Source organism: Aulonocara stuartgranti (genome assembly GCF_965226115.1).
Source record: "Aulonocara stuartgranti genome assembly, chromosome: 19".
NCBI classification, from domain to species: Eukaryota; Metazoa; Chordata; class Actinopteri; order Cichliformes; family Cichlidae; genus Aulonocara; species Aulonocara stuartgranti.
Window position 1 is genome coordinate 27,539,973 of NC_138955.1, and position 144,179 is coordinate 27,684,151.

A 144,179-nucleotide genomic window follows, 5' to 3' on the forward strand; every position below is an offset into this window, starting at 1 on the left:
CGCTCTGCAGGCCTACTTGTTGTTCCTAGAGTATTTAAAAGTAGAATGGGAGGGAGAGCCTTCAGTTTTCAGGCCCCTCTTCTGTGGAACCAGCTTCCAGTTTGGATTCGGGAGACAGACACTATCTCTACTTTCAAGATTAGGCTTCAAACTTTCCTTTTTGCTAAAGCATATAGTTAGGGCTGGACCAGGTGACCCTGAATCCTCCCTTAGTTATGCTGGAATAGACGTAGGCTGCCGGGGGATTCCCATGATGCATTGAGTTTTTCCTTTCCAGTCACCTTTCTCACTCACTATGTGTTAATAGACCTCTCTGCATTGAATCATATCTGTTATTAACCTCTGTCTCTCTTCCACAGCATGTCTTTATCCTGTCTTCCTTCTCTCACCCCAACCGGTCGCAGCAGATGGCCCCGCCCCTCCCTGAGCCTGGTTCTGCCGGAGGTTTCTTCCTGTTAAAAGGGAGTTTTTCCTTCCCACTGTCACCAAAGTGCTTGCTCATAGGGGGTCATATGATTGTTGGGTTTTTCTCTGTATCTATGAAGCGCCTTGAGGCGACTTTTGTTGTGATTTGGCGCTATATAAATAAAATTGAATTGAATTGAATTAAGGCTGAGCTCATTTCAAATATTTCATACTCCTAATCAATTCCTCATATTCTATTAAATCAGTGCCTGTAGTGGCTGTTTTGTGAGGACCACATAACTCTGAAAAACAGCTGTTAAAAATTTCATTATTGGTCTACTGGAAAACGGAACTTTACTTTGATGATCTGCGTTCTTTCTTGTATTCTCTGTTAAACAGCACCAGAGTGAGACCTCTTCACTTTCTACTCTTCTCTGACGTGTGAGCTGACGTCGAGCTGGTGCCACGTCATCAGTCACTCCGTAACTAACAACATCAAACATGGCGGCGTCTGTCCGGGAGAAGCAGACAGGTTTGTTAAAATGTTTTCTTTCCTTCGTTAGCATTATATCAGGCGAAAGACAGCAGCGCTGACGGTCTGTGGAGAGGTCCACCAACCCGAAGTCTGACTGAGATACCATTCCCCCTCTTAAATAGCTGACAAACTAAACTACGCGCTAAACTAACAGGGGCTGAGCTACTTCATTAATGTTCCTGTTTCACTATTTATAGCGGAACTCGTTCATTTTTCCTATATTTACAGACACGTTAACTTGTCAACCACACTGTTAAATTATTTACCCAAAGTTAACCCGTCGTCCTGTCAGCTATCAGTGCTGCTAGCTCTACTACGGTAGAAATAGCTACGGATAGCTAGCCTCCTGCTAACTGTGAAGAAAGCCTTAAGCTATTTCTAGTTTCTAGCTTCATATACACTGGATGAATCCTCTCGTCATCATGTGATTATACTCTTATGGTTTCAGTAAGCTTTGTTGTTTGGATCAGTTTATTGTTGTATTGCTTTTTAATATTATTTATTAATATTAAATATTGGATGGACAGGAGAATGTGGATGTCTTATTCTTGCATATACTTTTTTTTATTCAAGTACATTTATTGAATATTTTTGTGGGCAGTCTGGTCAGTGAATAAAGAGATTTATCAATGTGTGATCTAGAGCTGCAGTGATTAGTGGGATTATCAAATCGATAGCTGGCAAAAAATAAAGCTAGCTGTTTACTGCAGTCCCAGAGGACTGCATCAGTAGTCTAGTTTCAAGTTAATAAATATTTTCTCTATGAAATGCTCAGAGAAATGTTTCCACACACTAAAATCACATCCTACAGAATTTCGTTTTTAGTCAAAAGTGCAACAGTTAGTCAATTATGATTATCATAGCAGATAGTCATTATTGATATTTTTAAGAAACAAATGTGACAAATAAAGCCTAAAATGCAAAGATTTTAGGCTTTATTTTGTCATATGGCATGCCATATCCCCAGGCTCGTTTCACTATTAAAAAAAAAAAAGCATGTTAAACCCTTGACATATTTCAGAAGAGTATTTGTTGAGATGTCTAAAACAACATTTTGATTACAGAAACAACTGCTTCTCAGTTAAGCTAGTATTAATGGAGCAGTATTTATTAGCCATGTGGATACTGATCTGGTTGTGTGTGCCCTAACATAAAAGTTTCTGTGTTGCATTTCTGCAGTCGCTTTGAAGCGAATGTTGAACTTCAATGCACCTCCTCTGAAGAACACTGCAGCTGAGCCAGTATGGAAGGTAAGTCACTTTGACAGTGCAGTAACTCAACAGACGTCAAGGAAAAACATCCAGCCTGAAATCATGACTTAAATACTGAGACTCATACTCGCCGTGCATAAATGCTCAATGTCTTCAGAAAATGCAGTGTGCTGCATTGTGTGTTAAATCTTATTTAGGATTAACTCAGCCTCTTAAAATCCACATCCTGTGTTTCTAAGAGGAGTTGAAGGGACAGTGTACGTGCTTACTGTGTAATGAAGAATGTCATGCTTTTCAAGGTGAACTCAAAGTTTAATAAATAAATACATAATAATTCTATAGTTCACATAGGCCATGTAGTCAACCTAAGCCACAATGCTGGCAAATCAGCTGATGTCAGTGCCAGCCCACATCCCCAACTCAATCTTTCATGCTGTTAATCAGTGTATGTATGTATCAGTAGTTCACCCTCAGATCTGCATTCCACTAGCAATCACTGCTTTCACATGCCAGACTTTTCACACAGTGAAAGCAGTCACATAAATAAGTGTTGTGTGGTTTATCAGTAAGACTTTGTATTTGTGATTTCTGCCTGGGTCAGAAAAAGTCTTTTGATCTCTGCCTTTTCTGCAGGTGTTAATATATGACCGGTTTGGCCAAGACATCATCTCCCCACTGCTGTCTGTCAAAGAGCTCCGAGACATGGGCATCACTCTGCATCTGTAGGACACACACACACACACACACACACACACACACACACACACACACAGAGCTGTTTTAAGAGAACAGCAAAACAAAATATTACATAATCAAAAATAATCATAATCATCGGTAATCACCACAAAGCCAGCTGGTCACATGCTCCTCTCAGAGAAGGCACTGGAGAGTCACCTCAGCTGTTTACCTCGGTTTAAATATGCTGTGGTTTTGGCACCAAAACTTTCACACACTTTTTCTGAAATCAGTTGTGTATAACAAAAAACTTGCTGTTATATAATCATTATAGAAATTCATAAATAGATTCAAAATATGAATGAATTAATACATTTCTTCAGTTGAATCTGTGAAAATAATAATTGCTAAAAATGTTTCATTTTCCTAGCAAAATATAAAGAAACAAGAGTTTTGCACAACATTGTAGCAGTTGATTATGGGGCAGCTGTTTCCCAAATTTTACTTTTGTTTCGTTTTGCAGTTTTTAACAGAGAAAATTTTTTGTGTTTGTTTGTGTTTGTGTGTGTGTGTGTGTGTGTGTGTGTGTGTGTGTGTGTGTGTGTGTGTGTGTGTGCGTGTGTGTGTGTGTTCAGGCTGCTTCATTCAGACAGAGATCCTATTCCAGATGTTCCTGCTATTTATTTCGTCATGCCCACAGAGGAGAACATCGACAGGATTTGTCAGGTGATCGCACACAGTAACTCATTAAGCTGCACTCAGCTCTTTGCCTGAGTGCGTTTATCTACTCTGGGAATTACAGAAGAGTTCCTTTCAGAAGTTGCAGGACCAAAACCATGAGCTAAAAGACGCTAAAAGCTCAAATCATTTTTCAGTTATCCCGTTTAATTTTCATCTGTCATTAAAGTTTGGTAAAAACATTGACAATCCCAGCTTTATTCGTTTATTCGTCCGCCTTTCTGGAGCTTGACCTTTCCTTTTTATTGAGAAATGATTTATCATTTTTCTGTGTTTGTGTCATCTGTGAGGAAAGCTCACGGCTTTCCTTCTTAAATTTAAGCCCAAGTTTCTGTGTTTTTGTGATTTGATGAGTTCATTAACCTCCTAATGCCTCTTTAACTCTTGAACTCTTTAATTGCATGAATCTTTAATTTCTCTTTGCTATTTGGGTTGATTGTGCAAAATTTAATATTGTGGTCTAGACATCCCAAAATGTGATGTCCACATATGTGGACGACAGGTTCTTAGAGGTTAAAAATGCAGCAGCAAAATATTGTTATTATCATTTATCATCTTTTAGCAACTGATGATACTCAGCATCCCACACTGGAATATTTTCTGGATTTTTGTTGTCAGAATACTCTAATACAGAACTTGCTTGCAATAAAGAACCAAGTACTGCTGCTTGGTGTGGAGGGAAAACAGAACTTGATGAATTGATCCCGATTCTTAAAGGATGTCTTGGTTCTGTTGTGTCATGTCATTTTTTTAAAATTGTGGCACATATAGTGTGGACACTTAGGGATGATCTTGAGCTCTGGAAACATTTTTGTTGATTATTTAACGATCCAATAATCAGTACTTGTCAGACTGAGATATTTTGGCCTACTACGCACTAATTTTTAGAAATGCAGTGTTCATCATATTCGCAATCTCATCATTGTGTGTGTGTGTGTGTGTGTGTGTGTGTGTGTGTGTGTAGGACTTGAGGAACCAGCTGTATGAGTCATACTATCTGAACTTCATCTCTGCCATCAGTAGAAGTAAATTGGAGGACATTGCCAGTGCCGCATTGGCTGCTAACGCTGTTACCCAAGTCACCAAGGTTACGTTCTTTCTGTGTTTATGAAGCACTCCTTTTTGGTGCAGTGACAACTAAATAAATGTTTAAAATGCAAAAATATTTCAATAAGGCAATGACAATTTATTAAATAACAAAAAAATTAGCAACATTTGACAAATGTAAATATTAAAAGGTTTATTTGATTTTTTTACTTTTGCTTTTATTACTATCATTATTATTATTATTATTATTGCTAGATTGTGGTCATTATTTTTGCTTCCTTCTCTTTGCAACCTTGCGGGATAATTTATATCAGCTCAGTAACACAGGTTTTGTAATAGATTCACCGAGCAGGTGTAACATTATTGTGTCCAGCACTAATTAATCAGGCTGATATCTGTTTGTGTTTCAGGTGTTTGATCAGTATCTAAACTTTATCACTTTGGAAGATGATATGTTCATCCTCTGCCATCAAAATAAGGAGCTCATTTCCTACCATGGTAAAACAAAGACAGACACACACACACACACACACACACACCTTTCTGTCTTTGTGATCTAAATCTACAGTTTCCCGTTATTTCTACAACTCTGATTTTCCTCTGACAGAGTGATTGGAACAGATACTCTTTTGTCACAAAAAACATTCATGAAGTTTGGTTCTTTTATGACTTTATTATGGGTTAACAGAAAAAAGTGATCACATCTGCTGGGTCAAAAATATACATACAGCAACATGAATTAGCAATTTTGGTGACTTAGAAAGTTGTCAGTGAAATGAGCTTCATAGCATAGCCTCTTAACTTCTTGTGAGTGATTATGAGTGACTACAGCTGGTGACTTCTCTGAGGCCAGTTAAATAGGGCTCATTGGATACAAACGCTACAATGGGGACAGTCAAAGGAGCTCAGCATGGACCAAATTATTGACTTGAACAAGTCAGGAAAGTCACTTGGGGCCATTTCAAAGCAGCTGCAGGTCCCAAAAGCAACAGTGCAAACAATTGTTTGTAAGTATAAAGTGCATGGCACTGTTTTGTCACTGCCACGATCAGAAAAAAAACGCAAGCTGTCATCTGCTGCTGAGGGAAAAATGGTCTGGAGGGTGAAGAGTCAACCGAGAATCACCAAAAAGCATATCTGCCAAGAATTAGAAGCTGCTGGAACACAGGTGTCATTGTCCACAGTCAAACGTGTTTTGCATCTCCATGGACTGAGAGGCTGCCGTGCAAGAAGGAAGCCCTTGCTCCAAAAGCAGCACCTTAAGGCTCGACTGAAGTTTGCTGCTGATCACATGGACAAAGATAAGACCTTCTGGAGGAAAGTTCTATGGTCAGACGAAACAAAAATCTAGCTTTTTGGCCACAATGCCCAGCAATATGTTTGGAGGAGAAAAGGTGAGGCCTTTAACCCCAAGAACACCATGCCTACAATCAAGCATGGTGGTGGTAGTTTGATCCTGTGGGGCTGTTTTGCTGCCAATGGAACTGGTGCTTTACAGAGAGTAAATGGGATAATGAAGAAGGAGGATTACCTTCAAATTCTTCAACATAACCTAAAATCATCAGCCCGACGGTTGGGTCTTGGGCGCAGTTGGGTGTTCCAACAGGACAGTGACCCCAAACACACATCAGAAGTGGTAAAGGAATGGCTAAATCAGGCTAGAATAAGGGTTTTAGAATGGCCTTCCCAAAGTCCTGACTTAAAGCTCATTAAAAACATGGGGACAATGCTGAAGAAACAAGTCCATGTCAGAAAGCCATCAAATTTAACTGAACTGCACCAATTCTGTCAAGAGGAGTGGTCAAAGATTCAACCAGAAGCTTGTGGATGGCTACCAAAAGCACCTAATTGAAGTGAAAATGGCTAAGGGACATGTAACCAAACATTAGCACTGCTGTATGTATATTTTTGACCCAGCAGATGTGATCACTTTTTTCTGTTAACCCATAATAAAGTCATAAGAGAACCAAACTTCATGAATGTTTTTTGTGATAAAGAAGTATCTGTTCCAATCACTCTATCAGAGGAAAATCAGAGTTGTAGAAATAACAGGAAACTCAAGAGAGCCTTGATATTATGTTCTTTACAAGTGCATGTAAACTTTTGACCACAACTGTAAGTTGAAGCTTAAAACCAAATCTGAAGCTTCAAACAGCATTTTGATGTTGTGAGGTTTTTAGATGTATATTATTGTTTTCTAATAAAATAATTTATTTGAAACATTTTATTGAGTCACGTTTCAAAGTGCTTCACGGAAGAAGCTAAATAGGAAGATCAGAAAATCAAGTGACAATATAAGAGATAAAAGTATATGATAGTGATGTACACACACGAAGAAGTCCTTCAAAAGTACTTGGCAATCCATAGTTGTCATGCCAGACTTGGTGGGCAAAACAGTTCAGCAGTTCTTTATTCTCCAGCCCTCCTTTGAATATCTTTGAGTTTAAAAATGCCAGATAGTTACTGTGCTATTGAATGCACTACTCACTATGTATTTATAACTGTCAGAGGGGCGTAGAGTATGGCACCAACATGTGAGCATACATCTCCTAACCCTTTCCTACGGGTTTACCTGACCTGGAAAAATACTCACTGAGCTTTACTGTTATGACACAGCATTTATGAGATAAATGAATACTATAGGAACTTTTTTTCTGAAAGTCCAAGTCAACAAAATGTAAGATTTACGTGTGGCAGTTTGTTTAATCTAGCTATGTAGCACTTACCTGTGTTTTAATGAACAATTTAATGCTCCTCACCCCCCACGTGGTGGCATTATTTCATCCAAATATACATTTACAGAAACCAGAGAGCTCCAGTACAGCACCCACAGCCTGAGGACAAGATGTTTTGACAACATAATTTTTCCCCTCCCTTTCCAAACCAGTGAGCACTGTCAGTAGCAGATGTCACAGCCACAGCAATTGCTTTTTCTCCAGCACAGTTTGCAGCAAATTGCAGACCGCAAACCTTAGTAAATTGGGTTTGTGCGATTCATTTATACTGTTCTTCTAAAAACTTTTGCCCTCTCAAGCGGAAACATATGTATGGAAATACATGGAATTAAAGTACAAAACACAACGTGTTGCTTTAGGAAATTCTGACAGGACCTTTTTTTGGTCATCATTTTTGTGGGTCTTGTTTTTTTGAGTTATTATGATAAAAGCAGCCAGGAGATGACAGCAAAGTAGAACAGAGCAGGGTAAGGGCAAATACTACAAATAACCCGGAGCACATTAGAACCTGGACCGCTGTGTTCACTTCATGGCATATACATCACCTGCTTGGCACTAGGGCTGCCACAAACGATTATTTTGATAGTCGACTAGTCACCGATTATTTTTGCGATTAGTCGACTAATCAGATCATCATCCATTAGACGTAAAACTACAGCTTATTGCACCAGCAGCATCTGCTCTTATATAACTATCATTAGCTTACACCTTTAAGTGTTTAAGGTCTGTGCTAACTAAAAATAAAGACAAGATGATAGTTTATTAAATTTTAATGAAATTTGCAGATTGTTTCAGTGAAGTTTAATAAACTCCTTGCCATCTAAAATATAACAGGACACTGGAGTATATTCTGGAACATCTCACACTTCTGATAATCAGTTGTCTGCTTGACGTTTATTCAGCTGTGTAAAAACTATAACTTTAATCTCAGACAAACTGATTTACTCAGGAACAAATAAAATACTAAAAAAAAAAAAGCCAAACAATAACATTTTAAGTTATCTAAGTGACTCATATATATTTAACCTGAGTAGCGAAAGACGGCGGTGGGTTTGAAAACGATTTGCGGGGAGTCCGGTGTTCTCAGGGCGCTAGTGAGCCTAGCCCCCGGCTCGCTAACGAGCTAGTGGGTAACAGATGTCTCCGAAAACGTCGGAGCGCTTTTGAAAATATGTGGTGTCCTGATAAACTGAGCAGATATTTGAGGTTTACACAGCTACATTCTCGCCTGAAAATATGTTAAACGTTTATTTTGTGACCCAGAAAGAATAATAAGAGTAACATTAAAACTAACTAGCTGCCGCCATTGTTGGAAACTGCGCTGGGCCGCGCTATGAATTCTGGGACACAGCTGCTTCTTCTTCTTCTTCTTCTTCGGGGTTTAACGGTAGCTGACATCCTTGTACATGCAATGCTGCCATCTTCTGTTTTAGTCCGTTATTACACTCTTAAATCCTGCCACTTATTCCTGCGTCTTTTGTGATCTTACAAAGTTTCAAACGACGCGTCGACTATTAAATCAGTCGTCGACGATTTTGATAGTCGACGTAATCGTGACTAGTCGACAAATCGTGGCAGCCCTACTTGGCACACTGAGCTAAACAATGACCCTAACACTAAAAGAGGGTTACATGCTGGTGCAGACCATTAGCAAATCTGTCCCCGAGACTACTGAGGTGCCTTCACCTGCCTCGTCTGAAATCATTATTTCACTTATCCATTTAAATCTACTTAGATTTAATTGAAGTGTAATAATATTTTAATTTAAAGGTTCTGCTAAAATATCAGCAGGATATTTCACATTGCAGAAGTAGTTTGTGATGAACTGATCTAAGATTGTGACAAATGGTGGTTTATTGCACATAATTCAGTATAAACCTGAAATCCATGTATTAAGAGTTAAGCTATCAGGTGTGTAGATTAGCAAAAGAACACAACACATTATGTGTCATAAAACCCTGATGGATATGTATGTGTAAAGAGGAGTATCTTGTCTTGTATTTCATATTATGTGTACTGACATTTATTAAATTCAAAGGAAATAGTATGACATACAGACAGCTTTAGTCACTGAAACTTGAATGACCAACACAAACACACTTATATATATAGTGAGCATAGCTTCCTATACTAGACGTAATATAATGACTAGAAGAGACATGTTGTTTTAGCTGCCACCTTTTCTACTTAAATAAACACAGAGTAAGTGTTTCTGCTTTGCCTGTTTTTTCACTCCTGTGCAGCCATCAACAGGGCAGACATCCAGGACACAGACATGGAGGCCATCATGGACACCATTGTAGACAGTCTTTTCTGTTTCTTCGTCACTCTTGGTGAGTGTGGCTCATAGAATGACAGCCAAGGCAAATATCTGATATCTGTGTGCTTACAAATTCACCTGGATTTCACAATGTTTATTTTTTTAGCTGAAGCATTTTTTTTTCAGTTGGGTGTGTTACTGTTACAGTCCACTAGATGGTAATACAATCTTTTTTTATTATCGGGGTAAAAACTCCTCAACTTGTCAAACTCCCTCGACTCTGTCAAAACCACAGTAGCTTTGCTAGTTTACAGTAAGGACAAATTGGCACAATACCACAGTGGCCAAAGTATGTAGATGGGAGTGGAAATCTCTTAGTTTTCTGTTAACGATTTATAATCACAAATGCAATCAGTCCTCTTCACTAATGTAGTATATACAGTAATACTGTTTCACACATGGCAATTTAGATCAGTGAAAACCAGCCAAAGAAGAATGAATAAGCTTTTCATGTAATGGTGAACTCTTTTGTCAGAATTTTCTGGGGATTGTGTGTTGGTCTGTAGGTTGGGACAGCTATTCACTGGGTCGATCTGAAAGTTCAGTTAGAAAGTTAGACTAACTCTCTGACTCTGTCAGTAAAACTGACCTTTTAGAGTCAATTTTTCTTTGTAAAACTGGTCTCAACATTTTTAGACCACAATAGTCAGTATAGTATTTGAAGGTTTTTTTGACAACCTTAAGTTACCTGTAACTCACTATTTGCACATCATTCTTATTAAATAGTGGCTCAACATTGAACCAAGTAGTGATGCTTCATTGGAAGAAAACATCTCTCTGAATTCTATTTGTCTGTAAACCATTTTAACCTTCTAATTTAGGGATTCTGTTGATAAAGATGTGTATCTCTTTGGCAATTGGCATTATTATTTTTTTTGTTGTTGTTAAGTTTAATGAGACTTCATTAAAGTGTATTGTTGTTGACCAGGTGCGGTTCCGATCATCCGCTGTCCTAGAGGAAACGCAGCAGAAATGGTTGCTGTGGTGAGTCCACTCTAACATGTAAAAACTGCTCATTGTATCTCAAAGTATTCCTTCCACTGCCCACCTATGACCTCAGTTGAGACTAGCAGAGTCCCATCCCCACTATATTGCATGTTGATGGGAACCTGCTCTTCCTCTCCTGAGTCGTTTGCCAGAAACATTTCAAGGCCGACCAAAAGTCTTGCTCTGTGACCTCAACGAACTCTTCCCACACCCCAGTTTTTGCCTTGGCTGCTGCCTTGGCTGCTGCCTTGGCTGCTGCCTTGGCTGCTGCCTTGGCTGCGCTCCGCTTAGCTTGCCGGTACCTGTCAGTATCCTCCGGAGTCCCTCAAGTTAACCATGTTTAATAGGACGACTCCTTTAGCTTGAAAGCTCTCTTCACCTCCAGTGTCTACCATCTGGTTTGGGAGTTACCACCACAACAGGCACCATCCCCCTTGCAGCCGCTGCTCCGTACAGCCATGTCAGCAATGGAAGTACAGAACATGTTCCACTCAGATTCAGTGGCCTCAAGTACTAGCCCAGACTCCTCCTCCACTAGCTACCTATTCCAGTTACCCAAAGCAGAGTTTCAGCAACTGGGGATCGGACCATGGTCTCTGGCTTCAAATGTTACCAAATCCACATTCCACTGGATCTCTATTACCCCTTCTACAGGTGGTGGGTCCATAGAAGGGGTGGCCCATATGGCTTATTTAGGCTGAGCCCTTCCAGGCCCCAAGGGCTAACACCCAATCACTATATGCACGTTGATCCCCCTGGGCCTAGCTCCAACAAGAGGTTGCTCAGAAACCCAAATCTGGTTGTTTTGTTTTGTTGTTTTTGTGAACTGGAACAACATTTAGGTGAATAGTTTGTTTTAAAAAAAATCATCCCTATGAATACAAGCATCCAAGATTTCCAACAAAAATAACACATTGGACAGAAAAATATTAAAGGCATTCACTTTAGTCATTATAATTTTGTGGAAATAGGAATGCTTTGTGTTGAATTGTGTACTTGTTTGTGTAGAAACTGGACAAAAAGCTCCGTGAGAACCTGCGTGATGCCAGAAACAGTCTGTTCACAGGAGACAGCATGACTGCTGGACAGTTCAGGTCAGCATTCTTAACGAATATGTTAGTTTCTGCAAAATTATAAATATTGGGAATATAAATCAGGTGATGACATTTTTTCTTCTTTGTTTCAGTTATTATTTTAGTCTGTACCATTCTCATTCTGTAGTGTTGCTCAACTAGCATTAGCATGAGGAGTTAAATGGTAGAAAAACACACAGTATATACTGTATGTACTTATATTAGAGGAAGATCTAGATCGACTTTCAACATGTTAACATTAATGTTAACATTGACAATATTGCTTTAGATATCCACTGAATAAAAGGTAATCAGTATGGTTTACTTTAGTTTTTGAGTCCATGTGAGACTCTATCTCCCATCATGCAATATTTTTTCTCTGCCAGTTTAAATATTGGCCCTGTGTTTAACCACGCTCAGCAGTATTATACTCTCCCCTCTAGCTTTCAGAGACCCCTGTTTGTCCTGGTAGATCGTAATGTGGACATGGCCACGCCCCTCCATCACACCTGGACCTACCAGGCGCTGATTCATGATGTGCTGGTAAGAAGTCACCTGTCTGAGAATGACCAGAAATACTTCTGCTTTTCCTTTTGTCTTTGAAGCTGCAAAACCATGTGGTACACAACAAATTTCATGGTGCCATCACCATCACAAACACAGTAGAGTCCATTTCATTGGCTGGATTCAGTGAAGGCGATTCCTAGCAGACTACAAACAGCTACAGCCTCTTTTGTTAGCACACCTGTCAATCAAAGAAGCCACTGCCATAACTTTAAACTTTCCAATATTCCATTGGATGAGTTTTTTAAAAAAGAAAGCAGTTATCCATTATTCAATTTTTAAGTGGGAAACTATCTATAGAGACCAAAACCTTTAACAAGTACTGGGCTGAAAACATTCTGTTTTTTGTCCTAAATTTGGACATTTTAAGATGGGGATTGGGGTCTGTGGGGATTAAATCGCTTCTGGAGTCAAACTCAATTGACTTTTAGAGAAACAGTAACTTTTAGCATGTCACTGGCCTCATTTTTCAGTCTCTGCTTGGTCTCTGACAAATGCTTCACAATTAGGGAAAATAAAAATGGAGCCGTTTTGCTTTCAGTTCTCAATGGTCATTTGAGTTTTGATGCTACTCAGTGCAGCATGTCAAAAGATTCTGTTACAAAAGAAGATTAAAGTTGTGTTAAGTTTGGGAATTCTAATTTCCATATAGTACGGAGAAATGAATGGACGATTCTTAGATTTCTCTACTGCGCTCATAGCTCCCATGGGTTAGCGACCTATCATCATTTTTCCTATGCTCTGTCCCTCCTCCTTGATACAAGCCCACAACACAAAGTCTGAAACTGACAAAAATCTAATTTGTAGCCGAAAAAAATTGAAACTGTTAAAAAAAGAAAAAGAAAAAAGATTAGCATTAAAAAAACATTTCATTTTTTTCATATTAAGTGCACTTGATTATCTGCCCCTGACTATTATTTACCCCTTTAATTTCTATGGAAGCAGAAACGGTGTACCTAATTTCTAATATACTACTTTGGCATCTTGGCTTAATTTTTGTTAAATAATAAACGGGTGTAGTGTGTTGTATTTTTCAGTGGCTGTATTTAGCTGATTTTAAGAACTGCTAAGGACTGGATGTTTTTATTAATGTCCTAATATATAAAACCTTAGAACTGAAGGAGGGTGTATTTTGTTTTTCAGATGACTGTACGCACATTATGGGGGCTTACTGAATCATAGTCACATTTATATGACTGTCAGAAACACATATCCCCATTTTCCCACAATGCACACAAATTCTCACACTAATTCTTGCCAGAGTGCTGTCAACTAGTGAGGTGTTGAGGTTAATACTGACAGCACTGGAATGTAGAGGTGAATGATGTATTATGTAATCAACACACACACACACAAATGTGCTTGCTCTCATAAAAGTTCAGCTTTTGCTAATAAAGCCCATAAACCATCACTCTTAAGGAGTCATTTGGTCTCATATTTATTCTTTATCACTTTCTCTTCAGAAAGTGTGTTAAGATTTTTAGAAAGTCAGATTTTTACATATCTGGTTAATATAGCACAAATAAACTTCTAGATCTGATCTGATTAATATGGGTAAGGCAGACCTCATTGCTGGATAGTGTAGGCGTCTATGAAAGCTGCTAGACAATACAAATAAAAAGTGTATATAAATGATAAAAGTAGCGTCAGAAGTTATCTCATCTAGCCTGCCTGACTTATGGATGTTATTAGTCAATTTTAGCTTAGTTTGTGTGGGAGTTATTTTGAAATTAGCATCTTGAAAGAAGTCTGAATCAGACACTTTACTATAACTTTTGAACATACTGATTTTTTGTTGGAAGATAAAAAGAAAAAGTGTCAGCCTGCTTTAGGATGGATTTCTGTTTGTGGCCTTGTTTTGCCAGTAAGTGCTGCATCAGTCCAGATGGCAGCATTGCCGACTCCACATCTCCGTCTCTATTTCCTGTAAACGTGACCACGCCCCCCCAACAGGAGACTGGATTGTAACACCAAGTGTTTGTTACTATGCCTCCTCTGTTTTCATGGTAACAATAATATTATGGTTCTTCTCAGCGTTTGGCGCCATTTAGTGTACTGGAATTAGCAACGATGTGCTGTAGGAAAGATTGTCTTTGCTCTGTAGCTCATTCCAATTTTCTTTAGCACACCAATACTTCTTCTCGGAATAGCTTTCCTGGATTCTTGATCAGGTTTTATAATAAAAAAATATATTCCAGAAAACTGGATTAGTTTTAGTTCTGTGATGAGCTCTAACATACCAAAATAACCGACTAACAGCAATAATCATAGCACTTGGACAAAATATTAGCCAACAATACTTAAAAAAAAAATGTTTTCCTGTGTCCACCAGGACTTCCATCTGAACAGGGTGGTGATGGAGGAGGGTATGGGGGCAGAGCCATCAGCTGGTGCTAGACCAAAGAAGAAGAGCAGGAAGACCTATGACTTGACTGCCGCTGACAAGTTCTGGCAGAAACACAAGGGCAGGTCAGTTCCCAAAGAGGTGGTGTTTTGTTTCAGTCTAGATCATCATCATTTAGAGTAAAAATGCTAACAACTCTAAATTAAACTTCATTCTTAAGAGGACTTCTTTGTTTTGTATGATGTTAAATGAAATATCTTTGACTTTTATGACATTTTTATTTTAGAAAATCTTTTTGGCTGTTTTCTGGCACCTGTTTTGAAATCTTTTAACAGAATAATCAGCAGAATAATCATAGAATTAAATTACATGTTGTTTCCCATATATTAGTTGTTCATTCATCTGTGAACATGTGAAAGCCTCTTTTCAGATTTTGAAGTTTAAGTGCAACTAATATGTGTAAGATATAATTGAATGCATCCTTATAGTCCTGATATTAAAGCTCAGTAACCGCTGAAAGTGCTTTTTACTGAACAATAAAAGCTAGGGCATTGACCAAATATTGAATGGACAGATGACCGCGTTAACGTGTGCTAATCCACCATCACGATTAACACGCTTTAAGTTTTTAACGCAATTAACCCATCTGGAGCGCAGAATAGACAAACTGCCCGAAATGCGTTGACAGAGACATTTCAAGGATTTTGAGTCATTCTGCACACCTGATTGGTTTATTGCATAAAAAATTTTAAGGTGACGGATTAATGCGAGTTAACATTAACAGCCCTACAATTTATCTTAACTTGGCACAGAAATGTGGGATTTGGGGCTAAATATTATTTGGACTAGGCATACCATTCCTGACATGTTTAAGGCCAGGATGCCACACTTCTTGGCCGTATTGATAGTGTTCATTTTAATCTCCTGGTTTTCCAGTACAGACATGACTTTTAAGGAAAGTTGATAAATTTTCAGTAGCGTTGGGAAGGTTAATATTCCCAACGCTTTATGTCCCATTTTTACTTTTCTAAAATCTGTATTTAATTTAAACAGACGACAGCAAAAACCTTTGTGTTACTATTTCTGGAGTCACACTGGAATAACTACAACAATGTTCAAACATTTTGCTATTTAAATTTGTATTGAGGAAGTGCTTTATTAGGTGCCAAACAGTAATAGGGTGTATGGATGTGTGTGTATCAGAACATTATAACATTGGTCTCTATGCTGATGATGTCTGAGTTTATCTGACTAACACTTCATCTTCTTTAGTGCCTTTTTCTTTTCTTTTTATTATACTGAATATCATTATAATATGGTTATTATAATTGGTTGTTTGTTACAGTCCATTCCCAGAGGTTGCAGAGTCAGTTCAGGAGGAGCTGGACACGTATAGAGCGCAGGAGGATGAAGTCAAACGGTTGAAAAGTATCATGGTAAGACTCACATATACAGCATGAGACTCAGTATGGTACAATCCAGCTCCAGTTTCACAGTGTTTGAGGCTTTGTCTGAGTCACAAAGTTAAGTCATATTCAGAGGTCAGTCACATCAGTTTTGAGTTTCAAGTCTAAGGTGATATGTCCAAGTTTATGTCCCAAGTTTTCAAGAGAATTTCCAGATCCCATGTCTAACCATCTGCTGTTGTACTTCAAGAAATTTAAGATGATATTGCATGGCAATCAAGGTTATAATCACAATACCTTACATGAAGACTATATGGCAGATTAGTCCTGATGCAGTCCTATTTAAGGCGGTTGTAAACACTACAGCATGATTTTGCATGCTACTTCTTGTGATGTCTGTTCTGACTGCAGGGCTTAGAGGGGGAAGATGAAGGAGCCATCAGCATGCTTTCAGACAACACAGCGAAGCTAACCTCTGCTGTCAGGTAATGAACAACACAGGGTAATTTAAATACAGTGGGGCAAAAAAGTATTTAGTCAGCCACCGATTGTGCAAGTTCCCCCACTTAAAATGATGACAGAGGTCAGTAATTTGCACCAGAGGTACACTTCAACTGTGAGAGACAGAATGTGAAAAAAAAATCCATGAATCCACATGGTAGGATTTGTAAAGAATTTGTTCGTAAATCAGGGTGGAAAATAAGTATTTGGTCAATAACAAAAATACAACTCAATACTTTGTAACATAACCTTTGTTGGCAATAACAGAGGTCAAACATTTACTATAGGTCTTTACCAGGTTTGCACACACAGTAGCTGGTATTTTGGCCCATTCCTCCATGCAGATCTTCTCGAGAGCAGTGATGTTTTGGGGCTGTCGCCGAGCAACACGGACTTTCAACTCCCGCCACAGATTTTCTATGGGGTTGAGGTCTGGAGACTGGCTAGGCCACTCCAGGACTTTCAAATGCTTCTTACGGAGCCACTCCTTTGTTGCCCGGGCGGTGTGTTTTGGATCATTGTCATGTTGGAAGACCCAGCCTCGTTTCATCTTCAAAGTTCTCACTGATGGAAGGAGGTTTTGGCTCAAAATCTCACGATACATGGCCCCATTCATTCTGTCCTTAACACGGATCAGTCGTCCTGTCCCCTTGGCAGAAAAACAGCTCCATAGCATGATGTTTCCACCCCCATGCTTCACAGTAGGTATGGTGTTCTTGGGATGCAACTCAGTATTCTTCTTCCTCCAAACACGACGAGTTGAGTTTATACCAAAAAGTTCTACTTTGGTTTCATCTGACCACATGACATTCTCCCAATCCTCTGCTGTATCATCCATGTGCTCTCTGGCAAACTTCAGACGGGCCTGGACATGCACTGGCTTCAGCAGCGGAACACGTCTGGCACTGCGGGATTTGATTCCCTGCCGTTGTAGTGTGTTACTGATGGTGACCTTTGTTACTTTGGTCCCAGCTCTCTGCAGGTCATTCACCAGGTCCCCCCGTGTGGTTCTGGGATCTTTGCTCACCGTTCTCATGATCATTTCGACCCCACGGGATGAGATCTTGCGTGGAGCCCCAGATCGAGGGAGATTATCAGTGGTCTTGTATGTCTTCCATTTTCTGATGATTGCTCCCACAGTTGATTTTTTCACACCAAGCTGCTTGCCTATTGTAGATTCACTCTTCCCAGTCTGGTGCAGGTCTACAATACTTTTCCTGGTGTCCTTCGAAAGCTCTTTGGTCTTGGCCATGGCGGAGTTTGGAGTCTGACTGTTTGAGGCTGTGGACAGGTGTCTTTTATACAGATGATGAGTTCAAACAGGTGCCATTCATACAGGTAACGAGTGGGGGACAGAAAAGCTTCTTACAGAAGATGTTACAGGTCTGTGAGAGCCAGAGATTTTCCTTGTTTGAGGTGACCAAATACTTATTTTCCACCCTGATTTACGAATAAATTCTTTACAAATCCTACCATGTGAATTCATGGATTTTTTTTTTCACATTCTGTCTCTCACAGTTGAAGTGTACCTCTGGTGCAAATTACTGACCTCTGTCATCATTTTAAGTGGGGGAACTTGCACAATCGGTGGCTGACTAAATACTTTTTTGCCCCACTGTATATACACAATGTATGCAAAACGACTCTCCCTCTGAACTGCATCAAAACAAGCATAGGTCATTTTAAAATCAGCCCTTTCAAATATAAACCTTACATGAATGACGTTCCTCATCATAAAAACGAAACAAAAAATATGTGTATTTACAATGGTTCTTTGGGTTTAAGGTGTCCCAGTGTTTTATTGCTCAGACAGACAGGCTGATATTTTATGGCCTAAAAAAAAAATCATCGTCATACTGGCTCTATAGTTCTGAGTGGAAGAAAAGTTTACACCACAGTGCAGGTTGTCCCTGAGTCATGCACTCAGTGAATGAGGTGAAATTATGGTTAAATGGTTCAAAAGTGAACACAGAGCTTTTTATTTAACCCCTTTCACTGAATGTCTTTGGTTTTGCGTCAGTCTGTTTCTCAACAACAAAGAAATTATTTCCATGAACTTAAGAGGACAGATGAGTACTGATGCAGGGAACATCTGATTTAAGTTTTGGTTTGTGAGATTTCCATAAAATAAAGCTGTGTGTGTGTGTGTGTGTGTGTGTGTGTGTGTGTGTGTGTCACACTGTCTAAAACAGCCTTGTAGTTGCAAATTCTTTACAGACTTGGGTACAATAAGAGTTTTGACCATATGATAGGTAATAAAATGCAGACTGAGTTTTATTTGTCTTGTTTTTGACATTTTTTGTACCTTCTGCAGCTCTCTGCCAGAGCTGTTGGAAAAGAAAAGACTGATTGATCTGCACACCAATGTTGCCACAGCAGTGCTTGACCACATCAAGGTATACAGTAGTTTCCAGAAACTGAGGTTCGATTTAAGTGCCACACACCCAAAGACTATGTACTATAAAATGAGTTTATAAAACTCTAATATTACATTGGACTTGAAGGTTGACAGTTCAGTTGAGTTGAAAAACTGATTGCTTGGCTTGTTTAAACAAATGGGAGCACTGTTGTCACCAGATGACAGATTGCAGACGTGGCTGGGTCAATTACTGGAGCTAACCAATCACTAGCAAGTTAGTTACTAGCAAGAATATAATGAAGCAAGGAAAAATGTTCTTTTAGATAATATTTAAAAACAAAGGGCTCTAGAAATTTGAGAACCTCTGCTGGATCATATAGGAATGGTGAATAGTCAGAAGGTGGAGTATTTGTGTTTCTTGTTATCTTGAACATAACCTATTCTCCATTAAAAGTCAAACATAAAGCACAGTGACATCATACCTTTGCTAAAAGTCATCCACCCTTTGTAATACGGGTTGCTTGTTAGGTGGACCCAGTATCACTGAAGTTTCTCCTCAAATTACAGTTACTTCACTTTACAGGCTAGGCCTGCTAGCATTGGAAACATGTTACCATTACAAAACAGTGCACTAATATGTATAAAGATAAGAAGTGTTTACTGGATGGTTTACAGCAGTACCAGTGCACTGAAAATACAATACAGAGTGTGAATATAGTGTTTGTTGTACTGATTTTATGCTCTTTGTGTCCTCAGAGTCGGAAATTGGATGTTTACTTTGAATTTGAAGAGAAACTGATGAGCAAGTCAACTTTAGACAAATCCCTTTTGGACATCATCAGTGACCCAGATGGTACACACACAAACACACACACATAAACACACTCACATGCAGGTACTTAATTATCATATACCATACTGGGATAAGTGCAAAATCTGTAACTGCAGGGTTATTTTAAATGTTGTTTTAATTGTATTTGTTTATATTCAGCAAGCATGTATTACAGAGACAGAATAAACTGAATAAGCTGTGTGTAAACGTGTGTGTTTGTCAGCTGGCACTCCAGAAGACAAAATGAGACTTTTCCTCATCTACTACATCACTGCACAGCAGGCTCCTTCAGAGGTAACACACCCACCGACACTAATTCATAAAATGTCAGGGTAAACACTTTAGTAGTATTAAAAGGTTGGGAAAGGGGGGGTGTAAAACGTGCCGCTGTAAAGGTCAGAAAACCAAGTTATTTAAAGTAGATTAGACCTGAGTGTTGTGTGGCCTGTGGGCCACGTCTGGCCTATTTGTTCTTGCCTGAATGAGGTTAGCGGAAAATTAGGCTTCAGGTGTAACGTCATGCAGCTTGTCCCATTTCAGTGTGTGTTCTTTCATTTTAAAGGTGGCTGGTATTTCTTTTTGTTTTTATTTGCATACGTACTTGTGTGCAAGTGAAGCAGCTTTGTTATAAATGTGTTATAACGTCAATTAGATGATATGAATTTGATAGGACTGAAAGATGAATATAGAGTCATTAACATACATAGACGCCCAAATATTTATTTACTGAAGGAAGAGGTAAAGCCACATGCATAAACTGTGGAGAGCAGACTTCTGTAAGGATTACAATTTCAATTGCCATTACAAGACTGAACACGGAGAGAATTACAAGAACTTGATTGATGCAGAGTGGGAACAGACAGATGTATTCTCATTTCTGGAAATCGTTTGAGTGGTTTAAGTGAGGATCGTTTATTCAGGAGACAGCGCACAACAGCGACTCACTCGCCACGTAATCACCTCCTTTATTCTCACAAGTATGTCAGTAGGCCTCCCAAGGACTTTGTGCTCAGGGGTTAGAAGTTTAAAGACTGTTTGTCTGAAACAACTTTATCTGACATTTGTGCTCTGACATGAACCTCCAGTCAGGCAATAACTAGAAAACAGCTGCAGTTCATGTTTGAAAGCAGCTTAAATGTTGTGAGGTAGAAAATCAAGTGTCATCAAACACCAACTTTTCTCATACGTATTTTGAACATCTTAAAGGTGAAAAATGATTTAGAAAAGCTCCTTCCATATTTATTGTAGGAACATTCAGTGAATTGGCAAATGTGTTTTTGTTTTTTGCCAGCACACCAAGTCTAACTAATAGTGTCAATGAGAAAAACGGCTTCTGGTTTCCAGAGTCTAAATATTTTCCAATGTCTAAAACGTTTTTCTCTCCAGCCCTACTCTGGTCTATTTTTTATTCACCAAAAACCATCCAAACTTTTACCAGAACAGAAATCCAAACTTCTATTCTGGTAAATGTCAACAGACCATTTTGAAGGTACCAAAGTCATGATCAACATGAAGTCCCCAAATCTTTCCTGCAAAACATCTCAATTATTCTTGTAGTGGTTTATTAAGATAACCGAGTTGGCAACAGGAACATAAACATCTCAGCAGGGATGAGCCTACAGCAACAGAAGAACACACTCAGGGTTGGCTATTCATCCATCTGTTTGGTGTGGAAAAAGTGCTCGCTTTACAGAAGCGTTAACCTTAACTTTCCTGATGCAGCTGTAGAAGAGAATTCAGTTCAGATGCAAATGCTTAATGCTTGACTAGATCAGGATCATTCAAATCAGTTTTATTTATATAGAGCCAAATCACAACAACAGTTGCCTGCAGGCACTTTATATTTTAAGGTAAAGAGCCTAAAACAATACAAAGAAAACAAAGAAAACACTGGATACACTTTGGCGACAGTATGGTATGATTGCCTTTATTTAAGATTTCGTTAAGATCATAGATGATGATAATAATAATAATAATAAAAAGATTTATAAAGAAGATTTATTTAAATATATTTATTGACACAATTTATACGCTATCAGTCAAAGGTTTGGACACACCTTCCCATTTCATTTTCCTTTACTTTTACAGTGTAGATTCTCACGGAAGGCATCAAAAATATGAACGAACACATGCGGAATTATGTAGTAAACAAAAAAAGTGTGGAATAACTCAAAACAGGTTTTATATTTTAGATTCTTCAAAATAGCCATCCTTGCTTTGCACACTCTTGGCATTCTCCCGATGAGCTTCATGAGGTAGTCACCTGAAATGGTTTTCCAAAAGTCTTGAAGGATTTTCCAGAGATGCTGAGCATCTTATTCTGCGGTCCATCTCATCCCAAACCATCTCCATTGGGTTTAGGTCAGGTGACTGTGGAGGCCAGGCCAACTGTTGCAGCGCTCATCACTCTCCTTCTTGGTCAAATAGCCTTTACAAAGCCTGGCGGTGTGTTTGCTGTCATTGTCCTGTTGAAAAATAAATGATGTTCCAACTAAACACAAACCGGTTCGGATGGCAAGATGCTGCAGGATGCTGTGGTAGCCATGCTGGTTCAGTGTGCCTTCAATTTTGAACTATTTCAGCATATTTCAAAGATGAACACACATTAATTGAGCATATATAGAAATATGTTTATATCTAGCTTGTGTGGTGGTGCACCATCTTGCTGGAAAAACTCAGGGAACGTGCCAGCTCCAGTGCATAAAGAGGGAAACACATCATCATGTAGCAATTTCAAATATCCAGTGGCCTTGAGGTTTCCATTGATGAAGAATGGACCCACTATCGTTGTACCCCATATACCACACCAAACCATCACTTTTGTTGGTCCAACAGTCTTGGAGGGATCCATCCAATGTGGGTTAGTGTCAGACCAATAGTGGTGGTTTTGTTTGTTAACTTCACCATTCACATAAAAGTTTGCCTCATCACTGAACAGAATCTTCTGCGTGAACTGAGGGTCCTGTTCCAATTTTTGTTTTGCCCATTCTGCAAATTCTGTGCGCCGATCTGGGTCATCCTCGTTGAGATGCTGCAGTAGCTGGAGTTTGTAAGGGTGCCGTTTGTGAGTAGCTAATATCCGCTGAAGGGATGTTCGACTAATGCCACTCTCCAGTGACATGCGGCGAGTGCTACGCTGTGGGCTCTTGCTGAATGAAGGAAGTGTTTCTTCATTAGTGACAGTTTTCTTCGTCCACATTTTGGCAAATCAAACACTGAACCAGTTTCATGAAACTTAGCAAGCAGGTTGCTGACTGTAGCATGGGAGATGGGTGGTCTCGTAGGGTGTCTTGCATTGAAATCTGCTGCAATGACCCGGTTACTGCGTTCACCAGATATCAACACAATTTCAATCCGCTCCTCACGTGTTAACTTCTTCAACATGTCAATGGCTGTGAACAAAGAGAAACTTGTAAATAACTCATGAAAGAATAAAGTTACGTTGAAACCAAGCACACCATTGTTTTTCTTGTGACATTACCAATAAGTTTGATGTGTCACATGGCCCTCTTCCTATTGAAAAAAACAAAAGTTGTATCCAAGATGGCCGACTTCTAAATGGCCACCATTGTCACCACCCATCTTGAGGCCTTTGCCCCCTCACATAAACTAACGTACTATTACGGTGCATCCATATAAATGGCCCACCCTGTACATGTGCAATAACAATAATGGGCTATTCTAAACTATCTACTAGATTTTACATAAAATTAAAGTCAAGATTAGTCAAAATTCCAGCAAATTCAGTGCTAGCACAAATCAGCTTATACTTTTCTACACATCCAAATCTCATACATGATCCTTCTTTTAAATTGTTTTGGTTTCCCTCTAATTGCTAGACATTCCAGATTTGTCTTGAATGCTGTTTCTTGATTTGTCACTGTCTGATCTGTACTTGTCAGAGGCAGAGATATTGTTTTTGCTACTCTCACTACATCTGGCTGTCCATATGCACTTGGAAGAGCAGGGAGGTCTCAGAACAGAGTGGCAGCCTTAATTGTAAACGCATATTTCTGCAAAGGAAATTGGGAATTTTAAAAATACCTTCTCATAAACACGTAATGAACTGCAAGAAGTGCCACTATGAGATAAATGGTGAACGATACCAACTGTACTTTACTGATACTGTAGGAGAACCCCTAAATAAAATCGAAATGGAAATAAGAATCTTTTCTGGCTCCTTAAAATTTGCCTAGATGTTTACGTTTTTGCCCTTTTGGGAATACAATGTTGATGAGGCTGTGAAATTTGCACTTCGGAAAAAGAAAGACAAGAATATCAAAAGCCGGTATAGTAGCTTATTTCTCTGTGATGGTTTCCACTATTTGACTTCAGCTCTTAATACCTTTCTCTGAGAGAGATGTGTTAATAGAATGCAGCATATACAAATAACATGACATTACAAAGTATTTTTAACACGTGAGATCATAACGAAATTTTCATGTTTGTTCATAAGGAAATGTAGTGTGGTACTGCCACTGCAAAAATCCAATGAATGTTCTGTAATGGGTAACTGTTTCGCAAAGAAGCGAGTCAACTTTCTTGACTTTTTGCCAGTGTACAAGCCAAAATAATATTCTGTTATGGGTTGTACACATTATGGCTATTCTATTCTATTCTATTCAAAGCTAGCAAATACTAAAAAAAATTATAAGACTACTCATTATGCAAAAAGGCACTTTTAAAAATGGTAGGCGTTATTTTATAGGATCACAATTATGATTGAACAAGAGATTAACTAGATTTATTCTCTCAGTTAAACACTCTATTATAAGTTCACTGATTAAATAAAACTCCTTCCGTAGTGATCTCGCTGTCTCTTCCATGTTTTGAAGTGGAAGCTAACCCGGCCTAGTCTCAGCATCTTGTTTCAGACTTCTGAACCCAACAGAATTTAATTTGTCATCTTAGATGACAGTGCTCTAGATCATCGCTCAAAAAAATGGCACAGAGGAGACTTGCAACACCAGCTGTGGTTTGGCAAATAATAGAAATGGTTTGTGCAGATGGCTTGAAGTAGGTTGCGCTCTTGTGTTCTCAGAACCAAAGGATATTGATCGATAGCCACATTTTGGATGTGCTGTATGAGAAACATCTTTTTGGCTGTACCGTATTTATCATTTCATTATGAGCCACTGACAAATGGCTGAACCAAAGTTTCTCTCAGAAAAAAACTGACTTGGTTAGATTAGAAGACACCAAGAGCTACCTGTCAATTGAAGCGTCCCATTGCCCCTAACTTTAAGCCTAGCCAAAAATCAATTTTAAGATAGGAATATTTGGAGAGCCAGCCTCAAGTGGCATCAAGAGTAAGTTCAGTTATGTTTTGTTTTGTTTTTCTCTTCACTGTTTGTTCTCATCCACACCTATTTTCCCTCCACTGGATTCTTGAAGAATGGATCTTTGATTCACATCTTGTCCGTCACAACCATTTCCAGATGACAGAAATGTTTTTTTCTTTTTCTTACAACCCTTGGATGTTGTTTTATGAAAGCATCCCATTTTCCGCAATGCCTGATAAGTTTAAAGTACACTGGGGGAGGTCACATTACTGATTTGGCTTTCTTGATGCATGCTTAATCATCCAGGTAAGTAAATCCCAAAAGCTTGATTCTGTTCATCTGGACGTAGCGTTTTCAGTGGGAGAACTCATCCAAGTGACTTTTTCACTCTCAGCTGAATGCAGGTATCCCCAGCCTTATAAACAGTACCTTTGCACAATGACTGAAAGTAGCCCATTGATTCAGCTATGAAGAGTATAAAGCAAAACTCTTGAGCAACCCTTCATTTCTTTGTATTTTGCTTGAAAGTCGATATTTGGGAAGAAACCTTTATTCTTTACACAGTCAGAATTCTCTCAGGCAGTCTTTTTTTGTCATTTGTGTAGTAACGTTGGGCAATATGTAAACATTTCCAACTGACCATTCCACCTGATGAAAGGGTGGCAATTAATGAGGCTGTTGACGACGCTAAATGTGACCGTCAGGTCTCAGTTCTTAAAGACATGACTTTCAGATACTGTTCGTCTGCTCTAGATAGTTTTTTAGGCCTGGCACTTGTATTTCTTAAGGACACACTGCACACCATGCTGAGCTATGGTATAGTTTATTGGGATTCAAACTTTTTAGTGTAAAAATACTGTATATTGTCTCTCAAACTGTGTTATTCTTGGCATTTTTAGTAGTTTGGACCAGTATAATTCTTATTGTTGAGATGATATGTACCAGTATGTTGTGGATAATGCAGTATAGTATAATTCTAAGACATTCCCATTTCAAGGAGTGATTGGTCAGGTTTGTGAAGGAGACCATGTCTGGAGTTGTCTGTTGAATCGTCTTTTTCGGCGAAAAGTTTCCCAAATGTGAACAACAGAAAGGAGACTGTTTGATGGTTGTTTAAGATCTCCACTTTGAGCTCTGTGATTCTCAGAGTGTCATCCTCCATTTCCTCTGCTGTGAGATGGTGTGACTGCTCGCCCCTCTGCCAAAATGTGAGCCTCACTCTTGCTTTCATCTTTCATCCAGCTGAGAGATGTTCCCCATTGGGAGTACCCTCTCAGCCCCCTCTCCTCCACCCCCTCTTTCACTCTTTCCCCTCTTCCTTCCTGTCATCTCCGGTCATCCCTCTCCCTCTGTGACCAACTCTTGGCCTTCTGTCCATGTCTTTTTGTCTCTTGCTCTCTTTCCTCTACCTCCTGTTTTATATCTCACAGACCTCGCTCTCACCCTTTTCCTTACTCTCTTCTATTTGCTTTAAGGTTTCTGCGACTGCTGCTGGATTTTCATTAGTGTGGATTAGATAAATATCAGATAGCTACAAAAACAATCAGGCACACTTTTGTGCGCCCTCTAACATGGTTTGGCACTTTAATAATGCCTGGGTGGCTTCCACGAGCTGCTCATCAGAGTAAGCTATGTGTGGACGATCCACACTGCATCATATTCTTTCACACTGAAGTAAACTGAACTATATACACTAATGTCTTACTTTACTTGGCAGGACTCTGAACAGCTAAATTCTGTGTTATGATTAATGCATAATGAAATATTTGACATGGGGTGGCTTAAGTGATGTTTCATTTATTTTTGTTTCAGTCAAGAGTGCAGGCTAAATAAATCCCACATGTACATCAGTGATAACTGACAATAACTAAGACTTTTTTCAGACAAAAACACATCACAGAGCACTCCTCTTCCATTAACCTACTCTGCTCTATTGTGAATGGCACCAGCTTATCCAAAATTAAATTGGTGCACAAAATTCAATCATTCCTATTATGATATGCCTTGGCTGACAAACTCATTTTAGTTCATGGGCCACATACATTGCAATTTGATCTTGAATGGATTGGACTGTTGGATAACCTAAGAAAACACCTTTTGTATTTAATGAATGAAACAGGTGGTGGACCTTTTGAGAAGTCCTAAGAAAAATATTTATTTCAGTTAAAGTTTTTTATACATTCACACTCATAAGTCAAAGAAACTTGTTCATACAGTTCTAGAAGAAGGCTTACGATAATGACCAGTTGGTCACTTAAAGTGAAAAGTATTGGTTTCTGGTGCAAAATAAAGTAAAAGTCAAAAGATTATGCCTCGTTCCTCTGTCATTTTTATAGTGTAAAACAAACTCCAGTGGGTTGGATTGCCACAGTTCAGCAAACCTATGTTTGACACTGCTGGTGTAATATTCTGCCACGGTACAGTAAGATTTACTAAGTGTGTGAAAATTAGCTTGATGTTGCAATCACAAATATGTGCTGAAAGTAAATTTGGGGGTCAAAAATGAGCAGACCTGATAAGGGAGTTAGTAACATTATATACATAATACAGTGTAAGAGCAATCTTTAATATATTGAGAATCAATGTTTTTCGTATATTTGCAAACTTTTCTGCTAGAAATTGTTTGGGACTGTGTGCGGTAGAATAGTTGAGATAGCTGTTCATTCAATAAATCTGACAGGTCAGGTGGAACATAGGGTTTATGCACACAAACCTGAAATCCTTGTATACAGTATTGCCTTGTATTGCATATAATAGCACTGTGTGCACACTGCTGAGAGATAAGACGCAGAGATTTTTGTATAGAAATGGGACTAAAAATCTAAAACACTACAAACCAGTCATTCGCTGCAAAAAGTGTCTTGACTTTCTTGTTCATGTAAGTTCTCTCTTTCATGAATATAAGTGTTGCTGTAGACCAAATATATTTGGTGCTCAACTCTAAACATTCAGGGTGATGACTCAATGAAGAGTTACAAGACACAGCCAAGTTTTGGAACGCGATCTACAGCTTTGATCATTTTGTCAGTGTCAGTTACACACTTGTTTTGACAGCATCTCCCTCTCAATTCTAAATAAATAAACACTCCCAACAGCACCTATCACAATCACATCAAGTGCAAATAAGATGTACGTTTTGCAATATTCAAAACAATTTGTGTTAATTTGTGTGCTGCAAACTTATGTGCTGCAAATCATAATTATATTATTTCCTTAAATGTTCTCCTCCCAGAACTTTTGCCAGTACCTTTTAGTCGCAAAGCTGACACTGCACCTATTTCAAAATATTCACAGTGTCTGTTTAGCTTTTTATTGAATATAAACAGTCACTCTTTATTCAATGATGTAAGAACATCTTGATTACATGTTGGTGGCACTATTAGGAAACATCTCTTATGCTGAGGAAGGTTTGTGCGATTGATTTTTTTCCCCCCATTATTTAACCTTTTATTATTTTATTATTATTTTCTGTTATTATTATTGTTGTTGTTATTTTCCACCTATTTTCTAGCCTTGGGCGTCTTTATGTGTTAACATTAGATGACTGTGGGATTTTGTTTTTGTGTTTCAGTCTGATTTGGAGCAGTATAAGAAGGCTTTGTTGGATGCAGTCTGTGACCTTTCACCTCTAAACTACATTAAACAATGGAAGTAAGTTGTGTTTTTTCCCAGCAGCATCATTTAACTCCACATATTTTGACCCTCCAATGGTCAACAGATTTTGTAATAAATGCTGAACTCAAAATTTCCATCAAGGCTTTATCTAAAAATCATTTAATTTACACGGTATTGACTAATTCGTCAGTATGCTTAAGTCTTTCTGGTTTCTTCTCATGCTTTCAAGGGCCTTTACCAAAATGGCTGCCACACCAGCCAATAATGGCAACAGTGGAGTCAAACCTATGGGGTAAGTAAATAATATTATTAGTTTGTACCTTTTTAACATAGTTTTAGAATTATGAACTAATAAGTGAGATGACAAGTCTAAAATGATGTTATATGACAATTTAAACATTCTTTTCATTGAGTAATCAGCAGTGAATTAAACAGCTGGACCAGCTTTATGTATTAATTTTGTAAGGTTTTTCCACTGAGATTTAGCAGCTTTAGAAACTGTTTAGAAACAACATAACCACATATTACTGTGCCTTAATTGCCTCTCAATGGCTGTGAAATATAACTGGAGCCTACTATGATTACTCTCCTACTGTTATTGTTAGTCACATATTACACCCTATTTCCGTGTGTTATTGAAGTCTAATATGTCCAAATTTAAGCTCCAAAGGAATGGCTGCTGTGTGTGCTTCATTCATGTAGTGAGCTGTTCCTTTCCTGCCTCTGCCATTAGATACACTAGTGAAAAATGAGACAATAAAATAGTGGGTCATACCTTTTCACTCTGTGTATATACGTCTATATTCGTAGCCCTCTAAGAAAGTGGTTCTCTGTGTGTAGGCATACAACCAAGGTTGATGGTGATAGCAGGCACACTGGTACCATAGTGTGACAGCAGTTATGATTTTGCTATAGTAGAGGTAGAGTAGGGGGTGGATCCAGGTGGGACTAATTAGGTGCTTGGCTGTGTAATTGTGATATCACAGTGTAACACAAATCCTGAAAGTTTGTTTTCCTGAGTGTAGGCTGTGGTCATGTTTTTTATTACTCTATTTTTGTAAACTGACTTTTTGAATCAAAAAGTCAGGGACATCCCACTCTCTCCTTTACTTTAGAGTTTCTTAGACTACCAGCCTAACCCTGTCCTCCTGCCCTCCGCCTCTTGCTTTCCTCCATCCTGTCTCTCCTCCCGTCCTGGCTTTTCTTCATCTATTTCTCCTTACCACCCCCACCCCCCCCAACTCCATCCCCACAGACTGTTCTCCAGAGTGATGAATACTGGCTCCCAGTTTGTCATGGAGGGTGTGAAAAACCTGGTGCTCAAACAGCATGTGAGTAAAACTCCTTCTGTTACCATTTCAATTCCAGAAAACCAGCTGAAACAATGAACTACTCTTACCAAAATCAACACAAGAAAAGTAATTAAGAACTTGTCTAAAGTCCAGTTCATCAACCTGAACAGTACCCAGTCTTATCTGACCAAAGATGCCTTACAGCCTTCAAATTAAAGTGATAAAACTACATTTAAAGCCTGCCACACAACTGCTGCATATTTACATCATCAGAGCTGCACATATTTATTATAATGTGCTGTATTTATGGAAACTTTGAAAGCTGTTTTACATCACTCATGCTCATACATGTGACACGTGTCAGAGTTTTTGAGGACCTTTTAGCACCTCAGAAATGGCATTCGTTTGTAAGAAGAAAAAGAAGAATCATTTTAGTTTAAAAATAGTCCCAAATGTCACAGAGATCACATTTTTTCTCATTTATATGAAGATTATCTGAAGATTTTTTTTATTTAATTGTAGTTAATAAAGTGCTAGGTTGGAGGGACAGGGCTGTAATCAACAGCACTTTTCCTTCTTTTTCTGTTTTTTTCCTTTTCTCACATTTTTGTTCATGTTTGTCCATGTAACACTTGGGAAACTTCCTTGGCATATGTTTTCACCTGAAAACGAGATCATTTTCTTTTTTTTAAATTATATTTTTATTTAAGAAAAAAAAAGGACTTGTTACAATAAAGTGCATTGACTTTATTTAGTCAAAAAAAGAAGAAAAAACCTTTTTCTTAGTCCTTTTGTTTTACATTCTGATAGCAAAAAAATAAAATTAACTCGTTGGCTTGACAGTGTGTTACATAATGCAGCATGTTTAACTTATTTACAAAGACTACATTAGGTACATATTATGAAGTTGAGGGTCAACCTGACATTGTACGATACATGGGAGATACACCAATTCAGGGCTGGTCTTACCTAAATTTAGGGCGGATGGGGGACACAAAGCTAATCCATTTATTCCATATTTTGTAGAATTTGTCTTTTAGAATTTTTAAAAAGAATGTCAATTTTTCCATTTTAAATATTTAGAAAATCACATTAAACCACTCCTCAAGTGTTGGCGGATTGGATTTAACCACTTTCTGGTTATTGATTTTTTGCTGGCCGCTAATAGCGCTTGTAAGAGTTTTGTGTCCCCTCCCCGGACCGAGCCAGCAACCAAGCCCAAGTACAAATTTACAAAATTGATGTCAAATTTTATCTTAAAAACCTCACACAAAGTTTTATGAATTCCCAGCCAGTAATTTTTTAAGTTAGGGCAGTCCCAAAAGATATGATAATGATGTGGCTCTTCTGATCCACATCTTCTCCAGCATTCCCATTTTTATATTTAGATATATATATTTATATATACGAGATAATTTTGAACTGCATCTGCACATTGCATTTAACAGCCTTTGCACAAAAGCACCATCCTCTGTCTGCTTGCATCTGGCAGAATATTAAATCAAGTGCACACAATGTGACGACGTTCTCATTCCTAGACAACAGGAATATGGATGAGCACGATGACGATGACAGGGTGTTTCAGACTAAAACTGGCACAGACAAGAAAGTCATTTATAATCATCACACACACACACACGTACACACTGGGAGGGTGGCGTCTGTTTTCTTCATACTGAAATTGGACCCGCTGAAGTCACCTGTTCTGCTTCGCTGCCAGAACATTATTAACAGTGAGAGTAGATTTGAATGCATCTTTTGATGCTCTGTTAGGGAAGATATTTGAAGTTATTCTTGTTTTTTTTTTTTTTTTCTTCACTTGCAACTCCAGTTTTCCAAAATAGCTACTTACCAAATATCTAAAAAGAAAAAAAGTCCAACCTAAACACAAACTCATGATTCTTATGAAATATCATAAAAAGTAAATGAATTTATTGTAAGAGATTCATTATTCTTTGTTATGTTTAACCTCCTAAGACCCGAACTCTTCCACAACGTGCGTTTTTCATTTCTCTCTGATATTTGGGCTGATTGGGGCCCGATGAATGTAAAAACAAAGAATTAGCAGATTTTTTTTCTTTTACCTTATTTTTTTTATTTTTTTTAAGAAAAATAAGAGCCACATATGAGGATATTCGTTTAAAATTTTGATAGAACAGTAGCAGTATAATGTCCTCGTAAGTGGATATCAGGCCCATGTAGAGCAAAATTGAATATTTTAGTCTAAATAACCCAAAATGTGATGTTCACATATGTGGACGCCAGGTCCTAGGAGGTTAAAAGTTGTTTCTTTTTCTTTTTTTTCCAGAACCTTCCGGTTACCCGTATCCTGGACAACCTGATGGAGATGAAGTCTCATCCTGTGAGTTTTGTTTTTGTTCATGATTTAAAAAACATATTTCCAATATTAGTTAAAAATATAGGAAGTGTTGTGAAAAGCGGGAAAAGCCCAAGCCCTTTTATAGAAACACTTAATACGAGTATTAAGAGGGGGGGGATTCTAGTCCCACTGATGTGTCTCTGGTGTCCACTTCTGCGGTACAGATTGGGAAAAGTTTTCCAAAAAGCCACATTTTTACGTGAATCATTTTAAGTTGTTTTCTCTTGATGTGAAAGAAAAGTTACTCAAATGGAACTTTAATATACAATATAAGTGTAAAGTTGACCGACAGAAAGACACATGATATAAAAGCAGCTTACCATGTACGTATAGTGTGAATACAAAACTGCAGAGTACTCTATATTACATGTAGAACTTCTCTGCTAAAGAAAATATGAAAGGTTCCTCTGAAAGACCTACATATCTGTAGGCCTCAACATAACTTAATTGGTGAGAGGAAACTCAGAAGAAAGACACGTTTTTGTGTCACTTCAGCTGTGATTGACAGCTCCAACACACATGCCACAAATTACATTAGCTTCATATTAACTGCTATGGTCCATGTGTGAGAGGAAGGAAAGTACATATTCTATTACTCACGTTTGAACCCACGTGAACTAGCAAACACACTTTATCACATTGAACTGAAAGTGCAGTTTCTGACTCTCAGCCCATGTATTCATTTTGACCATGCGCACAAATATGCATGCAAAGCAAAACCTGAATCTAACGTGAACCCTAAAACAAACTCTGAACTTTCAAAAATTCCTTTTGAAGTTAAGTCCCAAATGTCTCTGCTCAAAGCTTAAACCGGTCCTTGTAGTGACAGACTTGCAAGTGAACACACACACACCCCCTGCAGGTTTCTCAGCGTCTGGAGTTACAGACTACCAACAAAGGTCCTGTTGTTGTGAATAAAAAGGGAAAGGGTGGAGCGGGGATGGAAGTCTGGGATGAAGATAAAAGAAACGGAGCACATTCTCCCTCTATCAGATTGTCCTCAGTGTAAAACTGTTGCATTTCGAGGTTATGTTTTAGTTAAAGTATAGCAAAATGGTGGAGAAGTTTATAGAGGTTATTACTCATTTTTTAGTTAGATAAAATATTAATACTAATACTAACATTAATCAGATAAAGCCACGTAATAAAACCATGTTGCTGTTCACAGTGGAGGTTTTTGTACGATTTTCTCTTGATGTGGACAAACTGAAAGCCTTTAAAGTCTCCAACGACTTTTAGAAAATCACAGTTTAACTTTGTTTTTCTGCGTTTGTGAGGTGCTCTGGCACAAGTTTTAATTTTGACCTCAAAAACTACTGGTGCCATTGTAGACACCGGCTCAAAGCAGTTAAGGAAATACTTTTTAAGTTTGAGCTAATAAATAGGTTGTGCTGTTTTTGAGTGTCTGCATAAGAACTGAGATTTCCTGTAATTAATTTAGGATGGAGTGGGAGACGTACAATTTGCAGAGCTTTGTGTCATTAAAATGAGGAAAATATGAAGATGATAAATCTGACTCGTCTTTGTTTTTCATGGTCTGCTTGGGCTTTTACATCACTGACAAAAACGATCCTTCTCCAGTACAAATACTACTTTGAACTAAACCTGTACCCACCTGCATCTAGGTCATGTGACAGTAAGCCAAAAGACACAGTGCTGTGTCATTCTGTCTGTGTTTAGTCCTTGGAGCTGAGAGACAACACAACCAGGTCAACCTGTGAAATAAATCTTTTGCCTTTGTCGTGCTTTCAATTTGGTTAACTCTGTTTTTGTTTGTTTGTTGTTGTTGTTGTTTTACATTTTGACACCAGCAGGTTTTTTGTTTTGTTTTTTAAGTTACAAATCGGAGGCTCTTCTTCATCTAATAATATCAGAAAAGCCAAACCAATCTACATATCCCTCTACCATCTACATTATTTAGGGTTTATTTTTGTGGCTGTTGAGTACAAGTGTGTCATGTGTAGTACGTCTGACTAAAAAAAATTTTCTATCTGATCCTTAAGGAAACAGATGATTATCGATACTTTGACCCAAAGATGCTGCGAGGCAGTGAAAGGTATGAAAACAAATCCAAAATCTCATCTGTAGCTTGGCAGAGCTCATCTTCTCGGTGGGTAAAATACACTCGAAGATGTCTCATCATCCTTTCCTTCTCTTTCAGCTCCATCCCCAGGAACAAGAACCCGTTTCAGGAGGTGAATTTGTGTATCTGGACCAAAGTTTGACTGATGAGATTCAGTTCAGGTTATTTCCAGGATAAACAAAAGTTGAAAGGAAACACAAGACAGACAGGAATTTCTGTTGCCGCACATGATTCTCTCATAACGCACAGTTAACTGTTTCTTAGCTGTGATGAAAGTTGCAGAGTTTCAAATCTGGAATTTTTTTATGAGATTGAATTTGATTTGGACTTTTATTAATCCCGTCACCACACAATCACATGTAAAACAACAGTTATGCGAGCAAGTCTGTGGTAGATCATAAAACAGTAACTGTGGGACTAGTAATTACATTACTATTATTATAGTAAGTAATTATAGATGTGAAAAAATAAGATACAATATCACAAAATTGATTTCTTGAACAAGTAAAAACATATCTGAAATTAAATGCATACATAAGTATAGTAATGAAGTAAATAATTACAGATCCTGAATATTGGAATAAAACTTGATTTCCTGCATACAATTAGAGGCGTCTACCTCTTTCAGTTCATAAAACTTTTGTCTTTGGCAGTGTTTATACTTGAAATTCATTCTGTAAAATCACTTCAGCAGCTTTTTTTAATCATTTGCAGTCTTTCTGTCCATCACCTTCAACATATCCTCTGATATAAGCTTGATTTTTTTACCTCCTGCTGTTTCAGGCCATCGTCTTCGTAGTGGGTGGAGGAAACTATATCGAGTACCAGAATCTGGTGGACTACACCAAGGTACGGTAGTACATTTCAAAGTTCTTTTCCATATTTTAGTCTGATGTCTCTTTAGATGAATACAATGTAGTTTCACATGGGATGGGTTAAATATCAAACTAAAACTCTTAAAGTTTAATGACACTAAAACAATTAGGTCCTTCAGTGAAAACACTGTCACATTATATAAAATAGAAGTCGGGAAAATGTACTCAAAGTCAAAGTAAACTTTATTATCATTTCTGCTATATACAGTACAGTATATAGAGAGACGAGACGACGAGGCTGCAGTTCCAGTCAGTGCAAAAGAACAAAAATAAATATAGGAAGAGTAAGAATAAACATATATATATATATACTTTGAGACTGAGGTAAGGGGAGTAAATGTACACTTTGGAGTAAAAAAGGGTTAATAACAGTCTAAAATTTACAGTTGAGATTTAAAGGGACTTTGAAGTGGTTTAAAATGACCAATGAAGCAGCTTTACAGTTTACAGTGTGAAATAAAGTGACCAACATGAGCAAGTCATAACTGCGATACTAATATTCAAAGTTTGTTGGACCAAACTTACAACACATACTAACACTAACATAACAAAATGGCATGCAGACTCTTTATATCATTTTTGTTATTTGCAAAGTTCAGTGCTTTATTTTTACCAGTAAGTGAAAGCTTTGAATACCTCCTGATATAGGCAGCATTAACCTAGTGATTTTGATGGTAGGAGAGACCGTAGCTCCCACGGAAAAACCACGCAAGCACAGGGTGAATATACCTATTCCAAACAGAGGGGCCCTACTGTGCTTTGAACCCAAAAACCTCTATTCTTGTGAGGCAACATTACCACCGAACAACCAGCTAACACCAAAGGTGTTAAATACATGCAGATTGGTAAAAACAACAGTATTTGTGTGGAAGTGTTACTTTCTCCCTGCAATAATAGGTTCAGTAGCAAACGTCATTTTATTTTTCTGTATTTCCAGTCTAAGCAGGGGAAGAAGATTGTTTATGGCTGCAGTGAGCTCTTCAATGCGTCTCAGTTCATCAAACAGGTGAGGAACCACACAGCACCAGTGAGGGGATAAGCCAATAAGCCCATAGACGTTTCATTGTGTCTATTTAAAAACCTGTTGTGGTCTTCATTTTCACAGCTCTCCCAACTTGGCCAAAAGTGACACGGACACTGACAACATGTGAATCTCCCTCTCTCATTGCCGATATCTTTATTCCACTTTGTTTTATCTGCTCTGTTCTGTTAATGGACTAAATATTTTCTGTCTTCACCGTAATTTCTGTTCCTCATACTAAGCGCTACTAATAAAGCTCAACAGTTCCAACTCACTGTCTCTGGAGTCACGCATTTCTTCATATTTTAGAGCATTAAACATTACTTCCTGCATACATAAACATAAAACTACAAAATCGTCTTTAGACAAGTGTGTCTTTAACTCATCTTTAAAGAACCTCCTGCTATGTGAATTTGGGCAACTACCTAAAAATTTCCTTTTTAGGTTTTGTGCATTAAAACCCCCACTAAGTTTCAATTGTAACTATCAGTAGCTAATACTTTAAGGTATTAGCTACTTTAAAGCTAAATATATGGAAAATTAGAAGTAGATACATTACTTTCAATTCCTCTTGCAATTAATGAAAATGAAATTGATTATGTTTAAATGCAGCATTTTAAACAAAATTCTTACATTTGGTTAATTTGTGGACAGAAGACCATAAAATATTTGTTTTATAACTCGTCACTAAGTGAAATGTAGATGTTTCCTTTAAGAACGTTTCACATTATTATCCCATAAAGTGCTTTTTTGTATTTTATACTTATTATATAATTATAATTACACGTGTCTCCTTCAGTTGAAGCTGGTAACACTGGTTCTGTGATAAAAGTTATTGTGCATTGAAACGGAAACAGACCTCAAATCTATACTGCAGGAATAGAGACAGTCATCACTAAGCTGTTTTTATTTTTTCATTTGTTCTTTTAAAATTATTATTTGTGTTACTCTGTGTTTACCTCACATTGTTTTATATTTTTTGCATTTGGATTCTTTCTGTCGTTTGTGAAGATGGCTCTCAAAAAGTACACACTGATTAAACTGATTCTGGTCACAGGTGATATCGGTGTCTTTAAAATAACCAGTGGTGTTGGAAAAACCCAGATGTGTGTTTAAAACCACTGTTTTGAAGGGATTTCCAAAATCCCTAATGGAGACATTTATTAAAAGTGGACTTTAACTTCTTACTTTGGCTTTTTTCCCATGTAGTAACAGCACCAAATACAAAGAATTCACACTGAGGATTATGTCAGCATGGCATTTTAATCTGCGTGTGTGTGTGTGCTCGTTTAATTGGCTAGGTGGGGACCAGTTTGTTTTAGAGCTTAGAAACAAGGACACTTTGCAACCTCAAAGATGATATGTTCTGTCTTCATTTTACTAAAACAGTTAAAATCTCATTTCTGCTTGTAGGTAATGTCTTTCAGTCATATTCAGATATACTTGTGTTGTGGGGGCTTCAAATATTATTATCTTCATCAGAGGCTGTTTGTGTATTCCTGAAACTATGTAAGAACACATTTACAACATTGGATTAGGGGGTCAAAGTCGATGAAAGCTTCTGAACCAGGTTATTGTATGGGCCTGCGAAGAGAGCTGGGGATTGTTTCAATAAGTGTGCCTTCATTTGGTTTTGTCAAACAATATTTCCACTCCCTCCACCTCCATCTTTCACTTCTAATTTCCATGGATGACTAAAAACACCCCCGATTTCTGAGATGGCCATACAGTATATCTAATAGTTAGTTTATAATTAGATACAAGATAATTACTATTTGTCTTAATGTCTTGAGAAACGTTTCATCACTTATCCAAGTGACTTCTTCAGTCTCACCAGGTTATTACTTAATTAATTAATGACAATTGATACATGGCCATAAGTACCATTCACAGAGAGTTGGGGAAAGACTCAGATCTTTTGGAGTGAAGGGCCCAGTCCTGAAGACCTTCTAGAACTCTGTCGTGGTCATCTTTTACAGTATGATCTGCTGGGCGGCAGCATCTCTGGATCAGCCTGTTCATTCTCTTCCCGTCCCCAGCAGAGGGCCAGCTCTGTTCTAGGATGCCCTCTGGACCCATTGGAGGTGGTGAGTGACAGGAGAATGGTGGCCAAGCTGTGATCCCTGTTGGACAACATCTCCCACCTCATGCAGGAGACCCTCACAGCACTGAGCAGCTCCTTCAGTGGCAGGCTGCGGCACCTGCTATGTGGGACGGAGAGTCTCCGGTCTTTCCTTCCAACTGTTATCAAACTCTACAACATGGTCTTTGCAGATGACCACACATGTGCAGACAGACACACACACACACACACACACACATCCCATACACAATTGTAACTGTCTCCCTGATGTGCAGTATTACCAAGTGCAATTTTTCCTACCATAATAAAGTATTTTATTCTTGTTGTATAGTATGTTATTCTATTTTTTTTTCTTGTCCTGTTCTAATGTGTTTTTCTTAACTTTTACTTCTCTTCAACTTGTTCTTTCTGCCGTGACCAAAAAATTTCCCATGTGTGGGACTAATAAAGGTTTGTCTTATCTTTCTCCCACTGAAAACGCTACATCCAGATGAACAACTATAAGCTACAGAGGTAAAAATTTGTTATTTAGACGCACTGTTGTTTTCAGGGTTTTTTTTTTTTTATATCAGATGTGTTTTTATTTATTAAGCTTGTTAAAACATTTCAATAATTTATGATGAAGGCAGATGTTCAGCTGAATGAGACAACAGACTGCCTCCTTTTAATGTATTTATTCATGGCAGTTTGTTTTGATTTTGGTGAAGTGCTCTGCTCAGTGACTTTGTAATACAGAATAAATTAATTCATGGATTTTTACATATCTGATACAAGTGAACACCTTTGCTGTTTAAGCACAGTTCTGCAATCTTTTTAATGACAAATTATGAAACATTAAACAGAGTTTACATTTTGTAGGAGACGTCTTCTAAAACAAATGAAAAATAACAGAAATAATAATAATATTAGAAATTAAGTACTTTCTGCCACAGCATTGTCATCCTTTTGACCAGAACAAAATAACCACTTGATCCATACTCTGCAGTTAGAAATTTGCTGTGAATCCTTATTGAAATGTGACAGATCCCCATGTTGTATGTCAAATAGTTCACCAATTTGCTTGAACCAAAATCATGTAAGATAAGATAAGATAACCTTTATTAGTCCCACACGTGGGAAATTTGTTTTGTCACAGCAGGAAGTGGACAGTGCAAAAGTTATGAGGCAAAAATTAGAATACAATAAGAATAAATACAGTACACAGCTGTACAGAATAGAATAAAATAAAATACTATATACAGTAGAATAAAATAAAATAAATATACAATAAGATAAAAATAGAATACAAATACAAATACTATATACAACTGAGTAAAAATACAACGATGACAGAAAGGATTATTGCACTTAGTGTTATTGCACATGTATGGATGTGTGTGCTTGATCAGTTAAAGTCTTTATTGTGGAGTCTGACAGCAGTGGGGAGGAAAGACCTGCGAAATCTCTCCGTCCCACACCGTGGGTGCCGCAGTCTCCCACTGAAGGAGCTGCTCAGTGCTGTCACAGTCTGCTGCATGGGGTGGGAGATGTTGTCCATCAGGGATGACAGCTTAGCCGCCGTTCTCCTGTCACTCACCACCTCCACTGGGTCCAGAGGGCATCCTAGAACAGAGCTGGCCCTTCGGATCACCCTGTTCAGTCTCTTCCTGTCCCCAGCAGAGATGCTGCCGCCCCAGCAGACCACACCATAAAACACGTTTCCGTTTTAATTTTTTATGCTGCAGACTTCCACCCTCACACACTACCTAAAGGTTAGAAGTGCTTAAAGAATAAGAGAATAAGAATAATAAAAGAAAATGGGAGAAACAGAAAATAAGGTTTTCGTGAAATAGACAGAAAAGGAATTCACGAGGTTCAGAGAAAGAATTTTGCATCTTGTATATTATCAGATTTTTTTCTCTTGATCTTTAACATTTTGTTCCCAGACAACACATAATAGCTTTATTTAGGGAAAAATCAACTAGTCAGTTTAGAAAGTTCTTAGTTCTTAACAGTGTCACTGTCTTATATCATATACACTGTTTTGCAAATTCAGAACAGAGTAAGTTCACGCTTGAACTTTGTGTTGTCTTATCAGTGGATTTAAACTAACAATCAGCAAAATCTGTTGTTATAGTTGTGCTCTAGGAAAATGTAGGCAGACTCCCCTGTGTACAAATATCAGCTCATGTATCAGCAGCCTGCAGTGTGGAGGGTTTTTTTGTTTTGTTTTTTCTTGTCTCAGTCAGATGTGCTAATAAAGGCATCTGTAGTTTAAGTCTGTCTGATTTGACTTTCTAATCTGAACCCCTCCACTATGATTGTGGTGTCTTCTGGAGCCTTTTATATTTACAAATAATATTCCCTGCCCTGTGGAAAATTTTGCTTTAGGCTTTTGGTGAAATAAATTCGTACATTTTAATTTCCTTTACACTAATTTGTACTAATTAGCCCGGGTAAGGCAAAGTTGACTAACTGATCTTAGCAGATAATTTGGCACTTCATCTTGTGGCCCTAAAAACTCATCATAATCACATTGCTCTGGAACTGGTTATCTCTTATTATCCGGTTATCGGAATTATCTTCGTGACAGTCAGCAGCCTGTTGTCAATGAGGAAATGTCCAGAAACACTCACATCGACGGTAATGTTCTTATTCCAGCCTGTTGGACCTCAAAAGCAACCAAGAGCGCTTTAAGCACTTTTTAATTCTGCTTTAATACAGCCACAGCTCACATTGAATTAGGGTTTAACTGTTATGTAAAAAGGATGTTCTGGGATTAGAGTGGACTAAAAGCCTCAGCAGTGTCCCCTACAGACTAAAGTCTGTCTTGATTATGACAAATCAATAATTTTTCTGCTGCTCGTTGTGTTTGCATGGTATTTCCAATGATGCGTTGTGTTTAAATTCAAATTGCTAAATTGTATTTGGATTCAGCTTGTGGTCTTTTTCATCTTTTATCACCTCCATCCATTTTTTCAAGCATCTGATTAGTTCCCATCTTCTTCCTGCTTTGGCAACTGCTGTCCATTAGACCTTTTGTTTGAATCATGTTGACACTTGACAAACTCGTCCTGATCTGATGTCTTACAGTAACATTGGTCCCGTAAGGTTTTTGGCAACAGAGACATGGAAGACTCATACAAAGAGCTATTTGTTCTCAGAGGACACTGACACACATAGATCAGGTGTCTGCAACTTTTCCACTCCCTCATAGTTGGTTCTCAGATGGAAAGGAGACCTGTGCTTTTAAATAAGGGGGAAGTTATGTGTAACACTTACACTAATCCAGGAGGAAAATGATCCAGGTGTACAAAGAACTGCTTCACTTGGCCAGATTGCGGATTAATTTTCTTCCTTTCAGACAGCTTGCTTCTTTTCTTCAGAAGAAAAGAAAAGAAGTAGCCATTTAGATTTTCTTTTAACAAATCTGAATCTTTGTGGTGCATTCAAGGACACTTGTTCCCAATCTCTGTTACCTTTTCTGTCAGTTTTGCTCAACAAATATTCAGAGTCACACTCGGCAAAACCTCTTAACTGCACAAATTACAAGTGCATCAGAGTTCCTGTCCTCTTTTTGTGACAGTTACGCACATGTGCCTTTTTCTTTTCTCACTCAACAGATATGGTATTAAGTGCCAGTGACTAGTTTGCTGTCTGTAATAACTATGGCATTGGTTAGTCAGTAGTAGTAGTTAGTGGTATGCAGACTCGTGGTGGTATACAGACTTGAAGAAATTAGACCAGACCAGAAGTTTCTGTTTTCCATCTGTAGTCCTCATCAGTTATTATATGAGTTGAATGCCATTAAGCAAATTCATGGAGAGACTTTATTTATTTATTAAGGTATATTTATTATTATTAAATATTTGAGATCACTGTAAAACCTTTTCTTAGCCAAATTTATAAAAAGATGAATGTTGTACAGAACAGTAAGTTTGAACTGGATATCTTTCATCTACTATTTGGATGTCCTCGTTACACCAGAACCTCCATGTAGCCTTTGGGGACGTGGATATTTTTCCTTGTTGGCAGATTAATAATAATAAATGGTAAATGGTAAATGGCCTGTATTTGTATAGCGCTTTTCTAGTCCCTAAGGACCCCAAAGCGCTTTACACAACCTGTCATCCACCCATTCACACACACATTCACACACTGGTGATGGCAAGCTACATTGTAGCCACAGCCACCCTGGGGCGCACTGACAGAGGCGAGGCTGCCGGACACTGGCGCCACCGGGCCCTCTGACCATAATAATAATAATAATGGATTGCATTTATATAGCGCTTTTCGAGAACCTCAAAGCGCTTTACAATTCCACTATTCATTCACTCTCACATTCACACACTGGTGGAGGCAGCTACAGTTGTAGCCACAGCTGCCCTGGGGCAGACTGACAGAAGCGAGGCTGCCATATCGCGCCATCGGCCCCTCTGGCCAACACCAGTAGGCAAGTAGGGTAAAGTGCAGATTAGCTGCATTGCCAGACTATTCTGTTACAACAGTTTTAAATTATGTGGACAGTGGCAGTAAGATGGCCCGGCCACATCCAGACTGTGCTCTTTTTTAGTTTTTTATTTTATTTATTGTTTTGTTGCATATTCTAAAGTCAGCTTCTCTCAGTGCATTGCTGTGCTAACATGGCACAAAACACTTTAACATTCCACTCGCAAAATGCACATTTTCAGATTTTTAATTTCAATTTCCAGATTTTTAATTTTAATTTCCAGATTTTTAATTTCAATTTACTTCTTGTTTATAATGTCTGCACAGGTTAGGACACATTTCATTGTGTTTTCTACTTGTATGACTATGCATGTGACAAATAAAGAACCTTGAAGAAAAACAGTATTAATCTCCTGTGATGCCAGGGTCCCATAGTATGTTTTCTCTCGTCATATTTTGGCCCTCCCCTTCAAGCTTGGCAAGACCTCTATGGGAGATGATATACACAGATCTCATTCCTGCTCCAGACATTCCTCTCAAGGAGCCCATCTGATAAAAGATTTACAAAGAAACTAAGATCTGTTTGAACTCTGCCAGGCCTGGAACAGGTATAAAGCTAATAACATCATGCCCGCCCATTAAACCACAGCTAATAGGTCTGTCTACATCTCAAATAAGTCAGCAGCCATGGCTTCCGTATTGAGGAGGTTTTTCATTTGTACTGGATTAAACTGTGGAAGCAGCTCATCTTTACGGACTGTGATTGGTCACTGGCAGTATTGATAGGGTGGGGCTAGGTTTCACAGTGGGTTCACCCGAAACCTTGGCTGATTGTGACCAACACCTGTTTTCACACCTTAGCTCGTGTGATTAGGTAGAAGATCAATAGGCCCTATTGGAGACACTCCCATAGGGTTTAAACTCTGGGACTCTCCACCAGTTGCTCTTGGAACTGAAGAAGCTTCTCGGATGAAATGTCTTAAAGGAAAGACTATATTCTTGTTTTAGGTTTTAAGGAGTTTCCCCACTCAAAACCACCAGATAGTTGCAGCACATAATACCCAGTTGGTCATCAGAATCAGAGTACTTTAATGATCTCTGAGGAAATTATTTTTGTTTGAATCAGGTGTGTTGGAGCAGGGATTGGGATTACTTTCTGAGAGCACTGAGTGATGGGATGTGTAATCAATCAAATTATCCACTAAAATGAGCACAAGAACATTTCACAGGAGGATAAAATTTGACTGGACAAAAGCAAAACATGATGTGAAAAAGTGTTTGAACACTTTCTGATTTTCTGAAAATGTTTCAGATCATCAAACAAATTTAAATATTAGACAAAAATAAAAACAAGTAAGCACTAAATGCAGTTTCTAAATGAAATAGTTTATTATTAGAAGAAGAAAAATCCAAACCTGCATGGCCCTGTGTGAAAAGTGATTGCCCCCCTAAACCTGATCAAGCATTTTTGATAACTGGCAACAAGTCTTTTATAGCTTTGGAGGGATTTTGGCCCACTCATCTTTGCTGAATTGTTGTAATTCAGCAACACTGGAGGGTTTCCAGACGTGAACCATCTTTTTAAGGTCATACCACATCATCTCAAATGGATTTAGGTCAGGACTTTGGCCATTCGGAGGTGGACTCGCTGGTGTGTTTTGTATCATTGTCTTGCTGCAGATCCCAAGTGCATTTCAGTGCACATTCTCCTTCAGGTTGTTTTGGTAGACAGCAGAATTCATGGGTCCATTTACCAAAGGAAATCTTCAAGGTCATGAGGAAGCAAAACAGCCCCAGACCATCACACTACCACCAACATATTTTACTGTTGACACGATGTTCCTTTTCTGAAATGCTGTATTAGTTTTATGACAGATGCAACAGGACACACACTTTCCTTTGTTTTCTTTTGTCAAGTTGGTCAATTAAATCATCATTTAAAAACTGCATTTTTTATTTACTCGGGTTATCATTTTCTAATATTAAAATGTGTTGGATACCACAAGGAAAACAGGAAGGGCGCAAAAAATGTTAGATACTTATGTGGTACATGTATTTTGACTTTTGTTGCCATGATGCTAGGTCTCTCTTGGAAAGGAGATTTTTAACCTGGATAAATGAAGGACTAATAAAGAAACAAACTTTTATGATACACTTACAATTCAATGTTCACCATTATAACAATCATCATTTTACATGTTATTATTCACTTAAAAGTAACACAAAATGTAGCTGAAGCTGGTAGGAATATTGTTTGTTTTGCAGATTTCAATGTGAAAATATTTTTGACCTGACTGAGAAAAGTTAGTGGAGTCTTGAAACCAGACATTCAAAGCACATGCAGTTTGAAAATGAAATGTTCTTCTACTCTGGGTAAAGACTTCAGCCTTGCTGTTAATCTTGCTTGTCAGAAATAACCACCGCCTCATATCATTTTACAAAAGCACCTGTGAGCTGCAGGCAGGCTGTGGAGATTTCATACAACGATGCTGCTGATAGCTCAAAGTCTGCCTGGCAACAGGACTGTTTTGACTGAAGCTTTCATCCCATGAGGCCCTGAGATGCAAAACAAACCTACTCAAAGTGAATGAACAAGAACTAATAAGTCAAAAGCTAAAAAAAGAAAAGAAAAGTGAAGTCCAGGAAATTGATTTTCCATCAGAAATAATTTAAAAGACCTGATCTGATGACTTTGACAAGAGGAGTGGTCATTTTTACATTTTATACGCTACCTCTCTGCCCTTCTGTTTTTCTATCTGAACCGGCATGAGTTTGAGAAAATGTTCATCTTTGCTCCAGTTACCTTCCTCCCTTCGCCCTTCTCATTTTACAAGGTGCATGCTGGGAGTTAACCAAACAGAATTCCTGACTATTGCTGTCTGGTCTGCTAGTATACCGACACACAGTTCTGCTCTTTTGTTACCTAGATGATTCTGGACTCTGCTTTCCCCATGACAATAACCACAGCCACAGAGATGATAAATGAGACTGACATTAATTGAAAACAGAAATTATGATGACAGAAATTCTGGATTCTGTGATTTTGCAATTTTGCCCTGTTGCTAAAGGCCCATTGCTACAACAAACCTTTTACCTTTTATTACTGATCCCCTCCATGTTTATATTCTTGAACTTTGAGTATCTAATACTTCAAACTCATCTTTATTGACCCTTTGTGCAGCCTTTAAATTCACACATCATAAACAAGCTGCTTATTTTCCTTTAAACCACCTTTCTTCTGATTATTTCCGCCTCACAAACAAAAGATTGAAACATCAGGGCTCACAGTCAGAGGTGTGTGTCTGAGACGGTCATACTACATCTGCTTTTAGTGTCATTCAATTCAATTTTATTTATACAGTGCCAAATCACAACAGCAGTCACCTCAAGGTGCTTTATATTGCAAGGTAGACCCCACAATAATACATTAACAGAAAAGCCCAACAATCATATAACCCTCTATGAGCAAGTGCTGCGGTGATAGTGGGAAGGAAAAACTCCCTTTTAACATGAAACCTCCAGCAGAACCAGGCTCAGGGAGGGGTCGGCCAAATGCTGGGACAGGTTGGGATTGAGTAGATGAAGACAGGACAAAAACATGCTATGCAAGAGAGACAGGAATATATAATAGCATATAATTAATGCAGAGAGGTGTATGAACACATACTGAGTGAAAAAGGTGACTAAAGAAGAAGATCAATGCATCATGGGAATCCCCCAGCAGCACCTATTGCAGCATAACTAAGGGAGGATTGAGGGTCACCTGATTCAGCCCTAACTATATGCTTTAGCAAAAAGGAAAATAAAAAGTGAAAGTAGAGATAGTGTCTGTCTCCTGAATCTAAATTGAAAGATGGTTCAACAGAAGAGGGGCCTGAAAACTGAAGGCTCTCCCTCCCATTCTACTTTTAAATACTCTAGGAACAACAACTAAGCCTGCAGTGCGAGAGCGAAGTGCTCTAATGGACTGATATGGTACTACAAGGTCATTAAGATAAGATGGGGCCTGATTATTTAAGACCTTGTATGTGAGGAGCAGGATTTTGAATTCTGGATTTAACAGAAGGGAAGCCAATACAGGAGAAATATGTTCTCTCTTTCTAGTCCCTGTCAGGACTCTTGCTGCAGCCTTTTGAATTAACTGAAGGCTTTTCAGGGAGTTTTTAGGACTTCCTGATAATAATGAATTACAGTAGTAGTAGTTGTAGTAGTCCAGCCTAGAAGTAATAAATGCATGAACTAGTTTTTCAGCATCACTCTGACACAGGATATTTCTAATTTTTCTAAAATTGAAGAAAGTGGTCCTACGTATTTGTTTAATATGTACATTGAAGGACATGTCCTGGTCAAAAATGACTCCAAGGTTCCTCACAGCGTTACTGGAGGCCAAGGTAATGCCATCCAGAGTAAGAATCTGGTTAGATACCATATTTCTCAGATTTTCAGGGCCGAGTACAATAACCTCAGTTTTAACTAATACATCAAAACTGAAGAGTGCAAGCATTAGTCCTGTTTTATACTTAACAGAACTATCTTCCAGCACCCATTTATATCTTAGCATATACACTAAAAGTTCTTATTTATTATATTTAATTATATCGGATGGAAAAGTCCAAAACACGAGTGTAGACAGAGGTCAAATAAAATTTAATGAAAGTTACACCAAGCTTGTTACACCAGACAAGCAGCCGGGGATGGCTCCATAAGGGGTGGGTTAGCTAAGCCAGTCTCCTCGGTGCTGTCCAACTCCATGTGTTGTCCATAGCCGGGCACAGTGACAGTGGTTTACTCCATGATGCAGTTAACTCAGATACAAAGTCTGGGAACATGGGAAGGCAATTTTTGGTCGTTCTGGGCTCCAGTGGGAGGAAAAATCCTGCAACCCATGACAGCTTCTGAGCTGACAGAAGAGAGGGCCAGTCCTCAGCTGTACGGTGAAACAGCATGGAGGCTGATGATGGGCTGACGATGGGTTCTCCTCCTCATCCTCCAACCAAGTACAGATCTCCAGACCAATGTCCAGCACGTCATTGTCTTTCCACATGGTTCTGACTTATCTTCGGTTAACCCATGAACATATCACATGTGGTCAGCTAATTAGCTGGGATTCTCCTCGTCTTCGGACTCGGATGAAGCCAAGGCCCCAGACTCAGAGAGGAGAGTGTCATGCCATGCGACAGCTGTTCGTCTCAGCACTTTCTCCATAAACATCACCTGCCTTTTCGGAGCTGGCGACAAAATGCACAAGCTTTGGGCTCCGTCAACGCTCTGCTAGCATGTAGAATCCTCAGGTAGACATGCTTGTCTTGCAAAGAGAAATCCATTACAAAACGCAAAGCAAAACACTGCACAAGAAAACTAAAAATTAGCGCTCCACTGGCAGTTAAGCTAACTTCAAGTTTGTAGGTAGCTAGCCCAACTCAGCAGATAAGTTTTCAGGTAAGGAGTGTAAGAACTGAAGGATGACTGTGGATGCTATGATATCCCATACTTATGTGTTACACTGAGTGAATCGACTGAAAAGGAACCCTGTGGAACTCCATAATTAACCTCAGGGTGTGAAGAAGACTCTCCATTTACATGAACAAATTGCAGTCTAGATGGATATGATTTAAAACACTGAACCGCAGTACCATTAATACCTAGCCTACAGCATGCTCTAATCGCTCTAATAGAATATTATGGTCAACAGTATTAAACCCTGCACTGAAGTCTAGCAGGACAAACACAGACATGAGTCCACTGTCAGAGGCCATAAGATCATTTGTAACCGTCACTAAAGCTGTTTCTGTGCTGTAATGAGCTCTGAAACCTGATTGAAAATCTTCAAGCCATTCCTCTGCAGATGATCTGTCAACTGTTTGACAACTACTCTTTCAAGAATTTTTGAGATAAAAGGAAGGTTGGAGATTGGCTCGGCTGCCGGGGGAGAGCTAACGGGGTCTAGCTTCGCCTGCACCAGCTACAAGGGCCTGCCTATTTTTTTGATGTGCACACACCAATTCAGTGATCCTGGCGTCCAGAGCTGCAAATGGGCTACATTTATTACATTAATCATGCTGCTAGTGAGTCAGTTATGAGCTAAGCTAAGCTAGCGAATTCCTAAAGACACAGGGAGTGAATGAACAAAGAGTGCTTTGGATGAAGCACTTGGAGATTACACTTAGTAAGTTATCTTGCTTAAATTAGCTATACAGATAAACTACACAAAGCCACTTTGTGTTGTAACAGGAAGTGATACTCTGCAGAGAGAGAGAATGATGGCACCGCCCTACTGGATTTAGGAAAGGTCAATGGTTGTGGTTGTTCATATCCAGTGATGGGAATAACGGCGTAACAAGTAACGGCGTTACTAACGGCGTTACTTTTTTCAGTAACGAGTAATCTAACTAATTACTATTCCTATGGTTACAATGCCGTTACCGTTACTAACAAGAAAATGCGGTGCGGTCGCGTTACTATTTTTCAACAAACAAACGGTTGAAGCTATCTTCAGCTTACCGCTTCTTATATCAGTTGCACGGAAGTAGCTGTCTACGTAAGTAATCCGGGCGCTACAGCTTTAAGCAGCTAAGTGCTCCCGCGGACGGCAATCATTTTCTGGCAGACGATCACTTTTTGGCATAACACCTGGGGCTAAGGGGGCAAAACAATTGCATGTGTGCTGCTGTTTGACTGAGGAAGAATAAAGTAGTCGTGGTAAGCCAATCACATGACCACTTCAAGATGACAAAGCAACAAGGTGACATATACCAGTCATGATAAACAGTATATACACCTGTTTTTTCCTGAATTTAAGGACAGCGCTAGGAACCACTCTCTGCTTATGACAAAAAAAAATTAAAAAACAAAACAAAAACAGCCCTTTCGTGTTGGTGGAAAAAATGCACCATGTCGGCCAATCAAAAAAAAAAAAAAGATATGGCAACATGACATTTGGTTGTTTAGGAAGACGGGGAAGTTTTAGGTGTGACGGCGAGAGAGAGAGAGAGAGAGAGAGAGAGAGAGAGAGAGAAAGACAACAGAAAAAGAGAGAGAGCGAGTTTTGAGAAGTGAGAGATTTGTGACGTTTAAGGTGTTTGGAGTGTGTAGTTAATGTGTTGTCTTGTGTAGTTAGTGTGTAGTGTTGTGGATAGTTTTGTGTTGTGTCAGAACAATGAGGCGACTGCTGAATGAAAACAGGATGAGTGATACACCTGCTGCTGTCAGACATGCAGGTATCAGGCTGTGATGTTCTTCTTTATAGTGGACAGAAATTATTTTTTTGGAGTGGCACAAATAATTTGTGTGGCATCTTATTGAATGCAGAACAGCTGATTGTTATATAAATAGTTTGAAATGGTTATTTAAAAAAAAAAAAAGGTAAACAGCTGCAAATAACTTTGTTTGCAAAACTTGTACATAGGATTTTAAAATTGACAATTTATATTTGCATTTAAAGTTATGAAATATGATTCAATAAACATGTTTGTGGTTGTTACAGTAAAAAATATAACCTTTTTTACTTGTTATGTTTTTTTTAATGTTTTGTGTCTGATTTTATATCAATTGAGTTAATACAGTGCCAGACTAGAGTCAAGCTCAACAGGGTCTTCTTTCCCCGCTGATTTTGCCAAGCCCGTTTCCTTGGCTCTGGTTTCGCTAGATAGCAGCTAGGGATAGTGGGAATCTCGTTCATCCATTCATGCGTGTCTCTAATTAGATGATGAGGCATTTGGCTACCTTAAGAGAGTCATAGTTACTCCCGCCACTGGGCAGAAATCACATCGCGTCAACACCCACCGTGGGCCTTCGCAATGCTTTGTTTTAAACAAAAAACCTGAACACAAGGAGACTGAGATTGGAGGTACATGAAGAATGACAGCATAGAGGAACACAGGGAGACAACACAGAAGGACCAGCAACAAGCAAAAGGAAACACAGGGCTTATATATACACACAGGAGCAATCGAAGAATGGGAGACAGGAGGGAAACACAGCTGGGAGAAATCAGGGCTAATGAGACTAGGGACGCAAAACCAGACACACTCACATAAGACATTGACCTTCAAAGTAAAACAGGAAACATAACACAGCAACGTGAACCTAACACAGAGACACAAAAAAGGCAATACACTAAACACAGGGAAGGCATACAAACAAAACCCAAGATAGAAATCAGGAGACAATAAAGAACCTAGGGAGCAAGAAATATAGAAACCAAACCACAGAAACACCAAGTCAAAGAATACAACATACAAAACCAAAACCAGGGTCACTGGTCAGGTACCCTGACAGGACAGCATATTGCCCTGTAACACGGAGCCTGCTAACTGAAAGCAGCTAATCATTCCAGCTAGCTCTAAAGTTACCTTAGCTTTGCTTTCAGTATTTCTTTCATTGGTCTTTGGTTAAAATGAAAACTGGTTCTTATATTCCACTTAAGGGTATCAAGAGGTTAAAGACTTAATAGTAAAGAATCCAATTTAGTTCATTTCTTAAAAATATTGGTATTACTCCAATGAAACCCCCAGTGTTTGACATAATGTGCTGTACCCAGCAGCTTTGATTCTTTTGTGAGTGCCAGTATGTCAGCCAGCATTTGCTGTCTTTAATATTACACTAGACACAATCCCGTGATGAGGATTCTTGTTCTGGCTTACTATAAACAGAGTACTGTACAGTTTTTAAATTAAATAAAAATAACTACAGATAAGAGTTAAACCAGGTTGTAGTGCGAATCGATTGATTAAATTATTGCAGTTACAGCGCAGATATAAACATCTATGTTTGTTGGGAGCAGTGTTGATTGTACAGTCTGACAGCTGCTGGGAGGAAGGACCTACGGAAACACTCCTTCATGCATCGAGGACGCAGCAGTCTGTCACTGAAGGAGCTCTGCAATTCAGCAACATTTACATGCATGGGGTGAGAGACTCTGTCCATCAGAGATGTTATTTTGGCCAGAGTCCTTCTGTCTCCCACCACCTGCACTGGGTCCAGGGTGCATCCCAGAACAGAGCTGGCCTTCCTGCTGAGTTTATCCAACCTCTTCTTCTCAGCTGTCGATAAACTGCTGCTCCAACATACAACACTGTAAAAAATGACAGATGCCACCACAGAGTCATAGAAGGTCTTTGAAAGCGCTCCCTGTACTCCAAATGACCTCAGCCGCCTCAGCAGGTAGAGTCTGCTCTGACCCTTCCTGTAAAGAGCATCAGTGTTGTGGCTCCAGTCCAGTTTATTATTCAGGTGAACACCCAGGTACCTATAAGAGTCCACTATCTCAATGTCCACTCCCCCTAGATGTTCACCGGTGTCAGTGTGGTGGGTCTGCGTCTCCGGAAGTCCACCACCAACTCCTTGGTTTTCCCGGCATTGATCAGCAGGTGGTTCTGCTGACACCAGTCTACAAAGTCCAGAGTCCACTGTCTGTACTCTGAGTCGTCCTCACCTGTGATGAGGCCGACTATGGCAGAGTCGTCAGAGAACTTCTGTAGGTGGCAGCGTGGGGGGCCCGGCCCTGGCGCAGGGTGCCGCCAGTGCATCAAGCCACCTGGGGGGCTCTTCAACTGGTGGGGGAGGTTGTTACATCTTGCAGGAGCTCTCCTCTCTTCAGGAACTCACTCTGCAGGAGGGGAAGATACAGGAGAGATGGAGGAAGATCTCAGCCTGGGCGTCTATTGTCTTGTGTAGTCTGGAAGATGAGTGGATGACAGGGTGGGTGCAGTTTTCTCTGAGGTGGGGTCAGGTGGGCTGTCCCGGGCTCTGTGGGGCCGGGCGGCGCTGCTGTTCTGGGCCCCGGTCCGGATGGGCCTGGCCCCCTTTCCCTGGCGGGTTGCGGAGTATGGGGGTGCTTACTGGGGTCAGTGGGGGAGCTGGCCAGCACAGTTTCCGTGTGGGGCCTCCGTACTGCAGACCAGTGTATCAGAGACACAGCCCTGTGACCTCACATAATGTGGATGTTCTGTGAGGCAGTCCAGCATCCACTGGGACATGTGGTGGTCCACTCCCGATAGCCCCAGCTTGTCTCTCAGAAGTCATGGCTGGATGGTGTTGAAAGCACTGGAGAAATCAAAGAACATGATCCTCACAGTGCTTCCAGGCTTCTCCAGGTGAGTCAGAGCTCGGTAGATGATGGCGTCCTCCACCCCAATGCCTGGCTGGTAAGCAAACTGTAGCGCATCCAATGAAGACCTCACCAGGGGGCGCAGATGGTTTAGAACCAACCTCTCGAGGGTCTTCATCAGGTGTGATGTCAGGGCTACCGGCCTGTAGCTGCTGAGGTCCTTGGGATGGGAGGTCTTTGGTACCGGTACCACACAGGAGGTCTTCCACAGCTGTGGTACTTTCCCCAGTGACAGGCTCAGGTTGAACTGATATCCTAGGATGCCACACAGTTCATCTGTGCAGCATCTCAGGAGCCAGGAGCTGATGCCATCTGGACCTGCAGTTTTCCTCACCTTGATCTTGCGAAGCTCGTTCCTCACTTGAAGTGCTGAGATAGAAAGAGTGGATTTTGGGGGAGGGGGGTGTATGTTGGAGTCCACAGAAGCCGGGGGTGGGTGTAATGACTGGGAGCTGGGAGGTGGGAAGCTGAGAGGTGTGAAGTCCTGAGATGAAGGAGATTGCAGCAGGGGGGACGATGCTGTGGGAGGGGTGGGTGGTTGATCAAACCTATTAAAATATTTATTTAGGTCATTCACCCACCCCAAGTCTCCTGCAGCCTGGGGGGTTGGTATTTGTCCTGAGGTCAAAGGAGCATGCAAAGAAAAGCGTCTGGACTTCTTTAAGTTACTTGAAGACGTTTCACCTCTCATCCAAACCCCTCTGATGTTGTCCTGTTGCTGCTCTTCCATCTTCCTCCTGTAGTTTTCCTTCCCTTGCCTTATCCATTTCAGCTTCTTCTGGACAACTCTCAGCTCCTGTTTGTCTCCAGATCTAAAGACTCTCTTCTTCTCTTTGAGGAGAGCCTTAATTTCAGGATTTATCCATGGCTTGTTGTTAGAAAAACAACGTACCTTTTTGATGGGCACGGTGTTGTGCACACAGAAGTTCATGTAATCCGTAATGCAGTCTGTGATGCTGTTGAGGTCATCCTCCAGGGGGCTCCAGAGGTTGTTCCACACAGTAGAACGGAAACAGTCCCTCAGGGCCTCTTCAGTCTCTGCCGACCATTTCCTTACTGTGCGTTTCACAACTGGTTCTCTGTGTACTAGAGGTTTATACACACCTCCTTGGTGTTGGTATACAATAAGTCCAATGTTTTATTGTCTCTGGTGTAGCAGGTGGCATACTGGGTGAAGGTGGGGAGAGTGGAGGACAGGGAGGTATAAACTAGTGATGGGACGTTCTGTATCGAGGCTTCGGAGCGTGTGTCGAGTAATGGAGGGGGCGTTTCCGCGAAGCGCGTATCGAGGCTTGCTTCATTTATGGGAGGAGCTGAAAATGATGACGTCCGAAGCCTCGCTGCCCGGCTGTACCACGTGACTGGTTCATGAAGTGGTTCGAACTTTGCCGCGAGATATGACAGCGATATAAACCCCTCAGACTTCATTCAAAAATGTGGGTGTTTGATGGAGAGTTGCGGTTAGTGAGAGTTTGGAGACCGTTTGGAGGTTTATGAGAGTGAGGAGAGAAAGTCAGGAGAGAATGGAGCCAGCTAAGAAGAGGAGGATGTCCTCCCCTGTGTGGGAACATTTTGATCTTATTCCTCCCAACAAGGTATGTAAATTTCTACAGAAGATGTATTTTCATGATACTGATGGTGCAATACAATTTATGTTGAGCTGTCTTGACTTTTGTACAAGGTGAAGTGTTTTCTATGTGCCAGGGAGCTGGGATATAACAACAACACCTCATCCATGCTTAGGCACTACAGAGCTTTGCATGAGAATAAGGGGGACACCGATTGTGGAGCAAGACCAGGTGAGCCATCAAATGCCATGATAATATAGCATGCAGTAATGTTACTAAATGATATAACAATATTATACAACTGTTATAAGTTACGTATGTGATATTTATATTTGTGCTTTATCTTTATTGTCTTTCCTCAGGAGAACAATCTCAAATAGATGAAGACCTGGTCAGCATGGTGATTGAGGACTCCCAGCCATTTAGCATTGTGGAGGACAAAGGATTCAAAAGATTTGTTAAATCATTAAATCCTAGCTATGTTCTCCCCACTAAAAAGGTCATAAAAGCAGTGAAAATTTAGTTTTTACAGAATAAAATGTGAACAGGCAGGACTGAGGCTCAAAGCCTCAGTGTGTAGCTGTCCATACCTCAACGTTACAAAAGCACAACCACTGTCCACACCCCAACCACACCTCACCTCACAGTAAATGATCATTTCCATTTCAAGCATTTCCAAATAATCATTTCCCATACTGCCACTATAAATATCACAGTATACTGCCATCACTACAATATACATGTTTTACACACTCCTTTTGTTGTTGACATTTACAGGCTGTGTGCAAAATGCCACACTCTTCAAATTCATGCCAGCTATTATTTTTACGTCCAGTAGGTGTCCTGCTAGAGCAAATGAAGCTTCATGAAGCTTCGCGTTGGGGTGAACCAATTGGATGAAAAGCTTCAGTGCTTCATGGGGCTTCATCTGCCCATCACTAGTATAAACTCTCGCGGTAGATAGTACGGTCTCATGCTAACCACTAGCAGCTCAATGTCCTTGTTGGGAAGCATTTAAGTAACAAAGTGTTGCAGGTTACCTTTGTGGTGGCCATCTTGTTTTCCCAGTAAAGAGGAAGCCTGCCTCAATTGCAGCTCTTTTATAGGCCAGTCTGTATTAAGAAGGTGTGTCTTTAGAGTATTTAAAGGGAGCAGGAAATGGATTGGGGGGCCATTTTGAAAAGTTGCTGTCTGCATGTGCATGATGTTGGCAAGAGACAATAAAACAATTACTTTAATTGGGATGGAGTGAAGTCTGATGTTTCCCTCACCACCCCTCACTGCATAACAGTCCTTTCAGCATGGCGTCTCTTTGATAGATAAATGCCCAGAGTTACACCATCTATCGTTCACAAACACAACCAGACCCCCTCCTCTCTTCTTACCACTCTCCGCTGTTCTGTCGGCCCGGATCAGATGAAAAACATCCATGTTTACGTGTGAGTCCGGAGTTAGCGTAGTTAGCCACGACTCTGTGAAGCACATCAGGCTGCTCCCCTGATGTTGGGTAAGAGCCGCCAGTTCGTCTACTTATTGGGGAGAGATCTCACATTCCCCATAATAATAGATGGAATCACTGGCCGGTACCTCCTAACTTTACTGCGACGCCGGTCCTGGCCCGAGTACCGCGTCTCTTCCTCCTCACCTCGCGGGGGATGTTAGCTTGCTCGGCGGTAGGCAGGGCAGCGGATGCTCCGAGGGCAGGGATCAGCTATTAAGCTGATCCCTGCTGTAAACAATGGGAGGTTGGACCTCCACGCGCTTGCCGGACAAAGACGCCGTAAAAAATGTAATAAAGAACACAACTGTCCATAGAATTCTGAGCTCCATTGTGGGGGGCAGCAGTCCACAATAGAAAAACAAAAACAACAAAGAAACATGTATTAAAGAGAAAAAAGGACTCGGTCAGGTCGGAGCTGCTGATACTGGCTGCCAGCTCGGAGCAGCGCCGGAAATTTAAAAAAAAAAGGGTTGCATTTTTTTTCTAGATATTTTTTACACTTGAAGTTGCTGATAGGAAAAAAATGTTATGGAAAAATTGTGGTTGTGGAATTTGTAATCAGTGGCACTACCAGAATTTTTTTCATAGGGGAGCCACTAAAACACACACAAAAAAACACAATTTCCAGATTTATTATGCTGTTGTCAAATATAGGTTACTTGAAAAATATGGCAAAAAAGAGAGAGCGAAAAGAATTAAATATACCTATTTAATTATCTGCTATTAAATTTGATATCACTGAAAATATAAATAAATATGAAAACCAAATAAGATTTTGAAATCCTTAATAATCTGTTTTAAGCAGGAATAAATAACAAGTCAGGGTTTCAACTCACTGTAGTGTGTTTTCCTCTCTCGTGCACATGTTTATTAGAATTATTACCAACATATGACAGTCTTACCAGGGGTGGCCACTGGGGGAGCCAGCAAATTTAGGGGATGATCAGTGCCTCCCTGGCCCCCCTTTGGTGGCGCCTCTGTTTATAACAAAGCTTAAATGTGGTTTTCCGTCCTGAAGCTGCTGTGATGTAGCTAGCTATTGCACTTTCAATAATTTAGGGCTCCAAATATACTGGAAGCAGCATAAAAAATACAAATTAGAAGCACCACATTTTTAATCCTTTCAGTGTACCTCATGGGCTTTTAAGGCATGTCTTTATTAAACCCACTCAGGTTATTGTACAAAAATATCTAGTGCTATATAAATTGTATTTATATAGCACTAAAGCACAACAGTTATCTCAAGGTTTTTCTGCAGTTCACTCCTCTGCTCCATCTCAGGTTGACCTGTCACTGAGGCCCCTCCTCCCTCCCCCTCTGAAGTCACCACAGTAAGGTGTGTATGAATGTGTGTGTGTGTGTTGTGAGAGAGAACGCTTATTTAAAGGGCTACCTCTCTCTCGCCAGGCGATCGACACCAGCTCAGCATTGTCATTTTACCGCCTGCTGCTCCTTCCAGGGAATAACGTGTGAACAGTCTGAACAGTTTTCCTCAGAGACGTCTGCTGAAGAAACAGTTCGTAAGACTGAAATTCCTGCTGATTCTGCACAGAGATCTTTCTTTAGAAATGACTAACAGGCTGGGTGATTTACATCCATTCAGTGATTAACCAATAACTTTATTTACTTGCTGTATGTTTATTACACCCTCTACTAACTGCTTATCTCTTTTTTTTTTCCATCTTTTTTTAATGTATTTATCGACTGTTTAACCTGCCAAGCTTAGGGATTGGTACTGGCTTGCTTTCTGGCTTCTGATTAGTCCTTGTATATAGGAATATATGGAGCTTACAAACCACTACTGGTTACTGGCTGTTGTGTCATTGGTGGATTCGGTCACAAACAAATTTTAAACGATTTCCTGAGATAGCTGTGGACTTGACATTTAACCATTTACTGCCTCTTCTTCTTTAGTGATGTGATGACATTGTTTTCTAATCTCACTTACGTGATGTGTGGTTCACACATAACTACATTTCTAGATTTCTTACTAATCCATAATTAGCTTGTGGACTGGTTTATTGGCCAAAATAAAATACGTTGTTGGAGCACCTTTAGCTTTGATTATGGCACGCATTTGCAGTAGGATCATGTCGATGAGCTGAATTTTATCATTTCAGCTGTGTCAATGTTTATTTCCATCCAGAGCTGCATTGGTTTTTTATCATCTCATACTAATGATGGGAGAGTCTGACCACTCCAGTGCATCCCAAAGAGTCTCCGTGGTGGCCAGTCCGTGTTTGAAAATAATGTCTCATGCTCTTAGAATCACTCTTTCACAATTTAACCCTGGTGAATCCTGGTGTCTTTCTCTTGGAATATTCTTTTGGAATTCGGGGAATGAGGAATGCAAGGAAAGGAAATGAAAACCTAGTCATTCATTTTGTTCAAGTAGTCAGCTGGCCTCATTTTGGGGGGTAGATAATGTGGCTGAACTTAGACCTCCACACCAATGGAAAGCTCTTGCCTATTTGCTTTATGAAATATAGGTGATGGTTTGTTTTTGGCTGGATGAGCCAGAGGAGGCTGGGTAAACTCGTTTAAAAAAAATACGATTTAAAAATAATACTCATTATTATTAGAGTAACTATATGTAATATCTGTTTTTCAGTATACCGAGCTTGTTGCAGAAATGCCTCAGCTGTCTGTGCTGCCTCTGACAGGTAACTTCTGTTCTTTTTTTTCCTTTTTTTTTGCTTTTTTCTTTTCTTCCTTTCTTTCATATGATGACAACTTTGTGTGATCTGTTTTTTCCCCATCAGGCCTTTTGTTCCTGCTCTCCTCAGTACTTGGCTCAGAAGTTAGTGGTGAGTCCTGAAAAATACCTGATTGCCTGACAGCAGATAGATCCACTTAGTTCTCTGGTCACTTTTGTTCCTTAGAATCATACACTGTAGAAAATGTAAAGTACACACACATATATAAATACGTGTCTATTTGTGTAATTGCTGCAAAAAGTAACCAACAAAAAAAACACAATTGTAGTAAAATCACCAATAGCCATAGCTATTTTCTGTTTTTATTAGCATTTTACATATTTTACTTTTTTGTTGTTGTTATTATTATTAACATTTACATTTGATATATGTTTATACTTTTACACTTTATAAATGTTCCTTCCCCCTTTTATCTTTTTAGAAAATTATTTTATAATGAAATTAATAATATATATTAATAGTAAAAGAAATCTGTTTAGTTGTATTCTGTCGTTTGTCTTTTTTTATGTTTCTGTCTGTTTTTAAAAATGCTTGGTCTTGCCTCTGGACTAAACTAGCTTACTCTATTTAATGAAGATGAAACCTACTACCTAGATCAAGGATTTTAATGGAGTATTTTGACTGGACATCTTCTGTTTTCCACTCAGTGCCCTATCCAGTGACCTGTACAACACGTGGAGCAGACCTGACCCAGGACACCGTGGTGGTTTTATGTCCACCACAGTGCACACAGTGGAGGATGTCTGTGTTTGGGACAGGAGTCTATGCTGCTGTCTCATCCATCTGTGGAGCTGCAGTCCACAGGTACAGCTTTCCTTTCATATCAGCTGTACCAAAATATGTTTTAATTACATATTATAGTAAATATTAACTGTGATATTTCAGTCTATCACTGAAAACACTAAAACATAATGTTGTACACTTGCTTGATTTTAAAGCTACACAATTAAACCATGGTAATATTTAGAGGACCGTGACGTGGTTGGCTGAAAGGACCGACAGAAAAATAAGCAAAATGGAAATGGAAAAAAAAATAACAAAAATAGAAAACAAAGTAAATCCTTCTTATCTTCTGATTTTCATTTCCATATTTTGTTTGGAGGGTTTTTGTTACTAGTTTTTCTTTTTTTTCTTTTCTTTTTTTAACTTTTATTCATGTATTTATTTAAAATCAGTTTTTTCTCATAGTTGATTCTATTTTGTATTGTTGGTTCATTTTTAATTTTCATTCATTTTTTCATTTAGTATATTGTATTGTTTTGTGTGTATATTTTCAATTAAAGTTTTTTTTTTAATTTAACCTAGGCTTTTTCAATATTGTGTTAAAGTTCCTTCAGTTTAATTTTTCTTTGCTTTTATTACATTTTTAATGATTAGACGCTCTCCTTCTTATTCAGGGTCTATAGTCATTTTTTTTTTTTGTATTTTTTTATATTTATTTATTTTTTAGTTTAATGCAACTTTTTTTTGGTGGTGGAGCTCTATTTGGTTATTTTGCTTTGTGGTTCACTGATTACTTCCTTGTTACTTCCACTGCTTCTTGCCATTGTTTTTAGTTCCCTGTATATGATACTTTTAGCAGCCTTTTCAGAGCATGAACACCTCGTCACAGCGGTGCCGTTGGAGTGAGAATTGTTTTTTCAAACACGTGGATTAGACTCTGTGTTCCGCTGCCAAGATGTGAACCTTAACAAAACACCAACACCATGAAGGAATGTGCATGAAAGGAGGATTAAGTTCTCAGCCCTGAGTGACCTCCTCATTCCTCTGCAGAGGGCCTCGGTGGCCTACTGAGAAGAAAAATTATGCTTATTCTTATCTTTTTTTCTCCTTCACAGCTGTGTCTTCTCCTTGTCCCATAAAGGTTTTTTTTAGTTATTTATTTTACTATGAAAAGAACTTCCTGCGCACGTGTGTGTTTTTAGACACAAATTTTTTTTTTAACAAGGTCTCGGTCCAGATGCACTAGTTCAAGCTGCATTTGTAATTGACTTCACGAGTAGCAACTCTCATAACTGTTAATGATGATCTTTTTCCACTGTGATAATAATACTTTTATTTTGTCATTTCATACAGAGGTATCCTGGGCCCAGCTGGGGGCCCTGTTAGGGTTCATAGGCTGCAGGGACGGCACAACTACATCAGCTCATATGCCCACGGTATACACTCACAGGCCCTGTCTCACTGGACCGCCTCCTTCAGCCTCACCAGTAGGTGGAGCCACTTTGGTGAATTGTTTTTAATTAAGTAATAATCCAATATGAATAACCTAATAATGTTAATATTTATTATTATTTATTATTATTTATTATTTATTATTGCGAGATATGCTTAAAGTACCTAGAATTGTGATTTCAGAATGATATATACATTATTTTAATATATAGTTATCTGGAGATTGTTTAAACTTATATAGTACTGGAAAGCTTTACCTGTAATTATACAACAGAAAAAATAATTTTATTTTATAAACTGCAAATTAGCAGGGATTAGACAAAACAAAAACACAATTTTTAATTGATTAATATCATCATTTGACTGCAGATGTGAATGATCCATATCTGTCTTCTCCACTAATTATCATACCTTCTGTGTGTTTTAGAGCCCATTAATGTTCCACAGGAGCTGATCAGCGAGACCAGCACCACAGCTCTTCCTGCAGCTGCGCGACCAGGTAAATGATACACACCTTTATATTAGGAATATATATTTGTTCTTGTTCTGTCTGTGCTTTCCTAGTGTCATGACACCACCCTGATCTGAGCACTTTTTCTAATTAACTGTTTCCTTTTGGTAATTCATCTTGTTATGTCTTTGACTTTCTTTTGTCAGATTTTTATTTTCATTAGTATTAGTGGTTAACAGATTTGTTTGGCAAGTGAAGGATCACCGGTTTCCAGCTTGAGACAAAAATCTCCGTTGGGGTTGTGTCAGGAAGGACATCCGGCGTAAAACTCTGCCAAATCAAATAAGTAGAGCAACCCACTGTGACAAGGGGACAGCCAAAAGTGGCTTCTTTATTTGCACTGAGCTTAAGTCAAAGGCAAAATTAAAAGAGAAGCTCATACAGAAGTAAAAGGACGGCATCACACATATACACACATATAAATATATTTTTAAAAAATCCCCTCTCGCCCTGTGGGCAGTCCTCAGGCTCAGGTCCTCTACCAGAGGCCTGGGAGCTTGAGGGTCTTGCGCAGTATCTTGGCTGCTCCTAGGACTTCGCTCTTCTGGACGGGGATCTCGGTTGTTGTTCGTGGGATCTGCTGGAGCCACTTGCCTAGCTTGGGGGTCACTGCACTGAGTGCTTACTACTGGGATCACTGTTACCTTCACCTTCCCCATCTTCTGGAGCTCTTCTCTGAGCCCTTGGTACTTCTCCAGCTTTTCGTGTTCCTTCTTCCTGATGTTGCTGTCACTCAATATCGCTATATCTATCACTACGGCTGCTTGTCCACCACTACTATGTCCGGTTGGTTAGCCATCACCATTTTGACCTCGAGGCTTCCAGGCCATACTCGGCACAGATGCTTCTGTATACTGTACTGACCACTTTCGGGCCATAACTTTCATTATGACCTGTTATTCTCTTTTGCTGTTTTTCCAGCAGATCAGAATACAGATCATGTGAGTATAACTTGATGGTTGAGATAATTACCTGTTTGGCAGGATTAACTTTTTTTCTGCCAAGTAAATGTCTTATTACAAAATATAATTAACCTGTTCCACAAGTCAGACTTTGTTCCACATCATACTTTTTTAATGAGAGAGTACCTAGAGTGCCAAAGTTAGGGAATTTATACAAAGTACAAGTTACTCAGAAAATGCTCTTTGAATGTGTACTGTCCATAATTTATTATGACAGTCCCTTCCCATTCCTATTTAAGCAATAGGGGTGACTCAGACAGGAGATATTCTGAAAATATAAAGGCATAAACACAATAGAACACTGGATATGGATTACTCAACAGGAGTTTGATGCTTCGACCATAAATACTGTGTTACCTCAGTTGACCTTTATGTGTGTGTGTATTTGAGTGTGTATATGAGTGCCAAGCCCTTAGAAGTTTTAGTTTTTAGTTATAGTAGTGTAAGGATGGGTGAAGCGCTAAGGAATGCATTGTATCAATGACTGTTTACAAAGATGTACAAATGTGTGTTGCAGTAAAGAAACTGCTGAAGAAGCCATCAGTGAAAAAAGCCCTGGCAGGTGGGAATAAAGGTACATTGTATATATCATTGGTTATACAGTTCATCTGTATAGTGACAATAAAGGCATTCTATTCTATTCTATTTTATTCTATTCTATTCAGGATTTGTTTCCAAGTATAGAATATCAGTTTGGTAGCTGTTTAAAATCACTCAACAAAAGGTTCAAACAGATGTTGATACAGGTCAGGGAGACATAATTAAATAAGAACTTAAGGAGTGGCCAAATCAACAGTCTGGTAAAAAAGAACCACACTTGCGTTCGCAGCAATAGCTGCGAACGCAAGTGTTTATTATGCATTACTTTTTTTTTAAAGTGAGCCAGAAATGGGTACAAGACAGTAACTGTAGAACAATGACTGTAGAAGGTGGTTAAATAGAGTTTAGTCATCTGCATATATAAGTATCACATGCACTTTTTAATTGACTGTAATAATTGTGGCAATTCAATTCAATTCAATTTTATTTATATAGCGCCAAATCACAACAGCAGTCACCTCAAGGCGCTTTATATTGTACAGTAGATCATACAATAAAAGATACAGAGAAAAACCCAACAATCATAGGACCCCCTATGAGCAAGCACTTTGGCGACAGTGGGAAGGAAAAACTCCCTTTTTAACAGGAAGATTCCTCTGGCAGAACCAGGCTCAGGGAGGGGCGGGGCCATCTGCTGCGACCATTTGGGGAGAGAGAAGGAAGACAGGATAAAAGACATGCTGTGGAAGAGAGACAGAGATTAATTAACACATAGTGAGTGAGAAAGGTGGCTGGAAAGGAAAAACTCAATGCATCATGGGAATCCCCCGGCAGCCTACGTCTATTGCAGCATAACTAAGGGAGGATTCAGGGTCACCTGGTCCAGCCCTAACTATATGCTTTAGCAAAAAGGAAAGTTTTAAGCCTAATCTTGAAAGTAGAGATAGTGTCTGTCTCCCGAATCCAAACTGGAAGCTGGTTCCACAGAAGAGGGGCCTGAAAACTGAAGGCTCTGCCTCCCATTCTACTTTTAAATACTCTAGGAACAACAAGTAGGCCTGCAGTGTGAGAGTGAAGTGCTCTAATAGGGTGATATGGTACTACAAGGTCATTAAGATAAGATGGGGCCTGATTATTTAAGACCTTGTATGTGAGGAGCAGGATTTTGAATTCTGGATTTAACAGGAAGCCAATGAAGGGAAGCCAAAACAGGAGAAATCTGCTCTCTCTTTCTAGTCCCTGTCAGGACTCTTGCTGCAGCATTTTGGATTAACTGAAGGCTTTTCAGGGAGTTTTTTGGACATCCTGATAATAATGAATTACAGTCGTCCAGCCTGGAAGTAATAAATGCATGAACTAGTTTTTCAGCGTCACTCTGAGACAGGATATTTCTAATTTTAGAGATGTTGCACAAATGGAAGAACGCAGTCTTACATATTTGTTTAATATGTGCACTGGACCAGGACATTTTTGACATGTCCTGGTCAAAAATGACTCCAAGGTTCCTCACAGCATTACTGGAGGCCAAGGTAATGCCATCCAGAGTAAGTATCTAACCACTCACTATGTGGTTAGATACCATATTTCTAAGATTTTCAGGGCCGAGTACAATAACCTCAGTTTTAACTAATACATCAAAACTGAAGAGTGCAAGCATTAGTCCTGTTTTATACTTAACAGAACTATCTTCCAGCACCCATTTATATCTTAGCATATACACTAAAAGTTCTTATTTATTATATTTAATTATATCGGATGGAAAAAGTCCAAAACACGAGTGTAGTCAGAGGTCAAATAAAATTTAATGAAAGTTATATAAGCAAAAACTGCAATAATAATTATTATCTATAGTAACACTGAACATAAAAATAATCAATGTTGTTAATCTCTGGATCAACATCTTTACTTTTTTGTGTGGGCAGATTGTCAGATGGACATTGCGATGGTGATTGACAGCAGCAGCAATATTGGGCAGCGGAGGTTTAACCTGCAGAAGAACTTTATTGCCAAACTGGCGGCTATGCTAAGAGTCGGACCAATAGGACCTCATATTGGTTTAATACAGGCCAGGTCGGGCACACCACACAGAGTCACTTCAGAAAAATCTTTATTTCTTTCTTTTTACCTCAGCCTTAAACCACCCAACAATGTCATTTATACTAACAAGTCTTGAGAATTGTGGTATTTTGGGATAGAGGTGAGTAAATAAATGTAAAAAAATAAAGGCAACTTGTCAGCCATTTTTATTTTATTTCCAAATAAAAATGGAAAAGAGGACATTTCATTCATAGATGTTCTGTTGACAAATCTCCAACAACTGATGATCAATTGTATCATTTCAGTATTGATCAAACTCTGTGAGGAAAACGTCCATCACTCACAGCTTCAACAATCTATTGAAGACTGCTGAACCTGTGTCACAATTCTGAAAGGAAATCGGGTATTTAATAGAGTATCCAATGGTGTGTTATACTATGCCACATAAAATTCCTTTTACCTCCCTTATGAGTGAACTCGGGTTTATGCTTTTTAAAGTTTAGATTAAAGTTAGGTTTAAGGGCTAGATAAGAATTATTACATCAAAAATGCAGATATATACATATACACTAAACATTTGTCTTCATATGTGCCTGCAGTGACTCTCCCAGGACAGAGTTCCTACTGACTAACTACACTCAACCTAAAGAGCTGTTGTTTGCTATTAAGGAGCTGGCCTACCTAGGAGGAGACTCGAATACAGGTAACACACACTTACACATATCTTGATTAACCTGAATTATAAATTGAAAAGTTAAAAAATACACATCCTGTAGCCCATAGCTCTTTGAAAAGGTGACAATCAGACAAAATTTCCTCATTTATGATCAAATGAGGTGAAAAGAGTAAGTACATGTGATGATTCAGTAGGCTGTAGGATCACCTTTAACAGCATTAATGTCTGTATGACATCAGTCTCCCACATTTTGTGGAGGAAATCTAACCCACTACCTGACAAAGTTCAATTCAATCTGATTTATATAGTGCAAAATCACAACAACAGTTGCCTCAAGGTGCTTTATATTGTAAGGTAGACCCTACAATAATCCAAACTGGTCATCATATCACTACCTCTCTCTCACTACCATCCCTATCACGCTTGCTGCTATCCTTCTGTCAGTAGTTGCCACTGACACTCTTCCCCACCCTGCCTGCATTCCTTTCATCAGTTAGACAAAAAAAAAACAGGTGATCCAGGTGTTTTGTTTCTTTTTCTTTCTTCCCCCCTTTCTCACCGTCTCTTCTCCCCTCTGTTTTTCTTTCTCTCCCTCTCTTTCTTTCATTCTTTCTCCCTGTCCTATCACCCAGTCATGTCTGTCCTGTTTGTAGCAACCGAAAATAAAATAAAATAAATACATAATTATAATAAAGGTCAATCAAATGGACCAATATGGCAAGGCCATGATGATCCACTTGGTAAAATAAATCCGCTTGGCATCTTTCTTGGCCTTAAGACAACAATTCTGATGGCTAAAGATCCAAACGGGACAAAAACACAAAACAAAAAAAAAAACAGGTAATGTAAAAATATTTATCGTGTTGTTGGTCTTCCTAGGTAAAGCCATCATGCATACAGCAGAGACCTTTTTCTCTCAGGAGAATGGGGGGAGAAGGGGTCACCCCCGGGTGATGATGGTGTTAATTGATGGCTGGCCATCTGATGACCTGGACCAGGCGGCCATGTTGGCCAGAGAGAGTGGGATCAATGTTTTTCTGGTGTCTGTCGCCAAACCAGCGCCTGAGGAGCTCAGCATGGTTCGAGACAAAGACTTCATGAAGAAGGTTCACATGTTATTTGAATTGCCTAAATGTTAGATAAATGTTCATATGTTTCATTAATAAGGAGTGACACTCTAACATGAAATATACTTTAGACTGAATTGTCCCTTCTTGTTTAGTTTAAACTTAAAATGGATACATTATGCTGCTCCTTTTTTTCTTTCATATAAAAACAGTGATGCATGGCTATTAAAAATAGCCAAAATTTAAGATAATGAGGTCAGTAAATGTGCAGAAGATGCTTGTTGTCAAAAGAGAGGATATATTTAATATGGACATCTCAGACACAAAGATGTGAGCCCATCTGCTGTTCAAAAACTTCTGCTTGCAAAAGTCCAGTAAGACTTTGTATTAAGGCCAGGGAAAGGAAGTTAAAATGCTGTGTTTTAGACAGGAAATCTGCCCTGGTTTAAGATAAATAAGGATTATTTTAAACAGTGTTTAATAGTGTCCACAGTTGCAGAGTTGGATTTTTAGTTCCCTTTAAACAACACAAAATCGCATATAAACCTTGTGTAATGTTGACCCTAAACAAACAGCAGTTTTCAGACAGATCCTGTTTTCAGACAAAGAATTCAACTCTGCTTGAACATGTTGGTGTTCAGTATTGTGTCTATGACTCCAGAAAACAAAAAGGACCTGATACAGGTCCTAGAAGTCTGAAACAGAACTGCCTTAGCTGAAAATTTTCCAAAAAGCACAATCTGTCCATCCATGCTCAGCTGGACAACAAAAAAACAACAACAACAAAAAAAAAATGTAGCATATGCATGCGGTTATTGAGAGTGGTTATGTGCAGCATAAAAGTAGAAACTTGAATTATTATTTTATTATTTTAGTCAAACCCAAGAGGCATTCATCAAATCACAGTAAACATGTTTTGTATTAATGACAGAATTTCTACCTGTCCTCCTGCAGGCTGTGTGTAAAGACAACGGTTTCTTCAGTTATCCAATCCCCAGCTGGTTCAGCACCACCAAACACATCAGACCTCTCATTCAGAGACTCTGTTCACTAGACGGCCTGCTCTGTAGTAAGACACACCTTCATCAACTACTGTAATGCAGCTGTCAGGAGATACCTTTGAAAACACACAGGTCATGGCCATCACATTACATTTGATAATCAAATATTAAGGTATTAACAGTTCTACCTTTGCATTAAAAACAATACCAATAATTCTTTAATTTTGTAATATCAGATTTGACCAAGAAAAATGAAATAATATTGTTTTCTGCTTGGAAAAAAAGTTTTGAAAGAATTGCTACACTATAAAATATCTTTTGGACATGCAACTATCACATGAAAATACTTTCAGTCTCTTCAGCATCATCTCTTTACAGCTGTGGTTTCACCATTAACAGTATAGCTTTTTAAGTCATTTTGTTTATTACAGAAACAAAATTAATGAATTCATAATATTTACATTTGATTATTTAGATGGATGTGGCTCTGCTGTGACATTGACATAAAATGTATTTTTTAGGTAAAACCTGTTACAATTCTGTGAACATCGGCTTTCTCATCGATGGTTCATCTAGCGTTGGGGATGGGAATTTCCAACTTGTCCTGGAATTCCTAGCAGGAATTGCAAGAAGCTTTGAAATCTCAGATGTGGGAGCTCACATTGGTCAGCTTCACAACATGCAAACCACTGATTATCTTATACGTTATTAATGCTGGTTGGCTGACTGGCTGTATTGGTGTTGTAGGTGCAGTGCAGTTCACCTATGAACAGAGGTTAGAGTTTGGCCTGTCTGACTACTCAAACAAGGACGATGCCATCAATGCTCTGAGAAGGATCTCCTACATGAGTGGAGGAACATCGACCGGTTCAGCCATAAGCTACACCACTCAGAACCTGTTCAGGTAACAGTGGCGCTGTTTCCTTTCTAAGCAAAGCTCTCCACACCTGCAGTGTTGGCAAGTTTAGCCTTAAAAAATTATTTTATTCATTATTTTATTGAAACTGCAGGGCCTTGCAATACTTAATGAGATAATTAATGATAAAAAAGTGTTAATCTTTGTCTTTAGAAAATGTAATTTTATGAAAATAACGCTAACATTTGTACCACAACAAGAGACAGATGTCAGGTGCTCTTAAGGTTCGATCTAAAATACTCAAAAATGGAAATACTCAAATCAAATTTCTGAAAACTGTGTTTACATTCTGCAGGTTTTTTTTTTTAACTGTATTAGAAGTTACACTGTATTTGTTGTTTATGGCAGACGAACAGGACCGGGTCGCAATTTTCTCATAGTGGTGACAGATGGCCAATCATACGATGACGTCAGAGGCCCAGCAATGGCTGCACATAAGCAAGGTATGTGTGAAAACAATAAATGAAAGCTATTTGATGTTACTACTGTAACATCTGTAACTGTAACAACTGTAACAACTGTAACTGTAACTGTAACAACATCGTTACTATTTTAACTACTCTGGATACGCTGGATACTGGACAGGAAGATCCCTGTTGGACTGCTAAGGAATGGAGTCCCATGGCCTTTGCTACATGCCCAAGTGCATCTCTTGGGAGTAAGCTATCTTCACCTGAAGACTTCTCCGTCATTATGATCTTTGTTCCCTTTCAAGGAAGACCACTTCTATTCCAGCTTTACTGATAAGTGCTACAAGGTCTCTGTCAGCAAGAGCATTCAGTGTCTCTTCTATAGCTTACCAAGCTGAGCTAGAGTGAGATTGAAACTAGAAGGCAGTATATCCTCAAAGGTCCTTGCCTTTAAGGCTCCCTAAAGTGCAGGCAGCCGGCCAGGCTGTAGGGGGTCCAAAGAATCCATGGACTAGCAGTCTCCCCAGGCCAGACCTCAAGTTGCTCCTCCCCCTGCTGCTGCAATCAAAATGAAAAAGAAACGGCTGGCTTGACAACCTCTCCCCCTGGCTGCTCTGCCCCGACCCAGCCCCGTTCCAGAACAAGTTCAGTGGAACACGTTCCATGCAGGGTCAGTGACTCTGTTTCACTGGAAACAGAGTCAGTGTTTGTAGTGTTGTTTCACAAACATTTCACTGACATGTTTTGTATTCAAAAAGTCCAAACTGAATGTGCTGTAACTGAGTTTAAGAATATGATCCACCCACTGTTATCATCTTTAATGCCCTGTACCAACACAGAGCAGAGCAGCTACCCGAACGCTACTCCCACAGAGGTCGGTTATCTTGTTAATAATTTTACCTCCTCACTATGTATGACACTGGATACTGAAGTCTGTGAAAAATAGAGCCTCAAATCAGAAGTACTTGACTCCGTGGTATAATTCTCAAACATGTAGCCTAAAGCAGATGGCTCGTAAGCTGGAGAGGAAATGGCGTGTCACAAATTTAGAGGATCATCATTTAGCCTGGAGAAATAGTTTGTTGCTTTATAAGAAAGTCCTCCTTAAAGCTAGAACATCTTACTATTCATCACTGATTGAAGAAAATAAGAACAACCCCAGGTTTCTCTTCAGCACTGTAGCCAGGCTGACAAAAGGTCAGAGCTCTGTTAAGCCAACCATCCCTTTAACGTTAACTAGTAATGACTTCATGAACTTCTTCACAAGTACAATTTTAGCCATTAGAGAAAAATGTACTCCTCGTCATCTCGCAGATGTAACATTATATACAGCTACTTTCAGTACCACTGATATTTATTTAGTCTTTTTCTCCAATTGATCTTTCTGAGTTAACTTCAGTAATTACGTCATCCGAACCATCATCTTTTAGATTCCTACAAGACTGCTCAAAGAACTCCTACCATTAAAAAATGCTTCAATCTTAAATATGATCAACCTGTCTCAATAATTGGCTACCATAGCTCTTCAAGCTGGCAGTAGTTAAACAGCTACTTATAAAGCCATCTCTTGACCCAGCTTAGCTTATAGGCCAATCTCCAACCTTCCCCTTATCTCACAAATCCTTGAAAGAGTAGTTGTCAAACAGCTAACAGGTCATCTACAGAGGAATGGCTTAATTTGAAGAGTTTCAGTCAGGTTCATTACAGCACAGAAACAGCTTTAGTGAAGGTTACAAATGATCTTGTTATGGCCTCTGACAGTGGACTCATCTCTGTGCTTGTCCTGCTAGTGAGGTCTAGCAGCATTTAATACTGTTGACCATAATATTGTAGAACAATTAGAGCATGCTGTAGGTATTACAGGTACTGCACTGCAGTGGTTTGTATCATATCTGCATAGATTGCAATTTGTTCATGTAAATGGAGAGTCCTGTTCACACACTAAGGTTAATTATGGAGTTCCACAGGGTTCATTGCTAGGACCAGTTCTGTTTACATTGCTTCCTGTAGGCAGTATCATTAGAAGGCTTAGCATTCATTTTCACTGCTATGCAGATGACATCTCACTTTTTCTCCTGTTTCTCCTTCCCAACCAGGCATTACCATCTTCTCAGTGGGCGTGGCGTGGGCACCCCTGGATGATCTCAAAGCGATGTCATCAGAGCCAAAGGACAGCCACACTTTCTTCACCAGAGAGTTCAGCGGCCTTTCTGAGTTTGTCCCACTAGTGGTCCGAGGCATTTGCAAAGACTTCACTGAGAATAACTGAGAACACACACAAGGGTTTGCATTTCTTTATTTGTGAGGACCCTTACCTCGTCGTTCATCCTCATTAGAAAGTACTGATTAAAGTCACATGAACGACCATTACATTCACATAAACACTGTCAGAACAACACGCGTATCTACAGTGACAAAAGTTTCTACAGCAACATCTTTTATATATCTTATTTCTTATATTCTTTTACACTGTGTACTCAGACATGTAAAGAAACAGATATATTTAAGGACAATGGATTTTCCTACAATTTCCTACACAAAGTGTCCAACACTTGTTTTTTTGTGTGAGTACAACCACTTATTTAAATTTATAATCTCTATTAAATCAATTATGTTACCTGAACTGATTTGCTCCAACCGACACTTAACAGCATACTTTAACTGATATTGTTTGCACCTAAAGTATGAAAACCCCACAACCTATATAGCTCTCTATGACATTCACAGTTCTCCATGTAACAGTAACAGTAGTTCTAATTGGCTCTCATTTAATAGTCTAAAAGTGAAATGTGCCTTTGTAGCTTACCGATCTCAAATCATATTCTCTAAAATAAATCATGAACATCCTCCTAGCACATTATAACAGTGCAATGATTCAAAGTTTCACGAGCTAAATAATGACTCAATGCCTTAAAAATACACTTCTTATAAAACTTGCCATTAGCTAAACCCGTCATAAATTCAATAACATATATACATCTGTATATATACTGTACACATTTATTTTCAAATACAGAAAACACATTAATGTACATAAAGGTCTCTTACACATTAAAATGTTAATTCTATTTAAATTTTTCAACAAGCTGTTGGAAAATCATTCAAAAATCAACTAATTAATAACAATAATTAGCTGTCTGTATGAAAATATCAGTAACTCCTCACAATGACAAGTCCAATCTGAAGCCATAACCATTGCAGTGTGTAGCTATAAAAAAAATTAAATTTTAAAAAAGCTATATGAAGGCAGAAAACAACATGAAAGAAAATTGCTAAACAATAATCTTCGATCAGGTATGATTGTTTAAGAAAAATGCTAGCTTTGTGCTATAAAAGTTTTAAAATAGGTTTTAGCCATGGAGGGTATAAGGAATATATTCATAATCCATGGAATACATTGAATGAGGCATTATAATAGATTTTGAGCCCAAAATACAATCCCCATTGTTAATTTACATGAAATAGGCCTTATAATTCTGAGTAAAAAAAATTCTTTTCAAAGGTTACTTTGTAAATATGTTTTTTATATATATCACGGGTAATCCACTAACAGTAGTTTGTACATTCATGTTTATATCACAAAGCTGCTAAGAGATTATTCTGGAATATTTTCTAACAGCTAACAGTTTGTAGACAGAGCAGCTCTCCTGATGAATGTTTGTCTTGAAAAGCTTGCCGGGGGTGAAAGCTTTGCACAGCAGTCATTTCCTGCAGGAAGGTGTATAAAATCCTCTATTTTTTTTTTCTTTTTCTTTACTTTGTCTGATTTGTGGCATCTGATGATTTCAACTTTTTATATAGACTAACCCATGCCCTTAACTCCATCTCACAGCCTTGCTCCAATATGATCACATGACTTTTCTTTTGGTATATGTTTTACCGGTGATTGTTTGTTAAATTCTGCCAAACAGAAATAAAGTCTTTGGTCATCTCCTATTTGCATTTGACATATTTTATTTAACCTATAAAGCCATTTGGCACGTCTGTTATTGTTCTAATATACAAACTGTGTAGATGTCTGTGGATTTCCTTAAGGTGCAGTCTCTTTCTCTGTAATATCTCATTAACAAGGACAGAAGTGTTGCTGTGTTTACACCTGTACACCTAGACACATAAATCTTTTGGTTTATGTCATTACTTTAGAAAAATATCATTTATTTAGCTTTGAGCAAGACTCAGAGCAGGACTACCTGTTTTTTCTCCATTATGATTAAAAATCTGCTGTCTGAACAACTACAGTTTTAAAGGTAGGGAGATATAAGAAAATAGTGGCTGGAGTAGCTTGTTTTACTAAATTTATTGCATTTTGTTTGCCAATTTTTGCATCTGTTTGCATTTAGTCTTTGACAGATTACAAACAACATGTTTGTAAGTTGAGGCAGGGTGCTAGTTTAAAAGAAAGAAAGAAAATGTTTCTTTTCACCAGTTAAGTAATCATCATCATTTCTGTCACATTTAAAATTTTGCCATATTGGATTTTTATATCGAAACTATATTGAAGACAAAAAATTCGTCTGTAAATAAGTTCGGAAAATTGTGCTTGTTATCATCACAAAATCCCCTCTGTATGGAATCTGACACTTCATCTGTCAGACAAGAGATCAGTTCTTCTAAAAATGTCCATATACTCAATTTACACAATTCTAAACTGAGGAAAGAATTGGCCAAGTATTTTTAAATTGCGACTCTTTGATGGAAACATTTAACTGTATTTATTTTCTATATTTGCCAATAGCTGTTTTCACACCTGCTCCACTTGCCTGTGTTCATGTTACTGACATAGACAGGGCACCATCTGGTGGCCAAAATATAGACAACAGGAAACAATGAGGAACAGAGACGTAAGTTCATTTACTGGAGTTTCTTCTTTATTATTGGCTGTTGCTCTGTTAACAATGTAGCTGATAGCTTGTTACCTCAGCAACATGCTAATCCAGTGATAGAGGTCTGTGTCTCCAGGGACACTACAAACAGGAGTCTTCATGCTTTATAAAATGTAGCCTAATGTAAATGTAAAGCCCTCTGTGTAAATCAGTAAATAAAATAAAACACTTAGCTAATATTTTCATTAGAGTGCGAATGTGTGTGCGGATGTTGCATAGAAAGCACTCAAGCTAGAAAAGTGCTATATAAGAACCAATCGGAACCCCCCCAAAAAAAGAAAATTGTGGAAAAGGTTTTTTGGTCATAAATTACATAGAGTTGTACATTCTTAATGCATGAAGTGAAATATTTTAAGCCCTTTCTTTGTTTGAATTTTGATTATCACTGTTTGTCTGTGAAGGTTCTCAGTCATTATCACTGCTTATAATTCATAAAAATTCCAAACTTGGTAAGTGAAAATTATTAGGATAAATGTCAGTCGAGTTCAGTAAACGGAGAAAAAGGAACACGTTTCCCATCTTTATCTTTAGATCACATCATCATATCATAATCACACACTTTATCAAAGATCGAAAGAGTCAGCTATTAAACCCGATTCTTTGATCCCCATGGTAGAACAGAGAAAACCCGACTCAGAGTGGTCAAAACATTTATATTTCTTTATCCAATCATCTTCCGGAAGAGAGAGCCCTGCACAGCCCAAAGCCAGTTGCAGAATCTCTAACATTAGAAGCTAAAAATGTGTCTCATACAGGTGTTATTTTGGTACTTTACACGTCACACATAGTTTTGATACAAACAACTCCTTATATGTTACTAGTTTCTCTTTTTGTCTGGGTTCCTGTTTTTATTTATATGCTTGTATAGCTCTACACTAACTTCCTGTTTTACAGTCTGGCTGAGCACTTAGTTTGAGTCAAAAGTGGCCTTGCTTTACAAGCCTTTATTACTAAAATACATAAAACAATATAATCAGAAAATAAGCACTAAGAATATATGTTTATTCCTTAACACAGCCTCAAATGAGACTGCAGGAAGCCATCAACCAAAGAGCGAACTGACTGCAGACTGGTCAAGCTGCACAAAGTTGCAGTGAACCTGATGGTTCCCTGTTTCCTGATCTAGAAGATGGAGATTAAAATTCAAGATTAATTCTTAAATAAAATCCTTATAATGTAGTCTCCTGTCTTTATGTGTGTTTTTGGTTTCAAACATTTCAGTTGAAACTGTTACATTTCTAAAAAGCAAAACCAAATCTTGTGGTCACACAAAAGAAACAGGACCTGAAACAGAGAGGCTTTAAGGGACACCAGAAAATCCGATATTCTAACCATTAAATACTCACTGAAACATCCATCCATCCATCCATTCGCTTCCGCTTATCCTTTTCAGGGTTGCGGGGGGCGCTGGAGCCTATCCCAGCTGTCATAGGGCGAGAGGCAGGGTACACCCTGGACAGGTCGCCAGTCTGTCGCAGGGCCAACACACAGGGACAGACAACCATTCACACTCACATTCACTCGCACATTCACACCTAGTGACAATTTGGATTTTCCAATTAACCTATCCCCACAAGCTGCATGTCTTTGGACGGTGGGAGGAAGCCGGAGTACCCGGAGAGAACCCATGCAAACACGGGGAGAACATGCAAACTCCACACAGAAAGACCCCGGCCTGGTGTTGGAATTGAACTCAGGACCTTCTTGCTGTGCGGCAACAGTGCTAACCACCGTGCCACCTAAATACTCACTGAAACAGTAAAAAAAAAAAAAAAAAAAACAGTACCTAGATGGGGGAAAGGCTGATCCTGGTAAACTGGGACAAACTACAAGCTGAAGATGTTATCAAGGAAATTGCTTCAGGAGCTTTGGATAAAAGTATCAGAAGGACATTTGTGTGCTGATGAATACATCCAAAGTAAAAAATAAACCACAATGGCAAAACACCAGACAGAGAGAGTACAGGAAGAGAGGGGAAATTGATTTATCTGACTTTTAACCCTGTGTGGATTGGAGATAATCCCCCAAAATAAATTCAAAGTGCTACATCGAGTTCTTGTTTTTTAAGTCTTTAAAGATGTATAATATACAATCATTTCACCCTGGAAAAAGAGCAGTTCAAAGACATTACTAAACGCTCAAAATTACCATTTATGCCCATGATGAGTGTTTGTGCCTTTCTGATTCACATCCTGTGAATCAGATCAGATCCGTCGCTATTTCACCTGGTATCTGTGTATAGCAACTTCACAGCTGTGGAAATTTTACTGAAGCTTTCGATTGAGATGAAATTTTACAAACGACTTTTTCATAGATCAGGTTAATATGATCACCGGTTTATTCTTCATTTGTATTGTCATTATTGTTAAAAACAGAGGAAAACATGATGCCTGTGCCTGAAGATTACCACTGAATACAGAGCTAACAGATCAACTGAAGATGCCTGTGTTACAACACTCCACACCACCATCTCCCACCTTGAACAACAGGGGCGTCACGCCAGGCTGCTCTTTGTTGACTTTAGTGCTGCCTTTAATACGATACTCCCGGACAGACTGATATCTGCTGGATATCAGATTTCCTTTTACCACCTGCTGCTGGATCAGACTTTCTCTCAGACCATGTACAGAGAGTTAGAGTGGGGCCTCATCTTTCCCCAGCCCTTAGCCTTAACACTGGCTCTCCACAAGGCTGTGTACCGAGTCTCCTGCTGTACACATGACTGTGTCAGTACCCACCCAGACACTACAGTAAGTTTGTAGATGATACCACTGTGGTGGGGCTCATCTCTGGTGGTGATGAGACAGCATACAGAGTTGAGGTTCAGAGGCTGTCGGATTGGTGTGCAAACTACAACTTGGACCTCAATATCACCAGGACAAAAGAGCTGGCAATCAACTTCAGAGGCAGGAAGTCTTTGCTGCAGCCGTGGACGTGGAAAGGGGGGCCAGCTTTAAGTTCCTGGGTGTGCACATAGACACAGACCTCTAATGGAGCTTAAACACCTTGGCGGTTTTAAAGAAGGCCCAACAGCCTCTCCATTTTCTGAAAATCCTCAGAAAGGAGCTGCTGATCGCCTTCTACTGTTGCTCCATTGAAAGTGTGCTGACATACTCACACTGACGTGAGACAGTTTCCAGTTTAGTTGTACCATCGCACTAAGTATGACTGTCCAATGACAAAAAAAAAAAAAAAAAAAGAAAGAAGAAGAAAGTTATATTATCTGAATAAACAAAACCTCTGGCTTCCATTAGTGCAAGTCCTCCAACACTAGTACCTTACATCACTTTAGGTGGTTTTACCACCTGACATTTGATTTATCGCTGCCTGAAAATGAAACAGCACAAGAAAGAGCAGTCACTGTAGCACCTGTGCTGTTGCTGTAGAACAGACAGCAAAGCTTACAGACAAGCGTTCCATTGCTTAAATGTTGCAATGACTAAATTTGATTAATTTTAATTTGATGGTATATGGACCGAAGGAACTCCAATCTATTGAACACACCGAGTGCTTTCCTACAGAATGAAGAGCAGGCAGCAGGTGTTGTACAGGTACACAGTTTAATAGTTATTATAGACATTTTATGTACATTTCAACAGCTGTATTCTATGTGGTACAGCCTTTAAAATCTGCTGTTCATAGTTTGTAAATAAAAAACAAAACACAAAACTCATCAAATCTCGCAAACAGAATTTTTTTTTTCATTTTTCGGAAGACTAAAAAAAATATTTTATTGTATTAATCATGCATTACACAAACGAGAGTTACACAGTAAACTGTAGCATTGGTGAAAATAAAAGAAAAAAATTATATAATAATAAAACTGTGGATCGTAACAAACCAGAACAACAAATTAGACTTCCCCCTGTGGGCCAGCCAGTGAGACAGCAGCTTTTCAAAGATTGAAGCGATATGATGGAGGCGGAGGAGCAGAAGTCTCAGCCTGAACCAAACAAAGCTGTAACTTCACCTGTTCACACTCGAACTGAGCTCGTGCTGCATTCAGGTACCATTTCCCAGCTCATTAAACCAATTATTTGCCGGTTTGTTATTGGAAGTTGGCCTTTAACTGGAGCAGCCCTGCGTTCAAATCTGTGTACATCAAACTATTCTTTGCCCTGTTTGAGGACAAAACTTGTTTTTACATAAATTAAATTTGCTTATTACTAATCAACAAATTTTAAAAAACAAAACAAAGCAAAAGAACCCCCCACAGTGACCACTTTATTATAGGTACCTAAACACGGATGGTGTTTAGTACAGCTGCCTTGCTGTAAGATCTGTCTTCACAAATATCAGAATATTCCACTTAGTGATAGTGTCAAAAATGCATACTTGCATGTGTAAGAGTGTGTACACGTATACAAATGAGTCAGTTCTGTGGGTTCAACATATAAAATGTGGAACTCTGACACAAGTGAGTGTACAGAAAATATAATTTAAAAAAAACTACTTTTGATGGGTCAGAATATTAGAAACACCTCTCAACCTGATGAGATTTTGTAGTTTATACCCATGACCTCCCTTCAGATGATAACAAAAAAAAAATTACAGCCATATCAAAATGATCTTTATGGCAGCTGTATTATACTATAACAAACTGCTCATGTGTACAGTGTACACAACATTTTAAAACTTCATTTCTTAAAAAACAAACAAACAGAGCTAATTAGATGCCAAATATATTGACTGTGAGGAAAAGGCATCATTTCAGCAAGTTGTGTATTTGTAGTTCAAGAAGTTCTCACCTGTAAAACCTTTTTGCTATGACCTCACGTCATTTTATCCAGTCTACATAAACAAGGTCATATAAGACTGGCCTAGGAAGGAGTTGGTCAGGCTTTTTTTCCCCCAGTGATTTTATCGGCTGCAGTGACAAAGACTAGATACTGCAGTGTAAATTAGAATTAACAGAATGACTTAGTAAGCATTCGGCACCTTGCATTTATTCATAGGTCTGCATTTGTATGCTTGGATTACATTTTCTATGCAAATTAATTTTGTTTGTACATTTCTTTACAGGACATAATTAGTTCTGTCTTACACCAGCATTAAGTTGGCATATAAATGTAACTTTCTTATGCCAAATAAGTCTTTTAAAAATGTAACTTTTTAAAACTAATTCTAGCATAAGACAAAGCTAATAGTTAACATGCCAAGGCTGTTGTGTAAAAGACGCAAGGGTTTCACTGTGGAGTAATTAAAATGTATCTTGTGCTTGGAGTCTTTCAGTTGATGATATTGGACTTGCATGCTCTACCCTCTGGAGCAAACACCTTATCACTGTGATAAGCTGCTGTTTCACACTGGAATGTGTGCCATGTTAGACATTAGCTCGAATGGACAAATGTATATTAAAGGTTGATATTTAACATCAGGACAGACACTAACAGATACAGCTGACCCTCTCCTCAGCTGTCTCAACACTCAGCAGCAGCAGTTCCTGTGTTTACATGATCTGAGATCAGGGCCCAAAACTGAAGCCAGACGTCCTGACATATCAGACTGAGGTGAGGTTTTTGGTTGATGGGTCATCCATTGTGGCAGTAACTATATTGTGGATTTTTAAAAAGAATTAAAAAGGACTATAAAAACTAGATTTGTTTTACACAAACAAAAATATGTAACTACAGTAATGCTGAATCCTCCGCTTGTTACACTGTTAAACGTGGGGCTCTGATAGGCCCAGCAGGAGGCTGAGGTCGGTGAGTATTAACCAAACTTCCATTCTCACCAAAACATTCTCAGAGGCAAAAACAAAATCTGATATTAAATCCATTCTGTTTGCTCAAAACATATTTCTTCTTAATTTTTCCCCATTTACAAACTGTAAAACTTGCTTTGCAGAAGTTTTAGTTCAGATTTAATTATTAAAAAGTGAAAGAGAGAAAAAAACAAGTTCAAACATCACATGTTCTGTTCTCAGGTTGACGTTTCTGAAGGTTTAAAGGAAAAATCCCCCTCGGATGTGACTCCAACATCTGATTAACCTCCGGGCTTTCTCTTTAGTACAGTTCCTCAGGCTGTCTTAAAGCAGGGTTTAATGTGGCTAATATGATTTCACTGTCACTAAACAGATGCTGAAATTGTTGTGACAGGAGGAGTGTTTCCATGGACACAAGTACCCCTATTCTGATCATACTATGGATGATACATAGAACAGCTTACAGCTTCCTGTGTTGGGACACGGGCATCTCGAATAATGTCCACCAGTGGAACAGCTTAGATGTTGTATGATTATAAATTGGCAAATGTTTTTTGAGCAGCTAATTAAAATGCACTTTAAACTCATGCACATATGAATTAGACTACACACAAAACACTTGATTACTAGGTATTTTTGCAACTTGGAAATCATTTTGAACAGGCCAAACGTCTAAAATCAACTTAAATAGCTGCTACTTTTCAGTGTTTCGGCATTTAAAGATTGATGATAGTCTATGACATAGTTCAATTTTTTGTTTCTGTGCAGGTAGCTGTGTGACACACACAAAAAAGATCTGAACAGAGACGCTCTTCTCCACGTAAACACTGTGAAGAAGCAGTGTGTACAAAGCACAACAAAGACACTGGTGTTTAAGTTTTTCCTGTTTTACCAGAGCTTAGCACAGCCATGAAAATGTCAAAATTGTTTCTTCAGACTGTTTTGTCTGGACAGGAGATCAGTGTAATGAGAGGATGTTTTACATATGCTCTCTCCTGAGGCAGGCGAGAGCCAGTACAAAACTGTACTCAACTCGAATTCTTTGCTACTCTATATTTTTGCTAGTTCAACTAGTGGTTAGCTCTACTAAATGGATTACAGTAGGAGAAAGTGCAGACTTTGGAGACTCATTAGAATGCTCCACTCTTGGACATTTCTAGCTGTATCACCTCATGTGAAGTGTCAGACTGGGAGAGCAGACTGCTTAATGCACTACAGTTGTGCTTAGATTTGGTTTCATATGCCACTGAAGCTTCAACACCTGGGGAGTAATAGAGCTTTTATAATGTATAACAAACATAGAGAAAACACTGGCAGCCAATTATAACTGTTCGGGACTGCAAGCCTGCTCTGAACTGCCTTGAAAGTAGAGTTCTTTAGAGTTATTGGAGAAAAATTAGCCAAATGGGGGTGAATTCAATACAGATTCCAGGCAACTTCTCACGAGGGCCATTTTTCGAGTTGTAACTGTCTCCACTCAGACATGCCTGAACATTTAGCATTGACTCAGCATTGAGTCCAGTGGGACAGAAAGAGAAACAGGGGAAAGGTGCAAAAATGTCCCCACAACATGTAGACTGTAGTGCTACGATTCCACAGTTTAATGTGCTACATTTGACCGCCGTATTACGATGCTAAATGACAACAGTAAGAAATAAAAGAGCGATGGGTTAACTCATCTAGATGTCAGGCTGCTTTCCTTGGCCAGCTCTGACCAGGTCTAATTTTGGGGGGATTTTTCCTTTACGTCTGCCCTCAGCTCCAGCTCTTCTGTCTGGGATCAGGAGTCACAGTAGTGTTAGTGAATAGGGACAGGCATGTAGTGTCAAAGCTACCTTAGGGATTTGTGAGGGGCCAGATGGGTTTCAGGCAAGCTGCTCCAAGTTGATCATTAAACGCGTTTCTGCTGTCTCTTAGCTGTAGGGAGATCACACCACTCCACCTCTTAACTTAAAAATTTGTGTAAGAAACCTGTGTGTGTTTGTTCAGTTGTCCGTTGGAGATTCTCCAGTCTTTCATATTAATATATATTCTGTGTTCAGAGACCTGAACAGACCTGAATCCTGTTTGTGTACAGACTAGCCCCTCTCTCTCTTTGTCTGTCTCTGTATCCCTCACCTCGAGGTCATCTCCTCTTTTTTGTTTTCTTTTTTCTGTTGTTTAAATCTTCTCTTCCTCGTCTATACGTAGACTCTGGCAAGGGCGTCGGCTCCAGCGGAGGCAATGTAGGCCTTGGAGGGGTGGAAGGCCACGTCGTAGATGGCCTCCTCGCTCTTCTTACGATGAGCTGTGATCTCTTGAACACACGTTTTACTGTCTAGGTTCCACAGACGCAGAGAGCAGTCGTGACCTGAGGAGAAGAAAAAAATGTAAGCCATTATGTCAATGTTGTTACAAAGTAATTTAATTGCACAAACCAAACTCATTTCCGTTTCTTTTGACTTGAGAAGTGATAGAAACAAACGATTAATGTTATATTAAAATCTTGAATGCACTGACAGTTTTGTCATACAGTTGCCTTAACTGCCATAACATGAGCAGAAGCAGGAGACTTACGAAGGCACATGTGCTTAGTTCCTGTGATCAAAACTGACCCTGCGCTGAGCCTAATCTATCTTAGCTGCTACCTGGACTAACTGCAAACTATCTTATGTACATAGAAAGTGAGTGAAAGAGGTCAGCTAATTAATCTCTAGCTCTCTGTGCTTAAATAGCTGTAAAATTAGCTTGCTCTGTAATGTTTCAAATTAACTACTGCCAGATTTGTCTGCACAGTGTCTCCCAACCCTTTGGAGCCACGGCACATATTTCACATTAGAAAAAAATCACACAGCACACCATCAAACCAAAAATGTCACAAAAAGCACATTGATAATTTTCCCCCGTGCATCAGGCAGAGTGGAATTGGTTTGGTTTGTCCCCAGTGTACCTTTTTTGCTTTCTGACCACTACTCATGTTAGGGCCTTCATCTGGGTCAGAATTTTCTCCAGGGCCCAGGTCAGATTGACTACTTGTTCTTTTCAAATATTTATCTATTGCTATTACGCACTGCATTGTCTCATTCACAGCATGACGGTTATGTCATTTCTTCTTCGTCTTCTGTTTTACTGGCAGTTGGCATTCTATTTAATTAGAGTAGGTAGTTTTACTGCCCTCTAGTGGAAGAGAATGTAATTCTCCAAAAGTTGATTTTGTTCATCTCTTGTAGCGTTTACAAGAGATTACAATAGAATGTAATTGTTCTGCCCATTACTCACGCCAGTCATTTAGAGTACTAATCAGGTGGAACCAGATAATCTTTCACGGCACACCTATGTGCCGCGGCACAGTGGTTGGGAAACACTGGTCTAGCAAAGGACAGGAACAAGCTACAATGCATACATAGCCATATAAGCACAAAGCATATCATCTCTCATTTCTAACATTTTAAGTATCAAAAAATTAAGAGAGTGAGAAAAACTATGTGAACCTTAGTGCTTCCAAACCTACTACGCCATTAGGAATCAAGAGAGTAAGTGGCAACCAGATTCTGCTACTCAGATGCACTTAAGTAATTATCAGTGAGTATGAGAACCTGTGCAACAGGAGAAGTTCTTGGCAGTTTGAAGCTTTTAAAAAGATGATATTGGAGAAGAAATTCTTTCTGCCCTTCAGTTTGGGAAGGGTTATAAGGAGACTTCTAAACAGTTTAAAGTCCAGCGTTCTGAAGTGAAAAAGATTCTAAAAGAATAAATTAAGCCCATAAAGAAATGTCAACAACCCACAATGAACTGAACCAATGTTTAGTGTTATGCCACACACTGTCTGTAATAATAATGGTATAAATGTTTACATGCACTGTAGCCGGGCTCTCTCAAAGGATAAAAAGCTAACATGCAAGGAGCAGCTAGGCAGAAACTGAATTCACCACTGACATGCTGTCATCCTTAAAACCTTGATTAAATATTGTTGAACACGCCAATATATTGGTAAGGCGATTTCTTAGTATTGCCAAATAATTTTAATTGTTCTGCTGATAACTGAAAAATAAATAAGGAAGGAGAGACAAAAAAAAAAAAAGACCGTTCAACCATGTTAAGAGGGTTGCCATTGGATAGTTTGTCCACCAGACTGCAGTATGCTCGGATCAGCTGGTTGCCGTTTCCCAACAGGGAAGTTGCAGTTGGGCAGAGCAAGTAATCCAAGACTTCTCGTGTCAATAAAACAAAACTATTTTTAAATTTCATTTTCATACAATCTTGGTAAGGACTCAAATGATTACACCTAACAATTTTTAGGGAAATCCATTCATATTTTGTGTGTCTAGAAGATAAAGCTTTATTGGCCAATATATATTGCCTATTTTAAAAAAAATCACCAAATATTGGTCTGAAAAATACTACATCAGTCAGGCTCTACAACCATCATGCCATCACCATGACATAAAATTGCAATATTATGTGGAAATGCAGTCTGTGCCCCAAGTGAAACTGAGTGCAGCTATTCTGTGCCCTGACAAACATCCACAGCTGGAAACTGAGCATATTTCCAGCCCAAGACAAGAGACCTGCTGACTTGTGGTTAGCAGGCATTTTTTGAAAGGTCAGAGAAACTGAGTACTTGAATGTGTGACAGGACCAGTGAAACCCGCATCACAGCCTGCTCTTTGGATCCTGCTATCAAACCCCAATTGTCCAAATAGGCTAAGATGTGACCACTCCTCACATTGAGCTGACAGTTCGTTAATACATTTGGTCAAAGTACACAGAGTGAAACAGTGGATGGAAATCAGTGTGAACGGCTGATGTCAAACTGAATGTTACAACCTGAGACACCAAAAGTGTTTTTGTGGGGGTGTGCCTATCAGACTGTGATAGGAAAGTGCATCACCTTTTGGGGCTGACAACCTGAACAGAACTTGGGCCAAAGACATCTGACCTCAATATGGAGAGGCACCAGTGGGTTGTCTGGGGAACCAGTGATCCAAACATAGATGGGCAATGCCTGCACCATGAGCTCTGTCACTAAGCCTGATTAATGTGTCTAAATGAAATGTGGAAAATCTTGGATGGAAGAGCTGTGGGGGCACCTGTGTTTAGATTGTGAGACAGGGCCAAACAAACTGTCAGTAATGGATCTATAGGTGGTGGTTAACTAAATCAGCTTTTTCCAGATCCTGTCTATAGCCAGACACAGTGAAATGAGTAGATTTCGGATTGATACATGCAGTGGTTAGTCCTGAGAAGAAGAAGAAAAAAAAAAAGAAGTTTTTTTTTTACCGTCATCAGAAAACCTCACAAAACATAAATGGCTTCTCAGCTGTCAGAGGAGAGCTTCTTAGTTATACGGTGAAACAGAGGAAACAGGTGTTTTGTTTTGGCTAGCCAGCGCAGCAGGACTGGCAGCATACTGGTCTGACGACTCTAAAACTGGGTCAAAGGACTCTGAGAAGAGGATTGTGCCGTGTAAGAGCAGCACCTCCCAGGACTTTCTCTACTAACGTGACCCGAGTGAAAGAGCTCATGACAAAATGCATGCCCTTGGGTCTTAGTCAAAAATCTCCTCACATGGAAAAGCCAGCTTGCCAAATGAAGTGTTCGTGGTGAGGTGAGGAGCATAAGGATTGAGGAATAACTGTGGTGACAGGGGTATATACGCAGACGGGGTCTAACATATAGCACTGCAGGTCATTTGACTTAAAGCTGTGAACAAAGCCGTTGTGAGGCAAGTGTCCTAGTTGAGCACACATGATAATCAATGCGATGTGCTGTACAAGTAAATAGACTAAAGAGAATACTCAGTCATGTAATGGTACAAAGCAAAGTTGAACTAACTTACATAGATAATAGGATGGGTTTTGATTATCGATTTATCGATTAAAATCAATTCTAGCTTGGATAACGTGATATCGGTTCATTAAAATCCTGAATCGATTTTTAAATATAAATTTATTTTGCCCAAAATGCCAGAATCTCAGGTTAAACCTCACAAAATTTCAACAACCACCAAACAGCTAAAACAGTAAATGAGAGCAGGAGCACGGGTTCTGCACAAAGACGTAAACGCAAAGAGCGGACCCGCCGACGCATCAGAATCAGTGAGATGTCGCCTTTCTCACCCGACGGCACGAACACGGTCGGGGCTGAAAGCCGACAGCTCACCGATTCTGGTGTTTCGCGCTTTGTGTTTATGTCCTTTTTGCGCTAGATTCTGAAGCTGCAGGTTTTATCTCTGACTGAACCCGCAGCAAAATGATCCAAACTACGCTTCACATAGACATCGTCATGAATTCCCTCCTACTTACTGTTTTGCTTCCACCAAGATAAAAATCACACTTCCTGCACAGCTCTCCCTCTCTCAGGAATAGTTTCCCATCTAAAAATCTGTTTTCTGCATTATTTGCTTGCTTATCGTGGCTCAAGAGTTGGGAGTTCGCCTTGTAATCGGAAGGTTGCCGGTTCGAGCCCCGGCTTGGACAGTCTCGGTCGTTGTGTCCTTGGGCAAGACACTTCACCCGTTGCCTACTGGTGGTGGTCAGAGGGCCCGGTGGCGCCAGTGTCCGGCAGCCTCGCCTCTGTCAGTGCGCCCCAGGGTGGCTGTGGCTACAATGTAGCTTGCCATCACCAGTGTGTGAATGTGTGCGTGAATGGGTGGATGACTGGATATGTAAAGCGCTTTGGGGTCCTTAGGGACTAGTAAAGCGCTATATAAATACAGGCCATTTACCATTTACCATTTATCACCCACTGCCGTTGTTTACAGCGCTGTCGGCCGCTGTTTCTTTTTTCCTTTTACTTACTTCGGAAAAGAAAACCTAATTTCTGCTGTTCAGTATGCTACTGAACAAATTAAAACTTTTTAAAATTATGCAAAATTGCAAAACCCTTAGCTGTGTCTCTAATAAAACGAATCGAATCGATTCGGGACCTTGTGAATCGGAATTGAATCGATTCTAGAAATCAGTGACGATACTCAGCCCTAATAGATAACCTTTCAATCTTCACTAGTCACCATCTACAGCACGCATGAAGAACTGTAATAACTTTCAGAATTTAATTTTAAAAAAGCTAAATTAAATTCAATGCTTTATTCTGAGCTCCAGGAAGACTTTTATGAGACTTACTGCCAGACATCAGGTAGATGCCGTTGGGATCCACGGCCAGGCTGGTCACTGCATCCAGATGAGCCACCATGGCATGAATCACTTTACCTGCATAGAGGACACAAGGCACACCTAAGCACTTCCAGAAGGACTCGTTTTTCTCAAGTCAAAATAATTCTGAGTCACTCTGTACACAGTGTCTGTGAAGTGGGAGCTGTGAAACCTGATCTCACCAATCAGGCTCACCATCTTTGGAGTGATGGACACAGCTGGGGAGTAGCTGCAGACTGACCTGACTTGTTATCAAAGAATTTGATGTGTCGATCTTCATGAGCAGTGATGGTTACTGGAAGCGTGGGATGACTCACCACCTTATTTATATGATTTGACCCCGACAGAGCTGAGGAGGGAGAGAAAGGGATAACACTGTTTACTGTCCTCAAAAACCCATCACACACCTCATATCTGTTCATGGTTGTTTGTGCTCTTACTGCCATCTCCCTGTCCTTTGAGCACAAGTGCTTGCTGGGAAGTTTCCAGGTCATACACAACCACGTCTCCGCTATTAAAGGATGCCACCATGTGAGCAGGGTCACAACCATTGAAGTCCACTGATGTGGGGATCCCATGCTCTGTTGACAGATGTAAACATCAGCAAGTCTGTTCAAACTCCCTCCTGCAAAGAAGCGCACCCTTTTTCTTCTTCTTACCATGGTTTGTATTGAAAGTGCTAATGCAGGGGTTTTTCTCTGTTGGGTTCCACAGCTTCACTGTTCCGTCGGCCGAGCAGGACAGGAGGCGGTTTTTGATACCGCTGTATGCCAATCCCCACACAGCGTCCGTGTGTCCTAACCAGGAACCTGCCAGGACGCTTGGATCTGATTGGAAGAGAGATAAGAAATGAGAGGGGCCTTCTGTTTTTATAACTGTACATTCATCTAACTGACAAATATTCCCAATTGAAAGAGAAAACTTTAACAAAGGGAAGACATTTTTGGTGTTTTTGTAAGGTTTTGTGAAATAAAATGTTCCCGAAAAATTTTATTTTTCCCCAAGTAAAGACATCTTTTTAAAATCCAGCATTTTGTTCAGAAAGTAAAGACATGAGGAAAGCAGCCTTAATAGGAGCAGACCTAAAAGAAAAACATTCAAACTTGGGAACCGAAAAGAATAAAACAAAAAAAGAAAAAGAAATTTTTTGGGGATAGCAGAGCCATGTGAGGTAATCTAAGAAATCTATATTTTTGAAAAAACAAGGAGATCATTATGAAAGGAGACAACCGGTTTACTTGTTTTTCTTTTGGCTGTTACCATAACAAGTCGCCACAGTGGATCATCTCCCCATTATTAGTATACCCTTCTGCTACACCAGCCCTCTGCATGTCCACACTCAGCATGAATCTTCTCTGTGGTCCCATTTCCTCCTGCCTAGCAGCTTCATTTTCAACGTCTTTTGTCCAATATATCCGCTGCCTCTCCTCTGTGCATGCCCAAACATCTCAGCCTTGTCGCTCTAACTTTTCATATCTGCCCAACCTGAGCCGTCTCTGCCATCTTCAGCTTGGCCTCTCCTCTTTTTGTTAGCGCCACTCGAAACTATAGCAGGGCTCACTACTACTTAAACCTTTTCCCTTTCACTTAGTGAAATAGTGTGTACCATAAGTGTCGTAGGGATCAACATTTGAGCTGGGGATGTTCCACCACTGGATGGTTGCGTCAAGACCACCACTAAAACACTGTTCACCACTGGAGGTCATCGCCAATGACAACACTGGTCCACTGAAGACAGAAAAGAGCATCATCACCAGAGGTTTGGTAAAATACATATATTTACGGATGATGTCAAGTGCAAACACGTAACCTCGACAGTCATTTAATCCTGCTGGTTACTGAGATCTCTCACTTACACTCACAAAGAGTGTGAGTGAGATCAACATCTAGCAAGTTTAGACATGAGCAGTGAAAAGACCTTTATAACTATAATATACCAAAAATGTTCTATAAATCTAGTTTGTCCAAACATGATACTGATAGTTTTTAGTTTGTTAAAGACATTTTCTGATATTTTAATCAAATTCTTTTTTTTTTTAAATATTAAAAAAAACAAAACAACTTTTCAGACATATTTTAATACAGTTTTTATTTTGATTTAGTGTTTTATTTGCATTTTAGTTATTTTTAATTCTACTATTATCTGGCAATTTGGTCCATTAAATTTTCCAGATTTTTTTAAACACTTTTCTGTTACTTTATAACAATTTTTTCCTGGTGTTTGACTTACATTTTCTCAGACATATTTCCTGCTGCTGAGATTATTCTCATGCTGTAGCTACAGGGTGCCTGTCAGTCTTAATCACTACTAATGCTCATTTATTCATAGCTGCTGCCACTAAAAAGCATCATTTCTGTCTTCCTGCCAACAGCAGTTCACCACAGGTCTGAAATTACCTTTAAAAAAAAAACAAAAAAACAACTCACTTTTTTTAAATATTACTTGTGTCACTTAAAACGTGAAGAAATCTGATGTAACTTGAAAAAGTTAAAAACACCATGGAACCTCAACCATCAAGTCAAATAGAGCCTTAGACACACTGTGTGTGTTTGGATACATACACATGGGCTCTGAATGTGTAGATCGGTTCCACATCGAAAGAGGCACTTCTGGAAAAAACAAACAACAACAACAGTGAAATAAACAAGCAGATTGTTACTTCATCATCAAACAGACTCTTCTTCAACTCTGTTACAGGCAGCAGTGACTGTTTTTCACTGTACGACAGTAAGTCCTGAGGGGTATTATTTAAAGGGATTATTTGTAAGACACTGACACATCAGAAGCTTGTGGTGTGAGTTTGATCAGAATAGTGCCATGGAAACGCAGTGATGAGGAGAAAATGAGATGCTAATACTGAAAGGATCTGCCAGGTTTGTAAGGAGAGGATTTTCCTCTGAAGCAGAGTGAATAAAAGCTTTTCTATGTGATGAGGAAATACTGTCCATGCTGAGCGTTCTTTTCTCAACCGACTGAACTTTTTCTTCTTTCTTTTTTTAAAATTTAGGATACCCTTTAGAAAATGATTTTTGCTTTGATCACAGCTTTGCAATGTTGCCAGTATTTCAACCAGCTCTGAGGTCTCCACTGCAAATGGTTTCCAGAAGCAACCGTTGCAACAAGTTAATCACTGGAAATTCTTTCTTCAATACAAGACCATCACTTAGGTTGTGTTAATGTAATGCTGGTATAGAGCAAACAGCCTTATTTAACTATTGCAGTAATCCCAGTCATGGCAAGAACTGTTCAGCTAAGAGAAACAAGCATAATCATGCTGTAACTAGAGAAGGTCCCATTGGGATCACAGCAGCAAAGACTAAGGTGTTCAGGTGCTGGCTATTTAAGTAAAGGCAATGTCTTATTTTACATAAACAAAGTCATCCAGGTCATTGTAGTCTAAGGAGCTTGAAAAGAAAAGAGTCTGGACTTCTTTAGGTTTCTTTGAAAACGTTTCACCTCTCATCCGAGAAGCTTCTTCAGTTCAGAACTGAAGAAGCTTTTCTTTCCAAGCTCCTCAGACTATATATTTTGGTGTAATTTATGCCAGAGTCTTTTGATTATTCTGGTAGTTCTGCTTGGAGGTTTATGTGTACATCTGGTGTTACTCTACTTTTTGGCAGGGACAGTCTTGGTGAGGTTCCACAGTTTAAGGGTGTGATCCTCGGACACGGTGACCAGGCAGGGCTCAACGGGGTGAAAGTCCAGTGCTCGGACACCATCGAAGTGGCTCCTTAGCGTGTACTTGGGGTTCCATGTCTTCCTGAACGAAGACTCCTTACTGGACGGCAGCTGAGGAAAAGAAGATGTCATTGTTAGGGCAATTTCTAAAGAATGTTTGAGTTTTAAACTGCAGCTTAGTTTTTTTTTTTCCTTACATCATAGCCATAGTCTGTTTCATCGTTGGTGACTGTGAGGTCGGCAAGGTCACCCAGTCCCAGCACGCTCTCCAACACATCATCTGACCCCCCAAGTAAGAAGGACTTCCCCCCGCCAGTAGGAAATGGTAGAGGCTCCGCTGAAGAGTGAGAGGCTTTAATAAACACACTGTACCTCTCCATTACAAGATTATATTCATTAGCTGTTGTCATAATGATTTTACAGCCACACAATTCATTAATTGGAAAAATAATCATCAATAATTTACAATTTGCATTTGTTTATTTAAGGTGAATATCATTCAACAGACAGAGCAAAGGACACAGCCTTCATATATTTACAATCAGTGGGATTCATGTACATCTCTTACCCCACTCTGTCCCGTCTCCGGAGCTCCGAGCCTCACCCGCCCCTTCTCCATCCTCAGCCGTCACCAAGAAGTCAAACTCCTTTAGAGCCTCCTCTGTGTCGGCATCATCCTCTGACGCTAAGCCCTCGTTTCCCACCTGAAATAGCAGGAGAGGAAAGAGAGAGAAAAAACAAAAAACAAAACACAAGTTAAGAATTAAGGAAGAGGTGTTGAAGGACGGCAGAGTAAAGGAAGGAGGTACAGGGGAAAAGAACAACAGTGGTGATTTAAAAGGGGCTGCCTGCTCTCTGTTTACCTTGGTCTTATGTTTCTTGGCTCTGTGATGTTTGTCAGTGGTGATGTCATCCATCAGGTCCCCCTCCTCATCATCGTCTTCATCGCTGTCTTCTGTGTTTTCCAGAAAGTTAAAAGTCTCCAGAACATCACCTGGACTCCTGGATATAAACACCAATGTTGTTACACTTAAGTTGTCTGCTGGGTTGTGTTTGTGCTTGCACTGTCAGTGTGGTGGGAGATGTCACACTGGGGAGACTTGGCTCCTTTTCATGTGAAAGCGATATTAGGTTAGGTTTGGGTTCGGGCCCACTATCTTAGGCAAAGGCTAGGTCATGGTTATAATAACTTAAGGCAAATGTTAGATTCAGATGTAGCTAGAATAATATAAACACAGACACACTGACCAGCATGAGAGGAAGGGGATGTGGTGCTGCTCATGTTGAGATGGTAAACACAACAGTGGACAGTGAGAATCCATGTTTTACAGTGGGGCATGAAACAAAATCAAGCCTTGAGAGCAAAGAAATGAAGCTTGATGCTGAATTAACTTATTATAGATAGGCAAGTAAGCAGTTTGTTACAAAGGAACTACCAATTTGTGTTTGTTTTGCTGTTTTATGTTTTTTGTTACTGGAGCGGTTTTCACAAAAGCTGAAATCAGTAAAGTACTGGCTAGTACTGCATGTGAACAGCTGTGCGTGTGTCTGTACCTTTTGTCCTTGCGGCGCTCGGTCCCATTGATCAGGTGCTGCAGGTTCTTGTTCTCCACAGATCCATTCTGCTCTGAGCCCGACAGGCCAAGCAGAGAGCGAACCCTCTGAGTACGAACGTCCAGGATGGTGTCTGTGTATCCGACTTCCTGTAGGTACCTGACCGCCAAACAAACACGTGCACACTGTAAACTACACATCATTTGGTCAAATACTGATTTTTGTTAACAAATTAATTCAAAAAATTATTTCAGCATTTTGCTTCCACTGCAAATACAAGTGCTCAAATGTTCTTACTGTCTGAGCAGCTGTCTTCCTTGTTTCCAGGTGAGCTGACTGTTGGCATGAACAGCAGAGACCTCTGAATCTTTGGTGTCTAAGGACAAAAACAGAAACAGTGATTTATACAGCACTGCCTGCTGGACACAAAACAGAGATGGCTTTCATCAGTTGTATTTAAAGCTGTGAGTTAGTTCAAGTCTAAGAAGAAAGGTCAGGAGTCCATCAATCAATCCATCTTCTTGTGCTTATCCAATTCCAATTAACAATTAACATTTTAAAGAACTGCGTATGATGAGGGATTTACATCACAGTGTTTAATGCTCATGTGTTTCCGGTTTATTACAAAACCCCACTAACTGCATGTCTTTAAACTGTGGGAAGAAGCCCGAGTACCCAGCGAGAACCCATGCAGATACAGCATGAAAACTCCAAACACAAAGACCCTGACCAGGTGACTGATTTGAACGCAGGAGTTTCTTGCTGTGAGGCGACAGTGCTAATCGTTGCACCACCATGCTGCCCAGGGGCTAAGAACCTACATCTTTTATATGCAGTCTACAAAAGGCCACACTGAATATAAAGCATGTGTACAATGAGAGATTAGTGGAGGGGAGTATGACATCATACCTGATTCAAAACTTGGCATCTTCATTTCTCCTTGGTTTAGCTCTGTTCCATATTTTAACTTGTGGTATTTTGCTCTGAAAATGGAAAAAAGAGAAACTAATCATCAACCAATCAATTGACATGGTTAAAAATTAAAATTAACATAACATATTTTTAATGCATATTTTCTGTCACCCCCAAAACAGTGAAAAAAGCTCAAAGTGTGTGGTCTAAGAGAAGGGAAACAGATTTCCACCATAGCAAAAGTGAAAATGTAAATGGCTTAAACAGATGAAACTAAAAGAAGGCTTTGGCAGATTCTTTATCAGTGAAACAGAAAGAATCTGAAGTATACAAATAATCTATTACATCACTAGTGCACAAAAGCAACCCAAGAATCACAGAACGAAGCAGTAATTTAACAGCAGTCTGAAGCAGAACTATAGAAAGCTAATTAACTTTGTATTCAAACAAATTAAACATATCCCTTTAATACACTAGTCCAGGTTATTTGGTATATTAACTTCTGTGCTCTATATTTCAGAGTACCTGTGCTGCTTGGAAAATAAGCAAGTGGCAGACACTGAGACGACACACCCAAAGACAAACTTCTAATCCATCACAACATAACCCTGACAAGCTATCCAAGCATGCCAATGACTGTGAATGAATTAGCCTTCTGCAAACTGAAGTGAAAGACTCAGCACAGTGAAATAAAAGTATTTGCTCCTTTCTTGACTTCTTTGTTGGTTTTTTTTTGCATGTTTGTCACAAGTTTCAGATTGTTGAACAAATTTTGATATTAGACAGCCCTCGTACAAAAAACAAAACACCGTTTTAGATGATGATTTTACTGAAAAAGTTATCCAAACCTACCGGGCCCTATGTGGAAAAATGAATACCGTATTTTCCGCACTATAAGGCGCACTTAACATCCTTTAATTTTCTCAAAAATCGGCAGTGCGTCTTATAATCTGGTGCGCCTTATCTATGAATTCTGGCTGTGTTTACTGACTGTAGCAATGGGAATTGCATTTACCTGTGTGTTCCACCCGGAGTCTCTGCTTCTCACCTTCCGGTGTTACACTCTCAAGACTCCGGGCGGAACACACAGGTAAATGCAATTCCCATTGCTACACTGACCTCGAGCGGATTTTATGTGGTACACGGCGCTCAAAAATCTGTCAAAAAATGTTTTAGTAGGACTTTGCTAAGCTACGAAGCTGCACCGCTTGATGAATTGTCTGAGCGTTATGGCTACCGTAGTCAGGAGCCTTGCGGCTCATAGTAATCTGGGTCCAAAACTCCGTCCATGTCAGGTCCCAAACAAACACTGTGTAAATTCTTTCATCTTTAATAAAATGATCAGTGTTGCTGCTTTACCAGGTGTATCAATTAAGTTAAACATCCAGGCATCCATGAAAACAGAATTTATTAAATTAAACGGAGTTAGAAGTTAGCAGGAAGTTAGTAGATAGTTAGCTCGTTGGTTTTGCTAGTTACCTTAACATGGTATATCATGTTCTGACTGAGAGATTTCTGGAAAAAAATAAAACGTACAGCTCTGCTATCACTTCCAACATGAATGTAGAGAGAAAGCTACACAATAGTGATGTTTGTAGGATTACTGAAGTTGGGCTAGATGGTATATAATGCTGTGCTAGTGATCGCTAGCGACACCGCTATGTTAGCATACCAAAGCATAAAACTGAACCTGGAGAATGAACGCTAACCTTTTTCCACTTTTTTTGACAAATGCAATCGTCTGGAAAAGTGCTGTAAACGGACCAAACTTCAGTAGGAGAGAACAACTGAGATAGTCCAGCCACAATATGAGGTTAGTCATTAATGTAAGATAAGATAACCTTTATTAGTCTCACACGTGGGAAATTTGTTACAGCAGAAAGTGGACAGTGCAAAGTTACATAGCAAAAATTAGAAAAACACTGGAATAACATACTGTTGTTCCAGCGTTTATAGAGCAGCTACCAGAGAATTCAACATTAATGAATTAATGGTATGGAAGTGGAGGAAGCAAGCGGAATGAGTTGAGTAAAGTTTGACTTTTCTGACTGATTTGTTTAGTTAAATGCGCTTTATAATGCGGTGCGCCTTATGTATGAACACAGACCCGTTTGTCGACAGTGCGCCTTATGGTCCCATAAATACGGTAGTCCTCTAACAACGGGTTGGGCGCCAGTTTAGCTCAGTCAGATGAGCAGGCGACCATATGCCGCATGGCTGAAAGTGGCCGGCCCAGGTTCAAGTCCGACCTGTTCCCCTTTGCCGCATGTCTTTCCCTCTCTCTTTCCCTCCACTTTCCTGTCGATGTTTGCTGTTTCTATCCAATAAAGCCAGTTAAAAGGCAAAAAATTATATATTTAAAAAAGAAAAAACCCTAATAATTGGTTGTGCAACCCTTAGCAGCAAAAACTGGCAATGGATCCTTCCCACTGTGGAGGAATTTTGGTCCACTATTTTTTAGCAGAGTTGTTTAAATTCAGTCACATTGGAGGGTTTTCTAGCATGAATGACTTATTTAGCAAATCAGATTTAAATCCGGAGTAGTCCGCTCAAAAACTTTGATTTTATTTATGGGTTTGTTTGTTTTCTTGTTTTTATAAAGTCATTCAGAGGTGGGCTTGCGTGTGTGTTTTTGGATCATCGCATAAGCCAAGTGGGATGAATTGATGGCTGGAAACCAGGATTTTCTGGTACAGAGCACTTTTCATGATTCTGAAGCAGTAAAGCAGCCTCAGACAATCACACTACCATGTTTGACTGTTGATGATTTATGACATGCTGCGTGAGTTTTACAGCAGATGTAACAGGACACAAACCTTCAAAAAAGTTCAAATTTTGTCTCATCAGTCCACAGAGTATTTTCCCAAAAGTCTTGAGAATCATCAAGATGCTTTTCGCACATGTGAGACGAGCCTTTGTGTTCTTTTTGGCCAGCAGTGGTTTTCTCCTTGGAACTCTTCTATGGGTGCAATTTTTACCCAGTCTCTTTTTTATTACTGAAACCTGGACACTGATTTTAACTGTGGCAAGTAAGACCTGGAGTTGTTCTGGGTTCTTTAGCAGCTTCCTGCAGGAGTGTTGTTGCCCTCTTGGAGCCTGGATGTGGCTAGTGAAATCAAACGCAGATTTCCAAAAAATGCGGTTAATCTCTGTTACTTTATGATTTAACAAGGGAGGCAAATACTTTTTCAAACAGGTCAACTTTGTGACAAAACTGTATATTGTACATACTTGGATTATCTTTGTCTGGTATAACAATTTGTTTGATCTTCTGAAACATTTAAGTTTGACAAACGAGGAAAAAAAACTCACTAAGAAATAAAAAAGGCAGCAAATATTTTTTCATGGCACTGAAAATAAGGAAATTAAAGATCTAACGGGATTTTTTTTTAAAGATCAGCAGTGATCTAAAGTTATAGTTGGTAGCCTTCAGTGTGAAGTCCAGTTTAACCCCTACGGATCACCAACAATTCAACTGAATTTTATTTACACAGCACCAGTTAACAACAACACAATTCACCTCAAGACATGTTATATTGTAAGGTAAAGAGACCCTCTAATATATTATGAAGATTCTGTGTCTTACCTTTCCTGCTTTAATGCATATTCTAACATTTTTATTCTTCTAACCAGGTCATGCTTCAGGTTTTCCTGGCCCTTCCTCTCCCCCTGCAAGAAGGCTATCCTCGCCTGGAGAAACATACAAACAAAGCATTAATGAGGAGTTCAGTTTACAGTATAATTATTCATTTAAAATGTTTAAAAACCTTTAATTACAGGATGAAACATGTCAGTACGTAATAAAAATCTCTTCTTTAATGGAATTTCAGTGATGATTCATAATCTGACCATAAACCCGCACTGTACTGCAAATTTACCCACATATTAGAATATTTCTTTTGTTTTGCGTGGAAACTCAAAGACAAGAAAGAAAGATGATGATCAATTGGAATTACTAGACTCTGGACTCTTTTTGACCAGTGAAGTCCTCTCACCTGTCAGAAAGCAATGCTTCCTGTCTCACTAACCACACCTGTCTGTCAGTCAGTCCAGCAGCTGCTCTTGAAACCCAACACTAATAGGTCCCAAGAGCCATTTATACACAGTGTTCTCTGCCAGCGTGCCCATATTGACATGGCCTGGTAACAGGAAAACCAAAGGTCCTCCCCCAGATTGAAAGAGACAGCCAGAGTGGGAAGGAGAGAGTGGTCAGGGGTAAACTGGGATGTGAGAAAGAAGATTACATAACAAACCACACTATTTCAGCCTCGCTATGATTGGCCAGCTCTATGACTGACAGCCACAGCTCCACGGCAACCCCCGAGAGATCACTCTGACATACCAGAATATGTGCGTGAGAGTGTGTTAGATGGTATAAGCTGTGAATGCATGCACGCAGCGTTACAAGAACGGCACAGTGTGCTTCTTCTGTTCCTGGTGAACTCTGAAATAGGAGAAGTGTGTCGCTGCCTTCTGCTTAATTTATGCTAGTACATTTATTTCCATTTACATATGTATTTGCCTGTAGGGAACTACCAAAAGGGGTTTTTCAGTCCCGGCAAACTTGTTCCCATGCAGTCCTCTGAAAATCCCAAACTATAATGTTGGAAAAAGCGACAGCAGAGTTCACCCTGACTGGATGAAATGAGGAAAAAGAAACCCTAAAGATCATAAAACACGGTATGAAAAGTGCAGACACTGGTTATGGTGGACACTTTTCATTGTTTTTAACGCTCAGTTTCACTTCAGCTTTTGGCATGTTAAAGAGCATAAGACAGACTGCTTGTATCATCCATTTTCACTCTTCAGGACTACTTGTCAACTAGTGATGGGATTTCTGGCTCTTTTCAGAGAACCGGCTCTTTCGGCTGCCAACCGGCTCTTCAGGTTGTTTTGTTGCTTTAATTAATTTATTATTAACAACAATATAAAATTATGCACAAAAGGAATTACTAATGTAAAAACAAAAAAAACAAACAAAAAAAACCACGTGGTTTAAAAAAAAAACAAAAAAAAACGGTGGCCTAGGGCTGTTCGATATAACGATATATATCGGATGACGATATAAAAACGTCTATCGTTTCATTTTACGCTATCGTTTGTTTCGTGGTGTCGCAAAATAAACTGTTTACAGCAATATTTTTTCACCGTTTTGATGGTCACTGTAGTGGCTATATTCATTTCTTAAAGTTCTCTCTTTCTCTTATATTCAATATAACCACACTACGGACGGACAAGCGCCTGTCTTTATGCGTTGTCGTTAGCAACAACGACGGTAACACCATCGCGTGTCCGCTTGTTTATGTTCCACATAAACCTTTCACAATAAAGCTCAAGATCCTGTTGAGACTTTTCAAAATAAACTGAATCACGTGAAAGAGCAGATTATTTACAGATGAGAAGTAAAAAAGAGCCGCCAGGTGCTAAAAAATAAACCTTAGACTCAAACGTTAGAACAGGCTTTTCCCCGCAGCACGCTGTGTAATAAATACAAAGAAAACGGCGGCCGTTACAACTTATGTCTAAAAATGTATCGTTTCATGTATCTGTTAAAACACTCAACTCCAGCTACATGACGCGCAGCTGGAAACACTTCCCGCAAGTCGAGCTGCCTGAGATTCACAGAATTTACAGAAAATGTTACATTTTTGTGATTTATATCGTTATCGGGACGATAAAATTCTTATATCGGGATATGAGATTTTGGTCATATCGCACAGCCCTGCGATGGCCCCTACAGACAAAGCACGTACAAACTCCAAAAACCACGTACAAATTCCAAAACACATTTCTAGCATTAACTGAACTTCCAAAACAGAGCTACCTAGTTCACTTAAATTACACAATTGAAAGCATATGTGTATTGTTTGTGTATTTATACACAAGCACTCATATATATTCAAATAATTTAAAAAAAAAAAAGTTAATTTACGTGGTCGTTGGTACTTCCTGGCTTGTGTAGCCACTAGGTAACAAAAGCTCAACACTGCTCCTAGCATCCTGGAGCACTTCTGTTGTGTTTTGGACGTGCTTCGGGGTTTGCACGTGTTTTGGAGTTCGTACGTGCTTTGTCTCTAGGGCCCAACGCAAATATACTTTTATTTATTCACTCCACATAAAATGTGGAGTGAATAAATAAATCATATAATACAATAAACAAAAGTTTAAGCCCGTTGAACAGGTTTTTCTTTAAAAAGGCTTATTTTGTTTTTAGACACAAAGGCTCTGACTGCACTTGAAAAAAACAAGTTTAACCATCTTTCACTTCACCTTGGTTCACTTTCTGCTGTGCTACCGCTTCTTTGCTGTCTGTCATTTTGTTTATGGGTCAGAGAGACAAAATTTCAAGCCAAAACACCGCCAAAAGAAAACTCTGCAGCAGTGTTTTGTCTAATTTAAGTGCCTCGAGTCCTGCACTTGATTTATAATTGGGGAGATACAACAACACTGGGCTCGCATTTGAGCTCCACAGACCACATGTTTGGACAGTGAGTGTCAGCACTTGGCATGTGTAAATATAATTGCTCTTATTTTCTTTTTTAAGGCAGACTGTCACAGTGTGTTCACTGCACAGCTTCACATATACACTATATGTTAATTAGGTGGTTTTTCAAAGGAAGGTGGAAATTGTTATCACCATGGCCTCATCCGGGCAGAATGCAAAGAAAACAGCCATCAATTAGTTGCCATATATCTGAGTTTATTTCAGTGTAATTGGTGATAATTTAAAGGAAGACACATGTGGACTGCTAAACTCTGAAAGAGTAAACAAGGTTCGACTGTAAGTCACTAACTTAAGAATAAAGTTTTAAATTTAGAAGAACAAATCAAACTCACCTCAGCTGCCACCGAATGTGGGAGTGAAAAGAGGGAGCTTAAAGTGAGTTCAGTCCTTATATTATGTGTGCCACGTGAGTTCAATTAAGGGACAAACTCCAGAGTCAATCAGTGGTGAGAAAGCAAAAGAGGTAAGTCTGGTGAGGCGAGGGAGAGTGAGAAAAATGGTAAATAGAATAAGAATCTTTACAACACTATACAAGATTGAACCACTCTTTCTTAATCTTTGATTTCAGGTGTTTTTAATCCATTGCCACAGGTGTATAAAAGCCCCTAGTCATGCAGTCTGCTTTTAAAAATATTCAGGAAAGAATGTAATTCTAAAGAGCTTATCAAATTTGCATGCCATCACTACAACAAATCAGTTTGTGAAACATCTAGTAGGGAAGAAATTTCACAATCATCTGTAAGTGGCAACATACAAGCTGCAAACATTTAGAAACTACAGCAACTCAGCCAAGAAGGTGTGACAGCACAGGCACACAGAGCATAAAATTAATCAGAGCTCTGATGACTCACTAACTGCAGAGTTCTAAACTTCCTCTGTCATTAACATCAGCACAAAATCTGTGTGCCCAGAGCTTTATAGCATGGCTTTCCATAGCAGAGCAGCTCCTGTATATAAATATGCATTGTGTAGGTGCCCCTTTTGTCCGTATGGTGTAGCAATGACTGCTGGAAGGTTAAGGTTAAGATAAAAGCGAATCCAGGTTTATGAAATTGAGATGTAATGTTTAAATGTGAAAACACACACACACACACACACACACACACACACACACACCCCCAGTCTGGGTTAGAATCATGTCTACGTAAGCACAATGTATCAATGGACAAATTATTACTGCTATGTTTGCTGCTGCAACCGTAAGCTGATTAGGCAGAAATTTTTAACCACTTTCATAAGCCAAACTGTTCTATTGGATATCTAAAACATTTTTAAAAATTAAAAATCAGAACAACAATGCTGGAAGGAAAGTATATATAAAAACTGACCTGTCTACTAATTTCATATTGTACCATTTTTGTGCAATTACCCTTGCCATATTTGTAAAAGGTACTGGTTTAACTTCTTATACTCATAATTAATGCTATATAGACTTAACCAAATAACAAATTCAATATTTTATCAAATCCAGCAATTGTTCCTTGCTGGAACAGAACTGGATAAGACTTTGATTCTGATTTTTTTTTTCTTTTGTTGAAACGTCCACAGTCATAGTTGTAGGTAGGATTACCCTCACACTGCTTGTATTTTTACAGAGAGACTTCAGACTAATTAGAAAATATCCTGCAGTTTGTCTTTGTTGTTGATCACATTAATCTGAGAAAGGCTGCTCCTCAAGGCCAGTTCACTGGATGTGTACAGGTCACAAAACCCCTTCCAACCAGTGCACCTGGTGTGCATGAATCAAACGCTCCTTAGAGACCAAGGTGAAGTCAGAGTACTGGGGTGATGATGACAAAGGTGTGTGCGTGTGTGTGAAATGAGCTCATTGACCCAGATTTGCCACACTGACAGATAAGACTGGTCTGAACATGGGGGTTGGGGGCATCGGTGCAATTCTTCTGAACAACTGTATGACTGAGAGACACAGATTTGTACTTGTTTCCTTTGTGAGAACACTTACTGACAACCTGTCTTTAAGACTTTTAAGCAGAACCCAAAAAGATCTCAACCTTTTAAAGTTGTGGAGAATGACAAAAACATCCACAGGATCCAGAAATATCCTCACTGAATGTTTTGAGAAACAAGAACAGGTCAAAGACCAGAGGAACTCTTCAATCCTGCCTCTTCTAACATAAATGATAACTTAACTAAAAATTATATTACAGTTTAAAAAAAAAAAAAAAAGTCACAGATCGTTCAATCATGTTTATGACTGACAGGTATTTGGGTCTCAGTCTGTGTGTGTGTGTGTGCGCATGTGTCAGTTATTTCGGGCTTGTCTACTTTTAGTGTCCAGCTGGGATCAGGCTGTCAGAGCAGGTCCCAGTAGGCCAGGCTGCTACAGCCCTGTCCTCTATATCAAAACATGGAGTTACCATTGCCCTGCCCCAACTACTGCTACTCTCTCTCCAGGTAAAGAAGACGACCTTTGACCTGATCGTGATCAAAACTCATGGGTTTAGTAACGTCTTGTGAGCAAAGATCAGATTGAGTTCTACAAAGTCGCAGAACCACAGAACAAAGGCAGCAAACAGCTCACATATTAGGGCTGCCACAAACGATTATTTTGATAGTCAACTAGTCACCGATTATTTTTGCGAATAGTCGACTAATCAGATCATGCATCCATTGGACGTAAAACGTACAGCTTATTGCACCAGCAGCATCTGCTCTTATATAACTATCATTAGCTTACAGCTTGACGTGTTTAAGGTATGTGCTAACTAAAAATAAAGACAAGATGAGAGTTTATTAAATTTTAATGACATTTGCAGATTGTTTCGGTGAAGTTTAATAAACTCCTTGCTATCTAAAATATAACAGGACACCGGAGTATATTCTCGAGCATCTCACACTTCTGATAATCTGTTGTCTGCTTGACGTTTATTAGGCTGTGTAAAAACTATAACTTTAATCTCAGCCAAACCGATTTACTCAGGAATAAATAAAATACTAAAAAAAAAAAAAAGCCAAACAATACCATTTTTAAGTTATCTAGGTGACTTATATTACATGTTTAACCTGAGTAGCGAAAGACAGCGGTGGGCTTGAAAACGATTTGCCGGGAGTCCGGTGTTCTCACCGGCTCTAGTGAGCCTTGAACCCCGGCTTGCTATCGAGCTGGTGAGACGTCTGTTACCCACATAAAACATCGGAGCGCTTTTGAAAATATGTGGTGTCTTGATAAACTGAGCAGATGTTTGAAGTTTACACAGCTACATTCTCGCCTGAAAATATGTTAAATGTTTATTTTGTGACCTAGAAAGAATAATATGAGTAATATTAAAACTAACTAGCTGCTGCCATTGTTGACAACTGAGCAGGGCCGCGCTACGAATTCTGGGACACAGCTTCTTCTCCATGGCAGCTGGCATCCTTGTACATGCAGTGCTGCCATCTTCTGTTTCAGTCAGTTATTACACTACTTATTCCTGCGTCTTTTGGGATCTTACAAAGCTTCAAACGACGCGTCGACTATTAAATTAGTCTTCGACGATTTTAATAGTCGACTAATCGTGGCAGCCCTATCACATATGTCAGTTTGTTTTACACAACAGCGTTCTTTGTAGGCTTATTTGAATTATTAGGAACAGGTTATCTATATAAAGACAAACTCCAAACTTGCTTTGCCACATATCTTCACATTTGGAGGTTCTGGTATGCAGATCCCTGTGGGGCTTGAGCAGAACAGAATGCAAAAAGGGAAGTGCAAAAGGGAAGCTGCGGAAGGACAAAATTATGCTGCATCTGCAGGTAGATCGCAATCTATCAATTCTGTCCAGTTTATGCAGGAAAACAGGACATAAATTGGACTATGGGTTGTCATGATACTAAAATTTCAAGCTCCATACTGACATCCAGGAAAAAATCTCATACTCAATACTACTTTTAAAAGTAAACAAACAAACAAAGACGGTATTTTATGCTGTTGTTTCTGTCTAGGTGCTGGTTAACTTTTTCACTTTCAATCTGGGTTTTAACACTTAACATAACATTTGTTTCATCACACCCAAACATTACAATATTATCCCAATACATTGCTAATAATTTGCGATTTTTAGCTTTTTTTTCACCCCCAAATACACACCAAGTTACAAAAATCAAGAGGCGCTTGACTGGCTGACATGCCACGAGACTGTGTCATCAGTCATCACTGTGTGAAGAAGAAAGAAGAAAAAAAAAAAAAAATCACACAACACTTGCGACACAAGCGACGCAGCGAGCACAAAAACGGCCTTAGCTATTCGTGAGGGCAGCACTGTGGCTGTGTGTCATCTGGAGGAGGCGAAGACAGCACTGTCAGTATCAATATTGCTGCAAATGAGCATATAAGATCATGAGCAATTTTTAGTGTCAATAGTATTTGAGTATCTTTTTCTTTTTGACGACCCTAGATCACATCACTGAACCTGAGAAGACGTCAGAGACACACTTGCTGAATCCATGTCACCAAAACGCAAGTGATTACCACAAAGAAACAACACCAACAGGTTTTTGTTCTCACACTAACAATGTACACTATGAAGTACATTATGAATTTGAATAAATAACACAGAGAAAACAGGAAGTCCTTCCATTTTAACAGTCACAGCCACTAAACTGAAACATTTGTTTGTTGCCAACAAATCTGAAGCAGAGTGAAGATTAGGCAAATTAGACCAATAATGGATTAAAAAGCCTGTGTGTGGATTGAGACAGGATTTTAGAACACAGTTAGACACTTATGTTACTGTATAGCTTGAATTGAGACTTGTCTAACATCAAACTGGATCAGAGTTCTGACATCCACAAGTGAAACTCTGTCTGCCAGGGAGCATTTTATCTTGATGCACTGATCCAGTATTTGGATCGCGAATGGGTCAAATCCTGACTCAAAAACCTGGATCACATATTGGTGACCTGGGCTGGCCCATTTAACTTAGTTGTCTATATGTAGGCATTTCACACCTGTGATGCTGACATTTACGGCTGCAACGATTCATCGAATAATTCGATTTAAAAGAAACTCTTGGCATAAATTCTTTGCTTTGATGTTTCGTTTTAATGCACATCTCAGTAGGCGCCGATGTGTTAAATGATGTAAATGTGAGGGTTTCATCCACATTTGCTGCTAAAACAGACCTGAAATACAAACGTATTCAGGAGCAGTGTGTGAGTAAGAAGTCTGATGTCATTAAGCCCACAGAGCCCTAGATTTAAACAAAACCACCAATAACAACAGCAGCAGGAGAGAGATGGTGAAATCAGGTAGCATGGAAGAAAATGTGTTTCTAACATCCAAAAACAGCAGCGCTGTTCCTGAAATCACCATTAAAATTTTTACTGGGAAAAAGCTAGTGAGTCTTTTATCAAACCACCTGATGAGAAAACTCTGACGTGAAGAAAAACAAACTTTGTAGCTGCTCCATCGAAACTTCGTTGTTTCACACAGAGAAACATCTGCAATAAGCCCCCAGAAGTTGCATTAATATGCAGATGAACAGTTAACATACAATGTGCTCTGTGAGCTATGTAAACTAACTGGATATCTTGTTTTGACAATCACCAAGCTCAAATGAAAGGACAGAAAACAAAGCACAGAAAAATGTCAAATAAACCAGGACCACAAATTTTAAATATTCTGTCTTTTTTACTTGTCTGTTCAAAAGGGTTGTGCATCCTGTAGTTCATCCTAGGGGTGCAACGATATTCGTATCGATATTGAACTGTTCGATACAGTGCTTTCGGTTCGGTACGCATATGTATCGAACAATACAACATTTGTAATTTATTTTATCAACTTTCCTTCCGACGATGCTGTCTGTGTTGAGCGCTTAGTGAATCTGCGTTCGACTACTCCGCCTAGGCTGCACTGTCGAGCGCAGATCCACTGAGCGCTCAACACAGACAGCATAGTCAGAAGGAAGAGCGCAGGGCAAGCTAGCAAGACACATGGACCTCCCCCACCCTCATTCAGATCTGGCGTTTGGAATTATTTTGGTTTTCATGTGACGTATGACCCTGAAGGTAAGCGAGTCATGGACTAAAGTAAAACAGTATGTTGGATGTGCCATGCAATGCTCAATTACATGGGTGGGAGCTAGTGTGTTAGCGCAGTTAGCTCGTTAACGTGTTGGCTGTCTAGCCCCACACACGGGGCGATCGGCGGTAGCTCGTTAACGGAGATTTGCCGTGTTGTGGCGTTAAGGTCATTTCAACGAGATTAACCTGAAAGCACTAGTGGGAACACAACGAATATGACTGCACATTTACGCCGACATCATCCTAGTGCAAAGACCAAAACAACAAGCATGCTACTAACTTTAGCCGAGTCATTTAGACAGCTGTTAGCACATGATTCTCCTTATGCTGCTGAGAATATAGCCCAGAAGAAGCGGATAGTATAGCTTTTATTTTGGAAAGAGACATTTCTCTGTAATAAACTCTCTTTTCCAAAGATGAGTGATTCCTCAATCAGATACAGGGCTTGCAATATCGCTAGCCCGACGTCCTGGAGCTAGCGATTTTTTTCAGTCGGGCTACCAAAATCTATCTCTTCCCTGCCCGTCGGGCTTTTGTAGGAAGGAAAAATATATGTCAATGCTTTTGCATTCTTTCAGAAATGTAGCTGGGTAATTATGTCATTGGCATCGGTGAGCCACTGTCAATATGTGACATATTGAAATTGCGTTTGAATTTGCGCTTGTTTTTTTGCTTTCACTTTGCAATCGTGCGAACTGTGTATAGAGAGCGACAGCACTGATCTGTGAGTGATGATAATTTGCGCACCAATTCCTCTGACATCGTCTTATTAATCGTTAGCTTACTATGCAAACATGACAAGTGAAATCTCCCACAGCAAGCTTAAACATGTGAGAGGTTGATCGCGCAGAGAATCGCTGAGCTTATGTGAGTGCGTGTGTAAAAGCAGCAGGATATATATATTTTAGTTCTGCTGAGCCAAATAAGACAGGTCAGGGTGAAGAAGTGACAGCCAAAGAAAAGCTTACCACAAAACGGAGAAGTTATGACAAATCAGACTATAAGGCAAAAAGAAAGTGCAGCTTTATGGTTTCATGGACAAAATAATTTCTGTGGCTGCAATATGACGAACTATATAACCAGGGCTGCACATAAGTGGTCCGCAGGTGCGCATTCGCTGTCAAAATAAAAAACACGCACAAGGGTTAGGGTTAAATTTAAAAACTGTACTTTTGAGTTAAAATATAAATTTATAATTTTAATAAATGAAAAATTAAAAAGGCATGAACATTTTTTTGTATCGAAAAAATATCGAATCGTGACACCAAAGTATCGAACCGAACCGAACCGTGAATTTTGTGTATCGTTGCACCCCTAGTTCATCCCTACACGGGCTTGGATGAGAGAATAAGAAAATTAAAAAACAACAACAACAACAACAAAAAATGTGGCTAAAATCTAATCTTCTTACAAGTAACTTCAAAACAACCACATCTAATCATACAAATTCATACGAACAGGGAGAAACTAGGAATGAAATCTCAGCCATTTGGGCTGAGCTCTGATTTTGCTGTGGGAGGCATTCCGTTGGTATGTTTTGGGACCATGCAAGCCTCACTCCAAATCAAGACAAGACATCTTTGAGGATCAAAAATGTCTGAAGATGTTCTGGTGATGTTCACATGTGAGGCTAACACCTTACTGAGACACTTTACCGCTTGTTCCTTTACATTTGTCTCCTGTCTACACCATTTCATTCTTTTCACTGTGAGTTCATAGACTGTGGGTTATACTAACTCACATTCATTCATTGACAGTTTGTATTAATAAACCAGCGTCCAATAATTCCTCACTGGCCCCTTCTCCTGCACGCCAAGTTCACACCTCCACTTATTTGTTCCGCTCAAGCTTTATCAGCAGCTGGTATCCACTCTTATCAGGAGCTCTGACAGTCACGCTTAAGGCATCCAGCATCAGTGACGCTGCAATACAAGTTTGACTCTTTGCCAATGGGACGAGGAGAGCGCTCGGGTACTGATAAACATACCAACTCAACAAATAACAAGAACAGAACAAAGTCCAATTCCGAGCTTGCCTGCAAGAAACAATGACGGTCAGTGGTGATAAATTTGATTGATGGTGGCTTTTAATTAACTGGTCCCAAAGTACAAGGCAATCGGTCAAACCCAGAGGTATTTCACAGATATAGACACAAAAGCGTCCACCATTACATAAACTAAGGTAGCTTTTTTAAAATAACACAGGCTTGGTGACACAGCTGCAACTGGATGGGCGTGATTTGTAGCAGCCTGACTGTGAGAGATCTGCTTTCTGCTGTACTTAGTAATAACTATTTATAACTTTAAAACAAACAAAAAAACCCATCTCTTCAATGAATGGTTTTTACTTTTAAGTATCACATATTATTTGAACTGTTCTACATTTTTAAGGTTAAACATTACTGGGGATGAGGAAAGAATTGATACAGGACAGTAATGTGATATTCTGCATTGCAAGGTTATATTGATATAGGGACAAAATCAGTATTTTATTAAATAAAAGTAAAATATTTTGGGAATACTATGAAGAAGAGGTCACAGTTTTACTTGGACTAACAGCAGTCACTCTCAGTAAGTTTGCAAATGGCTGCTGTTTAGTTTATAAATGTAGACAGATTGCCAACATGTTGCCATGAGTCTGAACGAGTCCTTACCAGTGAACACAGTTCGACTCAACTCAACTCAACTCAACTGGCTGCCAGCTAGTTGTATTCTGGTTACATTCCAAAAGAACAGGAAGGTTATCGAGCGCAAATGTAATATTTAAATATGAATTTCTGTCTGTGTAGACAGCAACAGGTGTGATTTTCAATGATTTATCACAGTTTACTGCTGTATTATCAGAAACAGTAGATGTAATTGCCAACCTGTCCCCATTCAATTCCAGACTGACAGCAGACTGAATCCATCTTATAGCAACAATTATACCAGGTGTTGCTATTGACGTTCTCATTTTGCAGCAAATAAATAAATAAATAAATAAATAAATAACTCAAGTGAGACAACTTTATTTTACTGGATAAAAACAAATACTAACAAAGTTCAACTTTGAGGAAATTATTTGCAGTCAAAAAAGGTCACAAATCATAATATATGTTATGGCAATACTCAGTATATCCCAAACAAAATGTTCAAAATTGCAATATCATCATATCATCACTGAGGTATTGTGATAATATTGTATCGTGGGGTGTCTGGTGATTCCGACCTGTATTAGAGCTTTATATAGAACAATGTATGTAAAAAATCTACTTTCGACTGCTTTCCTGTCACAAAGGCTTGATACAAAGAGTTGCCACAGCGGGTAGCTCCACGTTTGATGTCAGATGTTCTTCCTGACCCAACCCAAAAGAGGATTTATGTTGCCGGCTAAAATCAAACCTGTGCCCTTTCTCTTACCATTACACCATTGGAGACACATACAGAGCAGTATTAAATTACATACATTTTCTATGTATTTAATAATTGTGTGAATTAAAACATTTTCTTAAAGCAGGAACTATACAAGTAGCAGGAAACTTATAAAAGCAAATACTATTGTTCAAATAAATACATAGAATGGTTCTGCCATAACCCTATTTGATGGCCTCATGGTGAATACACTCTAAACAGTGGTCATAAATAGCTTCAAGAAACTATTAGTTAGTCCAAGTCTATGTAACACTAAACTGATCTTACATGGATACCTTTCAAAACAGATAAAAGATTTGATAATAACTCATTTATATGTCAATGAATTAGCCTTGTTTATTACAAAACAAAGACACTATTCTTTTTACAAGGAAACCAAAGGCACTCTACACTGGTGTGGATTTAAATAAATCTACATGGTTTAAAAATGTCTTTGTTTTGTTACTTAATGCCACTGATTATCATATTAGTACATGCCACATTCAATAGGTGATTACATTTTATCATCTTAAGTGCATGGGCAGCCCATTTACTGAGGTGAAAGTACTTCTACCACCTGAGACTGTGAAAAACTAGAAATGCTCTCATTTTATCATGCCTGCTAAAAGCTTTGACCTTTTATCTGATTGTCTTACCCTCCTAACTTACAATTGTAACGCTGATAGTTAAGGCCTGCCTTTTATCTTATGATTTTAAAATTCAAGTGTTTTTATTCTTAAATTTAAATTTAATTTATAAATTAGATTTTTATTTTTATTTTTAGCAAATATGACAGTAAGATATGACTAATATACGGGCTTGAACATTTTGTTTTTTTATTTTGTATCTCATGTTTATAATATTTTGATGTCGCAAATTTTTTATCTTTCAATACTAACTTAGTAAGTTAACTACTGAGTTTATTTCATCATTCATACTGAAAAGAATAACTTTTAAATGGTTACGTAGTTTTCCTCCAATTTCATTTCTTTTCCTTATGTGCTGTGAATCACAGTCGCTCGGGCCCAGCTGTTGACTCAAAAGCAACATTAGCGACTAACACTGCTAACAGCTAGCGTGACAAACCAAAATGACTGAGATTAGATAGCTGACAGTCGGTTGGATTCACTTCTCTATTACCAGCTAGCGCCTGAACTCAGTAGCCACAGTGGGAACGTTTTAGCTTCATATGAACAAATCAGCTAACAGAGGAGAACGACAACAACAGCTTCGGCTACCTGCTAAATTTGTCTGACACCGACTGAAGCTAAGCGCTACCACTAGTCGAGCTAACGGTAACCCAGAGCTGACCCTTTAGCTTAGCCACTTAGCCAGTCGGGTTACAAATATCGAGTTTAGCTGCTTTTGCCTCCCGTTTAAACCAAGGCCATGCCTAACTAATCGATGAAATAATAAATTAAATATTGCAACACTGCCACTACCTCTCTAAAACCAATTGTCTACACACTGTCCATGTTGTTGTTGTTGGGGGTTAGCATGGTTGGAATTCAGTGCTAAGTTGGGAGGGCTAACCTGAAGCTCGGCCCTCTCCACTTCCCAGTGCGCCCTCTCCATCTCGAACCGGGCCCACTCATGCTGGATGTAGTGCAGGATGCCGGGGATTGTGTACTGCTGCTGCGGCCGAGGTAGCTCATCGGGCTGGTGTGGTACCATGACTGCTCCGCCACCACCGCCTCCAATTGGCGGATTAGCACTACTGTTATTCCCCTGCTGCTGCGGTGGCGGAGGCTGTCGTGGGGCACTCGTTCCGACCCCTCCTCCGCCGGGGTGTTCGTCCATAATTTTTTTTTTTTAAGTAGAAGGAAAGTCTCCACAGGCAGCAACGATCCGCGGAGGGATCCCCGCCCCCTAAAGCCCGTGTCTCAGCTCCGTCCCTGTCTCGCTGGCTCCGCCGTGTTGTGTAAAACTGGCTTTCCTCGGAGCGATGTGGTGCGCGCGGCTGATTGGGGACTTGGTGTTTTGTATAGAGCTAACCGGCCGCCATTGCTGTTCTCTCCCCCGACCTCTCTCGGATCCGATGGTCAAGGTGGGAGAACCCAGCCGCAATGCCTGACGGGACACATCCATCCTCCTTTTCCCTTCCTGCTATCCAAATATATTATGGAACCTTCACTGCTAAAAGAAAGGGTAGTAAAATATAACTCTTTAACGGAGCATATATTAAGATGTATAGGGAAATACAGCAGTTTTACCTTTAGCTAGCAGATACATTGTGGTTATTGTCTATTGCTCATTTTAAGTACCACAACCACAACTTCTAAACAGCTGAATCTAAAACCCCGTCCAGGATCGTAACGAGCATTTTTAAACCGTGAGTACAGTACAATAAATTATGTACAAATTATGTATTATGCATCTTTCAAAGAAGAAAAATGCAAACGTTAATGGGATTTTCTTTTGGATTGTTTGCGTGGAATAATTACTCCCTCAAATGTCTTAAAGCTTATATTACGAGCATGTTTTGAAAGTATAAGTAGAAAGTACTTGCGTTCAAATGTAGGGAATAACTGTTACCCTGGAATGCACCTGTCTACGCATGCGTACCAAATGCTATGGCTGTATATTGTTGAATGTCCTCTTTCGCTGGTATTTATTTACCCTTACAGTACTTTACAGTAATCTTACTTTAATCCTGTAAACCGACAGCATTGTGTTTAAAATAACATTAGATTGGGGCAAAAACTCGTTAACAGAAGTTCCCGTTTTAGCCCGTTTGATGGAGTTAATGTAGCAACTGGCACAAGCTAACAGCTGGCGGTAAGTAAAACAAACGTTCAGGTATGGAGTGAGGTATTAGATTGCAATATCTCATACCACGGGGCAATGGTCTGTGCTGATAATATCGACTTTACGATTCCTCTGCAGCCAGCAACCGATCGGATAATGATCAAGTTCGTGCTAATGGTGAACCGACAGGGTCAGACCAGGCTGTCCAGGTATTATCACTCTGTGGAGCTGAGCAGAAGAGCAGCTCTTGAGGCCGATGTAGTACGCTACTGCCTGAGCCGCAAGAAAGATCAGGTGTCTGTCTGCGAGTTCCCAGTCTTGTTTAGATCAAATAAATAACATAACAATATCATGTTTATAACCCCTCTCTGTTTGCAGTGTTCCTTTGTGGAGTACAAAGACTTTAAATTGGTTTACCGCCAGTATGCTGCTCTGTATATCGTGGTGGGCATCACAGACAGTGAGGTGAGTGTGATCGGAGGTATTTTACACCTCTTTCGTCCTTTCAATGGTCAACAGGACGTGTTTCTCCTCTTTACTCTCACAGAATGAGCTGTCCATCTACGAGCTGGTTCATAACTTTGTGGAGGTCTTGGATAAATACTTCAGCCGGGTGGTGAGTTCAGTTTGATCGAGGTTCTTACAGAGATAAATACTGGTAGCCGCCAGTGCTACACCTCAGCATCCTAGTAGATGCATCTGTGGTAGAAATGTGAAAATCCTAAAAAGCCTCAGAACTTGAGGTCAAAGTCACAATGACTAGCTATTTTGTAGATGCACCTTTTGAATTGGTAAATTTTACCTCACTTCATTCTCGAGCTATACTGCTGAGGGGTGAAAACCATTGGATCCATTATCAGTGCAGGTCTAAGGCAGGTCTCAAAACTGGCGTCAAGCCAGCCTCCAGTTTGTTTTCTGTTCCCTGTGTATTCAAAGTATTACGGGAAGAGATGTAGAAACCTGACTTCAAAATATAAGCCAACTTCGAGTGAATTAACAGATATGTTAAGAACATAATAACATATAATTTAGTCTTGTTTACACACTCTAATGTTAGATCCACATGACACAACCCTGTATCCTAGTAGCGCCCTGTCAATATCAAGGCCATCTTATTTTGGATTCCAAAGTAAAAGCCCTGTGAATTTTCATTTTTGAACTACTCTTTCAATAGAGTAGACTAGAATAAAATAAAGCTTTATTATCCCACGGATGAGAAATTTCGGCGTTACAGAGCTCTTGCAGCAAGGGAAAATAAAATGTAAAAGGAAGACACAATGTGGTCCTATAAACATAAGCAACCGAAGTTCGTATATACAGGTATATACAGATAACAGTGTACAGAATGTGTATAGAAAAATTGGAAAATTGTACAGAGATATGTATAAAATGTACAGTAAACAAGCTGGTGAGTAAGATGACCAAAAGAATGTTAAGTTGCATTATAGAGTCTGACAGCTGCTGGTAAGAATGACCTGCGGTAGCGCTCCTTCCTACACTGTGGGCGTAAGTCTACTGCTGAACGAGCTGCTCAGTGCTCGTACAGTCTCATGCAGGGGGTGGGAGGTGTTGTCCATGATGGATGTTAGCTTAGACAACATCCTCTCCTCCCCAACCTGCTCGATGGACTTCAGTGGACAGTCCAGGACAGAGCTGGCACTCCTGACCAGTTTGAGTTTCTCCCTGTCCCTCTCTGCCATTCCGCCACTCCAGCAGACCACAGCATAGAAAATAGCAGACGCCACCACAGTGTCGTAAAATGTCCTTAGGAGTGTCCTGTTCACCCCGAAGGATCTCAGCCGCCGTAGCAGGTGGAGACGACTTAGACCCTTCTTGTAAAGTGCATCTGTGTTTGTGGACCAATCCAGTTTGTTATTGAGGTGAACACCCAGGTATTTGTACTACTCCACCATTTCAATGTCCAAACCCTGGATGTTCACTGGTGTAATAGTGGGTGGCTTCTTGCTGAAGTCAATCACCAGCTCCTTCCTCTTGCTGGCATTGATGCGAAGATGGTTCTGTTCGCACCAGCTGACGAAGTCAGTGATCAGTTCAATTATTTCAGAATGCTCTTAAAAGCAAAACTCATATTTCCAAAGACTAGTTGCACTTTATATCAACAGTATCCAACCCCACAGTGATACCATGTCAATTTCAAGTCAGTCTGAGTTTTGCCTTCCAAAATAAAAGCCATTTCAAATTGCCCATATATGACTTAACTTTCAATGATTTCAAAATGCTCTAAATAGGAAAATTCCTGTTTTCACAGGATAATTTTTCACCTTAAATCGACAGTGTCCAACCCCACAGTAAAACCATGCCAATTTCAAGTTGCTCTGATTTTGCCTTTTAAATTAATGGGCCCTTTGAATTTCCCCATATATGATATACTCTTTCAATTTCTTCAGAATGCTCTTAAAATGAAAATTGCTGTTTCCACAGGATAATTTCATTCTAGATCAACAGTGTACACTCTCACGGGGATACCAAGTCAATTTCAAGTCACCTTAATTTTGCCTTTCAAAGTAATGGCCCGTTGAAATTGCCCATATATGACCCACTCTTTCACTGACTTCAGAACACTCTTAAAAGCAAAGTTGCTGTTTCCACAAGTTAATGTCACTCTATATTGACAGTTGTCATGTTCACAATTTTTGGAAGGAATCTCAGGAGAAAGGTTTGTCTTTTAAAAAAGGATTTACTTTGCTTTTGGCAGTTGAAATTACAAGTTTACACAGCGCTGTGGACATCTATGTGAACCAGCAGCATGTTTCACAAAAAGGATGACCCTCAAGTGTGCTGTACAACATTATATAGTAAGACAAAAACATAGATTAAAGGAGCTATCTTCCTCCCGCACGGACGTGGCAGTCTTGGTGTCATCCTCGTATTTCCGTGACCTCGTCTGGTATCTGCTCCCTCGTCTGTAAGAGACAGAAAAGCAAAACACCTCTCTGCCTAGCCTTGATAATCTAATGGTATTATCCATTGTTCTTCTAGTGATTCAAAGTTGGTTTAGAATATCATGTTCGGCACTCTCTGACCCAGACTTATTCTAATCATAATCTATGTGTGTAAGCATGTTTGCAGTTATCCCTCTGCACCTCTAAGTCATTTCCAACAATATATCAGTCCGGACAGTCACGTCGAACGAAGCTTTTGAAATTCAAAAGACTTAGTGCCAACTTATTATTGGGCACATTTGCAATGTGTGTATGAAAATGATTATAACCGCTTATTTTAGTAATAGAAATCAAACATTTTCAATCCCAACATTCCCTCCTTTCACACGTTTTAATGTGTGAACAAAAAACATGTTTCGTTCAGCCTGCTGTCCCACAGGTTCCCTCCAGAGTGATACTCAGCCTTTCAGCTTTTCCCTCTTAACTGGGATGGTGTCCTGTGGTCGAGTCAGCGCTAAATCAGCTGTCGTCCCCATTCAGTCGGTCAGATACTGGGTCTTCCAGACCGTCAGCCGGCCTCCTCATGGGAACGCATTAAACGAACACAGGCATCTTATCTTCTAAACACGATTCAGTTTCTTTTGATCATTAAAGCTTAAACACAAAATTGCAATATACATTTTGCCTTTCCTACCTCTAAACACCTGGGGGCAATTTATGTCTTGGTTCAGCCATGAAGCCAGCTCACCTGATTCATCACAGAGCCCAACCGACACTGGCAACTGATAGGGTTGCACTGCATGTTCTTCCCTTAGTGTTGCTGTTTTCAATCTGTTAATTGGAGTCCTCAAACATGGGATAGACAACATCCACAACAAGTCAATACAGCTGTGAATGTGGCCAGTTATCAGTCAATTACCAATCAATGACAAAATGATAGCTTTTAGCCACTCATCCAGAGGATCTTCAATCCCAGAAAATTCCTTCTCCTCATTTGATAATGTCTATCCTACTCTGTCAAAAGTTCAATTTTCAATTCAATTCAATTTTATTTATATAGCGCCAAATCACAACAAAAGTCGCCTCAAGGCGCTTCATAGATACAGAGAAAAACCCAAAAATCATATGACCCCCTATGAGCAAGCACTTTGGCGACAGTGGGAAGGAAAAACTCCCTTTTAACAGGAAGAAACCTCCGGCAGAACCAGGCTCAGGGAGGGGCGGGGCCATCTGCTGCGACCGGTTGGGGTGAGAGAAGGAAGACAGGATAAAAGACATGCTGTGGAAGAGAGACAGAGGTTAATAACAGATATGATTCAATGCAGAGAGGTCTGTTAACACATAGTGAGTGAGAAAGGTGACTGGAAAGGAAAAACTCAATGCATCATGGGAATCCCCGGCAGCCTATGTCTATTGCAGCATAACTAAGGGAGGATTCAGGGTCACCTGGTCCAGCCCTAACTATATGCTTTAGCAAAAAGGAAAGTCTTGAAAGTAGAGATAGTGTCTGTCTCCCGAATCCAAACTGGAAGCTGGTTCCACAGAAGAGGGGCCTGAAAACTGAAGGCTCTGCCTCCCATTCTACTTTTAAATACTCTAGGAACAACAAGTAGGCCTGCAGAGCGAGAGCGAAGTGCTCTAATAGGGTGATATGGTACTACAAGGTCATTGCGACCCATCCAGGGTGCAGGGTATGGTAGCTGGAATAGCAACATACCCAAGGATAAGCAGAAGAGAATGACTGATATGATGAAACTGGGATTTTGTTACACTTAATTATTGCAAACACAACTAAAACTATAACTGAAACTAATCAAAACTAAACTGAAACTAAGGATTTTCAAAAAAATAAAAACTAAACTAAACTAGCAAACAATTGGTAAAAACTACTTAAAACTGATATAAAATTGAAAATCTGAAGTCAAAACTAAATAAAAATAAAAACTAATGAAAATTGCAAAACTATTAAAACCCTGACTCCCACACACGATACCATTGTGAGGGTGTATAAATATGGGCGCCAATTGTGGTCATAAATATTTTGTACTTGTAAATTAGGATTCGTATGTGTAAAAATAATTTGTGTGTGCGTAAAAAAGATTTGTGTGTGGACTAATAGGTGTGAAACTCGGCACTCAAGTTACAAGTACGAATTTTGACCCGGTTTTTCTTCCTTTCATCTGATTGGCCAATGTCATGTTAATCACAAATTTAACTATCCAATCAGAGAACAGGTGGGTTTGGCTATTGGAGGGGTGATTTATGGAGCATCCCTGGGATAATAAAACTTTATTCTATTCTACTCTATTTGAAAGAGCAGTTCAAAAATGAAAATTCACAGGGCTTTTACTTTGAAATCCAAAATAAGATGGCCTTGATATTGACAGGGTGCTACTAGGGTACAAGGTTGTGTCATGTGGATCTAACATTAGAGTGTGTAAACAAGACTAAATTATATGTTATTATGTTCTTAACATATCTGTTAATTTACTCGAAGTTGGCTTTTATTTTGAAGTCAGGTTTCCACATCTCTGAATACACAGGGAACAGAAAACAAACACGAGGCTAGCTTGACTGCAAGTCTCGAATTGGAGGCTGGCTTGACACAAGAGTCTTACAAGCATTAAAAGTAATGATTACAGTTTCAAACATATATTGTACACTTTTTGAGATGTCTGTAACAACAAATGAAGACACTGTTGAAATGCATGAAGCTGCAGCTGTTTGAATGTTTCAGTCTAATGTGCATTTCTCCCTACAGAGTGAACTGGATGTATCCTGTAACACAACCACAGCTGCACACACTGCATGTATAAGAGTCATGCTAAAAGCACAGTGTATATTTTACCAAAGCTCAGTAATTTTTAATTGCTTGTTAACTAATTTCAAATAATAATAATAAATAATATTATTATTTAAAAGCTACTTCATATACATTGTATAGTCAGCTGAAGGACAGTGACCATTGACAAGGACAGAGAATGGCAAAAATAAAATAACCTGGAGACACACAATAGATTTAGAGCTGAGGTCAAATATTCATGTAAAAATTACCCATCACTAGTTGTTCAGTAGGAGTCTTTGTCTTTATTTCCTTGTTTCCTTGACCCTTCGCCTTTATCAGATAATGTTCAATCTGGATCGAGTTCATATCATCCTGGATGAGATGATCCAGAACGGACACATTGTGGAAACAAACAAGAGCCGCATCCTCGCACCCCTCACCACTATTGACAAGATGGTGGACAGCTAACAAAAAGAAAGGAAGTCACGGACTGTTCTTCAGGCTGAGGACTGGCCTGCAGCTTACAGTCTGAATTTAGAATCTGCTTAAAGGTACTGATGTTAAAATAATAAAAAGAACTCAGTGCCCACATGTACTCTGGTCAGTATATTAATACACATCTGTACAGTGTATCCAGATGTTCGATCTGCACAGCTGAGAGAAGGAAGCCTCCCTCTGAAGTTGGCCAGTTTGAATTTATTCAGGAAGAAAACCGGTTGTGTGAATTTAGCGGGGAATGAATTACATTTTATTTTTTTATTTTTAATTTGCCTTTCGGGGTATTGGCAGACCACAGGAATTGTTTGTAACAAACCAAAACGTAAAGACATTTGGTGGTATTATGTCTAATATGTAATAAAACAATAAAAAAAATAAATAAATAAAAATTCTATAACTCTAGTTCATTTTTTTAAAATATATCCTTAATACTGAAACATCTGTATGATAAGTTTGCAAAAAATTTTTAGAAAAAGGCTACAAGATAAATATCTAAATCAATTACATCTCTACGCGGTGATTCTCAGCAACTGGACTGCTGTAGATGATAAATCTGCTTCAGCCTCATGTTGGTTGAAGTGCGGTTGTAATACTGAAACACTTAAACGTGCAAACGAAATGGGAAAAAAAAAAATATCAAAGATTCATATTCTTCCACAGACCACAAGACTCATTCTTTACTTCATACTTTGCAAACATTTTAATGATTATTTTTTTTGGAGCATACACATTTGAAAATATCTGTTTACCTCAAATTGCAACTTGAGTTAAATAAATGTTTATAATATACAAAGAAAATACAGGGATAGCAGAGCTTTCTTTTTTTTATTTTAATCTTTCTCTTTAGATGTGCCTTGCACACAGCCAGTGTTTTTGTCTCTATAGCTTCATTGTAAAACAAACACCAAAGGCTCTCTGACCTTTGACCTTTACAACTGGTCAGTAACAACCAGAGAACTGTCGCGCACACACAAAAACAAAAAGCAATAAATGGGGGGAGGTGGGGATCCATGAACATTTCAGGGAGGAGGAAGTGAAAACAGAAGCTACGAGTCAAACCAGGCACCAAACTGAGAGCAGACAGGAGGAGGAGATCAGCGCACGCACACACACACACACACACACACACGTAAGCCTGCAGCATCAAAGCTGGGAACAGACCAGCAGCAGCAGCTCAGGATGGTGAGGAAGAGGATGCTGCTGCTGATGATGAAGGAGGCGGTCAGAGAGGTGTGAAAGATGTGACAGCGTTTCTTTCATTTTGTTTCTGCAACATAAATCCTCCTCCTCCTGTAGCAGGAGGTCCGGCCGTCAGTCAGTCAGCTGGTTTGGATTGGCTGGCTGATCCGTCAGTCACAAGGCGAGACGGACAGATGACTTGAGAAGCATGCTCAGTGTGGCAGCGGTGGTCAGTTGAGGTGGAAGCCTTTCTCCATGGTAGCGGCTAACAGGCGCTCCCTCATGATGTCCTCAGATGAGTACTCGGGCAGCTTCAGGTAGTGAACACAAGTGTTGACAGATGGGTAGCTGGAGTCTGTGGCATCCACCTACGGAGGCAACAGTCAGTCAGCTTACTGACTAAAACTACACACATTAACAAACTCAGTCATTCAGAGAGCCAGTTTACCTTCCTGACGATGGTGAGTCGGGGGTGAAGGTTGGCAAGACCACCAGGTGGCAGGGTGGAGCAGCCAGTGGTAAACTGCAGGAAGGCTTTACGCTCATCAGATGACATTCCACATAAGACTCGCACAAACCGCAAGAAGCCAGGGCTGAAGGAAGAGGAGAGGTTAAATACACGATGCCGTGGCTCAGTGTCTCCATTAGCATTCTCAATCACCCAGGAAAGTAAATCTCCAAAAGTTGATTCTGTTCATCTGGACATAGCGTTACCATGACGCTCCGTCCAGATGAACAGAATCAACTTTTGGTGTTTCCATTAGTGTTGATGTAACATGTCATACCTGTCTCTGGTGTAACCAAGCTTTGGTTCTGTGTAGTTGATGATGTCGTCAGCAGTCCAGGAAGGGGACTGGTTGCCACAGAGGATCATCTGCACCTCCTTATGGCTAAAAGAGCTTAGTTTCTCCATTGGAAACACTCGATTAAAACCCTCTGAGGAGGAGAGGAAACATTTATGATATTAGATACCCAAGTATTCACTCGATTTTAGAAATAATCACAAATTTACTAAACTGCCAGGGAAAGGGAACCAAAAAAGTTTCTTGTCGCAATGGAATCAATTCTATTGTGACAATGAGTCGAGAGAACATAAGGGTCTAAAATGAGAGTCAATCTTTAGGGAAAAAAAAAAAAGTAAGGAGCTCAGGTTAGAAACAGGTGTGAGAATAGACTGGCAGCTGTGTATTTTTCAAAATTTCATGTTGTTGCCAATAGCATCTCCTCCTGTCGGCCTCGGTAAAGCTCAAACTTTACCAAGACCAAGTCCAATTAGGTCAAGGGCGTTCCCAGCATTAAAACAACTGCCTGTGAACACAGAGCACTACTTTCTTGCTTTATGTTGTCCACCTCTTTCCTCGTTTAAACAGGAAACCATTTTATTTTGTGTTTTTTGGTTTTTTTTCTGAAAAACTAGCAAAGAGGGCAAAACAGATTTCTCCACAGACAGGACACTGTAGAGAAGTAATGTGCCAGTTTTGCACATTTACCTCTGAAGGCCTCCATCTGTTTCTGGATGCCAGTGTGCATACAGAAGTCAAACATCAACTCCACGTACTCTTCTGCATTCTCCATGGACACCATCTATACACATAGTAAACACTCAGTGAACTCTTGTAAAATGTGCAAATTTACGTGAAGATATTTCCATCCACATAAGAAGCTTGCTCTGAGGCATTTTTACCTCATCGTCTCCATTTGGTTTGAGATCCACTGCAGAGAAACCATGAACCTTGGAGGATGGACAGAACTGAAAGTTTAACCTGCAGAGAAAAGTTCAAGTGGCTGTCAAACATCTGGTCCGTGTCATATGGGAAAACAAGTCAAAAATCGTAAACTTTCTGCTTTTGCTGTGCAAACTCTTTCACTGCAAATACTGAGCTCAAGTATTCGACAGTCCTGACAGCATGTGTGCTTGTCAGCTGGAACTAGAACACAAGTTATTTACTGAGCTGCTCCTCTGCTCAGATGTTTTTGACCACAACAAAGATTGCCTAGTTAAATCTCGGTACCCAAATACTTCATAAGACTTTATTCTAACCCATGTGGTCTCACATGAAACAAGATTTTTCACATCTCAGTTTCTGGTGAAAACATTATTGTAAGAAAATAGTGCTGTTAAGTGAATGTCATTTTGTTTCAGTCCAGTTGTTTATTTTAAGCAAACAAATGCTAAACCTTTCCTGGTACCACTCATCTTCATCTTTTCCCAAATAACTATGTACCACTTTCTTTGCCATTTCATTTGTCTTTTTTGATTTTTAAATGAATTGCTAATGCTATTATTAGCTCTTGGTAAAGGGTAGCTCCAGTTTGACTTCAGCGTGCTGTGTATGCTGTGATTAGAGCAAGGAGAACCCCCTGAGGCTGATGAACAAAGCCAACACACAACAAAACTGCAGTTTCTTTAGGTACCACTTGAGGCTGGCCCCAAAAGGAAGTGAATCCCTTAGACTTGCAATGTTAAAATGAAACATTTAGAGCATTAAAAACTATATCTACAGTCTGGTATCCCCAAAAGGACTATAGGCGTAACAGTAAAAAGCAGCTATTATCACGGTCCTCTTGGTCTTGGTCTTTACTAACCTCTAGCCCTTCTAAGCAAACACTAAAGATGCAGATCGCGTTACCACAAGAGTAACACCTTCAGCACCTTTGTATGCGTCTTTTCTTACCCGAGGTCCTCGACACTGAGGGGAGGTCCAGAGCCCAGCGGGTTCTTCAGCATCAGGTCCTGCAGCCTAGTGTTCTTCTCATCCTCAGACAAACTCTTACTGGCCAGAATCTGCCTCCTCTTCACTGCCAGATCCTTCACTTCCTTCAGGAAACTCGCCCTGGAGGAGGCAGGAAGAGGAGCGAGAGGAAAAGGGCATCATGAGTCTGCTGTAGTGTAGTTATTCTATTGTTGACCTGCTTTCTCTCTGACTTTATCATTTCCTACTCATTTAGTGCGTCTCTCTCCCCATTTGTGTTTCTGCTGCAGACCAGAACAGATCCTAGAATTTCACAAGTTTAAAATACATATTCTTTTTATGCTCTGCTTCCTTAACTTTGCATGTTAATTCTGTCTGAATGAGGTTTCAGTCATGCTTCACTTTAACAAAATTGAACCAAATGTTGTTAAACCACATCAGCTTGTGCAGATGATAACACAAGCCTTTTAGTGTTGGCAGACACTTTCCAAGTTTCTGTTGTTAGTGCTTTAAAATTAAGGCTGCTCAGATTTCAAGAAGTTTCAAAATGACCAAAACTCACATCTTATATTTCATGGTTTTCTTAGAACTTAACTTCAGCAGTACTACATGTCACGGGATGTGTTCAGGTTCAGCAGTGAGCTAGAGGGTGACCTGCTTGGGTAAAACATGAGCTTTCAGGCTGACTGTGAGAACGCTAAACATTAAAAACTGTCTCGAGACCTGTGTGGGTTGATAAGCTGGAAGTCGTCCCAGGTCAGGATACCGTGGTACCAAGCTGGAGGTTTTGGTTTTGGTGGGTCCATGATGAACTCAGATTTGGAATCCTCATCAAAGCTGCCCACTGAGTAAGTCTCCTGGCTTTCCTCAGTCGATGCTTCAGACTGTACCTCAGACAGTAGCAGGAAGGGCTGCAGGTGGGGCCGCTCAGGGTCGTTACCCTGCGGTGAGCTTCGAGACTGGTATAGCAGCTTGCTCATGTTAGACTTGATGTCCCCCATGCAGAGCAGCTTAAAGAAGGGCTGTGATATTGGTAGGTCGACCAGCCGGTTGTCCTGAATGCACTTGGCCAAGAAGATGCCCAGGAAGTAGAAGAGTTTGGTGATTCGCTCCAGTTCCTCGCTATCCTGAGGGAACGGAGCTGGAAATAGACCACAGGAACGCTGCACATAGTAACCGGGAGGCTTCAGTCCACCACCCAGGTCCACCTGAGACAAACATAAGAGGGACATCTGTTAATTCTCATCTGTTACTTTAAAATGAGCTAAGGCACTGAAGATTCCTGCTGTGGCAAAGAGGAATCAAGGCTCTTTTGGGGGGTTTTCTCCTTAATTTTAAAACTTACTTTTTGTGGTACTTCTTACTAGAGATGGACCGATCCGATATTACGTATCGGTCCGATACTGACCTAAATTACTGGATCGGATATCAGAGAGAAATAAAAAAAATGTAATCTGATCCATTAAATATCAAAAAAGCACCTCACAAAACTTGCGACATGGCATAACTCGGCTCATAACCGTAGCACCTTGGAGCAGTATGCATCACGTGATAGAGCGGCTGTGGCGTGGGAGACCTGTCGGCGGTCTGGTTGAGTATTTGGAGCCTCGCTACCAAACCGGCATTTCATCTCCGAGGAAGTGATCCCAGAGAGAAGTAAAGCAAGTGTGTAAGTTCATCTCTGAATGTTTGTAAAGCATTCCAGTGTTAAGCTTAACAACCGATATGTGGAGCGACTGCCTCTTCTCTCCCCCTCCCTCTCCTGCTGCTACTTCAAACGTGAAACTGATTAATGATCAGCTAATCGGCTTTTCTGTCACGAGTCTGTTTCTCTTGTTTGTTTATCGCCCACTTCGCGCCACAAAGAGGAAACCAGCAGCTGAACAACAGCAGCACGTTTAAGCTTGATAAGCTGTTGTTAGAATTTATTCAATATTACTTTCTACACCAGGATCCTTTTCTACGTTTAAAATGTCGAGCTCTTAATAAATAATTATCTGAATCTGACACCCAAAGTTTTAATCTGATGTAAAAAGTATAGAAGTCCATTACTGTATATATTAACTATTAAGTCTAATATACCCTAGTAAGCTGTAGTACTTTTTCCTTTGGGAAGGTACCATCTGTGCAGTCTGCAGTTCTGTTGAAGAAAGATGTTGAATCTATTTAATTATTCTTGAAAAATAATTGATTTCTGTGCATTTTTTTCACACTGTATCAAATTAACGTTGATTACGTCAATTAGGCATCATGAGGTGGAGGGTGGTTCCCTATTTTTTTTTTTTTTTTTTTTTTGCTGAGAGTTTGCAACCCTATTAGTTAGGTTGCTTACTCTTTAAAATACCAGAATAGGGAGGATGGAGCAGGTTTAAGTTTATTAGATTGATCAGTATTGCTGAACTATGAAATATTTTGGGTGCAGTGTATTTTTTGCATACAGGTATAACAGAATAGCTTTAGTGTTGCTGCATTTTGTATAAGCTCAAACTGAAGTTAAAAAAAACAACAACAAGATATTATAAAAACAGTTTTATTGATTAGAAACTAGAGATGGCACGATACCACTTTTTTATGTCCGATACCGATACCGATATCATAAATTTGGATATCTGCCGATACCGATATGAATCCGATATAGTGTTTTTTAATCAACAAAACTGTTTTTTAAATATCTTGCTGCATTTTGTATAAGTTCATACTCAAGTTTAAAACAACAACTACACTAAAGCTATTCTGTTATACCTGTATGCAAAAAAAAAAAATTTCATAGTTCAGCAATACTGATCAATCTAATAAACTTAAACCTACACCATCCTCCCTATTCTGGTATTTTAAAGAGTACTTAGCGTAAATATTAAGCAACCTAACTAATAGGGTTCCAACTCCCAGCAACAACAAAAATAAATAAATAAAAAATAGGGAACCACCCCTCACGCTCCACCTCATGATGCTTAATCAACGTAATCAACCTTAATTTGATGCAGTGTGGAAAAAAAAAAGCACAGAAATCAATTATTTTTCAAGAAATATTAAATAGATTCAACATCTTTCTTCAACAAAATTGCAGACTGCACAGATGGTACCTTCCCAAAGGAAAAAGTACTATAGCTTACTAGGGTATATATATTAGACTTAATAGTCACTATATACAGTAATTGACTTCTATTCATTTTACATCAAATTAAAACTTTGGGTGTCAGATAATTATTTATTAAAAGCTAGACATTTTAAATGAGAATAAGAAAGAAAAGTATGTCTTTGTGCCCCCTTTTCCCTGTTAATGCCCTATCGGCCCCCCTGGCTAAACTTTGCTAGATCCGCCCCTGCACAGTTACCAGCCGTCAGCTACGTAGAAAAAGATCCTCGAGTAGAAAGTAATATTAAATAAATTCTAACAACAGCTGATCAAGCTTAAACGTGCTGCTGTTGTTCAGCCGCTGGTTTCCTCTTTCTGGTGCAAAGTGGGCCAAAAACAAACCAGAGAGACGGACTCGCGACAGAAAAGCCGATCAGCTGATCATTAAGCAGTTTCATGATTGAAGTAGCAGCCAGAAGAGGCAGTCGCTCCATATATCGTTTGGTAAGCTTAACGCAGGAATGCTTTACAAACATTCAGAGATGGACTTACACACTTGCTTTACTTCTCTCGGGGATAACTTTGTCGGAGATGAAATGCCGGGTTGCTAGCGAAGCTCCAAATGCTATCCAGACCAGGACAGGTCCCGCATGCCACAGCCGCTCTATCACGTGATGCATACTGCTCCGACGTGCTAACGTTCTCAGGCGAGTTACGGCGTGTTGCAAGTTTTGTGAGGTGCTTTCGTGATATTTAATGGATCGGATTACATTTTTTATTTTTCTCCGATATCCGATCCAGTAATTTAGGTCAGTATTGGACCAATACCGATACGTAATATCGGATCGGTCCATCTCTATTAGAAACACGCTATATCGGATTCATATCGGTATCGGCCGATATCCAAATTTATGATATCGGTATTGGACATAAAAAAGTGGTATCGTGCCATCTCTACTTCTTACATAAAAAAAGCATCATCACTGTCACTGTTTGATAAATTTATCCCTATTTTTAAACTTACATTATTTTCCCTTGCTTAATGACCACTGGCTTTTAATGCCACCTTCAAATTTGATCACAGCTACTAAGACAGACTAGCACTGACATTACAACATTTAAATATATAACACTAATGCTACTGCTACTACTACTAATAATAATAATAACAACAGCAACAATAACAACCCTTTTCTATTATTATTTTGCCATACTAACCTCATTGTTTGATCCTCATTTTAATGTCTCCTAATATGACAGAATGGGATTCTTCACAAACTTTACTTTTAAACCTGTCACTTTGTGAACGTGGTAATACTGACCTGTCGTGACTCATCGTCAGGGAAGTCATCATCACACAGCCAGATTCCCAGTGACGTTTTCTGAAACTCTGCAGCCACCAGAGCATAAAACTCCAGAGTTGGACCGAGACCCGTTCCCTCCTCACCCTGAAACTCCACCTGGAAACACACACAGACACACTTAGCCTGGCATGCCACGGACCGATAATTGTAATGCATGTTGCAAATCTAGCAGTAGACACAGAAGGTTTTCTTTTGTGATTTGTTAAAAAACAAACCACCTCTCACCTCTAGCACAGACTTTTGGTCAGCATGGATGTGCATGACGGACTCAGCCCATTCCATCATAGTCTCTCCTCTGGGAACTTTCACTCGTTCATGTTTCAGTCGACCCACCCTGAAGTCACCAGGATCGTCCCGCCGCACTGTGGTGGACGGCCGAGAACGCTCCATGGTTGCCTCTCGACGGTTCTGGAGCCACACAATTGCCCTGCAGACAGAGTGGGGTCAGAGGCCAGAGTGTTGGAAGTACACCAACAGGACGTGGTCTTCAAGGTTAAACTTTAAAAAGGCCAAATTCAAATGTCGATAACGGGACTTTCTACCGTCTTTGAAGACCAAAATGCTAAATCTGTCAGTCATAAAATGATGTTTTCAAAGAGTCACATTTAAATCGATAACAAAAGAAATTGTTGTCGATTTTATTTTATTATTTTACTTTACAATTTTTATGTTATAAGCACAAAGGAGCACATTTTTAAGTTGTGTTGTGAGGGTCTCTCCCTTGTAATATCAAGTGTCTTGAGGGAACTACTGCTATGGACTGGAGCTATATAAATAAAACTGAGCTGAGATGCCTCAAGTTATGTGTGGTATGTTTGTTTACTCCTGTATCACACTCACCTGGAGGCTCCAAAAGCAGTGCAGGTAAAATAGAGCTGTCGGGTCTCAAAAGGGATGAGGAAAGGACACTTGGAGGTGAGTTGTTCACACCAGTCGGGCAGCGCTCCACTTGCAAGGGCTAGAGGCTCCTGGGAAACCAAAACATTCAATTAAAACCTGACATCGTTAACTAATGAACTATAGCACTCACTGGAGCTTGTATTGCATTTAGGGTTTTTTCCACCATAATTGTCTGAGGTTTCAGCAGGTTACACATTTTAATCACTATACTGAAACCTGGTGTTGCACGTTGTGCACTACAACACATTATGTTAACAGAAAAGGGAGTTGTGATTTTTGACAATATTGAAAGGCCAACTTTTTAGAGACTTTCAAGAAGTCTTTTTTAAGGAAGTCTTGAAATTTTCAGATTGATGAAATGACAAAAATGGAACAAACTGACCTCAATCTGTTGCAGGATCTTTGTAGTGATTTTTTTGCTGGTGAAATCTTCAGGAGATGCATTGAACTGAAGCTCATCTATATCTGCAAACACAATTTCAAGATTTTGAAATGAGAGCCCCATTCCCCCCTCAAACCTCCAAGTTAAGTCCCCATTTTTAACAAATACAACCATGCAAACATTTCAACATAAGCAACTATTTTAACCTTTTCCTTGAAGCTAGTTTATCATACCATGGTATTGCCCCTTTCTAAAGATATTTTATAAAGGGGAGACGGCAGACTGCAAACCTACACATACTCCCGTCCAGTACCCTGGAAACCTGAAAGTACATAACTTGAATACCACTGGTTGACTAGCCGACCAGAATAGGGAAGGGAGCAACAGTAGAGTTTACCATGAAGAAAAAAACCACACATCTTGAAACTTAAAAAAAAAAAATACATAAAATAATGTGGGTGGAAAAATACATTATGGAAAGTACAGAGAGTGGTTGCACACACTTTTCATGTTTTTAAACAATTGGTTTTCATTTCAAGTAGGGACTAATAAGTGTATACTTCTGCCTACTCCTTTTCAAACAAAAGAATGGAATGATATTTTGTAACGATTGTGAACTAAGTAAGTAAGTAAAATTTATTTATATAGCACATTTCACAGATAAAATAAAAAATAAAAAAAAAAATCACAAAGTGCTTTACAATAAGATCAGACATACAAGTTAAAATTAATTAAAAGCCCGTTTGTATAAAAATGTCTTCAGCTGCTTTTTAAAGGAGTCAGTAGAGTCTAGACAGCGTAAAGACAACGGCAGAGAGTTCCACAGCCTAGGTGCCAGTGCCTGAAAAGCTCGATCCCTACGTGTTTTAAACCTAGTACGTGGGATCACCAGTAGCCTCTGACTTGAAGACCTAAGTGCTCGGGATGAAGCATGAGGTTTCAACAGGTCAGAGATATACTGGGGAGCTTCACCGTGCAGAGCTCTAAAAGTTACAACTAAAATTTTAAAATGAACCCTAAAATTTACAGGCAACCAATGAAGACAAGCCAAAACTGGAGTAATGTGTGACCTCTTGTTTGTACCAGTTAAAAGTCTTGCCGCTGCATTCTGTACAGACTGAAGGCGATCCAGAGCTGATTTGTTGAGACACGTAAAAAGACCGTTACAAAAATCCAAACGAGAAGAGATAAAAGCATGAATAATCATCTCAAGTTCTGCCTTTGACACCAGTAGCTTGAGTTTAGAAATGTTTCTTAGATGATAAAAACAGTTCCGGACAAGTTGTTTAGAGTGTTTCTCAAGAGACATTGAACTGTCAAATATAACACGTAAGTTTCTGAGACTCGACTGAAATGAAGGGTCTAAAAAACTGATATGCTGCCTAATTTCTGAGAGCATGTGATCAGGTGCAATAATCAAAGTTTCTGTTTTATCTGCATTTAACTGAAGGAAATTGTCATTTAACCATTGTTTGATTTCTGACAGACAATTATTTAAACAAGACAATTTAAACTACTCAGAAGCTTTGAAAGAACAGTACAACTGAATGTCATCAGCATAGAGATGATAAGAAATATTACTGTAACGTCTGATAATGTGGCCTAGAGGGAGTATATACAGCAAAAAGAGAATAGGACCTAAAACAGATCCTTGAGGTACCCCAGAAGGCAGAACTGATGTTTCCGACAGCACATGATTTATACAGACAGTAAAGGATCTCTGAGATAGATACGACATAAACCATTTTAAAACAACACCAGTAATCCCAAACAAGTCCTTCAGCCTATTTATCATGATGCTGTGATCAACAGTATCAAAAGCAGAGCTGAGATCCAACATAACCAGAACAGAGAAGTATTAATTATTTCCAGAATACAGGGGCCAATAGAATCAAACACACTAATGAAAAATGATGGAGGAAGTACATCAAGGTGGCTTGAAGTCAGTTTCATTCGACCAAGCAGAGCACTGATGTCCTGTAAGGTAACAGGAGTAAAAGAGGACCAGGTATCAGAGGTAAGCAACGTGTCAGTGTGATACTGAGAGGATGATGGAGAAATATTAGACCTGACAGCAGCAACCTTATTAACAAAATAGTTTAAAAAGTCATTACAATCAGATTTAGTATAGACTGGTACATGAGGAATATCAGGAGAGACAATACTCTGGGATTTTTCTTTTTTGAAGCTATTAGATTAGCAAAATATTCCGTTCTGGCATTTTTTATCATGTCGTTAAGTGAGAAAATTGATTCCTTGAGATGTACCCTATGGACCTCAAGCTTGGAAGCCTTCCATAAACGTTCTAATTTGCGACAATATCTCCTAAAATTTCGAATACTTTCATTTATCCAAGGACAGAAATTTGAAGAAGAATGGACAACATTTAGTTTCAGAGGTGCCACCGTATCTAAAATAGATTTACATTGATTGTTAAAAGACAAAATAAGTGAATCCATATCATTTTGAGCCATGCGAGGGACAAACATGGCAGAAAACCTTCTAGCAGCATCCTGGTTTATAATCCGCCTTTGGATCATCAATTTAGGAGGTGAAGGATCCACGTAAAATGACAAATTAAAGAATATACAACTATGGTCACTCACATGGACATCTTCCACACATACATCATGTATATTTAAACCCAGGGAGAAAACAAGATCAAGAGTGTGGCCCTTCGTATGTGTGGGGCCAGAAACATGCTGCTTAAAGTTAAAAGACTCAGTGATAGTGATGAGCTCAGCAGCAGTGTTACAGGAAGCGTCATCAATATGAAGGTTTAAGTCTCCCAATATTACAACCTTCTCCAGTTTAATGATCGATGTCAGAAGGTCGTTAAATTCAGTTAGAAAGACCCCAGCAGGTCCAGGAGGTCGATAGATTAAAATACAGTAAAAGGTTTTCAGAGAACCGACCTTCATCATCTGTGACTCAAATGAAGAAAAGAAGTCCGAGGTCACCAGTTTGCATATGAGTTTGTCCTGGTAAACAGCAGCAAGTCCTCCACCACGTCCTAAAAGACGCGGAGTTCCAATGACAGAACAGCCAGACGGGCAGATTTCATTCAAGTGGACGTAATCCTTATTTTGCTGCCAAGTCTCAGTCAGACACATAAAATCTAGAGACTCTTTAATAAAAAGATCATTTAGAATAAATGATTTGTTCGTTATAGAGCGAACGTTAAGCAGGGCGAACCGAATTGATGACAGTTTATCTGCGGAATCTACAGCTGACTGCAGCGGTACTTGAATTAAACACCTGTGCAAACCTGTGGACCTGCCGGGCAGGGCGGCGACTCCAGAGTTGGGAAAAACCTTGATCGATGAGCAGACGTAGCTGTCACCAGCAAAACGGAAAATGGATGACGGACACAGAGTGAGCAAACTGCTTTCGAGCCATGGGGCTCGGGTCCCAGGCGGCGGCGTAACATCCCCAACAAAGGACAGGAGAGGAACTGGTCGCAGGCACCGAGAGTCACCCCACAGCCAAGCAGCTAGCCTCCGGTACCTTCTCCGTTTCACCTGGACGCCGGCCCTCGTTCCCCTTTTTCGTCTCTTGAGGGTGTAAATGCCGCGGGTTGTGCACAGTAGCACGCAGTCAGGTGCGGAACACTCCAGAGGAGGAGGAAAGGTTTTTCTGTAGCTGTCCCAGCTGTCACAGTAGATCTCCATTGAGTCTTTGATGTTTAACAGTGTATCCCGATCATAAATTAAAGCAGCAGGAGAAACGTCAGAATACAAAAGAGCAAAAAGTGTCTCTTGACACACCAGGCGTGTTTGAAATAAAAATGAACTGAACTCTTTGTATGTTAAGCAACTCTTCTCCATGGCTGGTTGATCGACCAACAAGAGCACGAGTAAGAGTGGCCCACACAGCACCATATGCTTTATATCCTTTATATCCTCGATCTGGCAACAGACATGATGTTTGTAGCTCTCTACAGCCAGTGCATTGCCAATGGAGAATCATGCACAGTAGCCTCTGCTGACCACTGTTAATTAGCAGGAGGATTTATAGCTGATATTGACAAACATTGGCTCTGTTGACGTATTTATTGGCAATCAGCATTTTCTGATGTTTACGCACTGTGCTAAAGAAAAGGTCAAAGAGCTAAAAGACAGTTACACTTTTTTTTTTAAATGAAGATTTTTGTTTTTCTTTGGGATAAAGTTGTCACATACTGTCACATATTCTCATTGTGTCATGCACTCTACAGTCATTTAAATAACATTTTTCTAATTCTACTCACCACTTAAAACACTTGTCATATTTTAACCATACATTGATACAATACCTGATAGTGGATATCACACTAAGTTTGCACTTAGGGGCTGACAGATTATAGTGGCTGATGTCAGATCACGCTGTGTTGTATTACTTGCTTTCTGCCATGCATGTGGAACAGACATAGTACAATACCCATAGTACGAGGATTTTACACCGTCACGTTTCCGTATTCCGTAGAAGCGTATTCACACCTGATGACCTGTGATAAGATATGTACAGCCTTGTCTGCACCCATACACCTCTGTCATCACAGTATTCCATCAGTTCTTACGTTCGTCACTTCTCTAAGAAGTCCTCTGCCAAGTCAGGCTAGATCACTGCTGCTAGTTAGCTCTTTTGTCTGTTGAATTAAAGCTAAGCTTAATTGTCCACGTTGTTCTTAGACAATCCTTAGGCAAAATTCTCATTTGCCTAAGGATTGTCCAACGCACCGTTCTCATTTACCCAATTTCATTCCAAATGCAGGTACTACATATAATCATTAATGTGGTTAAAGTGGAAATGTTGAATAAACTGTTTTGTTTTCATGTATTTTATAGTCCCAAAAGTCCCCAAAAATGCTACAGATTTAAGGAAAATGCGCGTGTACATTAGACCCAGTAGCATAAAAGCAGTGTGTTCCAGTGTGCAACTGAGTGTTTTCGTACCCTCCTGCAACGTGCGCGTGTTAGCAGCCGAGTCTCCTCCGATGATGTAGAGGATCCGCAGTAGCTGCAGGACATCCTCCACTCCACAGGCATTCTGGCTGCATCCTGCCTTCGCCTGCGCAACCTCCCTGGCACCGCCCAGAATCTCACTGCTCTGATTGGCTGAAACTGAACTGGGGCTCAGGCCACCAGAACGGCCCCCGACCCCAATGCTGTGTTCACAAAACTCCTGTGAAGAGGAACAGATCCGAGGTCAATGAAGAGACATCAGACATCCGTCAGACATAAAGAGAAAACTTGGACAGACTCACCATCTTTCCACTCTCCTTCTCTTTATCAGAGTCTTTCAGCTCTCTGTACATTATCCTGCATTAAAAACAGAAGTCAACAATTGTCCAAGACCTGTCAAATGCAGTAAAGTTTGCATCAGATGTCTCCTCTCTTACGTGTATGTGGGCTCCCAGATGCGCCTCAGTTTATCCGTCTTGACAGCTCCGTTGCAGGAGAGCTGCAGCAGCCGCTGGACATAGAAGAAGATGGTGGACCTGTAGTTGGTAAGAGGAAGCTCCACCTCCCGGGTTGTACCCAGCCCAGCCACCTGAACACACAGACAGGACAGATACAACAACTCTTTTCCAAAAATATACACGCAATAAAGGAAAAGGATAAATGATATAAAACTGAATATGTTCCTAAAATTATTTTGGTACCAATTAACTTTCATTTTAAATGCAACATGAGGGTATTTTTTGTTTGTTTGTTTGTTTGTTAAATCAACTACCATGGCAATTTTTGCACAGCACTGCAAAAATCTGAGGATACAAACGTGCTTAAACATTGTGACCATCCTGTGATCGCACAGACAGACTGATAGACTGGGCAAAAGAAAGAGTATTCTGTGGATGAATCACCAATGACAGCTGGGAAAGGAACTGACTGTATCCTACAAAATATACTCAAAGTCTTCTGCTGATTAAACTGAAATAATTATTTTAAGGGAAAAAAAAACATTTCATTTGAGCACCAAGTAATTTATCTTACCTTAAGGGTGAGAGCGAGGTGAGGAGAGGGAGCACACTCCACCTCCTCCTGAACCTCGGATCGAGGAGTCCCTGGACCAAGGGAGACAGAGAAACCCCTTTTTAAAAACATGGATGGAACATTACACTGCAGACCTTTCATAAAAGAGTTTATTTTTCTTTGAAAGAATGATGATTTCCGATCTAACTAAGATCTCAAATAAACAACTGAACTCTGAAAAAGATTTCTACACCAGTAGTCAAAATTTCTGTGCAAGTTCTATAGCCTCAAGGATTCTTTCAGTCCTCATTTCCTGACTTGTATTTTTGGTTAAATATCTTCTATTTATACTACTCCATTAATATCCATAAATACTCTCTCTACCCGTTTCAGCCTTTAACATCAACAAGGTGTTAAACAGAATATGCTACATTGAGAAAACAAATCAGTTGGGTCCATCATAACATAGAACTTTTATTCAACAAAATGAAAAATGAACTTAAAACTAATTTCCTGTACTGCAATTATTAGTTCAGTGGTTGGTCAGATAAACAACAGGAGGCACCTGCCATTTAACTGATCACCAGTCCGTGTCATTAAAACGCCACAGAAGAATAGGATATGTGACATTAGAAGTAATATTTTTCTAATATTAATTACTGTTTAAATAAAATCATATTAGCATTGCTGCAGGACTATCACCGATCAGTTATGTTGCCGTGATGTCAAAGCTTTGACAACTAACAAAATAACAAATAAATGCCAACAACAGCATTTACAGAAACTAGCTGAAAGTCCTGTCATGAGCAAACACTTCCTCCTTTGCATTTTTTTTTACCTGGAGGAGGGATCTCCAGGTCTGTGGTCTGCTGGACATTGGTTCTTCCTGGTCGGGGGTCAAAGGCAGGAACCAGAGCAGAGAATTGCCTCTTTAGGACAAAGTCGTCATCCCATGTCCTCCTGCGTCCTCCTTTGGTCTCATACTCCTCCTCTTCCTGCAGAACAGCAGTGACATAGTCACCCCTCTGAAGGGCTTTTGTACAAAACATCCACAGCTACAGCGAGAGATCATCTTTGAATCATCGGGGGGAAAAAACCCAAATCTTTAAAATAAGCCCAGATCTATTTACGTACCAGGACCTCCTCATACTCTTGATCCTCCTGATTGTCATCTTCGTTCTCGTCATCATCGTCATCAGGCTCTGGGAGGTCCTCCTCATCGTCCAGCTCAGCCAATAGTGTGTTGGCACGGCAGCTGTCCAGAAAGTCTAAAGGGAGAGAAAATGAGCGGATGGACATGAAGTCGGTTAAACAACTGAGAATAAGGGAAAGAGGGGAAGATGGCGCTTGGCACACATGTTGATAAATTCTAGAAACATGAGCTTAGGTTTGGTTAATTCTGGTCCGGTTTATCCAAATCCAACCAGTTACTATACATATTATACAAAGACATGCAAAGACAGTCTTAAATGATCAATGTTTATGTGTTTTAATGATCTCTGCACGTTTTCTATTATAAAGATGTAACTGGTGTTATGACTTGTTCTAAAGAGCATGTACACACACAAGCAGGGAGGTAGTAACGTAGCGGTCCCCAACCTTTTTTGCGCCACGGACCGGTTTATGCCCGACAATATTTTCAGGGACCGGCCTTTAAGGTGTCGCGGATAAATACAACAAAATAAAACTAGTACCGGTACCGAAAAAAAGAAGATTTATTCATAACACACGTGAAAAGACCCAGGAAAACTGAGTTAACGATAAAAACGATAACAAACTAATGCTGAAAACCGAAAAAAAAACCCCTGAAAACCATACATTTCACACCTGAGCCTCAACTCTTGCGGCCCGGTACCAAACGACTCACGGACCGGTACCAGTCCGAGGCCCGGGGGTTGGGGACCGCTGTAGTAACGTGATCGTGAACCTGGGAACAAGTGTTAGTGTCACCGTTTGCCTTTAATAACTTTGCTTAAATATATGATTATGTTTAAAAGCAAAACTACTTGGTTTAAAGATTTGCGTCAAGATATGCATTGTAAGGGCTCACAGGACGAGAGCGAAACAACCTGTCTCCAAGATGCCAGTTGTTAAGATTTTCAAGGGGATTTTCACCATCAAGCTGAAAATGATTTCTATGTTTTTCTTTTCTGTTATATTTACAAATAAAATTAAGGCTAAGCTCTATGCTCCTATCTGCTAACTTTTACACAGTTCAGGTAACCAGTGTGCTGACTTATATGAGAGACAATAGGCAGCACAAGTTAGCTGAAGCAGGCTCAGTGAGTGAGTGAGAGTGTGGTCACCAACCATAGAGAGAGAACTCGGCCTCCTGGCCCGTGTCGCTCTCGCTGGATGTAGACGTCAGGCTGGTTGTAAGGGTGTTGCTTAGTAACTGGCCCACCGACAAACCCGTGGTGGCTGTGGCTACATTATTGCTGCTGGTTACTATGGAGGTGGACATGGTAACGGTGGAGGTGGTGCCAGTGGTGGTGAGGTTAGGAAAGCTCTGAGCACCCATGAGAGGAGAAGCTGCAAACAAACACACACACAAAAACAAACAAATGGTGGTTAGTTTGTCAGAAACCAAAGAAACAAAGCAGCAGGTGAAGCTCGTTATGCTCCAGTCATCTAACTGGAAACAGCTGATTGGCTGGAGGCAGCTCATGCGGTTTACCCAGTGATCCAGAGGAACGATCCTCCACATGTGGTCTGAGTAACTTTGGACTTAAAAATACTACGAGATAATATTTGAAGCTGAGAACAAGCATCTTCACACAGCCATTCAAACAGCAAACTCAGCTTACTGAATCGTGCCCTCTGAGTAAATAGTGCATCCGTTCCTAATTTTAAAAGCAATTCTAAACACACATCCTGTGGTCTCCGCCTCACTGACCCAGTTTGGGAACTTTATTTGTTACTAAGTGTCATTATTAGTTTGTGTAAAACTCTAATCCACTCCATTATTCATCTAGTACAGGGGTCAGCAAACCTGGGCACACGTGCCACAGCTGGCACGCCAAGGGTTAACTGATGGCACAACCATAGGGTGTTTTTTTGTTTTTATGGGCTGATGTTTTGTTTTTTTGGGGGTTTTTTTTCTTTTTTTGGGGGGGGGGGGGGGGGGGGGGGGGTGTAACGGTATAAACAGTGAAAGGTGCTGGATTGGCCAGATGCTGGCCGATGTGTAAGAATAACTCAACTCAATAACATATGTATCTCTGTATTAACAAACATGCCATATTGACCCAGTTTATTTATTTTTTTAATTTATTTTTTTAAGGTTTCTCTCATGCACTACGGTGGGTTACCCAGTGCCGGTCCAGCAATGGACAATGGATTAAGTAAATGCTACAGTTGCATGTTTTACTATAAATTTGCTGATTTGTGATAATGACATACTAACACATTAACACATATGCCACACTCATGGAAAGTGCACTTAACTAGAAGGAAAAAATAAAAAAAATGTTTTTATAAAAGAAAAAAAAAAAAAGGGAGAGAGAGAAAAGGATTTTTAAACTCCTGGTCTAGTGTAAGGGGCTTGGAAATAAAACCGTCTGGAGAAGAAGTTTCTCAGATGAGAGGTGAAACGTCTTCAAGCAACTTAAAGAAGTCCAGACGTAGTCTAAGGAGCTTGGAAAGAATAGCGTCTGGACTTCTTTAAGTTGCTTGAAGACGTTTCACCTCTCATCTGAGAAACTTCTTCTCCAGACACTTTTCTTTCCAAGCTCCTTAGACTACGATGACCTGGATGACTGAGAACCTTCACAGGCAATTCCTGGTCTACTTTGTGCAACGTTTTAGTGGAAGAAGTACTGCCACTGATTATTCTCAAAGCAGTAGGCTGTGGTTGGGCTGACTGTGTGGTGGTTTCTATTATCGTCGACTCTAGGTAACACACCAACTGTGGACCTGAATTTTAAAACAATGAAATGATTAACATTTTAAACATGAGAATGAAATATGGAAAATTATTTTACCAAGATTACTAAAAATTGAAGAAGGTCCAGACAAAAAAAAAAAAAATGTTTTGAAGTATTACCCATGAGTTTGTTTTTTGCATTTTATACCGATCAGTGCATTTCAGAATCGGTGCCTGTGACGACTCATATATTGCTTTTGTGGCAAATATTTAATAAGTTATATGCACCATGTATCACCATTCAGCTGAACAATGTTGCCATACGCCCCAGCTCCAACTCAAAAGATAATTAGATTGTAATACTCAAGTTATTTACTTGCTGGCAGTACCCGTGATGTTCCGTGATAGTGGACTGAGGTGTAATACCAGTCTTTTAATGGTATGTTGTAAGAATATTGTAGTATTAGTGCAGTAATCCTGCTGTACTCACTGGCAGTACTCATGACGTTTCTGCCCAGCGTGTTGGTGTTGTTGTCGCTGCTGCTGCGGCTCAGGTTCATGTTATTTGTGGCATTGGTGCGCGACATGTTGGGTGCGCGGCGGACGAAGGACTCCATCAAGCTGGCCTCGCGAGATGACAAATTAGGGACGCTGGCACTGGAGCTCATGGGAGCGCCGGCAGCCAAGAGGGAGCTGACCGATAGCCGGGCATTAGCCACCGAGCACATAGGCCTCTGGGAAGGCGTGTCCTTGCTAGATGACTCCGACACCGAGCTGACATCAGGGGAGCTCACGCTCACTAGCCCCATGGAGATCGCTGTTGCCGGGTCAGTGGTGGCCATTGCTGTGGATGAGTCTTTGTTTCTGGTTTCATCTGCTGTGGTGGATGCATCACCAGTAAGTGTGCCTGAGCTGGATGCTGAACCAGATCCGCCCTCTGCTGCAGAGGACAGAACGACAATTGGCTCTTGCTGATGTCCATCAGAGCCAACCCCGCCTCCCATTATTCCTCCTATCCCGGTTCCTTGGTCAAGCACTAGCCCATCAGTTCTTCTCTCCAGTCGCAGACCTCCTGCACCTGGAAAACCAGCGGAGGAACTTAGGCTGATGTCAGAGGAGGAGGCGACACTGCAGACAGAGCTGCTGCTCCCCTTTCTGCTGGAGGAGCTGGCACCCCCAAGCGATGAGGCCCCGCCCTTATCAGGACAGTTATTTTTAACCAGACTGCTCCATGACTGCTGAAGCGAGGATGACGATGTGGAGGAGGAAGATGATGAGGTGGTGGTGGTGGTACCGCCGCCGCTCGCCGCCTGCGTCACAGAGGGTCCCACCGTGGTGGAGGCGGGGCCTGAAACAGTGGATGAGACAGGTTTGGGTGACGGCGCTGTGGCAGGCGACTCAGGGTCGTACCCTGGAGCAAGCTTGAGGTCAAACTTCCCTTCAGCGCCCATACGGTAAGAGTTAGAGCCGCCAGCATCCCAGGTTACATCAATCCAGCCTGGATGGACAGAGAGATGGGAGGGAGACGGACGGATAGATGTCAGAGACCCGAGAGAGAGACAGAGAAAGAGAGACAGTAAGAGAAGTAGACAGCAGAGAAGCAGCTTACAGTCAGAGCAGCTCCACACTGGGCCAGATCAAATACTTTACATGAAATATTGCTTTAGAGTCACAATGAAACAAAGCACTAACTAGCCTGAGAGAAAATATAGAATAGTATAGTGAGAGAAAATTACTATACTTGAGTGTTTTGTTTTGGGGGGTTTGTGGGTGTGGGTGTTAAAACATCTTTTGCCTGATAAAAAGAGTTGTTAACTGACTACCACATTCCCATCTTAGATCCAACAATGTGTCCAAATAACCAATTTTTAAAGAGGAAGGGATATTATTTTAACTAACCAATAACTATAGATAAACAGATTTTCATTAATATATCATTCTTTTTAAATCAACACTGACAAGTACATGTGCCATCATATGGTTTTCAGTTTTGTTTGTTTTGTTTTTTTGTTGTTGTTGCAGTTTTAGGAGTTGAGAGCCAAGCATCTGCTGAGCTACACTCCACAACAGTTAAATTTCCTCCAAGCTCTGTCAGTTTGCTTCCTTGGTCCTGTGGGGTCATCATTTACATGTCACAACTAGGAATAATGGGCAGGAAACTGAATCAAACCACGTACTGGCTCTTTAGAGCACTAGCTCTAGCATTGGCTCTGGGTTTGGTCAAGAGTTTTTTAAAGACAGATTGAACAGTTTTAACTACATTCCTCAAAAATAAATAAATAAAACTTAAAAAAAGAAATAATTAACATTAACTAAATAATAAATAATAAGTGAATATTTGCTGTACTGTTTTTTACTTTATGCTGATAAATATACTAAATATTTAAGTGATGTTTCTTCAGTAGAGTTCACGCAATATAAACCTATTGAACCCATTTGTTCCTTCCTTTGTGTATTGTACAAACAAAATGTACAGAACATAAAATAACATTGCAAAAATATCATGTAATTCCCGATAAGGGTGCCATTTCATTTGATTTTAAAGAACAGCACACTCATTGATGTTGTCTGTTTAAATTTCTAATGTGGGGTTCTGGGTGCAGGTGGAGCAACAAGAGAGAAGAATATGGACATGATCATAGAAAATGACAAAGCAAAAGTAGAAAATACTTCTGGCAAATGCAAAGCATCAAAGATGAAAGGAATTAAACTCAAATAATGACAGTCATCTTGGCTTGTAATGATTTTTTTTTTTTAGAAAAAGAAATGGGGAAAAAATGGAGCTGCTGGTGGTGTATCCATTCGTTCAGCTCACTGAGATTGCATCAGATCTGGGTAAAAAATAAAGGTGAGAAGCACAAATGGGATAGGAAGAGAAAGGAAGAGGAGGAAAAGAACAGCAGAAGAAGAGAAGGAGGAGGAGGAGGAGGAGAGGATGTTTGCCCTTATCTGACTCTCCAGGTTAAATTGTAGAATTGCAATTTCTGGTTTTGAAGCCAAAAGGGAAGACTCCAGAAATCCTGAAACAAAATTATCTCTAAAATTTTTATGTCATTTTTCACTAATTTCACACCTTACAGAAAGAAAAGGGCCCATTTCTTTCAGTATGACTAGACATTCCACAATCTATCCACTCCAACACTAACCATTCCTCCCCATCTGGCCCTTTCAAAAACCACTCAGCTGGATATAATGTTGTTGCTTAAAGTTACAAAAAAACATTACAAACTAATTAAGTTATAACTCACTTGCCAGCTTCATCATGTCAGTTTTTGTTAGGGAAACTGACTAATGATGTGTACATGCGCAAGTTTCACCTACTTTAGCCAATTAGATAAGTTACCACAATCAGGGAGCTGTCCAATTATCCTAGATTCAACAATTCACACTCAACCCTTCATTCTAACAGCCTATCACAGACAGATTTAAACTGAAAGGTATTTATCTACAGAACACTTCCTAAATGCAGATTCCACTTGGCTGTTTACCTTTTACTGTAACCACAGTCCCCTGTGGAGATCAATTAAACCAGTGACATGTGCCTTGTGAACATGAAGCTAAATACAAGAAGAAAAAAAAGACACCGCTGACACATCATCCTTCTGACATCTCAAGGTGAAGAAGGGAGCAGGGAGAAAAGTGTAAACACAGTTGTTCAGTAACCTGCTGTGTTAAAACATATTTTACACAGTACAAAGACCTGGGTGGGGAGGCTGAAGCCAGGGTTTAGATTTTAGTTCCTGAAGACAGAAACAACAGGGCTGAGGCCTGTACTACAAAGCAGGATTTCATCTTACCCAGGTATCTTCAGGGTTAATCCTGGGTTTTCTGCACCACAAAGGTGGAGATCAACATGTATAAAGTCACTATCCACTGATCAATCAAGTCCTCAGATAATAGCAGCTTCTACTATCAACGTGTGCTGCTAGAAGAAGGGTCTAAGGTTTTGTGCCACATTTTCACTGATGCCTTTACAGCATGTCGTAAGTATGTTTAAGTGTTTTACCCATTTCGAAAATGTGTAAAATCTTGTTGTACTTTATTCTAATTCTAAGTCATCTTACACTGGTGGAGTTGCAGCCATAGAGCACAGAACACAAATCAAGAATACCTGTCTAATCACTAACCCCGTAAAGCCTGATGCCTGAAATAATTGCCAGAATATCCTAATTATTTGAAACTGGAGTGTTTATTGAACATTCTGATTTTTTTTTAAGTGTTATTAGTTAAGTGCATATTTGAGTTTTAATATGTATCATTTTGCTACATCTGGCATTTTTTGTGCAATTTATAGCTCACGGTAGCACTGCGTGTCTTAACTGTATTCATCAGGTGTCACTCGACACATGAAACCTCCCTTTTAGACTGGTCAGACATTATCGCCACCCCTTTCATGCGAACGCACAGGAGAAATAACAGGTTGAGCCCGCTTCATAGTACAGGCCCTGGACTCCTGCAAAACATTTTGGAAAATGCACTACAGCAGTTAAACCAGCCGGGATCCACCAGCTGTTGGGTAAACGGTGCATTGTTGTTGTTTTTTTCTTTTCTGTTCATCACTTTCTCTTTCATCTGGTATTGTGTGTTTGCTTACCATTGTGAGCCTCTCCAGTAATGGTGCCCTCTCCAGGTGGGTTTCCATCCTGGTCGCGCCACTTCCAGTCGATGCCCCGAACAACCCGTGCCCCTGGTACGATGTACTTCATCACCTGAGAACGAAACAGGCGGCGCTGGCGGCGAAGGTTTGCTTCTGCCTCCTTCACAGCTTTACCTGCAGGACAAAGAGGCAGCCAAATTAAAATCTCACATTTAACCAATTTGACAGTTACTTAGACAAAAAGCCAAAACAGCAAAAGAAAACAAATCAAACCCTGATAGAGGAGGAGCAGTAATGCAAGGCTTTAAGATAAGGTTCATAAAATGTTAAGCTACTGACATAATTTTCAAAAATGACACCAACAACTAAAATCCTCTGGTTGTCAATCACTAGAAGCAAACTGCAACTGAAGCAAAGTTCTCACCCAACTGGTCCTCACAGACTGCAGTGACATTGCCGTACAGCTCAAGTCCAGATAGTGACAGATAGTGTGTCTGGCCGCTGGCGTTCTTTCCCATCTGTTTAATTCTGATGTGCCTCCAGCCCTGCTTCTCTTCTTTAGATGGGTCCAGAGGCCACGTGGCTGTCGACCTGTGAAAACAGTTAGATAAAATTTCAACCATCTATGGACTTTGGTTATTCAGCAGTTTAAATGAATTTAGAGAAAAGTCTTACCCGGGTTCATTTAGGCTGCTGTCATCTACGTGGGTGTAAAGAGTCGTCCAGTTCTGACCATCTTTGGACACCTGAAAGACCCAGTTCCTCAACGCAGAGCGGCCATAACCCCTGCAGGAGGATTAATATTTTAAAAATTAGACATGCTAATTTCATATCTGCCATTTGTCAGGATCTGTGTATGTTAGTTATAGGATGCATAATGTCTTAAAGTCTACTTGTTTCTTCCCCCCTGCAGTTTCAGTGTTTTATTGCATGGAATGGATTAGATTTATCATCCAATATCTCTCAGGAGGTAGGCCCATTCTATTCAATAATGTCTCATTGTGTCATTCTGTTTAGGGCTGCCACTATTAAAATCGTCGACGACCAATTTAATAGTCGACGTGTCGTTTGAAGCTTTGTAAGATCCCAAAAGACGCAGGAATAAGTAGTAGCATTTAAGAGTGTAATAACGGACTGAAACAGAAGATGGCAGCACTGCGTGTACAAGGATGCCAGCTGCCGTTAAACCCCCAAGAGGTGTAGAATTGTTACCACACAACTTGGTCAGGTGGTATATTGGTTTTATTTCCTGATGTCTTCAGTAGTTTCTACACTACAACGTGAGGTAATAACTGGCAGACAACGTTTTATTTTTCTATACGACATAATCATGAAAAACGATGATGATGGCGATATTGATGCCAGTATGTTAGAAAAAATTAAGGGACAGGAGCATGTTTCTCACAAGGTTTCATCAACTCCTCTGTTAAGATTACTAATTGGTATGCTTAGTTTCTTGCTTGAAGACTTTTTATTGATTTTATCACAGCAAATACTTAGTGGGTTAGCAGACAGACTCTTGCTACAAAGCCATAATTAGAATTGCATGTAAATGGCTTTTTGGCAATAACTTGCTGAAATTAGCAGGGCCTTTTTTTCTAAAAATGGCTTTATCTGTACTCCAAAACAAATATATACTATACACGGGGTGATTTTGGCATGGATAACTTGCACATATATGGCACCATCATGAATAACCTTTGAACTAGGTGTAGATCTTCTGTGTACTTCACAGAGGACCCTGCATAGATTTTTTTTTTTAACATTTTTTTTAGATTGCTCAAATTCAAGTCATTATTCTGGACCTAGTTTATAGATTTTAATGTTGCACTGATACTAGCGAATGCCTGAAAGAGTAATGCTGAAACTGCCATCAAGGCATAAGAAAAGATAAAAGAAAATGTAATCTCTTAGAGTACACAACTGTAATTACATTCAGATCTACTTGTGCATTAATGCCGTGGCAGTGACAAAAACTACAATTTACCCAGCCATTTGTTGGGGGTTTTTTTTAGCCTGGATTACGTTTTTAGCCGCCTTGTGTAGCTCAAGATTTGGCTCAGTTTTTACACTTGTAATCTGGTGCCAGACACAAGTAAACACCTAACTGAATATCTTGCATCTAAACTGATTAGCTTAGGATAATTTACGCCAGTTAGAGGCAATCAGACGTTGCCAACACCCAACATTCCTAGATAAACCAAAGTTAGATCTGGAGAGTAAATAGCACCTTCATGATATTTCAGATTCTATATTACCATCTAGATATATGTGTTACATCATATGATGCGCCCATCTTATTACCTGGCATGCCTCAGAGTGTATGCTGAGGGAATGACCCACAGGCCGAGGTCGATAGCAAACCAGGCATTCTTGTCGTCATTCGTGTGGCAATTCAGAGCAGAGCTATCCCGACTGAGAATGTCTTCCAGTCTCCCGTAGGGGAGATTCCGGCCCTCTGAAGAGGTCACC

The 144,179-nt window shown here is 39.6% G+C and overlaps 6 protein-coding genes across 12 annotated transcripts in view; 4 read left to right on the plus strand and 2 right to left on the minus strand.

Annotated features, from left to right (window-relative positions):
* Positions 1–828: 828 nt before the first annotated feature.
* Positions 829–36,554, plus strand: scfd1 (sec1 family domain containing 1). The gene is made up of 25 exons (XM_082516993.1): positions 829–937; positions 2,120–2,190; positions 2,785–2,873; positions 3,462–3,552; positions 4,529–4,651; positions 5,022–5,109; positions 9,590–9,679; positions 10,595–10,650; positions 11,662–11,747; positions 12,170–12,269; positions 14,623–14,759; positions 15,980–16,070; positions 16,452–16,525; positions 18,856–18,937; positions 19,657–19,753; positions 19,956–20,026; positions 28,586–28,665; positions 28,859–28,921; positions 29,885–29,960; positions 32,230–32,283; positions 34,305–34,357; positions 34,463–34,496; positions 35,168–35,233; positions 36,197–36,265; positions 36,365–36,554. Exons 1-25 carry the CDS (start codon positions 907–909, stop codon positions 36,386–36,388), a joined length of 1,896 nt encoding a protein of 631 aa, XP_082373119.1. The 5' UTR covers positions 829–906; the 3' UTR covers positions 36,389–36,554.
* Positions 36,555–54,106: 17,552 nt separating this feature from the next.
* Positions 54,107–55,410, plus strand: LOC309695506 (uncharacterized protein). The gene is made up of 3 exons (XM_082516199.1): positions 54,107–54,494; positions 54,581–54,698; positions 54,830–55,410. Exons 1-3 carry the CDS (start codon positions 54,393–54,395, stop codon positions 54,988–54,990), a joined length of 381 nt encoding a protein of 126 aa, XP_082372325.1. The 5' UTR covers positions 54,107–54,392; the 3' UTR covers positions 54,991–55,410.
* Positions 55,411–57,310: 1,900 nt separating this feature from the next.
* Positions 57,311–72,916, plus strand: coch (coagulation factor C homolog, cochlin (Limulus polyphemus); the record flags this gene model as incomplete). 2 transcript variants are annotated; one of them, XM_082515349.1, is made up of 15 exons in its annotated part: positions 57,311–57,488; positions 58,580–58,631; positions 58,731–58,775; positions 59,333–59,489; positions 60,762–60,895; positions 61,288–61,359; positions 62,851–62,907; positions 64,796–64,943; positions 65,510–65,613; positions 66,466–66,692; positions 67,608–67,722; positions 68,176–68,319; positions 68,402–68,558; positions 68,919–69,013; positions 71,077–72,916. In XM_082515349.1, 14 exons carry the CDS (start codon positions 58,601–58,603, stop codon positions 71,247–71,249), a joined length of 1,659 nt encoding a protein of 552 aa, XP_082371475.1. In that variant the 3' UTR covers positions 71,250–72,916. The 2 variants fall into 2 exon arrangements, with proteins under 2 accessions (XP_082371475.1, XP_082371474.1); XM_082515348.1 differs by having other exon boundaries at positions 57,311–57,484.
* Positions 72,917–77,404: 4,488 nt separating this feature from the next.
* strn3 (striatin, calmodulin binding protein 3) lies at positions 77,405–110,830 on the minus strand. Its single transcript, XM_082515708.1, has 16 exons — positions 110,297–110,830; positions 96,432–96,535; positions 92,843–92,916; positions 92,231–92,309; positions 91,934–92,092; positions 91,243–91,381; positions 90,948–91,083; positions 90,577–90,716; positions 90,312–90,490; positions 89,263–89,310; positions 88,307–88,428; positions 87,360–87,527; positions 87,141–87,281; positions 86,942–87,049; positions 86,671–86,757; positions 77,405–81,917 (listed from the first exon to the last, which is right to left on the minus strand). The coding sequence occupies exons 1-16, from the start codon at positions 110,561–110,563 to the stop codon at positions 81,748–81,750; spliced, it is 2,121 nt and encodes a 706-aa protein (XP_082371834.1). The 5' UTR covers positions 110,564–110,830; the 3' UTR covers positions 77,405–81,747.
* A 72-nt stretch (positions 110,831–110,902) lies between these two features.
* ap4s1 (adaptor related protein complex 4 subunit sigma 1) lies at positions 110,903–118,099 on the plus strand. 4 transcript variants are annotated; one of them, XM_082515711.1, is made up of 6 exons: positions 110,903–111,095; positions 111,650–111,805; positions 111,890–111,976; positions 112,059–112,127; positions 117,176–117,187; positions 117,539–117,790. In XM_082515711.1, the coding sequence occupies exons 2-6, from the start codon at positions 111,668–111,670 to the stop codon at positions 117,665–117,667; spliced, it is 435 nt and encodes a 144-aa protein (XP_082371837.1). In that variant the 5' UTR covers positions 110,903–111,095; positions 111,650–111,667; the 3' UTR covers positions 117,668–117,790. The 4 variants fall into 4 exon arrangements, 3 of the variants coding, with proteins under 3 accessions (XP_082371837.1, XP_082371836.1, XP_082371835.1); XM_082515710.1 differs by lacking the exon at positions 110,903–111,095 and adding an exon at positions 111,124–111,541; XR_014273067.1 differs by lacking the exon at positions 110,903–111,095 and adding an exon at positions 117,828–118,099 and having other exon boundaries at positions 111,629–111,805; positions 117,539–117,750.
* A 271-nt stretch (positions 118,100–118,370) lies between these two features.
* The window catches only part of hectd1 (HECT domain containing 1), a 46,773-nt gene continuing 20,964 nt past the window's right edge, over positions 118,371–144,179 (minus strand). The window contains exons 22-44 of one of the 3 annotated variants that reach the window (XM_082515706.1): positions 144,012–144,179; positions 142,383–142,493; positions 142,132–142,298; positions 141,705–141,881; positions 137,601–138,458; positions 135,556–135,777; positions 134,380–134,513; positions 134,084–134,240; positions 133,267–133,337; positions 132,672–132,823; positions 132,537–132,591; positions 132,226–132,454; positions 127,292–127,374; positions 126,850–126,977; positions 126,235–126,436; positions 125,968–126,105; positions 122,293–122,777; positions 121,552–121,710; positions 120,561–120,639; positions 120,367–120,460; positions 119,662–119,812; positions 119,325–119,469; positions 118,371–119,244 (exon numbers count right to left, since the gene is read on the minus strand). The exon at positions 144,012–144,179 is cut by the window's right edge and continues 45 nt beyond it. In XM_082515706.1, coding sequence (XP_082371832.1) covers positions 119,107–119,244; positions 119,325–119,469; positions 119,662–119,812; positions 120,367–120,460; positions 120,561–120,639; positions 121,552–121,710; positions 122,293–122,777; positions 125,968–126,105; positions 126,235–126,436; positions 126,850–126,977; positions 127,292–127,374; positions 132,226–132,454; positions 132,537–132,591; positions 132,672–132,823; positions 133,267–133,337; positions 134,084–134,240; positions 134,380–134,513; positions 135,556–135,777; positions 137,601–138,458; positions 141,705–141,881; positions 142,132–142,298; positions 142,383–142,493; positions 144,012–144,179 — 4,303 coding nt within the window. In that variant the 3' untranslated portion in view covers positions 118,371–119,106. Of the gene's footprint in view, positions 119,245–119,324; positions 119,470–119,661; positions 119,813–120,366; positions 120,461–120,560; positions 120,640–121,551; positions 121,711–122,292; positions 122,778–125,967; positions 126,106–126,234; positions 126,437–126,849; positions 126,978–127,291; positions 127,375–132,225; positions 132,455–132,536; positions 132,592–132,671; positions 132,824–133,266; positions 133,338–134,083; positions 134,241–134,379; positions 134,514–135,555; positions 135,778–137,600; positions 138,609–141,704; positions 141,882–142,131; positions 142,299–142,382; positions 142,494–144,011 lie in introns of all 3 variants that reach the window. The other 2 variants (XM_082515705.1, XM_082515707.1) reach the window with 2 other exon arrangements.

Coding starts and splice junctions, on each gene's coding strand:
- scfd1 (XM_082516993.1), top strand. CDS start 907: ATGGCGGCGTCTGTCCGGGAGAAGCAGACAG. Junction 11,748..12,169: donor ATGACTGCTGGACAGTTCAG/GTCAGCATTCTT, acceptor TCTCCCCTCTAG/CTTTCAGAGACCCCTGTTTG. Junction 12,270..14,622: donor CGCTGATTCATGATGTGCTG/GTAAGAAGTCAC, acceptor TGTGTCCACCAG/GACTTCCATCTGAACAGGGT.
- LOC309695506 (XM_082516199.1), top strand. CDS start 54,393: ATGAGAGTGAGGAGAGAAAGTCAGGAGAGAATGGAGCCAGCTAAGAAG. Junction 54,495..54,580: donor ATCTTATTCCTCCCAACAAG/GTATGTAAATTT, acceptor CTTTTGTACAAG/GTGAAGTGTTTTCTATGTGC. Junction 54,699..54,829: donor CGATTGTGGAGCAAGACCAG/GTGAGCCATCAA, acceptor GTCTTTCCTCAG/GAGAACAATCTCAAATAGAT.
- strn3 (XM_082515708.1), bottom strand. CDS start 110,563: ATGGACGAACACCCCGGCGGAGGAGGGGTCGGAACGAGTGCCCCACGA. Junction 92,917..96,431: donor TATGCATTAAAGCAGGAAAG/GTAAGACACAGA, acceptor TTCCATTTTCAG/AGCAAAATACCACAAGTTAA. Junction 87,282..87,359: donor CACTTTCAATACAAACCATG/GTAAGAAGAAGA, acceptor ATCTGTCAACAG/AGCATGGGATCCCCACATCA.
- ap4s1 (XM_082515711.1), top strand. CDS start 111,668: ATGATCAAGTTCGTGCTAATGGTGAACCGACAGGGTCAGACCAGGCTG. Junction 111,806..111,889: donor TGAGCCGCAAGAAAGATCAG/GTGTCTGTCTGC, acceptor CTCTGTTTGCAG/TGTTCCTTTGTGGAGTACAA. Junction 111,977..112,058: donor TGGGCATCACAGACAGTGAG/GTGAGTGTGATC, acceptor TTACTCTCACAG/AATGAGCTGTCCATCTACGA.